Genomic DNA, 144179 nt, shown 5'->3' with positions numbered 1-144179 from the left:
GGGATAATTCTGGTTGCTCTTCTTTGCACTCTTTCTAGAGCAGCAATATCCTTTTTGTAACGAGGTGACCAGAACTGAACACAATATTCTAGGTGAGGTCTTACTAATGCATTGTAAAGTTTTAACATTACTTCCCTTGATTTAAATTCAACACTTCTCACAATATATCCGAGCATCTTGTTGACCTTTTTTATAGCTTCCCCACATTGTCTAGATGAAGACATTTCTGAGTCCACATAAACTCTTAGGTCTTTTTCATAGATTCCTTCTTCAATTTCAGTATCTCCCATATGATATTTATAATGCACATTTTTATTGCCTGTATGCAATACTTTACACTTTTCTCTGTTAAATATCATTAGCCATGTGTCTGCCAAGTTCTGAATGCTGTCTAGATCATTTTGAATGACCTTTGCTGCTGCAACAGTGTTTGCCACGCCTCCTATTATTGTGTCCTCTGCAAATTTAACAAGTTTGCTTACTATACCAGAATCTAAATCATTAATGTAACATTAATATGTAACAATTTTTAAAATTATTATTTGGCGACTTAACTCAAAATATAATTTAAATAGATTAAACTGTTTAATGTAAATGGTTGATTAATCTTTGAAAAAGTACAGGAGCCTTAGCAGTACATTTCCAGTTAAATATTAGATTTTAATTTACCGTTTTAAACCTTTAACCCTTTACAGCCTTAGTATTGAAATTAACAGAAGAAAGGCTTCCCAGATGTATTCCTTACTCAGCTATATTTACTGAGCTTCCTGGGGAATAAATAGCATTTGCACGAGTGTATTAAGAGTGTGCTTCTGCATTACATTTCTATCTGATTGTACAACTTGTTTTTGTAAATTCATATCACTTCAACTCATGGAACTTCAAAATTAGAAATAACGGTAATATTACAATGTTAAGTAAATAGTAAAACTTTTCACATGTAATTTTAAAAAGGATTCTTAACACTAAAAGACTCAAAATATACACAAATATAATTTAACACATTAGTAATACCCAGCAGTCCCTGAGCTGTTTAGAATAATAAAAAAAAAAAAACACAGTAGTGTACAGAAGTGTAATTTTAAATGCTTTGACATTCATTTCTGTGGTTAGAATGGGTATTCAAATAAGTATGAGATGTAGCAGCTTAAGAATTTAAGCATTTGGATCTTTTTTTGTCTGTAGGTTTCTAATTCATTCTTGGTGTTGGGAGGGAGTTTGAACAGATTGAGCAGAGTTCACTTGTCCTTTTGTGAAACACTTCTACTTCAAGAGTAAGTTGCGCGGTTCCGAAAAAATACAGCGTTACACGTCCCCACACATTGCTACAACTGTTTAAATAACGTACCTGTAATTTTATCTTTTCGTTGTTAACATCCTGACAACTTTACACTTATAACTTTAAAGTCTGTTTCAAAGCTGTTTTCGAAATGTCCGCTCTAGTGCACTGATAGTGTAAGGATTATTGCCCACATTGTCAAACAGATAACACAGCAATAACAATTCATGATCCATGAGAAAAGTCAGAGCACTTGTTTTTTTTAATTTTTTTTTTTTAATCACTGTTCCTAAAGTGATTTAGACTAGAGGACAGATCGCAAACCCCAGTGCACTAGAGTGGACATTTTGAAAAGAGATTTGAAACATTTATAAATGTAAAAAGTGGGGACGTGTAACACTATTTTTCTGAACCCCGCTACTTACTCTTTAACCCCTAGTTGAAGTGAGCTTAATGATCACCTTGTCACTAGTTATTGCTTTGTGTCTAACGCTGTTTTGTAGCAGTTGGCATTGCACAGTGTGGCGTTTTGTGAAGCTGTGTTGGCAGTGATGGAGACATCTCTCTTAGCCACTGTTCTGAGCAGTTTTTCTTTCTCATTATCCACAGGACCTGCAGCAAGTAATGGTGTCAGGGCCCAACCTGAATGAGACCAGCATTGTATCGGGAGGCTACGGAGGCACGGGGGAGGGGATCATTCCCATTAGCTCTATCAAAGGTACAGAAGGCTGCCAACCGATTAGTTGATTGCTATTTTTATGTTGGCATACCCATCATATTGACGAGAAAAGATTGTTTCAGAAACAGTGGATGTTAGTTCTAGGTTCTGGGGAAATTAAAAAAATATATATAATTGAAATAATTTTTATACCAATGTGTGGGTGCAAGATCACAGAACAAAATACTGCAAACCTCTTTATATCCAAATTGCAAATTGAGTGCCTACTATAAGCCCTCTATCACGGTATGTCAAGTCTAATCGGTTCACATTTTATTTGCATTAGTTTTCCAGTAGGTTATGCCTATATGTGGTTAGCTTTACAGAAACACCCGATTTATAATGTCAGTGGAGTGTAAGGCTGATCATTCCTGACCCTGATAAGCAACTGGGAGATGCAACTTTGATATATTATAGAACAAATGTCAGTGGAGCCATAAAGAACCCTATTACAAGAAGACTGCTTAAAAGAATAACTTCACTACACAGAACTCTATACTGCGCCACCAGGTGGACAAGTATTTCTGTTTTACTTATTTTTAAAAGTCAAGTCTGTGAGCTTATATATATATATATATATATATATATACACACACACACACACAGTGCCTTGCAAAAGTATTCAGACCCCTGACCAATTCTCTCATATTACTGAATTACAAATGGTACATTGAAATTTCGGTCTGTTTGATATTTTATTTTAAAACACTGAAACTCAAAATCAATTATTGTAAGGTGACATTGGTTTTATGTTGGGAAATATTTAAGAAAAATAAAAAACTGAAATATCTTGCTTGCATAAGTATTCAACCCCCACACATTAATATTTGGTAGAGCCACCTTTCACTGCAATAACAGTTTTAAGTCTTTTGGGGTAAGTATGTACCAGCTTTGCACACATAGTGCTTTTTTGGCCTGAGCCATGCAAGACCTATTTATTGCATGAAATAGGTAAGCTTACAGTGGATAAACAGACTAATACAGATTAAATAAAGCTGGGAATTAATTACAATTAAAGTGTAGTCTAAAAATCAAGCTGCAGTAAGAAAAAGAAAAAACTGAAAGCTGTTTTGTAAAATTAAGTTTGCTTTAAATTGTGTTACGGAGTTAGAATCTCTAGTGGGAAAGTGTGTTTGGTTTTACCCAATATATATATATATATATATATATATATATATATATATATATAATTGTGAAGGATCACGCCATTCACGGGTTCGTGCCCCTTTAAAATTACGACCCAGCACAACAGAAATTGATTTTTACAGCGCGGTTGCGCTACTTTTAATTAACAGAAACAAAATAAAACACAAAACAAAACACCTAGCTCTTATACGAGCACTAACTAAACATACAGGAACGCCCTTCCTAACACGGGACGGATACCCAGTTTACCCGTAGCAACCAAAACACACGCTTTACAAAGCTAAACACAGCACAGTACTTACATTGGGACTGCTGGGACACAGGGTACTCCTTTCCATGTCCTTCTCCTCAGCAGCCTTGAGCAGACTGACTGCTCCTCTTAAATACCCTTCACCTGGCTGTAATTCTCAATTACTGGCCAGGTGCAGGGGATAATTAAATAATAAACAGTTAAATGATACAACCGGTGCCTTTTTTTCTTTTCAGGGAGGCTTTAACCCCCTCCCTGCTGTCTCGCATTCCCGCTGCCTTACACATCTCCCCCCCCCCCTTGTCTTTTCAAGACACAGGCCACTCGACGGCCACCTCCTCCCCTAAAACACAACCACCCACCCTCGAGTCCATAAATGTCCTTTTTAGCCCTTTTCCACGGGCGGACTTGAGGGTGGATAGGTCCACGTCCCGGCCCAGCCAGGTAAGGACCGCGTACCGGCAACGAGGGACCCCACCAGGCTGACAGGGGCGACCGGAGCGTAGGCCGGGGCACTGGAGGATGCAGCAGTGGACAGAGGTGTTCCCCTGGGAACCGGTGCAGTGATGTCCGATCACCCAGGGGAAGCGAAGCAGCTAACGGGGAGCAACAGCGACGTCTGGCAGCAGCCCAGCGACATCTGGGTGCTCGGGGAGAGCGGAGCCGGGAACCAGGGGCAGAGCTGTGGCCAGTGTTGCAGACTCCTGGGCTCTAGGTCCAGCACAGGGAGGTCCAGGAAGGCCGGCAGGGTGTCCAGGAGCAAGGGGCGAGGGACCGGACGCAGCGGCGCCGGACTGAACCGTAGTGGTGGTGGTCGGGGCTGTGGTGGAGGTATGCTTTTCGCCTCCTCCCCTCTGGGCTCCGGAAGCGGCGGCTCCTCCCCTCTGGGCTCCGGCGGCTCCTCCCCTCTGGGCTCCGGAAGCGGCGGCTCCTCCCCTCTGGGCTCCGGAAGCGGCGGCTCCCACTTTTGTAGCAGCAGCTCCTGTGTCTGCCTCTCCATTTTCTTTGTCTGCTCCTCCTGAGTAGCGATGTTCTTATTAATCATTTCTATTAAGTCTTTAAAATCCATTTTTGTGTCTCTAGGGGCGCCCACACTCGCTGCCACCATATGTGAAGGATCACGCCACTCACGGGTTCGTGCCCCTTTAAAATTACGACCGAGCACAACAGAAATGGATTTTTACAGCGCGGTTGCACTACTTTTAATTAACAGAAACAAAATAAAACACAAAACAAACACCTAGCTCTTATACGAGAACTAACTAAACATACAGGAACGCCCTTCCTAACACGGGACGGATACCCCGTTTACCCGTAGCAACCAAAACACACGCTTTACAAAGCTAAACACAGCACAGTACTTACATTGGGACTGCTGGGACACAGGGTACTCCTTTCCATGTTCTTCTACTCAGCAGCCTTGAGCAGACTGACTGCTCCTCTTAAATACCCTGCACCTGGCTGTAATTCTCAATTACTGCCCAGGTGCAGGGGATAATTAAATAATAAAACAGTTAAATGATACAACTGGTGCCTTTTTTTCTTTTCAGGGAGGCTTTAACACCCTGCCTGCTGTCTCACATTCCCGCTGCCTTACAACAAATATATATAATGATCATTCCTAAATATTGGGGATGCAGACTTTTAGCCGTTGCCTTTTAATTTAATTGTAAAATGCTCTGTGATGCTCATGTTGTGCTGTTAATTAACTATTTTAAGGACTGTTTTGTAAATAGGTCTCTGAGTGCTAATGTCCATGAATGATATCATGCTGAATGAATAAGCTGAGGCATCAAACACACGGCTTGCTCATAGTTAATCATTTGATAAGCAAATATGTGCTTTTATTGCATCATTGTGCCCCACACGGCTTGTTCTGTGACAGTGCCAAAACTCAGCACTATGCACCGGCTATATAAACCATAGCATGTGGAAATACAATCAACTACATGTATTGTGTTTATATTTCCTTAGCGCAAGGTCTAGCACACAATAAACAAATCTTGTGCACAACCATTTTCATTTAGGTTTAGTGTGGGCTGGGAATATCTAACTTGATTGAGGATCAGATTAGTGCTCATTGTTAACCCATCCCTTTGTCTTTTGTTGTCAATCTGACTTTGTTCACTAAGGCTGTGTTTATGGTGTGTTCAGGTTTTCAAATATTAATGTGAGTTGCGCTTTCCGACAGTAGTTTTTATTTGTCCATTTAACTATTTTTCATTTATAAGGTCTGCCCCCTTCATAATGCTAAAAAAATAAGACACTGCTTCACTTTATCGCTCCTGCTATAAATAACCAAATTAGTAAATATAAATACATTCTTCTTAGGACCTGGGATCTGCTACAACCCATCCATTCTGGGAAGACACATCCTCCCGCAGGGACAAGGTAGCAAACTCTCCTCTGTTAACTCTCTCTTATTAACTCCTTGCTGCTGAGTACCTACATTTCAGAGAACGTTAGGCCTTTTCTCTTTTAATATGATATTCTTCTTACAAGGGGACTTTTGGATAGAGTCAGTCCTGGATTGGTAAAATTAATCTCAATAAGTTGGAACATACTACTAAATTTCACAAAACATAACAAGTATCTTAATTACTTAATTAATTACAAGTGGATATGCGGGGTGTGACACAACAGCAGTCATGAATCCACAAGACGCTGGTTCACCACGGTTCGCCTTTGAGGGAGCCTCGTGTCCTGCCATTTGGCCTATACCTGGCACCTCGCAAGTTTTCCAAGTGCGTGGACACTATACTGGCCCTCTGAGACTCAAAGGTTCAGAGTTCAGCTATCTGGACGACTGGATAATATGTGCCGAGTCACCCACACAGGCAGTGTTACACATGGAGCTGGTCACTGGTCACCCACAATGGCTGGGGGTCTTGGTGAACTGCTGCAAAAGCCAGCTGACACTTCCCAGACAGCCTTCTGTTTCGGGGTGCATTTGGGCTCCAAGTCCATGATTTCCACTGTATCGGACGACAGTCCAGAGGCTAACTGCCTGCTTGGGGCTGTTCCCGACCAACATGGCACTGAAGGTTGTCACCTTCTGAAAGCTTCTGGACCTGATGGCCTCCACATGTGCCCTTTCCAGGCTTCGTTCAATCGCAGGTGGTTAAAACTTGTTAAATTTGCAGACGACACAGAAATTGGAGGAGTGGCAAACACTGTTGCAGCAGCAAAGGTCATTCAAAATGATCTAGACAGCATTCAGAACTGGGCAGACACATGGCAAATTACATTTAATAGAGAAAAGTGTAAGGTACTGCACGCAGGCAATAAAAATATGGATTATAAATATCATATGAGACATATATTGTGAGAAGTGTTGAATTTAAATCAAGGGAAGTAATGTTAAAACTTTACAATGCATTAGGAAGACCTCATCTAAAATATTGTGTTCAGTTCTGGTCACCTCGCTACAAAAATAATATTGCTGTTCTAGAAAGAGTGCAAAGAAGAGCAACCAGAATTATCCCGGGTTTAAAAGGCATGTCGTATGCAGACAGGCTCAAAGAATTGAATCTATTCAGTCTTGAACAAAGAAGACTACGCTGCGATCTGATTCACGCATTCAAAATTCTAAAAGGTATTGACAATGTCGACCCAGGGGACTTTTTCGACCTGAAAAAAGAAACATGGACCAGGGGTCACAAATGGAGATTAGATAAAGGGGCATTCAGAACAGAAAATAGGAGGCACTTTTTTACACAGAGAATTGTGAGGTAATGTTCCCCAGTAATGTTGTTGAAGCTGACACCCTGGGATCCTTCAAGAAGCTGCTTGATGAGATTCTGGGGTAAATAAGCTACTAACAATCAAACGAGCAAGATGGACCGAATGGCCTTCTCTCGTTTGTAAACTTTCTTAATGCTGTCTAGATCACTTTGACTGACCTTTGCTGCTGCAACCATGTTTGCCACTCCTCCTATTTTTGTGTCGTCTGCAAATTTAACAAGTTTGCTTACTATACCGGAATCTAAATCATTAATGTAGATTAGGAATAGCAGAGGACCTAATACTGATCCCTGTGGTACAACACTGGTTATCTCGCTCCATTTTGAGGTTTCTCCTCTAATCAGTACTTTCTGTTTTCTACATGTTAACCACTCCCTAATCCATGTGCATGCATTTCCTTGAATCCCTACTGTGTTCAGTTTGAGAATTAATCTTTTATGCAGGACTTTGTCAAAAGCTTTCTGGAAATCTAAATAAACCATGTCGTATGCTTTGCAATTATCCATTTTCAATGTTGCATTCTCAAAAAAGTCAAGTAGGTTAGTTAGACACGATCTCCCTTTCCTAAAACCATGCTGACTGTCTCCCAGGATATTGTTACCATAAAGGTAATTTTCCATTTTGGATCTTATTATAGTTTCCATAAGTTTACATATAATAGAAGTCAGGCTTATTGGTCTGTAGTTACCTGGTTTGGTTTTGTCTCCCTTTTTGTGGATCGGTATTGCAATTCTCAAGTCTGTCGGTACAACCCCTGTGTCAAGAGACTGTTGCATGATCTTGGTTAGCGGTTTGTAAATAACTTCTTTCATTTCTTTGAGTACTATTGGGAGGATCTCATCTGACCCAGGGGATTTGTTTATTTTAAGAGCTCCTAGTCCCTTTAACACTTCTCCCTCTGTTATGCTAAAGTTAGTTAAAACTGGATAGGAACAGGTCGACATGTGGGGCATGTTGTCCGTATCCTCCTTCGTGAAAGCTTGTGAAAAGTAAACATTTTATGTATTTGCTATTTTTTTTTTCTTCGTCTATGATTTTGCCATTTGTATCTCTTAGACATTTAACCTCATCTTTGAATGTTCTCTTGCTGTTATAATATTGGAATTGGTTTTAGCCCCATTAGCAATATTGATTTCTATCTCTCTCTTGGCCTTTCTAACTTCCTTTTTGACTTGCGTTTGCAGTTCCAAGTACTCTTTCTGTGTACATTGTTTTTGGTTTGTTTTTTTTAAACGCTTTGTAAAGTGCCTTTTTTCACTGAATATTTTTTTTAATTGATCTATTAAACCATTTTGGCCATTTTGTTTTAGATTTAGATTTGTCTACTTTTGGGATGTAATTGTTTTGCGCCTCAGTGCTAGGCATTTAAAAAAAAACAGCCATCCTTTTTCTGCGGATGTTTTCTTTATTTTACTACAATCTACTTCTGTTAGTCTCTGTTTCATACCTTCAAAGTTTGCTTTTCTAAAATTGTAAACCTTAGCTTTAGTCATTACTTTTGGGGTTTTAAAAATCACTTCAAATGAGACCATGTTGTGGTCTGAGTTTGCCAATGGCTCTCTGACCTCTGTTTTAGTTATTCTGTCTTCATTATTTGAAAAGACTAAATCAAGGCATGCCTCCCCTCTTGTCAGTGTCTTGAAAAATTGCGCTGGGAAGTCATTTGTCATTTCCACCATTTCAGTTTCGTCCGTCGTGCTCCCCACTGGGTTTTCCCATTTTATATGGGGGAAGTTGAAATCCCCCATTAGTATGGCTTCTCCTTTTCTACACGCATTTTGAATGTCATTGTATAACAGATTATTTTGCTCAGCGTCTGAATTTGGCGGTCTATAGCATGCTCCTATTATTATGCCCTTTGAATTTTTGTCCATTATTCTGACCCATATTGATTCTGCATTGTTTTCTTTGTCATGATTTAACACCTGGGCTTCAAGACTATTATGTATAGCGCTACCCTTCCGCCTCTTCTGTCCTGCCTGTCTTTCCTATACAGTGTGTACCCACTAATATTATATTCGTCTCCATCACTCTGACAACCAAGTTTCTGTAACGCCTATCACATCGTAGTTACTTGTTAGTGCAGTAGCTTCAAGTTCTAACATTTTGTTTCTGAGACTTCTAGCATTAAGATAAATACATTTAATAGTTGTCTAACCTGAGTCGTTGCCCTTGTTTCGATGTGGTCTCCCTTCTGTTTTTTTTCTCCCCCTTTCCTTTCTAGTTTAAATGCTTCTGGACCTCCTCAAGGATGCTTTCTCCGAGTAGATTGGTTCTCTTTCTGTTTAATGCAGTCCGTCCCACCTATATAGATAGTCCTTGTTGTAGAATGTGCTCCAATGTTCAAGAAAGGTGAAGTCTTCCTGTGTGCACCACGATTTTAGCCATGCATTTTGATTTTGTATTTCCAGCTGTCCGTATGCTCCTTTGCAAGTTGCCGGCAGTATGCCAGAAAATACCACAGTTTTGGTCTTGTCTTTTAATTTCCTTCCTAGCTCTCTGAATTTGTTTTGCAGGGATCTTGGCATGTCTCTTCCAATAGTGTTATGTGTTATGTGTTGCGTGTGGTGTGTTAATCTTGGTGTATAGGTATTGGTGCACAGGATATAAATGGGCCTGTGTAGTGATTTAAAATATATAGTTGTATTGAGGCACGGGGATTGCATAATCACTTCACGTGCAGATAAAGTATGTGAGCATGGGATTGCACAAATTATTTCACGTGCTGGGATTCAAATGAATAATTAATTGGTAATTGAATCCTTGCACAACAGTATATAGAGATACACGTTTTACTCACTCGGAGTTGTGTGTTCGTGAGTGGAGAACGGGTGTGGAGAGGAGAATAAAAAGTAAGAAAAGAAATAATTGCTACAACGTGCTGGACGGACCAGCACTATACTTGTTTGTGTGTTCGTCCACGTTTGTTTAGTGTTAGTCTGTTTTTTTTTTGTCAAATTATTTTGGCGTAAAGTGCCATGTGCTGTTTTTGGAGGACCAAGGCTGGTGCCTTGCTTGCAGGGTATACAGGTACATAGTGGTTGTCTGCCCTTTCCAAGAAGAGGAGGAGGAGGAGGAACCAGCCCAAGAGGGGAAGGTGGGGAGAAGGACCAGGAACAGAAGGGGGAAAGGAAAGCTGCAGCAGCAACAACAGCAACCGTAGCAACAGCAGGTTGAGGATGATGGCTGGGAGGTTTTTTTTAAAGAACCTTGCGGCGGAGTTATGCCCTGGCTGTGGGGCATATGGGCACATGTTGGCCATATGCCCCACGCAATATGAAGAGGGGGAACTAATGCCCAAGTGGGGGGAGCCCGTGCGTCCAGCGCCCAGAAGGGGGGAGCCCGTGCGTCCAGCGCCCAGAAGGGGGGAGCCATTACCGCCGTCTCCAGGGCCAGAAGGGCAGGAGTGACAGGCTCACCCCCATGAATTTTTTTTTTTTTTGGGGGGGGGAAGGGCAGGATGCTGGTGTTCCCCAGCAGCCTCTGTTTATGCTGCTGAAGGGAGCACGGCGCACACCAGCCCAGGCTCCACAACCTCCCTCTGAGTGACCAGCATCAGCCCCACCACCGCTGTCGAAGGAGTCGGCAGCTATTCCACCGCTGCTGTAGGAGTCGGCAGCCTTTCCACCACCTCCACCACCAGGAGCAGAGCAGCAGAACCTACCTCGGCCTCCATCGACAGAGGGAGAGCAGCAGGAGCTAGGATACAGTGTAGGTCTGCTTATTACAATGTCAGAGTCAAAATAAAACTGCATTTTAATCATAATAATGTGTATTTCCTAGAAAATAGTACTGGGAAAATAATGAATAATAGACACAAATCGGGTATAAATCAGTAAAAACCGACATCCAGTTAAAAAAAATAAAGAAAATAATGATTTTTCAATAAAATTCGGAATAAACCGCAAACGCGCAACACTACATATACTGTATGACTTCAGTTTTCCTATTCCTTGATTTTTATATAGCAAGATCTGACCCATCTTCAGACTATTTAAACTGTTGTGCTTTCGATTATCGTTTGACTTCAGTTCAACACTTTAAGTTTTCATTTTTCCACATTTACATGTATTAACAAATACAAAATTAGTATATCTGGTAATGTACATGAATTTATTAATACAAATAAAATATTTGCATTAATACAGTGCCGATAATTTCAGATTCTTGCTGGATTGATCATCTCCTGTACACAAAAAGGGAGTGTTTTATACTTATAAGCACTTTTTATACAGCCTGCACAATTAATTTGAGTACAATAACTATTAACTCCTCCTGTTTGAACAAGCGTGAACAATCAATTCACGTCGGATCATAACTCCAAACCATGTGCAGTTTGACAAAATGCAGGATTGTCTAAAGCTTAGTCTAAGTCCACAGCGCTCCCTTATGATGTTTAACCCTTTGCGGTCCATTTATTAATTGCGCGTCAGGCACGCCAAGTCTAATTAATTATCACACGCGCAGTTAATTTTATACGCGCTGTTTAAAAGTATTTTTTTTCACAGTCATACGGGTTTAAATGGCCCTGCATATCAACAAAGCACTCACTAGGCATCTCCAGCCCTGCCCCACCCTTTCGTTTGCTATAGCGTTCACCTATGTAAGAAATAAATAATAATAATAATAATAATAATAGTCGTACATACCGATCGATCATCTCCGGATCACTCGTTTTATCACCAAACTCCTCAATAATGCGATCCAAGTCATTATTTTATTACTATAACATCTGAAAAAAGCTCTGCAAATGTCCATGATAGAATCTGTGCGCTGATGCACTCAGCCAGCTTGTTTACTATGACCGCTCCGTTATCTGATACCTGATACCATGTATGACTATTCATGAGATACGCCTTTTATTTTTTTTATTTTTTTTATTTTTTTTTTTCGACTTGTCTCGGCTCCTGTCACTCCCACTCGGCAATTGAATGGTTTTCTCTGCTTTTTCTGGAGAAAAAACGACTAAACACCCGTTTATTGCGTTGCTATAATGATGTCGGACCCAGTCCGACAAAGGACCTGTGAGGAATAATTGCAATGTCGGACCCAGTCTGACAATGGACCGCAAAGGGTTAATGCTTTGTCTGCTTTCTTTTTCCACCTGGTGGCCAGACTAATGAAGTGCAGCTGATTCAAAGCTGGTCAGAAAAAACAAGATTGCAAAGCTATGATATTTTTGCGTTATCACACTGTGACAGTCTTGCGACAGGTAAATAGCTGGCCGTGGCTACCATTGTAGTTCTTCCACTATTGACTGCTATGAAATGTTTTTACTTTTTTTTGTGGGCATCAACACAAACATGTTTTGGTCACGTGTTTTATGTATCAGCTAATGGGGCTGTGAGTTGCAATGTATGGTTTTACATTTTTTACAATCATTTATGACACTACATATATACATATTGCTCAAATCTCTATAAATTACTATATCCAGTAATTATTTTAATGTAGAACTACTGTTAAATTCATAGTTATTTGACGAATTGATCATTTATTTTCTGTTGAGTATAAGCACTACTTTATTATCTTACAAATTCTGTGAGAGGCTCTCTACTATAAAATTGTCTCTGATATAAAGTGGCTCTCAAAAGTATTCACCCCCCTTGGACTTTTCCACATTTTATTGTGTTACAACATGGAATCAAAATGGATTTAATTAGGAGTTTTTGCCACTGATCAACACAAAAAAAAGTCCATAAAGTGAAAAATAAAATCTACAAATTGTTCTAAATGAATTACAAATACAAAACAGAAAATAATTGATTGCATAAGTATTCACCCCCTTGAGTCAATATTTGGTAGAGGCACCTTTGGCAGCAATTACAGCCATGAGTCTATTTGGATAAGTCTCTACCAGCTTTGCACATCTGGACACTGCAATTTTTGCCCATTCTTCTTTGCAAAATTGCTCAAGTTCCATCAAGTTGGATGGGGACCTTTGGTGAACAGCAATTTTCAACTCTTTCCACATATTCCCAATTGGATTGAGGTCCGGGCTTTGACTGGGCCACTCCAGGACATTGACCTTTTTGTTTTTAAGCCACTCCAGTGTGGCTTTGGCTGTATGTTTGGGGTCATTGTCCTGCTGGAAGATGAATCTTCTCCCAAGTCCAGGTCTCTTGCAGACTTCAGCAGGTTTTCCTCCAGGATTTCTCTGTACTTTGCTGCATCCATTTTGCCCTCTGTCTTCACAAGCTTTCCAGGCCCTGACGCAGAGAAGCATCCCTATAGCATGATGCTGCCACCACCATGCTTCACGGTAGGGATGGTATTCTCAGGATGATGTGCGGTGTTAGGCTTGCGCCAAACATAGCACTTAGCGTTGAGGCCAAAAAGCTCTATTTTGGTCTCATCAGACCATAGAATCTTCTTCCACTTGGTCTCAGAGTCTCCCACATGCCTTCCGGCAAACTCTAGCCGAGATTTGATGTCAGCTTTTTTCAACAATGGCTTTCTTTTTGCCACTCTCCCATAAAGGCCAGTTTAGTGAAGCACCCGGGCTATTGTTGCCATATGCACAGTGTCTCCCAGCTCAGCCGTGGAAGACTGTAACTCCTTTAGAGTTGCCATAGGCCTCTTGGTGGCCTCCCTGACTAGTGCCGCCCTTCTCGCCCGGATACGCCTGTTCTAGACAGATTCACAGTTGTGCCATATTCTCTCAATTTCTTAATAATGGACTTTACTGTGCTCTGGGGGATATTCAGCCTTGGAAATGTTCTTATATCCTACCCCTGATTGGTGCTTTTGAAGAACCTTATTCCAGATTTGCTATGAATGTTCCTTCGTCATGATGTAGTTTGTGTTAGGAAATGTACTAACCAAATGTGGGACCTCACAGAAACAGGTGTATTTAGAACAATTTGTAGATTTTATTTTTCACTTTGACATTATGGATTTTTTTGTGTTGATCAGTGGCAAAAACTCATTCAATCCATTTTGATTCCATGTTGTAACACAATAAAATGTGGAAAAGTACAAGGGGGGTGAAATACTTTTGAGCAAGGGCGTAGGTTTGGTTTGAACATTGGTGGGGACACAATTTTTTAGGGGGGTGGAGTCGCGGTCGCTAGGGGGGTTCGGGCGTGCCCCCCCGGGAAGACATTTTTTAGGAGACAGCTGTTAAATGGTCACTTCTGGTGGCTTGAAATGAATGAATCGAGGATAATCTGATTGACATGAAGTTGACTGGTATACACTTAAAACACTATGATAAAGTGTCCCTCCTGGAAGCTGGTTTGACATCCCTGCTATAGAATTACTAATAACCTGAATTATAACCTATCCCAGCCTTACTGTAAGCTACCATTACCCCTACCACTACAAGCATGAGCACATGCACGCTCACGTGCTCTGCCTACCTCTCCTGTGTCTGTGCTGCTGCTCGAACCTAGGTGCATTGCTTCATTCACCTGATAAAATAATAAATTGATGCATGCCATATAGAGAGAAAATATACGGCTATGCTAACTTTATTTGCTGAGTATTACTATACAGCATTAGCCTACTATCATATCACAATGTGCCTCAAACAATAATATATCTCAAAAGTGAGTCTAACACTTTCACTTTTATTATCACTAAGCCATTACAGACCTCACCTGAGACCCTGTTGCTCCACCTGCCTCTGTACTGCTTTTACCAGGTTGCACTGCTTCATTCACCTGATAAAATGATAAATTGATGCATGCTGTTTAGAGAGAAAGTATGACTCTGCTAACTTCATTAGTAAATTATTTTTTCATTTGCTATGAGAATCATTATCAATTGTGTTTATTACTTTAACAACATCTTCCTACTTACACTTTGACTTTTTGTAAAAAAAACTTCCTTATGTCCAACTTTATTTTTTTGGCTGCCATTATGCTTTAGTCACCTAAAGCCAAATTTGAAGTGATTAGCTAACGTTAGTTGGTTGACGATATCAAAACATGCTCACGCACACTGACACTCTCTCTCTCTCTCTCTCTCACACACACACACACACACACACACACACACACACACACACACATAATGATTAGCTGTGAAACAAGCTAACTAGCCACCAAGGACGTGGGGTTAGCAGCTAACAATGGGTCGCTAATGTAATAAACCTACTTACCTACCCATTAGGTAGGTAGGTAGGTTTATTCTCTCAAACTATGTTGCTGACGAGCTGACAATACCTTCAGCCCCGGTACCTGGCTTTCAATCAGTCAGTGGCTCACACTCACATCAGACTGACCGGCAAGCGGCAGCTTCAGATGAGCGTCTTTCCAGAGTCCAGCCTAAGCCAGCGGGTGTCAACCTTTTTTTACTCACGCCCCACTGAAATTTATTTTTATATCTCCCCCCCCTGGTTAATTTGACTTTTTGATATATATTTTTTTATGACTACCTACATAATATAGAGTGTTTATTTAGCTGCCTGGATAGTCACACTGTCCATTCAATCAAATATATGTTCGTGTTCGCTTTTTACACACACAATACAAAAATATCAAGCAAGGAGTAAGTTAGTTACAAAGGGAGGAAGGAGGAGGATTGAAATAATGTGACAACGCATTAACCAACAAACACAAAATAAATATCGAATTTAACTGATTACATTTGTTCTTATTTTTTAAAATAAATGTGAAAAATGTGGCACAATATACACAGTTTAAGATTGACTAGAATGTTCCTTATTTTAAACCCGAAGAATCACCTTTAACTCCTGAGTCCTTGTTCACTTTCGCGCCTCAATGAAAACAGAACACTCTGCTTGGTCCCTGATGTCAGCCGCGCACTGAGTCCGTGTTACAGTGATGCATTATGGAATTTGTAGTTTTCTTGTCTGCTGATTACACCCCAAAACCCCACCAAACACCTACAAATCCCAGGGTGCCATTCTTTTTAAAGCTATCTCTTTTTCTGTCTTTAATAACTCTCTGCACTCAAAGGGCGAAATCGGGAGTATCGTTTGGCACGTCACTGTTATTATTACTAGTACGTTATTATTCAAACGTTCACCGCCCGGTTGAGAACCTAGTGCCTAAGCCAATCAAATTAGCGTTTTTTTTTTGTTTTTTTTTGGAGTAGGGAGGAGCAACGAGGGGATCTTGAGAGAGTTAACCCTTTGTGGAGCGGATAAAATAACATGATAAAAGACGTTTCAGATTTATCTAAATTATTGGTAGGGACAATTCAACGGTCCCTTGACATTGGTAGGGACATGTCCCTACCGTCCCTAGCTAAATCTACGCCGGTGCTTTTGAGAGCCACTGTAGCTCCTGTCAGGACTCTCTTCAGTCTTTTTTGTTAAACTGTAATTACTTATCAGCTGTGTTGTGTGCTTATACCATGATCTGTGTCATTTACATGTTAACTACATTGCTCTTAAACTCATCAGTGTTCCATCTCTGTTTTTTCTTAATCTTGAACTGCTGAATCCCACCATCTCCCCATCCCTCCCCTTCTTGCTGTCACTCTCCCATTTCCACTTTCTGTCTATCTTTCCTGTCCTTGCACCAAAACCCAACCCTTCATTCCAAACCCCTTTTTATCTGGTGTAACTGCCATGTATGACATGGCCTGGTCACCTGATGGTCCATAATGTGTTCCACTGATTCGGTCACAATATCCCTTTCTAAATGGCTTCCTGGCTCATGCCTTCTTTCTGTGTGGGCCACCCTACCCCTTCCCAACCTACCTGCCCATTTCAGGCCTGCGTTTGTCCAGGGGATCCCACATCTGTCCTAGCGAATCAGCAGCCAGCCGGATAGCCAACCACGGAGAGCCCTGCACAGGTACAGGGGGACTGCGTGCTTCCTTCCACTCATTTCTATATTCTGTCACTCACATTTTCTGTATTCATTCATTTTCCACTTGCTTATACAGCTCAGTCTTAATATGTGAGGGATGAAGTTTGGATTTCATTTTATAATTTTTTTGCAAGCAAACTTTTTATTTCAATTGAAAACGTTTTTGAAATATTTGATTATACTGAGTAAGTGAAATGTAAGGTTTTCATTGTCACTGTGTGGATTTACTCTGTAAGATCAAACAATAAGTGTAGATAAGTACTGTCGAGTATCTGTGAAGGAGTATTTCTCAGTCCAATGAGATGTTTTGCTGTATTTTTCAATTGAGTTAATTGATATTTCCCTTAGGGGGCTGATGTTTCTTCTTGGAGCTGGTGGGGAATATGGGGTGTTCTTGAAGATAATTTATTTAGTCTCCTTTTGTATTTTGTTCCCTCTGGACTGGAAATATGTTCCATATTTGAATAGAAAGCGAACACAGATACGTCTGGTTTCTCTGACTCTTAGAGATAAGTAGGTAGTCCAAAATTAGTGCTATTTGGGGTCTTTTAAAGTAGCCTTTACTCATAATTTCACATACTTGTCAAAAGAAACATTGAGTTTCCGTTTAAAAATATAGTAACAGATTTTTTCTTTACTTTTACTGTTCTGCTGTGAGCTCTTTGAGTGGATTTACCGTCCCTATTCCTTTACAGGTTCCAGCATGCATCAGTCACACAGCAGCTCAGCCGTCACAGCTGAAGAAGCATCACGGGGTGTTGCTGTGGAAAAACTTGACATTGTCAAGAAGTGGGGCATCAACACCTACAAGGTAGGAGAAATGTGGCAGATTATATTATTTTTTGAGGGCAGGGTGTTTTCCAGAACACACTACTACAACAATCAGATACAGAAATTACAACTTTTGTTAAGTAATAACTAATGTATCTGCTTCTGCTTGGTGTAGAACCCCAAATCACGTGGTTAACTATGAGTGTTAAAATAATTGAATTATATGTTACCCAACAGTGCTTGCATTTCACTTTTTTAGAATGGGGAGGGGCATAAAAAAGCTACAAAGCCAAATTAAAATAAAAACTAAGACCTAATTAATTTCCAATGCTTTTTATTTGAGTTTTTCTCATCAAGACGCCAGGGTCAGTTCTCCCTTTTTTCTCTAAGTAGCTTGGATAAAGGCATCTGCTAAATGAATAAATAATAATAAAACCAAGAACAAAAAAAAAAACATTTGTTACTTATTGTAACAGGGCGAGGTGCCCTGTACATTGTTTTGTTTATTTATTTTTAGATTGGGGTCTCCCCCTCCGCCCCTGTGCAGTGTGTTTTTGTATTTGTTATTGTTTTGTTTATGTATTTGTGACGGCGAGGCGCCGCAGGTTTTGTTATTGTTTTTGTATTTATTATTATGTATAGGTGACGGCGTAGCCGTTTGTTTGTTATTATTTAGTAGCGTGGATGGGAAGCCCCATCCACATGGTATTTTAGAAAACTCGTGCAGGTTGTGGCCGAGGGGTAATAGAATAATTAATTGCAAGCTACTTAAACCTCTAACCTTAAACCCCCCAATATAAATCTGACTAACTTTGGCCCTTACCATCAGAGTGAAGTTGTCAGCACACAGGTTCTAGAGGCACATCATGCCACGAACAAAAGAAATTCCTGAAGACCTCCTGAAAAAAGTTGTTGATGCCTATCAGTCTGGAAAGGGTTACAAAGCCATTTCTAAGGCTCTGGGGCTCTGGGGCACCGAACCACAGTCCGAGCCATATTGTCCAAATAGAGAAAGTTTGGGACAGTAGTGAATCTTCCCAGGAGTGGCCATATTGCCCAAATCTCTCCAAGAGCAAGGCGTAAAATCGTCCAGGAAGTCACAAAGAACCCTAGAACAACATCCAGAGATCTGCAGGCCTCTCTCGCCTCGGCTAAGGTCAGTGTTCATGACTCCACCATCAGAAAGACACTGGGCAAAAATGGGATTCATGGCTGAGTAGCAAGGCGGAAACCATTGCTCACTAAGAAGAACATGAATGCTCGTCTCAAGTTTGCCAGAAAGCACCTGGATGATCCTCAAGAGTTCTGGAACAATGTTCTGTGTACAGATGAGTCAAAAGTGGAACTTTTTGGCCGACATGGGCCCCGTTATGTCTGTCCCTTTTATCTAATATTAGGTTTTGGTTGAAGATCTGATAACATTGTGTCAAATGCAGAAAATCAGATGGGGCAAATACTTTTTCACGGCACTGTATTCTACCCATGGTCTTGTACTCTCCATACTGGACTAATGTAACTCTCTCTTTGCTAATCTCCCTGCTTTAGCTATCCGCCCCCTTTAGCGCATTCAAAATTCTGCCGCTCGTCTCGTATTCTCCCAACCTCGCTACTCTCATGCTATCTCTGCTCCCATTCAATTCAAGACCCCTGTTCTTGCCTACTGCTCTCTTTACCACAGCGCCCCTCCTACCTCCAATCCCTCGTGTCTCCCTACACCCCTTCTCCACTCCTCCTCTACTGGCCGACAGGTCGTGCCTTCCCTCCACTTTCCATCCTTCCGTGGCCTCTATTTCTCTTCTCTAGCCCTTCTGTGGTGGAAACAACTACCGGAGAACTTCAGGTCCTTCCGTCACCTCCTCAAGGCCCACCTGTTTAGACTGCACTTGTAGATCTCTTGCTCTACTGCTCCTATTATGCACTGGACTTGCCTGACACATGCACCACGTTACTGGATCCTCAGCTAATGTACTGTCCTTGCACTATTGCATTACTAACATGTCATTGTAGATATAACTTGTTGTAATCTTAACTTGTTGCATCCTAGTTTGTATTGTATTTTAGTAGTATTATTTGCACTTACTGTAAACTACATTATTTAAATATTAAGCTGCATTGTAACCCTTTACTGCCCTGTATCACCTGTAAGTCGCCTTGGATAAAGGCATCTGCAAAATAGATTAATAATAATAATAATAATAATAATAATAATAATAATAATAATAATAATAATAATAATAATAATAATAATAATAATGAAACTCTCAAGCTACCGCTCTTAGGGTTTATATCTCACACCTTGGGTGTGTGTAAAATCACGTTACACCCACCTCCCATTTATCTATCTTTTGCAGATATGCAGCTGTAGAAAATTTAAAGTCGAGTTTTGCACTAACCATCCTTTGCATTCACATACTGTAAGTAGTGAGAAAAGGACAGATTCAGTAGATGTTACTAAGAAATAAGCGTGCATGTCAGGGAAGAGATGTGTTGAGAGAACTACAGGGAGGGGTCAAGAATAAAACCTAGGTTTTTAGCAGAAGCCGTTCAAAAGGCGACTATGGCGGTGCTAGTGTTAAATTGCACAAGTGATACTAAAACAGTAACCAAGTTTCTTATCTCGTATGATGAATGCCACACACAGTGAACTCTTGGTCTCCATGTTGCTTGGTCAGGAGAAACAAACTGATCTTTTACCTAGAGATCATTGATGTAATCCTTTTCAGCACCAAAGCCAATGTACCTCTGCTATAAAACACCACGTCATAACCGAATCATTGTCCAAATTTCTCCTGTGCTTTTAAAGGGTTTTAGAAGGCGGTCTGGAGACCCAATGGACTATATTTGCATACAACTAGGCTGATGCTTTTTAATCCTCGCAACATCAATAGCCAGACCTAAAGAACATAAGAAAGTTTACAAACGAGAGGAGGCCAGAATCTCATCAAGCAGCTTCTTGAAGGATCCCACCCAGGGTGTCGGCTTCAACAACATTACTGGGGAGTTGGTTCCAGACCCTCGCAATTCTCTGCATAAAAAAGTGCCTCATATTTTTTGTTCTGAATGCCCCTTTATCTAATCTCCATTTGTGACCCCTGGTCCTTGTATCTTTTTTCTGTTTCTTTTTTCAGGTCAAAAAGTCCCCTGGGTCGACATTGTTTTTAATGCTTGAATCAGATCACCGCGTAGTCTTCTTTGTTCAAGACTGAACAGATTCAATTCTTTTAGCCTATCTGCATACGCCATGCCTTTTAAACCCGGGGTAATTCTGGTCACTCTTTGCACTCTTTCTAGAGCAGCAATATCCTTTTTGTAACGAGGTGACCAGAACTGAACACAATATTCTAGGTGAGGTCTTACTAATGCATTGTAAAGTTTTAACATTACTTCCCTTGATTTAAATTCAACACTTCTCCCGAGCATCTTGTTGGCCTTTTTTATAACTTCCCCACATTGTCTAGATGAAGACATTTCTGAGTCAACAAACTCCTAGGTCTTTTTCATAGATCCTTTCTTCAATTTCAGTATCTCCCATATGACAGTTATAATGCACATTTTTATTGCCTGCGTGCAATACTTTACACTTTTTCTCTATTAAATGTCATTTGCCATGTGTCTGCCCAGTTCTGAATGCTGTCTAGATCATTTTGAATGACCTTTGCTGCTGCAACTGTGTTTGCCACTCCTCCTATTTTTGTGTTGTCTGCAAATTTAACAAGTTTGCTTACTATACCAGAATCTAAATCATTAATGTAGATTAGGAATAGCAGAGGACCTAATACTGATTCTTGTGGTACACCACTGGTTACCTCGCTCCATTTTGAGGTTTCTCCTCTAATCAGTACTTTCTGTTTTCTACATGTTAACCACTCCCTAATCCATGTGCATGCATTTCCTTGAATCCCTACTGCGTTCAGTTTGAGAATTAATCTTTTATGCAGGACTTTGTCAGAAGCTTTCTGGAAATCTAAATAAACCATGTCGTATGCTTTGCAATTATCCATTGTCGATGTTGCATCCTCAAAAAAGTCAAGCAGGTTAGTTAGACACGATCTCCCTTTCCTAAAACCATCCGGACTGTCTCCCAGAAAAAATGCACCAGTGACGCATGCGCATATCGCAAAATAATGCCAATAGTAATGGACAAAAATTCAAAAGGCATAATAATAGGAGCATGCTATAGACTGCCAAATTCAGACGCTGTGCAAAATAATCTGTTATACAATGACATTAGAAATATGTATAGAAAAGGAGAAGCCATACTAATGGGGGATTTCAACTTCCCTCGTATAAAATGGGAGAACCTGGTGGGGAGCACGACGGACGAAATTGAAATGGTGGAAATGACAAATGACTGCTTCCTAATGCAATTTGTCAAGGCACCGACTAGAGGGGAGGCATGCCTTGATTTAGTCTTTTCAAATAATGAAGACAGAATAACTAAAACAAAGGTCAGAGAGCCATTGGCAAACTCAGACCACAACATGGTCTCATTTGAAGTATTTTTTAAAACCCCAAAAGTAATGACTAAAGCTAATGTTTACAATTTTAGAAAAGCAAACTATGAAGGTATGAAAAAGAGACTAACAGAAGTAGATTGGAGTAAAATAGAGAAAACATCCACAGAAAAAGGATGGCTGTTTTTTAAAAATGTAGTACTTGAGGCGCAAAACAATTGCATCCCAAAAGTAGACAAATCTAAATCTAAAACAAAATGGCCAAAATGGTTTAATAGATCAATTTAAAAAAAAAAAAATTCAGCGAAAAAAGGCACTTTACAGAGCGGGACCAAAAACAAAATACACAGAAAGAGTACTTGGAACTGCGAACACAAGTCAAAAAGGAAGTTAGAAAAGCCAAGAGAGAGATAGAAATCAATATTGCTAAGGGGGCTAAAACCAATTCCAAAATATTTTTCCAATATTATAACAGCAAGAGAACATTCAAAGAGGAGGTTAAATGTCTAAGAGACACAAATGGCAAAATCATAGATGAAGAAAAAAAAAATCTAATATATTAAATGATTATTTTTCAAAGGTTTTTACAAAGGAGGACATGGACAACATGCCCCACATGTCGACCTGTTCCTATCCAGTTTTAAATGACTTTAGCACAACAGAGGCAGAAGTGTTAAAGGGACTAGGAGCTCTTAAAATAAACAAATCCCCTGGGCCGGATGAGATCCTCCCAATAGTACTCAAAAAAATGAAAGAAGTTATTTACAAACCGCTAACCAAGATCATGCAACAGTCTCTTGACACAGGGGTTGTACCGACAGACTGGAAAATAGCAAACGTAATACCGATCCACAAACAGGGAGACAAAACCGAACCAGGTAACTACAGACCAATAAGCCTGACTTCTATTATATGTAAGCTTATGGAAACTATAATAAGATCCAAAATGGAAAATTACCTTTATGGTAACAATATCCTGGGAGACAGTCAGCATGGTTTTAGGAAAGGGAGATCGTGTCTAACTAACCCACTTGACTTTTTTGAGAATGCAACATTGAAAATGGATAATTGCAAAGCATACGACATGGTTTATTTAGATTTCCAGAAAGCTTTTGACAAAGTCCTGCATAAAAGATTCATTCTCAAACTGAACACAGTAGGGATTCAAGGAAATGCATGCACATGGATTAGGGAGTGGTTAACATGTAGAAAACAGAAAGTACTGATTTTAGAGGAGAAACCTCAAAATGGAGCGAGTTAGGTCCTCTGCTATTCCTAATCTATATTAATGATTTAGATTCTGGTATAGTAAGCAAACTTGTTAAATTTGCAGACAACACAAAAATAGGAGGAGTGGCAAACACTTGCAGCAGCAAATGTCATTCAAAATGATCTAGAGAGCATTCAGAACTGGACAGACACATGGCAAATGGCATTTAATAGAGACAAGTGTAAAGTATTGCATGCAGGCAATAAAATGCATTAGTAAGACCTCACCTAGAATATTGTGTTCAGTTCTGGTCACCTCGTTACAAAAAGGATATTGCTGCTCTAGAAAGAGTGCAAAGAAGAGCAACCAGAATTATCCCAGGTTTAAAAGGCATGTCGTATACAGACAGGCTAAAAGAATTGAACCTACTCAGTCTTGAACAAAGAAGACTATGCGGCGATCTGATTCAAACATTAAGAATCCTAAAAGGTATAGACAATGTCGACCCAGGGGACTTTTTTGACCTGAAAAAAGAAACAAGGACCAGGGGTCACAAATGGAGATTTAGATAAAGGGGCATTCAGAACAGAAAATAGGAGGCACTTTTTTACACAGAGAACTGTGAGGGTCTGGAACCAACTCCCCAGTAATGTTGTTGAAGCTGACACCATGGGATCCTTCAAGAAGCTGCTTGATGAGATTCTGGGATCAATAAGCTACTAACAACCAAACGAGCAAGATGGGCTGAATGGCCTCCTCTCGTTTGTAAACTTTCTTGTGTTCTCATGCCTAACCCTTTTATACTCTCTAAGAATGTTCCCCTACAATCCAGCAATTAGTAGAATTAGGTTCTGCATTATCATATTTCGATTTCTAGCACCTTGTAGACAATACTATCATAGCATCAAAGGGTATGAATACTTTTGAATGAGCATTTTTGGAGAAATAAATAATTATTTCTTGTAATTTCTTTCCTCATACACAAAAACAAAACTTTTGCTACAAAATGTTTATATTTATTTATTTATTTTTTTATAGTTATTTGTTTTTAAGAAATTTCTATAAATTATAAATTTCCACTGGAGTATGTAAACTTTTGATGACGTGTGTGTGTGTGTGTGTGTGTGTGTATATGTATATATGTATATATGTATATATATATATATATATATATATATATATATATATATATATATATATATATATATATATATATATATATATATAGTTACAGGAAAATATTTTTTATGTGACGTCATAAACAACGATCCTATACAGATGTTCTGAGCATCTGTATAGGAATAGGAAACACCTATTCTATTAATGTGTACGTGGTTTGTCATTGTGCACAATTTAGCAATGCACCACTGTAACTTAAATAAAAACTAGTTAGTGTTATAATGCAAAATTTGTTGCTGGTCCCTTGAAATTCATATTAATGAGAATTGACTGTCCTCCTGTAAGTATCATAACTTGTCAATGCGGCACCATGATCTATGTTGTGTTAATTGTCTAGGCTGCAAAGCAGTCCAAGTTAAAAATAATAATAAATAGAAAAATGCTAAAATAATTTAGTGATTTATTTTGTGTTACCGGTAGTCTACAGGGTAGAGGAAAAAAAGTGTGCTAGGTATTCATTTGATTTTACTACTGTACTGTATATAGGCCTACTGTATAGATTCATTTTTTTACATAATGTAATGTGTAGTCTACCCAAAATACATTAGTGTTATTTCAGCGCAATGATTTATACATTTAAAATACATTGGGCACTATAAATGTATGCGATTCTGTCGTATTTTTGTGTGATTCTATTGTATTTTTTTAAAACCCGACACCTCCTTATGTTGGACAAACATGTCCGGTTTAGCGAGGGGCTACTGTATGATTAGGAAAAGCTTTTTTATTTGGGGGTGAAGGTGGGGGCCCCACTATAGAATCTGATGGGATTAAACTGCCTTTCATTATTTATTCAAAAAAATATCGCATGACTCGCAATGCTAAATATTTAAATTAGTATATTGTGGCTCTCTTCATTAATATATTTTCTCTTAGTACATACAACAAAATGTATACTTTTTGAATTGTCACAATGAAAATGCAAATTGTCGCTTCCTCTAATTTCCACCCTCTTCTTACTCTTACCACCAGCCTTCTATCATTCTGACTCATTCTTTCTCTGGATGTCTAGTGTACAAAGCAGATGATTTCTGAGAGGTTTGGCCGTGGATTACGGACTGTGGACCTGGAATTAGAGGCTCAGATTGATGTACTGCGGGACACCAAGCGCAAATATGAGAACATCCTGCGGCTGGCAAGGGCGCTCACCAACCACTTCTACAGCATGGTGCAGACGCAACGTGCGCTAGGGGACACCTTTTCTGACCTGAGCCAGAAATCACCTGAATTACAGGTAGCCTTGTCAATATATCATGTCACATACACCTGAACTTTGGATACCTACCGCTATGGTCAAAAGTTTTGCATCACTCTAGAATTATCTATTGCTTCATAAAGTCCAATGAAACCTGCTGAATAATGTTGCATTAACATATAAAATTGCATACCGCTTTGTAGTTTCCCATATACTTAACAGAAAACTGACAAATTGAAAAATGTGACATTTTGAAATCTAATTTTGAAAAAACACAATTTTTGAAAAGATGTCACAAATGTTGACACGTGTTACTCAATTAGAAGTAATCAAATTGACAATTAGAAGTGGTACCGAGTGGATTTAAGCTTTAAAGGCATGATTTTTACATAGATTTTTTATCTTCAGAGCAAGCCTCAGAAAAACACTCTGCCATCTTTGCACTTCATAAGGAAGGTTTTAGCAGTCATCTGATAGCCAACAGAGGTTATACGAGCCAAAGCACAGTATCTAGGATCATCCAGATATATCCAATATATTATTATTATTATTATTATTATTATTATTATTATTATTATTATTATTTATTATTTATTTCTTGCCGACGCCCTTATCCAGGGCGACTTACAATTGTTACAAGATATCACATTATTTTTACATACAATTACCCATTTATACAGTTGGGTTTTTACTGGAGCAATCTAGGTAGAGTACCATGCCCAAGGGTACAGCAGCAGTGTCCCCCACCGGGGATTGAGCCCACGACCCTCCGGTATAAGATAAGAAGACTGGAAGCTGTAAAGCTGCCCCCAGGTCTTTACGCCCATGTCAGCACTGCTCGCCAGGATCGCCACCTATGTTGTTCAAGTTTGAGAGATAGGACGGCCAGTAGTGTCCACTTACTGTGGCAATGGAAAGAAGTTGGAGTAAAGACATCTGCACGGACTGTAAGAAGGCGTCTCTTGAGGCCTGCTAAGAAGCACCTTCTGAGCAAATAAAAAAAATCTGAGATCGCTTGAACTTTTGTCGCACATACAAAGACTGGGCCAAAATAAATTTCCCCCATCAGCTGATTTGGAAGTGGAGGTGGATTAAAAGTTTGAAGGCGCAAAGGAGAATGATACAAGCCAGAGTGTACTGTCCCATCGACGAAGCATCTGGAAACCTGTCCAAAGGCACAGGATCCCTACATGTTTTACCCATAGAGACCGCTATGAACACAGAATGGTACCTCAAACCCTTCAAGAACCATTTTCCCAACAGGGATTTCAAGTTCCAAGATCCCGGAGCCTCTTGCCATCTAGCCAAAGCAGTGAAATGGTTAGAAGACAAGTGTATCACGCCACTTCAATTTTGGCCTTGAAATTCACAGTATCTCAATCCTATTGAGAATGTTTGGGGTCTGATAGGACAGGAAATTGGGAAAAGTCAATCATGAAACCGAAACTAGCTGGAATCAAGTGTAAAGGATGCATGGAGGAATCTAAAGTATAACTCGACCCTTCTAAGCCTCATTGAGTCCATGCCTGAGAGGATTAAAAACACAGTGGTGGCACCGACTAGAGGGGAGGCATGCCTTGACTTAGTCTTTTCAAATAATGAAGATAGAATAACTAAAACAGAGGTCAGAGAGCCATTGGCAAACTCAGACCACAACATGGTCTCATTTGAAATATTTTTTAAAACCCCAAAAGTAATGACTAAAGCTAAGGTTTACAATTTTAGAAAAGCAAACTATGAAGGTATGAAACAGAGACTAACAGAAGTAGATTGGAGTAAAATAGAGAAAACATCCACAGAAAAAGGGTGGCTGTTTTTTAAAAATGTAGTACTAGAGGCACAAAACAATTACATCCCAAAAGTAGACAAATCTAAATCTAAAACAAACTGGCCAAAATGGTTTAATAGATCAATTAAAAAAAATATTCAGCGAAAAAAGGCACTTTACAGAGCGTTTAAAAGGGACCAAAAACAAAGCACACAGAAAGAGTACTTGGAACTGCAAACACAAGTCAAAAAGGAAGTTAGAAAGGCCAAGACAGAAATAGAAATCAATATTGCTAAGGGGGTTAAAACCAATTCCAAAATATTTTTCCAATATTATAACAGCAAGAGAACATTCAAAGAGGAGGTTAAATGTCTAAGAGACACAAATGGCAAAATCATAGATGAAGAAAAAAAAATAGCAAATATATTAAATGATTACTTTTCACAGGTTTTTACAAAGGAGGACATGGACAACATGCCCCACATGTCGACCTGTTCCTATCCAGTTTTAAATAACTTTAGCATAACAGAGGCAGAAGTGTTAAAGGGACTAGGAGCTCTTAAAATAAACAAATCCCCTGGGCCGGATGAGATCCTCCCAATAGTACTCAAAGAAATGAAAGAAGTTATTTACAAACCGCTAACCAAGATCATGCAACAGTCTCTTGACACAGGGGTTGTACCAACAGACGGAAAGTAGCAAATGTAATACCGATCCACAAAAAGGGAGACAACCGAACCAGGTAACTACAGACCAATAAGCCTGACTTCTATTATATGTAAACTTATGGAAACTATAATAAGATCCAAAATGGAAAATTACTTATATGGTAACAATATCCTGGGAGACAGCCAGCATGGTTTTAGGAAAGGGAGATCATGTCTAACTAACCTGCTTGACTTTTTTGAGGATGCAACATCGACAATGGATAATTGCAAAGCATACGACATGGTTTATTTAGATTTCCAGAAAGCTTTTGACAAAGTCCCGCATAAAAGATTAATTCTCAAACTGAACGCAGTAGGGATTCAAGGAAATGCATGCACATAGATTAGGGAGTGGTTAACATGTAAAAAACAGAAAGTACTGATTAGAGAAGAAACCTCAAAATGGAGCAAGGTAACCAGTGGTGTACCACAGGGATCAGTATTAGGTCCTCTGCTATTCCTAATCTACATTAATGATTTAGACTCTGATATAGTAAGCAAACTCGTTAAATTTGCAGACAACACAAAAATAGGAGGAGTGGCAGACACTGTTGAAGCAGCAAAGGTCATTCAAAATGATCTAGACCGCATTCAAAATTGGGCAGACACATGGCAAATGAAATTTAATAGAGAAAAGTGTAAAGTATTGCATGCGGGCAGTAAAAATGTGCATTATAAATATCATATGGGAGATAGTGAAATTGAAGAAGGGAACTATGAAAAAGACCTAGGAGTTTATGTTGACTCAGAAATGTCTTCATCTAGACAATGTGGGGAAGCTATAAAAAAGGCTAACAAGATGTTCGGATATATTGTGAGAAGTGTTGAATTTAAATCAAGGGAAGTAATGTTAAAACTCTACAATGCATTAGTAAGACCTCACCTAGAATATTGTGTTCAGTTCTGGTCTGCTCGTTACAAAAAGGATATTGCTGCTCTAGAAAGAGTGCAAAGAAGAGCAACCAGAATTATCCCTGGTTTAAAAGGCATGTCGTATGCAGACAGGCTAAAAGAATTGAATCTATTCAGTCTTGGACAAAGAAGACTATGCGGCGATCTGATTCAAACATTCAAAATCCTAAAAGGTATAGACAATGTCAACCCGGGGGACTTCTTTGACTTGAAAAAAGAAAAAAGGACCAGGGGTCATAAATGGAGATTAGATAAAGGGGCATTCAGAACAGAAAATAGGAGGCACTTTTTTACACAGAGAATTGTGAGGGTCTGGAACCAACTCCCCAGTAATGTTGTTGAAGCTGACACCCTGGGATCCTTCAAGAAGCTGCTTGATGAGATTCTGGGATCAATAAGCTACTAACAACCAAACGAGCAAGATGGACTGAATGGCCTCCTCTCGTTTGTAAACTTTCTTATGTTCTTACTGAAAATACTTAGTACTACTTTTATGGCTTCCGGTAGACTTTTTCAATATCATTTTGTAGTTTCTTTGATTTTACATGATGTTAAATGAAAGATTAAATTATGTTCATGTATAACACAGCTTGGAAAAATAACAACCTCATCACATGACCGTGCGTATATATAGCGTTTACCACAGCTTGCATACTAATGAGCCGCTTCACCCCGAATAAATCACTACGCACCACTACATTCTAAATTCCATGACAAACTGCCATTTTATTTGTTATTAGTTACAAAACCACAGTCAAAAATTAGTGGCATTTGACCTATTTCCTTTGAATATATTTGGGGATGAAACTCCACATAACTGGTACAACACCAACTTTCTGAGTGAAGACACCAGCAAGAGTAGACGCATAACAGTAGATGAGGAACAGCTAAATGAAATAGAAGAAAACAAAGATTGAAAAAAAAAAACCTACAACATGGGCTGGTTAATGTACCTAAAGAAAAAAAATATGGATATTCATTTTATGGAAATAAGTCCAAAAAATCTCAACAACATTAAGGGAATTTTATACCAGTGCAAGAAGTTCAGCTGTGAACCAGTATTCAGTCTGCAGTTGTATAACGCTGAGCTGGATTAAATGCATATTTTAACAGTAGAAGTTTTGAAATCTCTGCTGACAGCAAGTTTAAAACCAGCAATAATGTATTACTGTTAGTCAGGAAAACTCTTAGAAAAGCAGGTAACGACAAGGCCAGACACCACCCCCCAAATTACTGGCCTGGATTTTAAGCGTCTGTGGGAAACTGAGATACTGTCCCCTGACACCGTGGTTGGATTGATGCGTAAAATCTGGTTCGATCGTCAACTTAATCTGGCACGACTTGGATGCGAGGGTGTCCGACAACTAACAAAAACATATTTTGAGATCCAAAAGGATGAAAACGTACTAGAATATGTGTTCCTCGCATATAACGAGTTCACAAACGCACTTCAAGATCCGACTTCAGTCTCCATCATTTGAAACGCCGCCCATCATCACAGCTTGTACTCGGTCCTCTAGTTTCTAGTGAGAACATAAGAACATAAGAAAGTTTACAAACGAGAGGAGGCCATTCAGCCCATCTTGCTCGTTTGGTTGTTAGTAGCTTATTGATCCCAGAATCTCATCAAGCAGCTTCTTGAAGGATCCTAGGGTGTCAGCTTCAACAACATTACTGGGGAGTTGGTTCCAGACCCTCACAATTCTCTGCATAAAAAAGTGCCTCCTATTTTTTGTTCTGAATGCCCCTTTATCTAATCTCCATTTGTGACCCCTGGTCCTTGTTTCTTTTTTCAGGTCAAAGAAGTCCCCTGGGTCGACATTGTCTATACCTTTTAGGATTTTGAATGTTTGAATCAGATCGCCGCGTAGTCTTCTTTGTTCAAGACTGAATAGATTCAATTATTTTAGCCTGTCTGCATACGACATGCCTTTTAAACCCGAGATAATTCTGGTTGCACTCTTTCTAGAGCAGCAATATCCTTTTTGTAACGAGGTGACCAGAACTGAACACAATATTCTAGGTGAGGTCTTAATAATGCATTGTAAAGTTTTAACATTACTTCCCTTGATTTAAATTCAACACTTCTCACAATATATCCGAGCATCTTGTTGGCCTTTTTTATAGCTTCCCCACATTGTCTAGATGAAGACATTTCTGAGTCAACATAAACTCCTAGGTCTTTCTCATAGTTCTCTTCTTCAATTTCAGTATCTCCCATATGATATTTATAATGCACATTTTTATTGCCTGCATGCAATACTTTACACTTTTTTCTATTAAATTTCATTTGCCATGTGTCTGCCCAATTCTGAATGATGTCTAGATCATTTTGAATGACCTTTGCTGCTGCAACAGTGTTTGCCATTCCTCCTATTTTTGTGTCGTCTGCAAATTTAACGAGTTTGCTTACTATACCAGAATCTAAATCATTAATGTAGATTAGGAATAGCAGAGGACCTAATACTGATTCTTGTGGTACACCACTGGTTACCTCACTCCATTTTGAGGTTTCTCCTCTAAAATCAGTACTTTCTGTTTTCTACCTGTTAACCACTCCCTAATCCATGTGCATGCATTTCCTTGAATCCCTACTGTGTTCAGTTTGAGAATGAATCTTTTATGCAGGACTTTGTCAAAAGCTTTCTGGAAATCTAAATAAACCATGTCGTATGCTTTGCAATTATCCATTTTCAATGTTGCATTCTCAAAAAAGTCAAGTGGGTTAGTTAGACACGATCTCCCTTTCCTAAAACCATGCTGACTGTCTCCCAGGATATTGTTACCATAAAGGTAATTTTCCATTTTGGATCTTATTATAGTTGCCATATGTTTACATATAATAGAAGTCAGGCTTATTGGTCTGTAGTTACCTGGTTCGGTTTTGTCTCCCTGTTTGTGGATCGGTATTACATTTGCTATTTTCCAGTCTGTCGGTACAACCCCTGTGTCAAGAGACTGTTGCATGATCTTGGTTAGCGGTTTGTAAATAACTTCTTTCATTTCTTTGAGTACTATTGGGAGGATCTCATCTGGCCCAGGGGATTTGTTTATTTTAAGAGCTCCTAGTCCCTTTAACACTTCTCCCTCTGTTATGCTAAAGTTATTTAAAATTGGATAGGAACAGGTCGACATGTCGGGCATGTTGTCCGTGTCCTCCTTTGTAAAAACCTTTGAAAAGTAATCATTTAATATATTTGCTATTTTTTTTTCTTCATCTATGATTTTGCCATTTGTGTCTTTTAGACATTTAACCTCCTCTTTGAATGTTCTTTTGCTGTTATAATATTGGAAGAATATTTTGGAATTGGTTTTAGCCCCCTTAGCAATATTGATTTCTATCTCTCTCTTGGCCTTTCTAACTTCCTTTTTGACTTGTGTTCGCAGTTCCAAGTACTCTTTCTGTGTACTTTTGTTTTTGGTCCCTTTTAAATGCTCTGTAAAGTGCCTTTTTTCGCTGAATATTTTTTGAAATTGATCTATTAAACCATTTTGGCCATTTTGTTTTAGATTTAGATTTGTCTACTTTCGGGATGTAATTGTTTTGCGCCTCTAGTACTACATTTTTAAAAAACAGCCATCCTTTTTCTGTGGATGTTTTCTCTATTTTACTCCAATCTACTTCTGTTAGTCTCTGTTTCATACCTTTGTAGTTTGCTTTTCTAAAATTGCGTTAGGAAGCAGTCATTTGTCATTTCCACCATTTCAATTTCGTCCGTCGTGCCCCCCATCGGGTTTTCCCATTTTATATGGGGGAAGTTGAAATTTTGCTCAGCGTCTGAATTTGGCGGTCTATAGCATGCTCCTATTATTATGCCCTTTGAATTTGTGTCTATTATTCTGACCCATATTGATTCTGCATTGTTTTCTTTGTCCTGATTTAACACCTGGGCTTCAAGACTATTTCTTATGTGTAGCGCTACCCCTCCGCCTCTTCTGTCCTGCCTGTCTTTCCTATATAGTGTGTACCCACTAATATTATATTCGTCTCCATCACTCTCAGACAACCAAGTTTCTGTAACACCTATCGCATCGTAGAGATGGCACTTTCGAAGCAGAAATTCACAATAAACGAACATGTGCAATTTTATTTTTAGTAAGCGAATAATGAATTACGGTAAATTAAATGTGGGACTATATTATACTGCGGATGTATACACAATAAAAGTTTCTGGTTTTGTCTTAATTTAATTGTGTTTTAATTATTTTAATTCTTTTTCTTCCCACAAATGACCTTGACCGTAACTGTGTTTATAAGTGGTATAAACCACTTTGGACCGTGCGGTTCCGATGATATATACCACTTCTGGGATGGTTTTGGCCAGGTGTGGTATATATCATGGAAATCGCATGGCCCGTCGTGGTTTATACCTTATATATATATATATATATATATATATATATATATATATATATGGTATAAACCACGATGTATTTGAAAATTGCAGTCCACAAGCGTCGTCCAACCAACCTGAACAACCTGGAGCAAATCTGCCAAGAAGAATGGGCCAAAATCACTCCGACACTGTGTGCAAAGCTGGTACATACTTACCCCAAAAGACTTAAAGCTGTTATTGCAGCGAAAGGTGGCTCTACCAAATATTAATGTGTGGGGGTGAATACTTATGCAAGCAAGATATTTCAGTTTTTTATTTTTCTGAAAAATATTTCCCAACATAAAACCAATGTCACCTTACAATAATTGATTTTGAGTTTCAGTGTTTTAAAATAAAATATCAAACAGACCGAAATTTCAATGTACCATTTGTAATTCAGTAATATGAGAGAATTGGTCAGGGGTCTGAATACTTTTGCAAGGCACTATGTGTGTGTGTGTGTGTGTGTGGGTGTGTGTGTGTGTGTGTGTGTGTGTGTATGTATGTGTGTGTGTATATATATATATATATATATATATATATATATATATATATATATATATATATATATAAAGCTCACAGACTTGACTTTTAAAAATAAGTAAAACAGATTAATTGTCTCAATCCTAAAATTCTAGGGAGATACAGACCTTTTGGCTATAGCTGTAGATCCTGATTTTAGTTATGTTCTCAAACCACTTCCAAAGATTAAATATAAGTAAATATAGTGTATATTTGTGTATAAATTACACATTTCATCTTTTTAAGGACAGTCCTGTAGGACCTAATCAACTTCCAGTGGCAGTGCTGGAATTAAAATCTGTTTAGATTGAGAATCATTATATTGTAGAAGATCAATATTATAGAAGACTCTATACACATAATAAAATATAGTGACAATAAGAATATTTAAAGTAAACAAATAAATAAGGAATAGTATTCACTGAAGACCTCCAGGTATAAATATAACTCCTGTGTGAAGTTCTGAACTTAAATTAGAAGACTGCATGCTCAGGCATGATAAATGTTGAACATTTTTCTTAACATATAAACAACAACAATAATATATATATATATATATATCTCAAACTATGAGTTAACATATTGCTGCAATTTTACAATCAAGGGTTTCCAGATCAAATGTCTTTCTGATGTGCAGGACGAGTTTGGATACAATGCTGAGACACAGAAACTGCTGTGTAAGAATGGGGAAACTCTTCTGGGGGCCATCAATTTCTTTGTTGCCAGCATAAACACACTGGTCAACAAAACCATGGAGGACACGCTGATGACTGTCAAACTCTATGAGAATGCAAGGTAACCACCACAGGCAAAATCAGACTTGCTTTTCTCTGTTCTTCTGGAATGTGTACGCTCATTAAATATTCAGAGATGCACACATATTTAAATCTTGAGTAATCAGATCAACTTCTGACTTGGGCTAAAATTGTTTTACAAAAGTTGACCTGAACTTTTGTCACGATCTGGACTTGAATGTATCAGCCTTGAAGACACCTATAAATCTGATATCTAAACAGTGATACAGTTCCTGTCTCCTCCCCCAGGTTGGAATTTGATGCCTACCGAGCAGACTTGGAGGAGTTAAACATGGGTCCTCGCGATGCTGTCACCCTTTCCCGCATTGACACAGCACAGCAGCAGTTTCAGATACACAAGGAAAAGTATGAGAGGCTGAGGAGTGACGTCACCATCAAACTCAAGTTTCTGGAGGAGAACAAGGTACACAGGAGTACCTTCATTCTTTATTGTTAAAGGTAGAGTGGAATGGGTCCCTGTGGCAAAGTGGTGAGTGAATACAGGTGCGTGCAGAGCGGGTACAAAACAGACAGACAATGATTTCCAGGTGCAAGGGTGTTTATTGATTTATTAAACAATGTGCAGAGCCTTATGGCGAACACCTGTAAATAATAATGATGGAGTGATACAGCGGCGTGTATCACTCAGTAATTGTAATCCCCGGGTTTGACCCGTAACCAAAAAGTCCAGTTCTATTACACCCACACGAAACACACAACACAAACACAGTTAACAGTGAGTGATTATTAGTGCTCGTGGTGCAAGACAGTTCTCTGTGAACAAAGGGAAAGTGTTGGTGTCCGGGTTTGATGCTGGCTGAATAGTGACAGCTCTGGATTGTGTTAGTAGCAATCTAAAATAACAAGCAAACAGTTTTTACTTAGACAAACTAAACACAACACTCATGTTTTTGGTAGCACAGGATTCTCCTTCTAGGTTTGATCTAACCATTTACAAAGGAACAGATCGCTTACACTACGACCCCTATTTATACCCTCGCTCATGACCCCTGGGTTAACGAGCGCATCTGCTTCTCCAATCCTCGGATGCCACGCTGTTTCCCATCCGAGTCACTTCCTAAATGACCGACTTCCACCTAACCCAAGGAATAAATTGTCATGCCATTTAGTTAAGGGTACTCTGTTCCTTTTACACAGCGCCCTCACAGGTCGGGAGGGATATCTAACACCAAGAATCATTCGATCTGTTATAGTCCCACATGGGCTTTATGTGTCTTCATTGTGAGATTAAAGGTTAGAGAGAAACTAATTACACTTACCTTAAACAACTGCACAAGTTTACTGCTGACTGGCTGATTGTAATGCGCTGATTGAGTTAATTCATGCTGTTAACCAGTTCCATTGAGTTTGGTGGGATTGTTTGTTTTTTTTATTTAGGGAAAAAGAGAAATGTAGTATTGGGGTTCCCGAGTGGCGCACCACATGGAATGTAGGATTCCCCCCATAGCCTGGAGGTTACTGGTTCGAGTCCAAGCTATTCCACTGCCAACCATGGACAGGAGTTCCCAGGTGGCGGCTCACAATTGGCCGAGCGCTGCCTGGTGGGGGCGGGGGCTTAGGTCGGCCAGGGTGTCCTTGGCTCACCGTGCACCAGTGACCTCTGTAGACTGGCCTGGTGCCTGCGGGCCTGCCTGTAAGTTGCCCAGAGCTGCGTGGTCCTCCGACGCTGTAACTCTGAGGTGACTGCATGGCGGTCCTGCAGAGTGAAAAGAAGCGGACAGCTGACAGCACACGTTTTGGAGGACGCGTCTGTCCATCTTCGTCCCTCCCGAGTCAACGCAGGGGTAGCAGTGGTGAGCCAGGTTGAAATAAACAATAATTTGGCTGATTTCCATTACATGAGAGTAGATGTTAAAACTTTATGCTGATTTGAACTCTGCTCTCGCCAAGATAAGCGCCAACTAAGACGTAGCTTTACAGTAAACTAATGTGGTCATTCTTTATCTCCATCCATTTGCGTTTCTTTCCATCTGATGTTGTAGATATCCTTCTGTCTGGTGTTGATGGCTAAAGTGTAATGCTGGCTCCAGGGATCAGCTTATTTTTGACTCCCCAGTGCCTCAGCACACACAATGGCTGCGATGCTGGCTCTGGGGATCAACCACAGTGCAGTCTCCCCAGTGCGTCAGCATGACAACCGTCTGGATTGAGCTAAGTAGGGTACAGCTCTGGGGTCTTCAAGTGGGCACCTTCCATCCTCAGTGTTTTGTCGACTAGCCCACGACACCTCAAGAGGGCTTGACGGTGATTCTGGCGGCCTAGCATCACCCCCCTCCGTCCCCTAGTCAACTCAGCCCAGCTTACTTACCCGTACATCAGCGTTGCTTTCTTTCTATTGTGCTTGAGATCCCCAGCCAGAATCTTTCCGTCTCAACCACAGCCAGTTGCTCCTCCTTTCTGCTGCTTCAGATAAGTTCTTCACTGTGTGACGCAACTCTTGACCACTGAAGTCTCGTAAGATCTGCCTGTCAGTCATGGCGATGACATGGAGTGGTGGGGAAGAGGGTGTGTTGGCTTTCCCTCTCTGAGTGGCTGAGAGGCGGGCCTTGGGGGATTGCTCGGCCCATAAGAACTGCGCTTTGTGCATTCGGGTGGCCGGAGAGAGGATACCCAGTGACGCTGGCGAAAGACGTCAGTGTAAAGAAAGAGCAGGCAAGCACGGCTGAGTGAGACAGCCTGCCTTAACCTTTTGCGGTCCATTTATTCAGCGTGTCTCAGGCACGTCGGGTCCAATTTACTTTCACACTCAGTTTATTTTAGACGCGCTGTTTAAAAGTATTTTTTTTCAAAGTAAAACAGGTTTAAAAGGCACTGCATATTAACAGGACACTCAGTACTGCATCTCCAGCCCCGCCCCACCCCTCGTTCGCTGTATTTTTCACATACCTCTTCATAGTCGTGCATACTGATAAATCATCTCCTGATCGCTCATTTTATCACCAAACTCCTCAATAATGCAATCAAAGTCATTGTTTTATCACTAACATCTCAAAAAGCTCTGCAAATGTCCGTGATATTCTTTAAGAGCTGGATGCGGAAGCAGCTATCTTGTTTGTTTATGGCCGTGTTATGTCTGTGGTGATCCGCCCCTTTTTCTTTTTCCTGGCTTCTCTTGGCTCCTATCGGTCTCACTCCTCCCATTGAATAGTTTTCTCGGCTTTTTCCGGAGAAAAAACGACTAGAGACCTGTGCTTTACATCTTTACGTCGGACCGGAAAGGGTTAAAAGAAACTAAAAAGTAAAATAAATAATTACGTACCCGAGGGGACGTGTGTAGTTATATGGGGTACTTTGGCCACCCCAGTGTATAGAAAATAGCGGAGCATAGGTCGGAGACCCGTATTGACCGGCTTAGCGGCAGTGGGGGCACTGCGTAAGCAGCACTTTTGTAGTTTTATTACTGTTTTCCCTTTTTCTTTCGCCTTTTCTTTTCATTATTATTTTTGAGCACTTGTAGGTGCACTGGACTGTATACCAGTATTGGTAACCCCGTGGTCCTGTTTACTGTTGCCAGTATTCAGGCCACGGACAACAGCGCCCTCTGCGGGTAAAAATAAATCAGCAAGCCTGAGCGGCGTTACAAATAAAACCTTCTGTCTCCCGTGTGTGTCTGTGAATTGCCCACCACCCTTCCACACCGGGTTGTAGAGTGTGCCAGAAATCCTCGACAACCCACCTCCACTGGGTAAACCCGGACTCTCCATCCTCGCTGTTCCACTTCAGCAGCTAGTTGAGCAATTGGGGAGAAAATAAGAAAAATAATTGGCTATTCCAAATTTAAAAAAAAAAATGTATGGAGTATTGAATCTTAAGTAATGCTATTGATTCGATTTTAATGTCAATCGATCATCTTTAACAGCAGAAATTAAATCAACCAGCACATCACAAAGTAATTGTCAGCAAGGAAGCTCACACAGGTATTGAAGGTGGGACTAATAATCAAATAAGCATCGCTCTAACTTTGATGACACTAAAAGCCCTTGTTCAGTACTGAACTATGGCCAGTTGAAATGGTGTTCTCTGATAGGCTTGTGGCTATGAACTTAAATATTAAAAAAAAAAAAAAAAAAAAAATGATGAAAAACAGAAACCGGCCAAGAACTGGAAGTAAATAACATGAATGGGTAAGAGAATAATATCCCCCCTCAGATCATCTTAGCCAATGAAGTTCCAAGTAGAGTAGTCTTTTCCTTTTGTACAGTAGATTCCCACCGAACTTTAGCTTCAAACATCAGTTTAGTCAGAAAAAATGCTTTAAACAATGTGCCAAATGGTTTGTGTTTCGAAACAAAAATTGGTGTCAGTTTTGCATGTAAAAGTTGTTCACACTTTTGCAGTCTTAGCAGGAATTTTATTTTTGCATTTAATAGTTAAGCATTTTACAAACACATTTTTTATAAGCAATTTATAAACAAAAATGAAAACACTGGCAGCACTTGATTTAAACTTAAAAAACAGTAGAATGAAGCACCTCTGATTAGTTTGAGTGGCAAAATAAGTATAGGCGAATTCAGTGGTAAACTGTGCCTTTATGCTTGGATATATTAGGCAGACAGAGGTGAAATAATGTGAGGAATCCATTCTTGTTAAATGGCAGTGATACACAAGGGTGAGAGCAAGCGCTTGCTTGTTGTCAGTATCCCAGGCAGTAAATATGAACAGTACAGTATCAGAATACTTCACTTACCTCTAGTCCATTTCCGGATATTCTGGGTTGTAATCCACTCATTCGTGTCCTGTTGCTTGATATTTCAGGTGAAGGTGATGCACAAGCAACTGCTCCTGTTCCACAATGCAATCTCAGCCTACTTTGCAGGGAACCAGCAGCAGCTTGAACAGACCCTCAAGCAATTCAACATCAAGCTAAAGCCTCCTGGTGCGGACAAACCATCGTGGCTGGAGGAGCAGTGAGATCTCACTTTCCAAGGAACACATCGAATGACCAACAGACAAAAACAGCCAGTGAGAGCAGGGCCAGGGAAGGCCTGTAAAACAGCAGTGGTGGAGAAGTGGACTGTCCCCCTGTCCCCCTGTCCCCGTCCCTCCCTCTTCTTGCGTTTTGAAGAACTCTTAAAATGTTTCTCTAGGAATAATAACTTTTCATCCTTCATAAAAAAATAAGTTTTTCAAATGCCATGGCAGTTAGCAGTTTTAAATAATATATATTTGTGATAAGGTTTGTAATATTTGATTGAAAGTAATAGTCGGGTAACAGTTGCCATCCTTGTGACTGCAGCCAGCAGGGCAGCTTGGTGGCTATATCTATCTGTTCTATGTGCTTCAGTCACTAGCTAACCCTGCTGATACCCAGAAAATCCAGCATCTGGATAATGGTCTTTTATAATGACTTGTTTGCTTCTAATGGGATATTGTGACTCTACAGCCTGTGTAACAACCCAAGCCAGGTTCACAAGGTTTACCGTAACCTCTAGAATTTGGTTGAAATGCATATAATGATACTGATCCTTGAATTTGCCATGCAGAGTTCCAGATCAAATGCTATAATGATATTGAAATGGCTTTTTTTTTATGACACCCTATAGGGGACAAATAATTACCATTCATCATTATCATAATCGAAAAAATAACAGTTTGAAACCTCAGATAAAAACCAAACAAACATTGACATGTTGTTTACAAAGACAAATAATAAGCAACATTGTGGTGGAATTTATAGTAAATTTGGTCTGAAGCACTGCATGGTGAATTCTGTGGTTCCCTTTCCTTTTCCGATTGGTTTGCTGGGGCAAGCTATACAGCGGTATATCCCAATCGATAATGGAGAACATTTCTATTTCAGGGAACCAGGGTTATGATGTATAACCTAATGTTAGTATCTTTCATATGATATGTATTTACTATGATAACACTGTCTATTAACTTGGTCTATATATTCCATCTAGAAATTAAATATGCTTCTGCAGGAAGTTGGAGGTAAATTTGTTGATGAGTATTTGGTATGAATACAGGCAATATTGATGTATGTAAACCAAAACAAAAGGTAATGTTTTTAAGAATCAGTTAAGCGCTAGGTGGAGCTGACCATGCAGCAGACATTTCAGTGGTAACACCGAGGGGCTCGGGCTGCTTCATTCTGACCACAAAGGATTCTCTACCTGGGAGCACATTATGTGTTTGTCATACAAACCACAATGCATCTTTTGCTGAACAAAGTTCCTGATTAACAGTATGACACATTTTCATAGCGCAAATAAGCTATACAACCATTGCGCTCCATACTTCCCACATTAAATATGTATTCCACTGTTCCAACAGACATTATTAATACTACATATTCCAGCATTACAAGAAAAACCTACTTGAGAGTTTTAGTGGCATTTGCATATCTTGTAAAAAAGCAGATGAGAGAACCCCCCTCCCCCAACACCAATGTGTGAGAGGCAAGGAGCAACCTCAAATCCATAACTGTGACTTTACTGAGGCCCATTAAGAAGAGCTAGGAGACTTGGAGACAACATGGGCCAGTGGTAAGCACCCATCTCTTAAGCTGGAATGGTGTGAAGCAGTGATACCTGTTTTACAACCACATTAACACTATCAATATGCACTACTCATTTTTTATTTTCAAAGAAAAAACTGTTTTCTAATCTTGCACGGAATAGGGGTAGGCAACACAATCCAGGGCAGATTAAAACAAAAATAATACTTGATGTTTTAAACAAAACAAGGTGCAATTTACAGAGGTGGATAATGAATAATTAACATGTGGCATAAATAATAACTTCCCATTTTAGTAACGAGTATATATGAAGCGGCAGTGGAGCCTTTTTTCAGGTAATAGAGTGTTCTTATTGGAGGGTTTTAGCACATTGAAAATAATTTAAAAGAATGGTACACTGTTTCTGTTTCATTTTATTTATTTTTTAAAACTTTTAATTATACAGTTTATGACCACTAGATGGTAGTCTAATATATGAAATGACCTTGATTCCTGTGTGCGCCCATTTTCTCTTTTAAGGATGAGAGCTCTGGGGTTCTACATTTCTGTGGCACTCTTCTCTGCCACGGATCACCTCTGTAGCTGTAGTAGCGAGCAGCTTACCATCACTTAATACACCAGTATAATATGCCTTCCTTGTAAATATGGTCACTGTTCGAGGTTGAACCCAAAATGTTCCACACCTTAAGCCACTGTACTTAAGGTTATCCTACCTGGACTGTAACCAGATGAGACCAGTCCTGTGAGCATACCAAGCCCCATAGTTGACCCAAATAAAGGGGTGCTTATGGACCATGTTTTTTGTCTTAACTATTTCTAGTGATATATTTCAGGCACTCCATAGGTAGTTTTAATTATTAGACAGAAAAAATGAAAGGTTTATATTATTTGCGTACAATCAATATTTTTTTTTCAGGCTGCTCTGTGATATTGTAGTGTATGAATGATTGTATATATGTAATGATATTTAAAATAATAAAAAATGAGTTTCTGTGGAATTTCACCATTCGTCCTTGCACTCCTCATTAGTGACACAGATTTAAAAAAAGCAGCAGCAAAATAATAAAAACATTAGACAAAGCCATTTGCTGAATGAAATGTCTGGGTATGTTATTTGCAGTTTTTTAAATTTCAATGTTTGGTTAATAAAGCAAGTTTCAAGTTGCAATATGGGCAATATGCAATTTCCTCTTCTGGCTTTAAAGACAATACCTAGCAGTCTTTGCTATTGTTTCTCTTAATTCTTGTTGTGGCCCGGGACTGCTTATCTCAACACTTTTGGATTAAGTTTAGTTTAGCATTTAATAGCCTTTCTTTACAATTTCAACACAATCACTAGTTTATGTACATGTGTAGACTTTACAATTATTACAAATTTGCGTTCTGGATATTAAGATTGACTCTTTTGCAGTATTGGGGCAGTGGGTTATTGGCAGCAATAAAACATGTACATGTTTACAGTAAATTCATTTAAAAAATAGAGCCTCTTTTAAGCTATAATAGCACACTTGCCCCAGCTGTAACCTAAGTAGCAGGTCTGCACTTGAACATGTTAAAGCGGTCCCTATTCAGAGCACACACTGATATGTTCTGTTTGAGAGCTTTCCTATTCAGCGCACACACTGATATATTCTGTTTGAGAACTTTCCTATTCAGAGCACACACTGATATGTTCTGTTTGAGAGCTTTCCTATTCAGAGTACACACGGATATGTTCTGTTTCTGAGAGCTCAATGATTTATCATTTTTTTGCCAAGAAAACCAATGTACTCTCATTATTGCATATTTTCATTAGGTTTATGAAAATACACCTAAAGAAAATGTACAATAAATACCTATTACACACAAAAAAATAGCCGTCAATAAATCAATATGAGTTAAAACAGAGATCGTTCATCAAAGCTGCTTCTGAAGGAAGTAGAACCTTCGTTAAACCTGCTTATATTAACCAATGAGGTAATTTATTTGTAGAAAAAGTGTAAGCTGTTACATAATTAGACATGCAAGTGGATATCACAAGTGTACAAAAGTTTCAAATAAAACCATTGTGAGCAAACTTTAATAAATGCTTTAGCAAAGACCTGCTGTTAAAATCTGGCCAATTCAACTTATCCCTGTATTCTAGGGGCCTGAATTAAATCAAAACAATGGTGGCACCATAAACTTTAGTTTAGGCCTTGGCTGCTTTTGTACAAGTAAAATGTTTTCAACACCTATCACTTTGTTTGTTAAAAGCTGTAATAAAACTGATGTAAATGAAACACTAAGTCTACCAGCATATCATTTTCTCTAGGTGTTATATTTATTTATACAACAACCCTACACTTCTCTACCATTGTTTTCTATGGATGTCAGCTGTTATTAATCAATAACAGAATTGTAAATAAAGCACAACTGAGGAGATGACACTAATTAATGACATCTATTCTAAAACCACTGCTTACTGATGAAACGCGTCGCATGGACACATGAGCCCTGCGCTCAAAAAATGAACTACAATGATTTATTTAGACAAACAAATAAATACATAATTTAAAAGATTGTAGTATAATAGTGATAATGATGTTGCTGTGGCGTGTTCCTCTATAATAATGGAACCCTCGGCCTCTGCTTCAGACTTTATTGACTCAAGTTCTATTATTACCTTGTAAAACGCCACTGCAATGCCATTATCCCTTGCATAGTACACAATGTACTGTCAACATGGCCTGTGAATTAAATGGAATGCATTTAATTAAATAATGAGTGAGAACTCTAATAATGATAATAGTAATATGTAAAAAAGTAGGTGGTATGTAGGCCTACACAAAAAATAAAAAATAAAAATAATTTTAGTAGAATAGCATCACACTATGTAAGCAATAAGACCCAACAGAGTGGGCGGTATTGGGCAATAACAGTCCGCTCAAGGGCGTAATGTCCGGTATTTCCCAATACCACCCACCCTGGAGGGTCTTATTGAAGTTACAAAATGGACAACTGTTACGAAAAAAAAGACAGAAACCAGTTTTGTTGTTTAAAACTTGAGTAAATGGCTCAAGGATATCTGTCGAGGTGAAAAGGCACTTATGTTGGTACTTCTTATTTTCTGGTCATCTATTGAAAGTTAATATATCCCCTGGTTGTCTGAGAGTGATGGAGACGAATATAATATTAGTGGGTACACACTGTTTAGGAAAGACAGGCAGGACAGAAGAGGCGAAGGGGTCACGCTATACATAAGAAATAGTCTTGAAGCCCAGGTGTTAAATCAGGACAAAGAAAACAATGCCAAATCAATATGGGTCAGAATAATGGACAAAAATTCAAAGGGCATAATAATAGGAGCATGCTATAGACCGCCAAATTCAGATGCCGAGCAAAATAATCTGTTATACAATGACATTCGAAATGCGTGTAGCAAAGGAGAAGCCATACTAATGGGGGATTTCAACTTCCCCCGTATAAAATGGGAGAACCCGGTGGGGAGCACGATGGATGAAATTGAAATGGTGGAAATGACTAATGACTGCTTCCTAATGCAATTTGTCAAGGCACCGACTAGAGGGGAGGCATGCCTTGATTTAGTCCTTCAAATAACGAAGACGTAATAACTAAAACAGAGGTCAGAGAGCCATTGGCAAACTCAGACCACAACATGGTCTCATTTGAAGTATTTTTTAAAACCCCAAAAGTAATGACTAAAGCGAAGGTTTACAATTTTAGAAAAGCAAACAGTGAAGGTATGAAACAGAGACTAACAGAAGTAGATTGGAGTAAAATAGAGAAAACATCCACAGAAAAAGGATGGCTGTTTTTTAAAAATGTAGTACTAGATTTAACAATTACATCCCAAAAGTAGACAAATCTAAATCTAAAACAAACTGGCCAAAATGGTTTAATAGATAAATTAAAAAAAATATTCAGTGAAAAAAGGCACTTTACAGAGCATTTAAAAGGGACCAAAAACAAAGTACACAGAAAGAGTACTTGGAACTGCAAACACAAGTCAAAAAGGAAGTTAGAAAGGCCAAGAGAGAGATAGAAATCAATATTGCTAAGGGGGCTAAAACCAGTTTCAAAATGTTTTTCCAATATTATAACAGCAAGAGAACATTCAAAGAGGAGGTTAAATGTCTAAGAGACACAAATGGCAAAATCATAGATGAAGAAAAAAAATAGCAAATATATTAAATAATTACTTTTCAAAGGTTTTTACAAAGGAGGACACGGACAACATGCCCCACATGTCAACCTGTTCCTGCCCCATTTTAAATAACTTTAGCATAACAGAGGCAGAAGTGTTAAAGGGACTAGGAGCTCTTAAAATAAACAAATCTCCTGGTCCGGATGAGATCCTCCCAATAGTATTCAAAGAAATGAAAGAAGTTATTTACAAACCGCTAACCAAGATCATGCAACAGTCTCTTGACACAGGGGTTGTACCGACAGACTGGAAAATTGTCAACGTAATACCGATCCACAAAAAGGGAGACAAAACCAAACCAGGTAACTACAGACCAATAAGCCTGACTCCTATTATATGTAAACTTACGGAAACTATAATAAGATCTAAAATGGAAAATTACCTATATTTTAACAATATCCTGGGAGAAAGTGAGCATGGTTTTAGGAAAGGGAGATCGTGTCTAACTAACCTGCTTGACTTTTTGGAGGATGCAACATTGACAATTGATAATTGCAAAGCATACGACATGGTTTATTTAGATTTCCAGAAAGCTTTTGACAAAGTCCCGCATAAAAGATTAATTCTCAAACTGAACGCAGTAGGGATTCAAGGAAATGCATGGACATGGATTAGGGAGTGGTTAACATGTAGAAAACAGAAAGTACTGATTAGAGGAGAAACCTCAAAATGGAGCGAGTTAACCGGTCGTGTACCACAGGGATCAGTATTCGGTCCTCTGCTATTCCTAATCTACATTAATGATTTAGATTCTGGTATAGTAAGCAAACTCGTTAAATTTGCAGATGACACAAAAATAGGAGGAGTGGCAAACACTGTTGCAGCAGCAAAGGTCATTCAAAATGATCTAGACAGCATTCAAAACTGAGCAGACACATGGCAAATTACATTTAATAGAGAAAAGTATAAAGTATTGCATGCAGGCAATAAAAATGTGCATTATAAATATCATATGGGAGATACTGAAATTGAAGAAGGGAACATAAAAAAGACCTAGTCTTCATCTAGACAATGTGGGGAATCTATAAAAAAGGCCAACAAGATGCTCGGATATATTGTGAGAAGCGTTGAATTTAAATCAAGGTAAGTAATGTTAAAACTCTACAATGCATTAGTAAGACCTCACCTAGAATATTGTGTTCAGTTCTGGTCACCTCGTTACAAAAAGGATATTGCTGCTCTAGAAAGAGTGCAAAGAAGAGCAACAAGGCTAAAATAATTAAATCTATTCAGTCTTGAACAAAGAAGACTAAGCGGCGATCTGATTCAAACATTCAAAATCCTAAAAGGTATAGACAATGTCGACCCAGGGGACTTCTTTGACCTGAAAAAAGAAACAAGGACCAGGGGTCACAAATGGAGATTAGATAAAGGGGCATTCAGAACAGAAAATAGGAGGCACTTTTTTACACAGAGAATTGTGAGGGTCTGGAACCAACTCCCCAGTAATGTTGTTGAAGCTGACACCCTGGGACCCTTCAAGAAGCTGCTTGATGAGATTCTGGGATCAATAAGCTACTAACAACCAAATGAGCAAGATGGGCTGAATGGCCTCCTCTCGTTTGTAAACTTTCTTATGTTCTTCTTATGTTCTTATGATGGACAAAGGTTGAATACCTGAAGAAATCAATGAAGGGAGAACGCAAGCAAATATAATCATAATTACAGACAATGAAAGAATAGACAAAGAACAAATGCCCTGGGAGGAATTTGCATGGATAGACGAAGAACATGAAGGAAGTGCAGGCTCAGTGCAAGAGGGGCAATATAAGACAACATTTACTGATGAAATTTCAATAGTAGACAATGTAGAAGAACCTGATGAGAAAAGTAAAATCTATGAAGCAAGGGCACAGCAAGAATTTGAAGAACATGTACCCCTTGATGAAAAAGATCATGAAACACACTTGCTAAATTTTCAAACCATGAATTTGAAATTCAGCTTACAGCAGAGGAATACACGTCTATTTAGCCAATTTTAACTGCACCTGGTAGACGAAGCGGATTTCAAGGACAATGGACCTCCTTGATGGCTCCAAAGATGGAAGAAATCTTTATTGGTTGTACCTTTGTTTTTAAAATAAATCAGGCGAAGGCATTGGGCAGTCAGAAAAAGGGAGCTTGCTTCTGGAGGGGTGGAGTGGTGTATTTGCAAAAAAATGCACTGCTCTTTGAAGATAAATCTAAGGATACAAATGGAACCAAACAAATGTGAGAGTGTAACAATTATGGGAGTTGCTGATGGAGAGGTCTGCCATGTGAAAGGCGAATATGATCGGCATCAACTGAAAGGAACTAAACGTTTGCTTGTTGCAGAGGAAGCCAAATATTCAGGAGTAGTGAATACTTATTACAAGAGACTTAGAGAAATGAATGAGGGTATTTTGAATGCTGGAAACGCTACCTATTGTGAAACTCCAGCAGTTATTAGGAAGGCTGTATCAGTTCAAAAGGAACTTCTCCACCATGGCATCATACAAGAAGTGCTGGTTCTAAAAGAGGGATATAGAGATGATGACACAGAGGGTGGTCGCTATGCTGGGTACATACAGTATGTCGCTGTTGAGCCATTTACAATGATCCTGTTCTGTAAGGAACAAATTTCACTGGTCATCGCATCAAATCGCAACCTTTATATTGATGCAACTGGTGAGGTGATGAGGACAATTCCTGGGCAGCACCATCCATTCCTTTATTCTGCTGTTGTCAAACCAGATGCCTCACCTCCTGTATCAGTTTGTGACATGGTGACAACAGATCACACCATACCATCACTTTCCCATTTTCTGATGGTCTTCCAAAGAGCTGTTTTGGAAAAAAAAACATGTTTTAGACCCAAAAAGTTGGAAACAGATTGGAGCTGGGGGCTTATTCAAAGCTGCTTGAAAGTCTTCAATAATATGACTGTGAAAGTCTGTTTGCGAGTGACAAATAAGATCTGTTTGCACGCATATTGCGACTTCCAGGACTTTACCATTCTGCACATATGCTGTGCACACATGACAAAAAATGTTGTCTCAACATTCAAGTCCATATGCAAATATAACAGAAATTTACTACAATGTATTGTTCAGTATATGGCCATTTTCTGCAACGAAACATCATTGGCACAAAGCAAGAAAGACTTCCAAAACATTCTCACAATCCTCCTGAATAAAGCTAGCTGTATTGATGTTCGAAGTGTTGAAAAACAGTTGGAAGAAAGGTTTAGTGGAATTTTTGACGAAGTAAAGGTCGACATTGAGGAGGCTCTAAATGATAAACAGAAGGAAGAGGAAAGGATTGAAGAAATTGAAGATATGGGGACAATTGCCAATGTGTCTCCCTGGACAGATGTCTTTTCTAGTGTAAAAGCTTCAATTGAAAAAGGACTACCTGCTGATAATTGTGGCCCCCCAAATGCTTTTTACTGTCCTGCTGCTGTAGATGTTATTATCAAGAAGTATTGTCCAATCTTTCCACTGTGGAGCGGCATTCTTTTGGGACTTCTGGAACGCTACGAGAAGGGTGAAAATGAGATGGGCTACGAGGTTATCCAGACAAGGAATAGTAATGCGCCAGCTGAAACTTGGATACGCTCTGTCAAGGTGGACACTTTGAAGAATGAAACTTGATTAAGACCAGCCAGGTTGGCATCAAAGTTGAAGAAGAGCTTGAATGGTCATATATGAGAAGCCAGTCATCCAGATCTCAGATCCAGACAAAAAAAAGAGGAATTACCCCATCACCTCTTCAGTCGAAAAATGGAGCCATAAAATGAAAGTGACAAACAGATATCAGCCAGCAAAGTAAGTGGTTTGTGGATCAGTAAAGAAACCAAAGGAAAAACAAGTAGGACCATCACAGAACGCCAAAGCAATTTCAGAACCTAGTCCAAGACCACCACAGAGTTCTGAAGTGCAGCAAGAGGCTCGGATGGCAAGTAACACTGGGGAGGTGTTTTCCAGAAAGGTACCTGCAACAAATGATGGTAATAAACAAACCAATCAAAAAATGCAATGTGTTCCATTACCTAGGGTCCCACCATGGGACGGGACCAGTACACAGGGGATACAATTGATAAATACATGCACAATTGACAACTTTCTTACTGTTATGTACATAATCTCCCTGGAGGCATTTCACCTCGAAGATGTATTGAGGGCCCACAGGTCAGATGTCACAAGTACACTATTGACATGCATAACTTTAATGAAGCAGCATGAATTTATTGATGCAAAGTTAGTTTGGAGCACCCTCATGAAACTACAGATAAAAGATAACACGCTGGATTTTCATGGTGGAGAGGATGAAGGTTATGAAGGGTTCTTCTACATGGAAATAGAGGTGCGTGGTTGCCTATTACTTGTTGCAAGGAAAGGAGAAAGGTATGATTTGTTAATGTTACATTTCACATATTGACTATTTAGGATATATTACAATTGAAAGGCTTTATACAGCTAAGTTTAGAATAAAGATTGATAATTTCAAGCAATAAAAGCATGCTATGTAAAAAAGGACCATCAAAATTAGTATAAATTATAGTATCATTTTTAAGATGGATTCTGTACTACTGATAATACCTACACTTTACATTTACTCCAATCAAAGTTAGTTTCTTATGGACTAGCACGACTTAGGTCTAAAATTGTCCGATTAGTAGGTACAGTATGTATTTTGCCTTCATTCTGCCTTCAACTCACATTAATTATAGCACTACCATAATTTGTTGGTTTTGATGCCATCATATTTTTTTTTAATCAGACTTTCATGTGTATACTAGGTGTTCATTGCAAGAATGTATGGATGAATGGCTCAATCCAAAACTACAGTCCTGTTACCACGAATTTGCAGATCAGTATTGTGTTGATGTGCCACCACATGCTATTCATAGTCCAGCAACGTGAGTAAACTATCATCATGAAGTGTCATCAATGAGCCTTTAAAGTGGCAAAAAAATGTAGAATTTGAATTTATAAAAAAACCCAATAATTTTGAAGCATTGAAATACCAAAATGTGGCCAATTTAAAGTGCTAAAAATGTAAAACATTATAGGATTTATGACTTTTTAACAACATAATTAAAATTGGATTTAAAGTGTCCAGATTTGTTTTGTGTTATGGCTTTTTTATAATTAGAATAATATAATGATGTATCCTAATACATTTTGGGGCATTTTGTTGCAGCCATTAATTCAAGGAAGTTTGGCTGGCTATGTTATGACGGCCTCCAAGCATATCTCGTACCATAAACATCATCTGGCTTTGGACGCAACACGCTTGTTCAACATGTTTTATATGTATCCAGTGAAGCCTTTGAATAAGTGCTTGACCAATATTTCTTCTGTTGTATGCAAACAGCTTTTAAAGTACTTGCCTTCCTGAACACTTTGGACTTGTGAATAAAGGTTCACTTGAAAGTATAACTGGTTTTATGTATAGATTTTGCAGTAGCATTTGCATAACATTCGGTTGACCTCAGTAGTTTTATTATTATTATTTGGCTGATGCCTATATCTAAAGCAACTTAAAAGTGTTACGGGGCAATACAAGAACAATATTTAAATGCAGTAAGTTTACAGGACATGCAAGGTATAAAATAAATACAAGATAAGATGCAGCAAGTTAGGATAAAACCTATTTATAAATACAAAGATATAATAGCAGGCTGTGTAGTCCAGTGGTTAAATAAACTGGCTTGTAACCAGCAGGACCCTGGTTCAAATCCCAGCTCAGCTGAGTGACCATGTCACTTACCTTCTTGTGCTCTCTCTCAGTGAGACGTCTGCTAAACTAAACATTTAATCAAAGAAGTCAGCTATTCGCCACAGCGCCCCTATAGGTGGCACAGCGATATGAATGGTACTGAAATGTAGGTGACGTCGAGTACATCTCACGTGCCAAGTTTGGTGGTTCTAGCTGGTTGGGAAATAGGTCAAAATAGCCAGTTAGCTATTCGGTTAGCTATTCGCCACAGCATCCTCTGGCAATGTGCCCCGCCCCTGTGTGCATTTCTGTGTTGTATGTTGCGTGTGGTGTGTTAATGTTGGTGTATAGATATGGCTGCACGGGATATAAATGGGTGTGTGCAGCACGAGTTATTTAAAATGTATAATTGTATTTAGGCATGAGGATTGCACATCACTTCAATAATAATAATAATAACAATAATAATAATACGTATTTGTACTCACCGTGTTTGTTTGTCTCTTAGTCCAGTTTTCTGTTTAAAACCTTTTGTTTGTTTATTAAACACTGATTGCTGCCGCGATTCAGTTACACACAGTATGTCTGTCTCTGTGATTCTTTCTGGTCTGAAGTCCTCCCTGCAGCTAGCCTGTCACACACCCCTATAGGTGGCACAGCGATATGAATGGTACCAAAATGTAGGTGACATCGAGTACATCTCACGTGCCAAGTTTGGTGGTTCTAGCTGGTCGGGAAATAGGTCAAAATAGCCAGTTAGCTATTCGGTTTCACTGCAGCGTCACTATAGGTGCCACAACAATGAATAGCAAGCTGGAAACCCTAATAGCAAAATGGTCAGTACAAATACCCTGGGCGGAACTACGTACCATGGTGATGTGGACTAGATCAAAGACAATATATTATATATGTTTTTATATTATTATCCTAGATGTGTCTCTACTTTTTTGTGATTGGGCGCTGCAGATAGTGAGTAGTTTACTGGTATCCTCAAATTCCTGTGCATTTAGCCAATAGGAAAGCTTGTGATTCCTGCAAGCAGACAGGGAGCCTTCCCATTGGCTGTCTGGTGTGGAAACAGCAGTACGAGCTGCCAGGGGTGCTGCGTGGTCTGTAGCCTCAGTGACAGGTAAGTTACCAGATGAGATAGACTGGAGTTAGTAAGAGGTGAGCCGCTCATCATTTCCACAATGTATTTTTATTTTATTATTATGATGATTTATTTATTATGTATAGAAGACGACGAAGCGCCGCAGGTTTTGTTATTGTTTATTATTGTATTTATAGATGACGGCGTAGCCAAATGTTTGTTTGTGTTTCTATTGAGTAGCGTGGATGGGAAGCCCCATCCACACAGTGATTAGAAAGCTCGTGCAGAAGGTGGCCATCTCCCGAATTAAGTGATTCATTTTGTTGCTAATCGGGAGATGGTCACCTGAATATAAAAGCCTGCAGCTCTCGGCACTCGGTGTTGGTGTACGAGAGGAGCGTAGAGAGCGAGGAGGAGAGCGAGAGTGAAAACTAAAACTTAAAAGAATAGACATAGGAACAGTGAAGGCAATCTGCCCAGCCTGACCTGTGTTTCATTTATTTTGTGTTTGTGATTTGTTTTTGTTTAACTATTTATTTTGCTCTGTGAGCACAGTTTCTTTTTGTTAAAATATTTGATTTATTTTTGCATTTAAATAAAACAGTGGCCAACCGCCTCTTTCTTTTCAAACTGCAGTGCCTGGTGTCAGAGTTCTTCCTTCCTGCTTCTGTCTGACGTCACTGCCCAGCCACCCTGTCACACGTAGTGTCCAGCGTTGGATCACCAGCGCCTCCTGGACTCAGGCAGGAGAGGGGTACTGCAGTTTTTTTTTGGTTTTTTTTGTATTACTTGTGGAGACAGGAGAGTGAGGAAGGAAGATAAGAGGAAGGATGGGAGGAACGAGGAAGAGCTGCAGAAAGCAGCAGAAGCGGCAGCAGCTGCAACAGCAACAGCTGGAACAACTGTGCAAGAGGTGGTGGTCCCAGGGCCCCAGTCAGTTTGGACCCCCGGACTGGGCGGCTGAGCAGGAACAATGGAGGGCTGAAGGGGCCCCTAAGTGCGACGCCTGCGGCGAGTTCAGGCATGACAGGGAGGACTGCCCCTATGGAGACCCTCAGTATGAGGAGGCCTGGAACCAGGGCCTGGTGGGGGATGCAGCAGAGTGGTTCTGGATGAGAGACCAGACCCAGCCAACACCCAAGAGGGAGGAGCCCGAACATCCGCTGCCCAAGCCGGCACCCGCAGGGGAAAAGTGTCTGCTGGCCAACAGAGGAGATCAGCTGGGAGGCCTTCCTCTGTACCAGCAGAGGGAGCATGTCACCAGCAGAGGGAGCATGTCTGCTGGTTCCGCCTCCATCGCCGCCGCCACCAGCAGAGGGAGCATGCCTGCTGGTTTCCCCTTTGCAGCCAGAAGGGGAGGAGCCCCTGCCGCCTTTGCAGCCAGAAGGGGAGGAGCCCCTGCCGCCTTTGCAGCCAGAAGGGGAGGAGCCCCTGCCGCCTTTGCAGCCAGAAGGGGAGGAGCCCCTGCCGCCTTTGCAGCCAGAAGGGGAGGAGCCCCTGACGCCTTTGCAGCCAGAAGGGGAGGAGCCCCTGCCGCCTTTGCAGCCAGAAGGGGAGGAGCCCCTGCCGCCTTTGCAGCCAGAAGGGGAGGAGCCCCTGCCGCCTTTGCAGCCAGAAGGGGAGGAGCCCCTGCCGCCTTCGCCAGGAGCAGAGCAGCAGGAGCTGCCTCTGCCTCCACCACCACCACCTGAGGGAGAGGAGCAGGAACTGCCTCTGCCTCCACCACCACCACCTGAGAGAGAGGAGCAGGAGCTGCCTCTCCCTTCACGACAGGACGGACCCAAACAAAAGCCTGGCGGTCCGCAGCTGCCCTTGCACAGGCTGCTAAAAAGAGCAAGGGGGAAAACGGCCGGGTCACCGCGGCTGAGAAGAGGGCCAACCCCAGCACCACTGCTGGTCCTGGCTCCCCTCCTGCAATCGCCTCCTGAGGGTCCACTGCCACCGTCGCCTCCTGAGGGACCGCTGCCGCCCTGTCGTGCATCGCCTGGGGATGCCAGTTCGCCATCGCCTGGGGATGCCAGCCTTGCACCGCTCAGGGATGCCTGCCTCGCACCGCCCAGGGATGCCATGCCCGCTCTGCTCAGGGATGCCACACCTGTGTCGCCTGGGGCTGCCTGCTGCTCCGCATCGCCTGGGGCTGCCTGCTGCTCCGCATCGCCTGGGGCTGCCTGTTGCTCCACCCCAGTTACAGGGTATGAGGGAGAAGTGGAGCTCCCGCTGCTGCCTCCATGGCCAGGTGCTCCCCTCCCGAGTTCGCCTCCCGAGGGTCTGCCGCTGCTGCCGTCACCTGGGGTTGTCGCCAGCTCTGCTGCGCCTGGGGTCGCCGAGGGTCCTGCTTCGCCTGGGGTCGCCGAGGGTCCTGCTTCGCCTGGGGTCGCCAGGGGCTCTGCTTCGCCTGGGGTCACTACACTGTGGCCGGAGCCCCATGACGGGGAGCTTATTATTATTATTATTATTATTATTATTATGATTTATTTATTATGTATAGAAGACGGCGAAGCGCCGCAGGTTTTGTTATTGTTTATTATTGTATTTATAGATGACGGCGTAGCCGAGTGTTTGTTTGTGTTTGTATTGAGTAGCATGGATGGGAAGCCCCATCCACACAGTAATTAGAAAGCTCATGCAGAAGGTGGCCATCTCCCGAATTAAGTGATTCATTTTGTTGCTAATCGGGAGATGGTCACCTGAATATAAAAGCCTGCAGCTCTCGGCACTCGGTGTTGGTGTACGAGAGGAGCGTAGAGAGCGAGGAGGAGAGCGAGAGCGAAAACTAAAACTTAAAAGAATAGACATAGGAACAGTGAAGGCAATCTGCCCAGCCTGACCTGTGTTGTTTCATTTATTTTGTGTTTGTGATTTGTTTTTGTTTAACTATTTATTTTGCTCTGTGAGCACAGTTTCTTTTTGTTAAAATATTTGATTGATTTTTGCATTTAAATAAAACAGCGGCCAACCACCTCTTTCTTTTTAAACTGCAGTGCCTGGTGTCAGAGTTCTTCCTTCCTGCTTCTGTCTGACGTCACTGCCCAGCCACCCTGTCACAGAGGCATAAAACTGTCATTCAGTACAGTCGCACTAGCAGTTTCAAATTCAGTATCAAAATGCTTTGTAACCAATTCTTAAAAACAGATGCTGACCATGTGGTTTGTTGTGTTGTTCTTAGGTAATTTCTATGCAGTTCTAGGTTTTCAAGCTCATTCTCCGATACGTTAACATTCTTTTTTGTATTACAGTTGGCAACGCCTAATCGGGATACTTAGGATGTCGGGATAATCGTGATGTCTACTTAAATGGGATACAACTCTAGGAGATGGTTCTTCCCAATGCTATTTATGTCGTTTAATTGGGATGTCACTTCGTTTAATTTGGATTCAGTATTTTCAAATGACGAACGGAGATCGCTTTTGTCACGTAGCACAGTGCAGTGAGTACGTGTTTACTCTGTGACTTGCGTAAATTGCGTAAACCACATTGAACTCTTAAAGGAGGATTCTCCTGTGGTTTCTCAGGGTGCTGTTGCAAAGAAAGTTGGCGTGTCAACATCGCAGGTGCCTCGCTTGTGATAAGATGTGATTTCAGTGATTAATTTAGTTTAAGAATAAAAAAAAAACCATTGACTCGTATTTTAAATTATGTAGTACCATTTAATCGTGATGTGATTTAATTTTTTTTCTTTTCATTAAGAAACAAAAAACTGTGACTAAGGTCATCTCACTGCCTCTCCTTTAATTGGGACAGCCACTTATTCAGGATATATTTCCTTCTCCCGAGGTGTCCCGATATAGGGGTGCCGACTGTATTACTTGTAGTACTAGGGTTTTGTAGCAGGTTTTCAACAGGAGTAGCTGGATCAGGTGTTGTAGGTCAGGATGGTAAATTTACCCACTCCAGTATTGATATGTGCCCAAATAAATAAAAATGTACATACCTAGACTCGACGTTTAGGTAGTTTGTCATGTTGTCAGTTTAGCTGTAAGCAGGAATGTAATTTAAAAAGGGTTGATTCATAGTTGGTGCTGAGACGTTCCAGCGGGCATCTACTGTCTATTAGAGCCCGCTAGAGTTGGAAGCTGATTGGCTGATGGTACTGAATCGTTTCTCTGTCACAAACACCCATCTAGAAACTTTTTTTTCAGAGTGGTTAGGGCTCTGGACTCTTGACCGGAGGGTCGTGGGTTCAATCCCAGGTGGGGGAGACTGCTGCTGTACCCTTGAGGAAGGTACTTTACCTAGATTGCTCCAGTAAAAACCCAACTGTATAAATGGGTAATTGTATGTAAAAATAATGTGATATCTTGTAACAATTGTAAGTCACCCTGGATAAGGGCGTCTGCTAAGAAATAAATAATAACAATAAAACAGTATATCTGTATTTTTGTGCATGCATGGTATATATATAGAAATATTCACTTAGACACACACATACACTATTATGTATATGTATGTGAGTGTGCTATTTCTGAGAGATGAAATATTTTTACCAGTCTGGGTATTTGTGGTGTACAGAAAATTGTAAATCTCAATCAAAGAAACCACTGTTGCAGCCAGCGCTCCAGATAAGGTTTTGGCTCAGTGAGTAATTTACTCCCCAATTGAGACTTTATTGCCCCTATTTTTGTACGTCACTAACGGGTTTAAGCGAGCATAAGCTGTCTTTTTAGTCATTTAGATGGGTGACTTGTGTAAGTGCGATTTTCGAACGTGTAAGTTTAGGTGCTTCCAGGCATTTAGTCATCTGTCTATTTTAAGTTATTCATGTCTGACACACCCCTACGTGCAATTTCCGAAACATTTACATGTCTATTAGTGGGGTTTTAGGAATTTCCGAGTTACACCTGCTTCTGCTTGGTGTAACTTCAATTGCTATTGTTTAAAAGATAGACAATTCACTACCCTTTTAAAAGCGAGAATTGAAGATTTTTTTCAAAGTGGTTGTGGTGCAGGAGAATAAGGAGTAGTTTTTAGTTTTATGGACCTAACAGATGATCAGATTATTAGTCGTCTTTGACTAAATGCACAAGCAATATTGGATTTAGTGAGGACTCCACAATACGCAGCTCTGCTGTTTCTTTGGCAGTGAAGATAACCACTGCCCTTAGATTTCAAAGTATGGAGGATATTTTATACCAAAATGAAAAATAAATAAATAAATAAATATAGAAATAAATAAATAAATGTCTATATAATGATTTATTTTTACATTTATTTATTTTGACATTTATTTTTCATTTTGGGATAAAATATTCTCTATATCAAAGATCCATCAGAGACAACTTGGGTATAAACCAGTCTACCGTGTACAAAATAGTGATTGAAGTGACTGCGTGTGAATAAATATTGTAGCGTTGTACAGAAAATGAGACACATAGAACCATTGAGGCAGTTCTCGAATCCACGGTTTACTCACTGCTAATTAACTGGGTGCTCACTGAACGTGCTGAAACAGCTGGCAGTCCCAATGACAAAGAAATTAGCTACCATGACAAACTGCCACAGGCTGTAATACTGGTATTGGTCGCTGTAGGCCGTGACCATGTAGAAATAAAAGGGTGTACAAAATGACACATCTGACCGCTCTCATAACTCCAAACTCTCTCCACTTCCCTTTTATACCTCCCTAACCCCTACTCGTTGTAATGTCACCCCTCCAATCCCAACAAGTCTCTGTGTCCAGTCCCTTTTGTGCAAGTCATTGTCCATTCATTCCTATGGTAACCCCCCCTCAGTGTTCTGTCTGTCTATAGAGAAGTTACTAAAGTATCTTTTTACCATTTGACAAATATAGCCAAACATACACATTATTTCTGTATCTGATGCAGAGAGACTAATGCATGCCTTTGTTTAATCTAGAATTGATTATTCTATGCACTTTTTTCTGGTATCCCAAAATGTGTGGTATCCTGCTTGCAGCTTGTTTAAAATACTGCTGCTAGAATTGTAACTAAAACTAGGAAAAGTGAACATATTACCCATTTTGGCCTCTTTACACTGGCTACTTGTGTACTAAGATCACAGGATGTGGGGCTGCTGGTTATTCCTAGGGTCAACAAAAGTAACACGGGAAGTAGGGCTTTTTCTTGTAGAGCTCCTCAATTATGGAATGCTCAGCCTTCGTTTGTCAGGAAAGTTGGGACCTTTACATTTAAGGCAAGACTAAAAACAAATTTTTATAAAATGGCTTTCTTATCTTAGTTGATTTTTAATGTAACTTTAAAATTGCTTTTTTTGTTTCATTATTATTATGTGTATACTGTTATTTAAATCTGTTACCCCATCCTCTTTTTTGTATGGTCATGGAATCTGTTGATCCCTTGCCTTGTGTGAAGGTTTTATATAAATGCATCAAGTAATCAGTATTTCTGCTTCCTCAGATGAAAAATTTGGTTTTTCTGTTCTTTATTTTCTCCAAAACCGGAGAGGCAGATTATCCAGTTGTTTTGTGGTTTGCTGCCATTTCTTGTAAAGCACACAGCTCTTTTCTTTTTTTTTGGCGTTTTTTTTTTACCATTACAAACACCTAAAGAACTACATTTAGGTGATTCCGAGCCCTGTCTCCTCATTACAATTCATTACTACACCTGCCAAAAAAAACCATAACTTTAGTCAATTTAGTCATGTATGAAATAGGACCCAGTGACAGGGAACCGGGTCGCTGGTTCCTGCGCAAGTGTATGCCTGCGAAAAATCAGCTGTGACACGCAGCTGGAGCAACGTTGCTAAGCAACCAGCTGAGTGGCAGGCCTGCCCTGAGCTAAGATGACTGGCAGGTCTGGATTGGCTGGGGGGCGTGCCTGGGGATGCTGCACAGAGCTCAAAAAGCAGCTGCGCTACATCTCGGGGTTGCTGCAAGGCCATTGCTGAACAGACGGGTGCTGAGTGAGAGTGAGAGTGTTTATTTACATCAGGAGGGAAGCATCCGCTCTGCGGGAACTACTACTACGGAGCCCTTTATCTGCAAGACGGGGCCTGTGAAGGCAATTGTCCAGCCAGGACCGTCAGAATGGCCCGGAGTCGCTGGGAGGCCAGGACTTCAGAAACAACAGAAGTAGGTCAGCTTAGGGGATGTGGATCCCAAACCAGTATAGAGAGGGTTACCGTAGAGTAGTAAGGTTCCTGGAGCGGGACATTCCTTTTAGTGGGACTAGCGCTTGTCATTTTGTGTGGCAAACTTTTATTTTTTAGCTTTTGTTTTGGTTTTTATTTCTTTATTAAATGTGACACTAGGGTACCATTGCTGTTACAGACCCATAGTGCGCAAAATGTATTTTGCATGAGTAAAATGCAGCATGATTGGAAAATGGATCAGAGATTTTGTTTTAACATGACTGATCAATACGAGGGCTTTAATCTCAAATAAAGGACCTTGAATGTTATTGTGATGAGGCAGGGGTAAATGAATAGCCTTACAAGGAATCCCCAGAAGAGATCATACTGATGTGATTGGCAACAGAGAAAAAAAAGAAAGCCACCATCTAGACTATAATGTGCTGGATTCAGTCTCCATGGAAACCTCATCCTCCTGTACCCCCCCCCCCCCCCCCACACCACAATCACACACACATTGAACATGCTCTGTGGCTTAGGGCAGTGTCCGTGTTTTTAATAAATGATGTATGAAACAGTCGGTGTCCAAGAGAAAAGAGAAAAGCCATATTATTTATTTACAAGTCTACCCTCCCCCAAAACTAATTTTAAACCTGCTTCTTTCTCTGAATATTTATTGTCCTGCATGTAATGGCTGTGCTCTGCAGCCCCCCTCCCAGATGTTCCAGTCCCAGCTGGTCTCCCTCCCTCTCACTGAACTCACTTTGCATATCAGTAAGTTATGGAACAGACCATTTTCCCCATGAACAAGGGGGAAGTTGATCATAGCCCACCACTCCCTTTTCTAAGCATCAGTGTTTTTTTATCCTTTTGCCTTTCTCTAACAAATTGATTTATTCCTTATTGCTTATGTACCCCTTTCCTTTATTGCGTATTCATGTGACCAGTCCCTGATTCTACCTGCCCCCTCTACACACACACAGACCCAGTCTTGTGATGGTACAAACCAGCTCATCAGCGGCTGCAGGGATGCAGTAACCAAACCCTGCTGCAGCAATTTCAAGCACCTTCAACACAGTCCCTATTTAAGATGTGATGAATCTTTAAACATTTTGTATCCCCCACCTTGCTGCAAGCGGAAGACGCCCCCTTTCCTTCACACTCCTATTTCCTCGCTCTCTCCCATGCTTCCTCCCTCCTGTGCTTTCTCCATTCTGCCTCAACCTTGACTGGATCGTCTGTTGGGATGTCAGCAGTGGACAATAGGCTGCACACGCCCTCCTATTCTGTAGGATGCTAAGACTGCATTAGCCCCTCAAATTCTGATGTGAGTATGACATGCCTTCAGATTATTATTATTTTAGTAGCTATTCATGGTTAAAAGTGTCTTGCTAACTGGAATTGATATTTACCTCCAGCCTTAGCTTTGGACACACCTGTGCTGCTTAGAATTAATACCTGTGATCAAAATAATTTAGTTTCAATGTTTGTACTGTACTTTTATAAATATATAGTATTTGTTGTGTATTGTATGCGTGGATGCTGGGTTTTAAAATAGCTGTTATGTAAATTAGTCATTTTAAAGCAGTAGGAACTGTGCAACCCTCCCTATTAATGAAGTCTCAGAACCCTTCATGGATCAGATTATCTATCTCTCTCTCTATCTATCTATCTATCTATCTATCTATCTATCTATCTATTCTTTGCTCAGATAGATAGAAAAATACATTTCACAGTTGTACACACACACATATACAGTGCCTTGCATAAGTATTCACCCCCCTTGGATTTTTCCACATTTTCTAGTGTTACAACCTGGAATTAAAATGGATTTAATTAGGATTTTGTGTCACTGATCTACACAAAATAGTCCATAATGTCGAAGTGGGTAAAAAAATCTACATGTTTTTCAAAATTATTTACAAATAAAAAACTGAAAAGTCTTGATTGCATAAGTATTCACCCTCTTTGCTGTGACACCTCTAAATAAGCTCTGGTGCAACCAATTGCCTTCAGAAGTCACATAATTAGTTGAATGGAGTCCACCTGTGTGCAATTAGTGTCACATGATCTCAGATTAAATACACCTGTTTCTGGAAGGCCCCAGAGTTTGTTAGAGAGCATATCTAAACAAACAGCATCATGAAGACCAAGGAGCTATCAAAACAAGTCCGGGATAATGTTCTGGAGAAGCACCAATCAGGGTTGGGTTATAAAAAAATATCCCAAACTTTGAACATCCCCCGGAGCCCCGTTAAATCCATTATTAAAAAATTGAAAGAATATGGCACAACCGCAACTCTGTCTAGAAAAGGCCGTCCACCAAAACTCAGTGACCAGGTAGGAGGGCATTATTCAGAGAAGCAACCAAGAGGCCAATGGTAACTCTGAAGGAGCTGGAGAGATCCACAGCTGAGATGGGAGAAACCGAATGACTATAACCCGAACGCTTCACAAAGCTGTGCTTTATGGAAGAGTGGCGAGAAGATAGCCATTGCTGAAAAAAACCCATATCAAATCCCGTTTGGATTTTGCCAAAAGGCATGTGGGAGACACAACAAACATGTGGAAAAAGGTTCTCTGGTCTGATGAGACCAAAATTGAACTTTTTGGCCTTAGCACAAAATGCTATGTGTGGCGCAAAGCCAACACTGCTCATCACCCTGAGAACACCATACCCACGGTGAAGCATGCTGGTGGCAGCATCATGTTATGGGGATGCTTTTCATCGGTAGGGACTGGGAAACTGGTCAGGATTGAGGGCAAGATGGATGGAGCCAAATACAGGGAAATTCTAGAGGAAAACCTGTTTCAGACTGCAAGAGACCTGGGACTGGGGCAGAGGTTCACCTTCCAGCAGGACAATGACCCTAAACACACAGCCAAAGCTACAATGGAGTGGTTTAAAAACAAGAACCTGAATGTCTTAGAATGGCCCAGTCAAAGCCCAGACCTCAATCCGATTGAGAATCTGTGGCAAGACTTGAAATTTGCTGTTCACCAAAGGTTCCCATCCAACTTGACAGAGCTAGAGCAATTTTGCCAAGAAGAATGAGCAAAAATTGCAGGATCCAGATGTGCAAAGCTGGTAGAGACTTACCCAAAAAGACTCACAGCTGTAATTGCTGCCAAAGGTGCTTCTACCAAGTATTGACTCGGGGGTGAATACTTATGCAACCAACAAATGTCTTTTTTTTTGTTTAATTAATATTTTGCACCTTCAAAGTGTTAAGTATGTTGTTTAAATCAAATAGTAAAATCCCAATTAAATCCATTTTAATTCCAGGTTGTAACACTACAAAATGTGGAAAAGTCCAAGGGGGGTGAATACTTATGTAAGGCACTGTATACAGGACATGCAGACACAACCATACATATGTACATATTGCACATGTAATTGAAACGTATATCTGGTAATATTGTAAGAACCACAGAGTACGGATATATTTGCAATTTTTTGCTGTAATGTGCTGCCTCTAGCCCCAGAAACTCACTGGAAAAAAGATCTTAGTTTCAATGAATGCCAGTTTTTGTTTTTTTTTTAGTTTCCATTAGCCGCAGACCTAGATCAAACCAGCTTTGATTGAAGTTTTGTCAGCCCTAGTTAGGACTTTGGACTCAAAGAATCTCTCCAGCTCAATGTTATGGAGAATTTAATGAGTATCCAATGCAAAGGGGAAATAAGAAAAAAGAGGAAATAAAAGAGGCTGGTAGTATTAATGGCAATTATACAATGACATGAAATGTATAGGAGATCACTGAACTTTCTGCACAATCCATAAAATCCATACTGCACACGGAACCAAGACAGTCCTAGTTTCAGATTGAAACAAGATGAGATTGAGTTTTGCCGGTTTCACAAAGAATTTGTAGACTAGTGTCATGAGTATTCTAGGTTCTCTTTCTAAATAAGTAAATAAATTAATTGTCTCCAACAGGATACTAGTTTCCCTGGATGACTGGCATTATTACTTCCTTGCAAAATAAATACCCTGTTTTTGTATTTGGTCATTGTTTTTTTTTACTGCCATGAAACCAGTCTGTTACTCCTCCTGTTTCAGTTTCAACATCACCTATATGTATAACACTGATAACTGCCATTTTTAATATTTTCCCAATTTGTATAATGAAATGACAGCCCTCCATTCTACCTTTTTTTCTTTCTACAGTCCATGGTTTAAAATGTGCCTTTAGTGTCCCTTGTATTGGATTCTCATTAGATCACTTCCTCTGCCAGAGAAAGTGGGCAGGAGGGAACCTCTCATACACACCTGTTCCAGTTCAGATTGGGTAGTTATCAATCTGTTGCTTATGGAAATTGATCAGATTGATTTAAGATTCAAACCAATCTGTGTTGAGCATTTGAAATTAACAACTTGGCAGCATTTAGGATAAGTTAGCGATTCTCTGTGTCAGCATGAAGGTAGTTGGGTTAAGTTAAAATCACAGAATCGTGGCCAGAAAGGGTCAGTTGAAAGCTACATACAAAAGAAGATGCCTAAAACAGAAAAGAAAGCTACCAGTAGCAGTTAGGAAGAGTATGAACTGGTCTACCCCAGTTGTCTGGTAGACATAAATAATAATCACAATACTCATACTTTGAAGGTTTTTGTTTTGTTTATTAGGCGTGCCTGAATTTTAGTAACAGCAATAGCGGCGGGTTGAATTTGTTTTCAATGTTTGGTAGAATACTGTACATCCAGATTATCCTGTGTATTGTTTCTTGAGTCAAAAATAAATGTATTACTTGCAAAAGAAAAATGAAAGAAGAAATCACAAAAGAATCTACAGAAAGTGTAAAGCGACAGAAAGTTATACCGAGTCCCTTTGGATATTGTTAGTTTTTTCTTGAGGTTAAATAAATTATATATTAAATGAGTGCAAAAAACGTCTTTCTTAATCATATTATTCTGCTTTTTATTGCAACTGTGGTACCATTCAGTAGAGCAAAAATGATAAAGGGGTGCTTGAGCTGAAACCTCCAAACAGAAGGGGTACAGTTTTAAAAGTTGAAAATCACTACAAGGGTATTATTTCTAAAAACAACTCCCCTGTTCTAAATACAGTGTCTGAACTGCTCACATACGTATATAGGTTTGAATTCTTGTATCATAAAGAACCCAAAGAGCTGGTTATGTATGTTGTGCATCTCCATGGTAAGTTTTATGAAACAGACTTGCAGACAGGCTACACTCTCAGCATATCTAAGTAAGAGTCTAAATACACTGCCAACATACATTGTAACTAAAATGACAGGGGGGAAGAGGCACTGCTGGGTATCAAAATGTCTGTCAAATGGGGGAAAACCTAATATTGTCTCTTTATGGCTGAAATGCAGTAACATCTTGTTCCCTGATTTAAACTTACATTTATCACAGAGCGAGTATTGTTTTTTTAATTAATTTTTTTACAAGTGATGTAACATCTCTAATGTGAAATTATATGTGTCTGGTAACACGCAGTATTTTGATTGGTCGCCATCATGGAATGTAAACCTCTGATAGGCTGAACGATCTATTGAAATGCAAAATACAAATTTGGCTTGCCATTTGCTCTTCTTGTAGAGTACAGGTTGGCATGTGGGGTGCTGAAATGTACCACGATGGCAGTAAGCAGTGCTGGAGGGGGGAATGGGAAGGTTTGAACCTGAAAGAGCCTCGTCCCTAGAGGGTCATAACCCTGAGCAATCATTTTGTAATCACCTGCTAAACCTTTAACTGGCCTATTCTCTGCCTGCCACACACTATTCCAGTCAAAACAGTATTTATTTATTAGGCTTCCAAGCCGTAGGCTGGGGAGGCCTATTGTTTTTGTTAGGATTATTATTATTATTATTATTTATTTTATTTTTTTCTGCCAAAACATGCTCAAAATTCGGTACACTGGTAGATGCCTATGGATGACAGTGGTGATGTTCAGCAAATTTGCGCAAGTCACATGGTTCGGCAGCCATATTGGATTTTGTGGAATTTGTTAAAACGCCTATGTTACTGCAGAGTTCTGAAAATTGCTATACATGTTGAGGGATAGTCCATGATTAACTGTTGTTAATATGAATGAAGCTGATTGGTTCTGTGGTTTGGCAACCACATTGATTAATGACATAAAATTACCATAAAAATATTAAATCATCAAAATTCAAACATCTTCTTTTCTGAAACCTCTTATCTGATTGAAGCAAAAATTGGAATAAAACATCTCAGTATGGTCTTCTGTTATGCTTGTTCAAGGGAAGTTGCTACTATGAAAATCATGGTGTCTGCGCTGCATGACATCATCAACATACGCAACTGGCTATAAAACTGCGTATAACTTCTTATCGGCTGCACCAAAACGCACAAAATTTGACACGGATGTTGAGGACTGTGATGTTGTGTCATGGTCAATATGGCGGCCTTTGGTCACATGGTGTTGCAGCCATCTTGGATTTAATGAAAAGTTTGGACAATATTCAAAAGTCTTCTCTCATGAACGGTAAATAGTACAGCTGTGAAAAATTTTGTACACAGTGCGCTCATGTCCACGATTGATTCTACTTAAGGAAAAATGGATCGGTCACATGGTGTGGCAGCTATGTTGGATTTTGCGTGAAACACTCCTCATGAGCCCTTTGGACGACTGATGTGAATCTTGGTTATACGTTATCTTTGTACTGTCCTCTAAAACAATTAGTCAGGAAAAAGTTCCTACATCAACAAACATGACCGCCATGAGCCAATCAATATGGATGACCTGCCACTTTGCCCAATTTTTTACCCTGAAATGACACATTCCCACCACTAGGGGCAGCTGTTAATATGGAAACGTGAGTACAGGCTTGGAAAAAATATTTTAAAAAGCAGCCAATTTTTCCTGGTGTCTAGCCGATTAGTTTCACTAACCGGTGTAACTTAAACCACAGTAAATACACTGGAAAGCCTGATATTTTACACACACCACAGTACAAAAAGACACATAATGTAAACTAAGAAAACATTTTTTGAAGAACTGTTGCAGCTGCATCAATGCTGGGGAAAAAAATGCACCACACGCGCACACACACACACACACACACACTAAATATTAGAAAAATGACTGTAATCTCTGTGCTAATGTTGTTAGTTTATTTAAAATAACCTTGTGGACATGCAGTCATATACAGAACTGTAGACATACTGAAACACACACTAATTATTTGAAACAGAAGTAAAAAAAAAGAAAACTTGAAAAAAAAAAAAAGATCGCATGGTTATTAGCAGAGACACACAGACACTATTAGAAAAAACGACCTAAACAACAGAAGCCAAAAAAAAACCACGGCACTATTATTTTTAAACCACAACCAATCGAACCAATAACATGTATAAATAATACATGAGCTTTACATGTCACACGAATTCCACTGCCAGGAGTACTTGAAAACCTCGTGCAAAAGGTGGCCATCTCCCGAGTTAGTTAATTGTTTAAATTGTTGCTAATCAGGAAATTGTCACCTGTATTATTATTATTATTATTATTTATTTCTTAGCAGATGCCCTTATCCAGGGCGACTTACAATCGTAAGCAAATACATTTCAAGTATCACAGTACAAGTAATAATACAATTAAGAGCAAGATAAATACAATGACTTTGGTTCAAGCAAGTACAAGTGTGACAAAATACAATTCAATAATACAGCAGATAACAGTGTCAGTGATAGTTACATCAGGATATGATTAAATACAAAATACTACAAATTAAACACTTGGCAGATTACAGTACTCTGAAGTACAGGATTAAATGCAGTAAAATAGGGGGCAGATAAGAGCAAGTAAAGCGCATTTAAGGAAGGGTGATAACTGTCCCAGGGGAAAAACAGAGGAGTTCTACAGGTGCTGTCTGAAGAGGCGAGTCTTAAGGAGGCGCCGGAATGTGGTCAGGGAATGGGCAGTCCTGACATCTGTAGGAAGGTCATTCCACCACTGCGGAGCGAGGGTGGAGAAGGAGCGGGCTCTGGAGGCAGGGGAGTGTAGAGGAGGTAGAGCCAGTCTTCTAGTGCAGGCGGAACGGAGAGGTCGAGTGGGGGTGTAGGGAGAGATGAGGGTCTGGGGGTAGCTGGGTGCAGTCTGGTCAAGGCATCTGTAGGCTAGTACAAGAGTCTTGAACTGGATGCGAGTGGTGAACGGGAGCCAGTGGAGTGAGCGGAGTAGTGGAGTTGTGTGGGAGAAGCGAGGCAGAGAGAACACCAGGCGGGCAGCGGAGTTCTGGATGAGCTGGAGCGGACGGGTGGCGGACACAGGGAGGCCAGTCAGGAGTCTAGGCGGGAGAGTACCAAGGCCTGGACCAGGAGCTGGGTGGCCTAGTTGGTGAGGAAGGGTCGGATTCTTCGGATGTTGCTCAGGAAGAATCGGCAATTGCGTGCCAGAGTGGAGATGTGCTGGGAATAAGAGAGGCAGGGGTCCAGGGTGACTCCGAGGTTCTTAGCGGAGGAAGAGGGAGAGAGTGTGGTAGATTCCAGAGGAACAGAGATAGAGAGATCAGAGGAGGGGGAGGAGGAGGAGGGAAAGAAAAAGAGGTCAGATTTAGAGAGGTTGAGTTTGAGGTGATGCGAGTGCATCCAGGAGGAAATAGCAGACAGACAGGTAGAGATATGGGAGGGGATGGTGGAGTCAGAGGTGGGGAAGGAGAGGAAAATCTGAGCATCATCAGCATAGAAATAGTATGAGAAACCATAGGATGCGATGAGGGGGCCCAGGGAGTGGGTGTAGAGAGAGAACAGGAGAGGACCCAAGACTGACCCTTGGGGGACTCCTGTTAAGAGAGGGCGAGGTGTGGAGGTTGCTCCACGCCAGGTTACCTGGTAAGTGCGGTTGGAGAGGTAGGAGGAGAACCAGGCCAGAACAGTGCCAGAGATCCCCAGGTCAGCGAGAGATGATAGTAGAATAGAGTGATCAGCAGTGTCAAAGGCAGCAGAGAGGTCGAGGAGAATTAGGACAGAGGAGAGAGAGTATAAAAACCTCCAGCGCATCCAGTTCGTGCTGGAGTGTTCAGAGAAGGAACGACAGCGACAATGGAGAGTAGAACTAAAAAGAAAGACAACAAAACTTAAAAAGGAACCGTCAAAGCTACTGCCCAGCCTGACTTTAAAGGACCTGTGGTATATTGTGTTCATGATTTGTTTTGTTTATATTTTATTTTCGCTCTGTGAGCAAAGTGTTTGTTTAACCTTTTATTTTATTATTTTAAAAAAAACTAGCACACAGCGTCTTTTACCTGCAATAATGCCTCTGTCTTTTGTGTTTCTAGTATAAACATAAGAACATAAGAACATAAGAAAGTTTACAAACGAGAGGAGGCCATTCAGCCCATCTTGCTCGTTTGGTTGTTAGTAGCTTATTGATCCCAGAATCTCATCAAGCAGCTTCTTGAAGGATCCCAGGGTGTCAGCTTTTTTATAGCTTCCCCACATTGTCTAGATGAAGACATTTCTGAGTCAACATAAACTCCTAGGTCTTTTTCATAGTTCCCTTCTTCAATTTCACTATCTCCCATATGATATTTATAATGCACATTTTTATTGCCCGCATGCAATACTTTACACTTTTCTCTATTAAATTTCATTTGCCATGTGTCTGCCCAATTCTGAATGCTGTCTAGATCATTTTGAATGACCTCTGCTGCTTCAACAGTGTCTGCCACTCCTCCTATTTTTGTGTCGTCTGCAAATTTAACGAGTTTGCTTACTATACCAGAATCTAAATCATTAATGTAGATTAGGAATAGCAGAGGACCGAATACTGATCCCTGTGGTACACCACTGGTTACCTCACTCCATTTTGAGGTTTCTCCTCTAATCAGTACTTTCTGTTTTCTACATGTTAACCACTCCCTAATCCATGTCCATGCATTTCCTTGAATCCCTACCGCGTTCAGTTTGAGAATTAATCTTTTATGAGGGACTTTGTCAAAAGCTTTCTGGAAATCTAAATAAACCATGTCGTATGCTTTGCAAGTATCAATTGTCAATGTTGCATCCTCCAAAAAGTCAAGCAGGTTAGTTAGACACGATCTCCCTTTCCTAAAACCATGCTCACTTTCTCCCAGGATATTGTTACCATATAGGTAACTTTCCATTTTGGATCTTATTATAGTTTCCATAAGTTTACATATAATAGGAGTCAGGCTTATTGGTCTGTAGTTACCTGGTTCGGTTTTGTCTCCCTTTTTGTGGATCCGTATTACGTTTGCTATTTTCCAATCTGTCGGTACAACTCCTGTGTCAAGAGACTGTTGCATGATCTTGGTTAGCGGTTTGTAAATAACTTTCATTTCTTTGAGTACTATTGGGAGGATCTCATCTGGCCCAGGGGATTTGTTTATTTTAAGAGCTCCTAGTCCCTTTAACACTTCTGCCTCTGTTATGCTAAAGTTATTTAAAACTGGATAGGAACAGGTCAACATGTCAGGCATGTTGTCCGTGTCCTCCTTTGTAAAAACCTGTGAAAAGTAATCATTTAATATATTTGCTCTTTTTTTTTCTTCATCTATGATTTTGCCATTTGTGTCTCTTACCTACCGCCACAATGTGTTGACAAGTCAATGGGAAAATTCAAAGTCTCGAGAAGTTATACGCAGTTTGTAAAACTTATGAACAAACGTTTTATTAAAGCTACCATGAATATAATTTCGGCAGTATGTTAATATATGGCAGATGTCAGTTACGTTCTATCGTTTATTTTAATTATATTAAGGTGTATTTATAGGGCTGTGTTTACAGATAAATCGGCTCTGATTCAATAGTATCTACATACGGAATTCAAGTGAATGGGTATACTGTATTGACAAAAATACTTTTTTTTTTTTTTTTTTTTTTTTTAAATTTAGTTGTCGCCAATTATTTTACCCCGATTTTCACCCCAATTTAGCATGCCCAATTATTATCTGTATCCCCGGCTCACCGCTCACAACCCCTGCGCCGACTCGGGAAACGGAGGCTGGAACACGCGTCCTCCGAAACGTGCTCCTGCCAAGCCGTCATTTTTCGCACTGCAGATCCACAGCAATGCCACCAGACCTATGGTGCCGGAGGACAACACAGATCTGGCGGCTCCGCTGCAGAGCCACAGGCGCCCTATCGGCCACAGGGGTCGCTGATGCGCGGTGAGCCGTGGATTCCCCTGCCGACCTAAGCCCTCCCTACCCGGGCAGCGCTCAGCCAATTGTGCGCCACCCCCTAGGAACTCCCGGTCACGGTCAGCTGTGACATAGCCTGGATTCGAACCTGAGATCTCCAGGCTATAGGGCACATCCTGCGAGGAGCGCCTTTACTGGATGCGCCACTCGGGAGCCCCCGACAAAAATACTTATTGATATTGTGTCTGTTATTTTTTTTTTATTTCATAACTACATTCAGAGTTATAATTAAGACTAAACTGATAAAAACCGCAATCGCAAATCCTCAATAGGTGGCAAGGAAGCAGTCAGTGTATTTAAAAGACTTTTTTTTATGGATTAGTATGGATTTTTTTTTTCAATGATCACAATATACATGATTAACCAAGGTGTGCAATATAACTAGCTTATGTGTAATATACATGATTAACCATTTGTGGTCCTAAGTCGGAACCCTGTCCGACATTATCAAAAAGACGCAAAAAACAGGTCTCTAGTCGTTTTTTTCTTAAGAAAAAGCCGAGAAAACCATTCAATGGCCGAGTGAGACCGATAGGAGCTGAGAGAAGCCGAAAAAAAAGAAACAGCGTATCTCATGAATACTAAGAACATAAGAACATAAGAATGTTTAGAAACGAGAGGAGGCCATTCAGCCCATCTTGCTCGTTTGGTTGTTAGTAGCTTATTGATCCCAGAATCTCATCAAGCAGCTTCTTGAAGGATCCCAGGGTGTCAGCTTCAACAACATTACTGGGGAGTTGGTTCCAGACCCTCACAATTCTCTGTGTAAAAAAGTGCCTCCTATTTTCTGTTCTGAATGCCCCTTTATCTAATCTCCATTTATGACCCCTGGTCCTTTTTTCTTTTTTCAAGTCAAAGAAGTCCCCCGGGTTGACATTGTCTATACCTTTTAGGATTTTGAATGTTTGAATCAGATCGCCGCGTAGTCTTCTTTGTTCAAGACTGAATAGATTCAATTCTTTTAGCCTGTCTGCATACGACATGCCTTTTAAACCCGGGATAATTCTGGTCGCTCTTCTTTGCACTCTTTCTAGAGCAGCAATATCCTTTTTGTAACGAGGTGACCAGAACTGAACACAATATTCTAGGTGAGGTCTTACTAATGCATTGTAGAGTTTTAACATTACTTCCCTTGATTTAAATTCAACACTTCTCACAATATATCCAAGCATCTTGTTAGCCTTTTTTATAGCTTCCCCACATTGTCTAGATGAAGACATTTCTGAGTCAACATAAACTCCTAGGTCTTTTTCATAGTTCCCTTCTTCAATTTCACTATCTCCCATATGATATTTATAATGAACGTTTTTATTGCCTGCATGCAATACTTTACACTTTTCTCTATTAAATTTCATTTGCCATGTGTCTGCCCAATTTTGAATGCGGTCTAGATCATTTTGAATGACCTTTGCTGCTTCAACAGTGTCTGCCACTCCTCCTATTTTTGTGTCGTCTGCAAATTTAACGAGTTTGCTTACTATATCAGAGTCTAAATCATTAATGTAGATTAGGAATAGCAGAGGACCTAATACTGATCCCTGTGGTACACCACTGGTTACCTCACTCCATTTCGAGGTTTCTCCTCTAATAAGTACTTTCTGTTTTCTACCTGTTAACCACTCCCTAATCCATGTGCATGCATTTCCTTGAATCCCTACTGCGTTCAGTTTGAGAATTAATCTTTTATGCGGGACTTTGTCAAAAGCTTTCTGGAAATCTAAATAAACCATGTCGTATCTTCCAGTTTGTTTATTAGACCAGGAGATTTCCAAGACAAACGAATCATCTTGATTGAATCCTAGTGGTATACTGAATTTAAAATAAAATAAATGCCCCTTTAGCTTGAAGAACTAATTTATCAGCAGAACCATGATGATCTGCCCTTACAGTCTGGTAGTTGATTGACTTGAATGGGAAGGTAGGAGCCTCAACCAAACTTATACCAGACAGACTTAAGCAAATGACTCTGTCTGAATGTTACAGTGGCTGTGTCATAATGCCTGCTAATAGATCTTCATGTAACTGAATAAAAGTTCCAAATAGAACACTGTGGCAAAGTGGTGAGTGGTTATAGGTGTGTGTAGTGCAGAGCGGATACAAAAAGACAGACAATGATTTCCAGGTGCAAGGGTGTTTATTGATTTATTAAACAATGTGCAGAGCCTCATGGCGAACCCCTGTAAATAATAAATGATGGAAGTGATATAGCGGGGTGTATCACTTAGTTTGTATTCCTCGGGTTTGACCCGAAAACAAGTGTCCAGGTTCTTTCCTCACCCACACGTAACACAGAACACAAACACATTGTTTATTTAGTGCGTGAAACTAGTGCTCCTGGTGAAAAAACAATACGTTGTTGTGGGTTTGTTGCTGGCCTGCGGCTGCAGCTCCGGATAGTGTTAGTAGTCTTAAAACGACACAAACAAAACAATGTTACAAGACAGACTAACAAACACAACACTCACGGTTTTACACTTGACACAGGGTTTTCTTTTGGTTGTTCTCTAATCATTTACAAAAGGAACAAATCACTTACATTACAACCCCTATTTATACCCTCACTCATGACCCCTAGGTTAACAAGCGCATCCGCTCCTCCAATCCTTGGATGCCACGTCGTTTCCCGTCCGAGTCATTGAGTTTGTGTACCGTAGCTCTGCCCCCTTCCTAAATGACCGACTTCCACCTAATCCAAGGAATAAATTGTCATGCCATTTATTTAAGGGTACTCTGTTCCTTTAACACAGCCCCCTCACAGGTCGGGAGGGAGATCTAATACCAAGAATCATTTGATCTCTGTCACAAACACCCATCTAGAAACTTTTTTTTTTCAGTCTATTTTAAGAAAAAATCTTCTGGATGCATTTAGAAGTTGGCTCCTGCCCCTTTAAACCCTCAACCATGTAGGATAACTGTTTGTTTGTTTTACATCTCCAAGCAATAATGACAAATTCTACTGGAATGCTCACTGCTGCTTAGCACTGCCAAATAAAGACTGCTTTTATACTTGTACCTGTATGGCAAAACATCCTTCTTTAAAACATCATGTACTGGAGGTTGATTGTACTCCTGTTGGGTTCATGTAAAAAAAAAAAAAAAAAAACCCAACAACAAATAGTGTGTTTTATGTTACTCCATTTTCCCTCTGATCTTCAGTATAAAAAATCTGGAATTACATAATTTAGAAATGCACCTTCTCTCATTTTAAAGTTCTCAGTTCAACAGGATATCCTGTTATTCTGGGAGCCTCAGTTTTTGTAATCAAAGCTGAAGTACTGCATATCAGCAGACAAGGGTCACACTGATCAATTTATTAGTATAAAAGTAGATACTGTATATTTTTACTATTGTGCATAGTGAAGTTGTGCAAAGTGTTAGATTTTTTTTTTAATACTGTCAGGCTACACATTTATTGTTAATGATACAGTACATCTTTAAGAAGCTGTAATTGCATACCCTAATGAAAAACAACCTCAATGAACAACCTTTGCTAAGTTCAACGCAGGTTCAATAGATCACATATTAAAGAGACCCCCACTGTATATTATGTACATGGAGAAGAAGTCCATCTTTTTTGATGTGGTTATAACCCCAGGAGTAAGGGCAGGACATGGTTGTACAGTTATGCAATTCATCATACAGATTGCAGATACAATGCATGTGGTACTGCAGGCTGGGCAGTCTTCTTTACTGATCTTATAGCTGGTTTACTTTACTTTTGTTTTCTTCTCCTTGCTCTCTCTGGCTCTCTCTCTCTCTCTCACACACACACACACACACACACACACACACACACACACACACACACACACGCACATGTTCCTCCTCTTGAACACTCACCCCGACCAGCAAAAGCTGCTGATTTTTATACTAGTGACCATCTTTAGATTAGCAATAAATTAATCAATTAATCTGATGGTCCCATTCTGCACTGGGTTTTTATATCTGCGTTGTCAACAGCAGCTCTGTTCATAATTAATTCGTTGCCGACCAGGCATTTTCACGAGATGTCTGGCAGAGACGAGCTGCTAACAATCGCCCCTGCCAGACCACATCCAAACCAACAATGACAAATCAAAACATTGTATTTTAAATAAAGACAAAATACAGTAAAATCATACCACAACAACAACATCCATTCCCAAACAATACATTTCAAACAATACCGTAGGAACAATTCAATAATTGATAATTTAATGTTTATCTGGGTTGATTAGTTCGCTTATTAATAATATTTTATTGACGTGTTACAAAGATCAAGGATTTACTATGAACACACATACACATGCAGACACAAGGAATGTTTAATCAACAGTAGTATTTTATTAAGTACACAAATAATAAATTGAAATCAGAAAAGTCAGAAAGTAATTCTCTTAGTCTCTAAGTAGAAACAATTCAAAACTCTCACTGCACTCATGCTGGCTAGCAGGCAATTGAAATAGGACACCACCTGTCTCCTCACACACAAACAGCAGCTTCAACAGCAAGCTGTTGTAATAGCTTGCTCACACACACACACACCCACATATAATCACAGCCTCAGACTGAAACGATGCAGACAATTTTAGACTATATCACATTAAAGTTATTAATGTTATATAGATTAAGGATATGGCAAGTTTACTTTTCAAGAAATTCTTCATACAACAATATGAGGTAGATTACTTATAGTTTATCATTATTTCCATTACACGAGAGTAGATGTTAAAACTTCATGCTGATTTGAACTCGGCTCTCGCCAAGATAAGCACCAACTAAGACGTAGCTTTACAGTAAACTAATGTGATCCATCTGTGTCTCCATCCATTTGCGCTTCCTTCCATATGATGATGTAGATATCCTTCTGTCTGGTGTTGATGGCTGAAGTGTAATGCTGGCTCCAGGGATCAGCTTATTGCCTCCCTAGTGCATTAGCACACACAACGGCTGCGATGCTGGTTCCGGGGATCAACCACAGTGCGGTCTCCCCAGCGCATCAGCATGACAACCATCTGGACTGAGCTAAGTAGGGTACATCTCTGGGGTCTTCAAGTGGACACCTTCCATTCTCTGTGTTTCATCGACTAGCCCACGACACCTCAAGAGGGCTCGACAGTGATTCTGGCATCCCAGCATCACCCCCCTCCATCCCCCCCACTCAACTCAGCCCATCTTACTTACCCGTACATCAGCGTTTCTTTCTTTCTATTGTGCTTGAGATCCCCAGCCAGAATCTTTCCGTCTCAACCGCAGCCAGTTGCTGTTCCTCTCTGCTGCTTCAGATAAGTTCTTCACTGTGCGACGCAACTCTTGGCCACTGAATCCGACGTCTCTGAGAAACAGGGTTGTAGAGTGTGCCACAAATCCTCAACAACCCACTTCCACTGGGTAAACCCGGACTCTCCATCCTCGCTGTTCCGCTTCAGTGACTAGTTGAGCATACCGCAGTTTCTTCCTCTCATACGCCTCATCTACAGCATCCTCCCATGGCACTGTTTACTCTACCAGGTGAAAAAGGCGTGCTGATCCAGACCACAAGACAATATCTGGTTGAAGGTTAGTGGTGGCAATCTCAGGTGGAAAAATAAGCCATTGACCAACCAGTTGTCCTGAGCGAGGATTGGTTTTAACACCTTTTCTTGGTGGTTGCTCTCCTGGGCAAGTGTCAAGTTTCACTAAAAGTTACTTCACACGCAAAGTGTGCAAACTAAATAATTAACAGTTCAATTATATGTGAATGTGTTACAATTAATTAATTTAGTTTCATGAAAGGAAAATGCAACTAGAATTATACTCAACGGTTCCTTGAAGCTTACACTTTTGGTCTGCTGGCTTGGAAACTAAATCTGTTGAAGTGTCCAGTCCAAAAACCCTCCTCTCAGCAACGAATTCTTCAATCCTACATTGGATCAAACTCGGCAACAAAGCTTTCAATTTTCGATAGAATCAATAAACAGCTGCAACAAAGTCTTCAGTGCTCGGTATAGGATCCACAACAGCGCTCGTCTGCTCTACCAACTTTGCTGAATCTTTTAGCTACGCAGGCAGCAGGGCACAGTTTCTTTTGGATACTGTGGTGTACAGACCCAGACTGGTTTGTCTGATAAACGGCAGTCCTCCAGTCGGGCCTCAGTCGCGTTGCTTGTAGTAGTGACTTGCTTGCAGCTTGCTTCCTCTTCTTGGATCCGTTTTCAGACAGTGTCCCGCCTTGGTTCCGTTTTTAGGCAGAGTCCCAGAGTTGCAGCTTTGCTTAGCAGAGTGACAGCACCCTGTTTAGCATTCAATGTGGAGTGCAAAATGTTTAGTTTGCTTGGGTATTTATAGTCTTTTTCACTCTGCTCCCTGCCCCCTCTAATTACATGCAGGGCTCTTCTTCTGCCCTGCCACATATCCCCCCCCCCCCCCCCCCCCCCTTGTGCGCAGCCGATGGCCACCTCCTACCTTAAAGTTCCAAAAGTCCAGGTCATAGTCCAGGGGCAACCAATGCCAACACTGGCAGCGGCCATGCTGAAAGCGAACAGGCTGGCTCCTCCAGCAAAGGCAATGCTGTCAGCAAAAATGCTGGCTCCTCCAGCAAAGGCAATGCTGTCAGTGGAAAGCCAGATCTTGCATTAGTGTGGTACATTCCGGAAGTGGCGGTGACATGGGTAGCGGTAATGCCGCCCTCAGCGTGGGACACTCCAGCAGTAGCAGCGGCATGGTGTACTCCGGCAGTAAAACTGCTACGGGTGGAGGTGGCTCCCTTTTCTTGAGCTCCGGCCACAAAATTTCTGGCAGCGAAACTGCTGCTGGTGGACATCACAAATTCCTATGCGATGATGAGCAGGCCCCCCCGGGCGATGGCGGACTGGCATCCCCAGGTGGTGCAGGTTTTGCAGCCCTAGCCAGGGCAGGAGAGGGCCGTTGGGAGGCGATGGCAGCTGCGGACTCTCGGGATGTAGCTCCAGGTCCTCTGGTGGCAAAGGCGGAAGCAGCGGGTAATCTTCCTCTGGCGGTGGAGGTGGGAGCATCAGGTAGTCTCTCTCTTGCGGTGGAGGCGGGTGCAGCAGGTAGTCTCCCTCTAGCGGTGGAGGCGGGAGCAGCAGGTAGTCTCCCTCTAGCAGTGGAGGCGGGAGCAGTAGGTAGTCTCCCTCTGTCTCTGGAGAGTGGTGCGGCTCTCCCTCTGTCACTGGAGAGTGGTGCGGCTCTCCCTCGGTCACTGGAGACTTGGGCTTCCCTTTTTTGGGCTCTAGACCCACAGGCTCCCCCCTTCTGGACGCTCGCGAGATCCCCCCCTTTCTGGGTGCTGAACACTTGTGCTCCTCCCACTTGGGCGTTGGACACTTGGGCTCCTCCCACTTGGGCGTTGGACACTTGGGCTCCTCCCACTTGGGCGTTGGACCCACGGGCTCCTCGCACTTCATGTCCATGAATGGGTCACAGTTGGCCTCCGGGCAGCTGTCCTCCTCATGCCCATAGCACAGACAGAAAGAGCATTGTGGGCGACATGCGGTTCCGATGATATATACCACTTCTGGGGTGGTTAAAGGCCCTTGACTTATGCCTCCCCACCACAGGCATATATCATGGGAACCGCACGGCCTGTCATGGTTTATACCGACATTTTGCTGAATGAATTTGGAGCACTGATTAGCAGGGGAGCCCTTGTAATCAGTATTGGTATTGGTAGTTTGGTGACATTTTTGGAAAACCAAAGATTTGATTTAAGTAATACACACTGGAATTAGGACTCCAGTAATGTAGTTTTGTTTTGCTTTTTTGAAGGGAGACAGAAGCTTTATTGGAGCTAGAAGCTAGTTCATTATCACTTGCAGTTGTTTTAGAATAAGTTGCTTTATCAGTGATAGAAGAAAGGATTACATGACACATCAGAAGTAGGTCTATAAATTTATGTTTAATTGACTAAATGTTTAAACCCACCATTAACTTGGTTGTTTATCGTTTAAATGGGCATATAATTTATATTTCAACAATTTCATATTTTTAAAAAAATGAAGTTATTGGTAATGGCTGCGATTACAACAGAAAAAAAGTCAAACCTCTGTCTCGTTGCCAAACGTTTATTTATTTATTTATTTTTTAATAAAATTGATATCATCATCATCATCATCATGGGGAAAATATGTTATTTTTATTATTATTATTATTATTATTATTATTATTATTATAGAAAACATAAGTATTTGAATAAAAACGTTTGGCACATAACTCTCAGTCACAGGCAAGTGTTTATTTTTGCCAATCTAAATACTCTTATCTTTATATTTTCAGTTTTGATCCATTTCCTTTGCATTTTATAAACATGTCCCTTTTCAATAAATATGATGTATTTTCTGCTATATGCATACATTCAATTAAACCTTGAAAGGGCCGAAAACATTCATTTTTTTATTACGCACTGTTCAATTATTTCATTTTCAATGTGACATGGTTCCATTAATCGTCTGCCTTCATATTATTATAGATGCAATAAAGAAGGAATTCCCAGAACGGGCAGACCTTTGAGTAAAGAGTTTAAACACGTGTGCAAATGTGGTGCAGAGGCAGCCGAGGCAATCGACTACACATATTGAAAGTGAATCGAACTGTCCACACTAACTAGTGAATACTAGGAGTTATAATATAGTGTATATGTTACATTTTATCATTTAATAAAAACTTACAGAATAAAACATATATTGTAAAATTGAGTTTTCAGCTTCATGTCCTTGAGCCATGTGGTTGTGCTGCTGCTTGGTTACTGCAGTAATTCAGATGAAAAGTGCCAAGTATTAAACAACACTTTATACAGAATACAATGATTCATTTTAAGAAATACAAAACAGCCACACAACCAGTATCTTCTGTAGTAGGACCAGCATTACAAAGGTATATAAAGGCATACTAAAAAAGTACTACAGTACCATAGAAGTACTATAGAACAAGTACCACAAAAGTACTTTAGTTTTCTATAGAATATGTCAAAAATCATTTGAAATCTTACTTTTGAGCAAGTACCTATTTTTGCTCGTGCCTTTAATCAGTTTAACAAAGATAAGAAAATATCTGGGGCATTGTTTACCATTATTGTATCTTGTTTATTTACTATACTACCAAAGGTAAACTTACTGTCTTTAATTGTCTTTAAAATAGTTTCCACTTCGCTTTAGTGTTATTTAAAAGCATTTAGACATCTGAGGCACAGTAGGCTAAGAGATCCATGACATAAAGCACTCAGTTAGAACATCATGGAAACAATGGAAAGAGTCTGCAAACAAACGTTTCAGTCTTCTTTGTGTTACTATGATAAGATGATGGATGTAGAAACGGTTAACACACCCGTTGCTTTTAGTTATCAATAGTATTTTGGTAAGACCGTATAAAGGCTAATAATGAATCAGTATAATAATAGAGGAACATTTCATAAGGAGTGTCTGGGGGGGGGGGGGGGTGGGCTGTATTTCATAGGACTAGGAAATATATTCTGGCTGGTGGGACCATTTGTTCGGTGACGGTGACGGAGATGGACATTTTGCATACGATAACCCATGATATCCTGTGTAAAATGTCCGCCTCGCGCCTCTGCCGCCGCCACACTATTTCTCATAAAATAATCTATGAAAAAAAGTCCAGGGGGACCATTTTCCAGAGGGGATGATTTTTCGTGTGGCAACGTCACAGCCCCTTTACAATAACAGAATCGTCCCACCTGTATATTTGCCTTTTTAAATGACTTATCTCTTTATATCAGCTCATTGAAAATATGTAAATCAATATGTGCTGAATATTTTTTTAATTTCGAAACTTTTACTTGAAATGATTTGTTTAAAAAAAAAATAAAAAAATACATAGCAACATTGTTAAATCCCTAGACCCCTGAATATACTGTAAAACTATTGTTATAAGATGTCTTATTGTTTTGTACATAATAATAATAATAATAATAATAATAATAATAATAATAATAATACCATTCGTTAGTGCTAGGTCAGGTGGTTAGTGATGTGTTACCACACGGAATATCAGTGTTCATAATGTACATACACATACACTTAAGGCAAGAGGACTGAATAATAGTAAGTAAAACTTGAAAATTTTGAGATGCAAAAAAAATAGCAACATTGTCTATGCATCCTCAGTGTACACTTGTTTCAGATTCATTACACTATGAAACAGTAAGTGAATAAGAGGACACACTTTTTTATACTGTCCTAAAAATGGTGTTAGGATCTTGCTGTGACCGGAATAAAGCTATACTAGTGATGAAAGAAAGACTGGACTTTCTTCCGTTGCTATTCATATTTATTTTGTTAGTATTCACTTCTGTAAGCAGTGTCGCTTACCAAGTGACATATTCTTATCGAAGAAGTGTCAATACATATTGAAGGAAAGCAGCAGTAATGTTAATTTTGCAGCACTAAAGCAGCACAAACGAATGACCCATATTTGATTTAAACCCGTTATTATAGGGAGACTGTGACCTCACTCGCTCTAAAAGAATCGTGAATAAATATTGAAGGAAAACAGCACTAACATTCATTTTGCAGCAGTGACCAGCACAAACGAAGCACAAACGAATGCGACAAGTTTGGTTCAATTCTGGTATTGTAGGGGGGCTGAGTGACATCACTGCCCTAAAAAAATATTGTTAATATCTCAGAAACAATAACAAAAATGTTTGTTTCAATGGCACAAACGAATGCGACAAGTTTGGTTCAATTGCGTTAATGTAGGGGGGCTGAGTGACGTCACTCCTCTAAAAAAAAATCGTTAATATCTTAAAAACTATAGCAGCACAAACGTTTGTTTCAACGGCACAAACCGGCACAAACGTAACACAAACGAATGAGACAAGTTTGGTTCAATTGCGTTAATGTAGGGGGGCTGAGTGACGTCACTGCCCTAAAAAAAGAATCGTTAATATCTTAAAAACTATAGCAGCACAAACGTTTGTTTCAACGGCACAAACCGGCATTATTTTTTATATATATATATATATATATATATATATATATATATATATATATATGCTGAGTGTACAAAACATTAGGAACACCTTCCTAATATTGTTGCACCCCCTTTTGCCCTCAGAACAGCCTCAGTTCGTCGGGGCATGGACTCTACAAGGTGTCGAAAGCGTTCCACAGGGATGCTGGCCCATGTTGACTCCAATGCTTCCCACAGTTGTGTCAAGTTGGCTGGTAGTGGATCTCTACTCCGAATAGCTCGTTCCATCTCATCCCACAGATGCTCAATTGGATTGAGATCTGGTGACTGGGCAGGCCACTGCAGTAAGCTGAATTCACTGTCATGTTCGTGGAACCATTCCTGGACAATCCTAGCCTTGTGAAATGGGGCATTATCCTGCTGAAAAAATCCATTAGCAGATGGATACACTGCTGCCATGAAGGGATGCACCTGATTGGCAATGATGTTCAGATATCCTGTGGCATTCAAGCGTTGCTCCACTTTTATCAAGGGGCCCAATGTGTGCTATGAAAACACACCCCACACCATCATACCACCACCACCAGCCTGCAATGTTGACATGCGGCATGATGGATGCATGTACTCGTGGTTTTCTCCATACCCTAGTCCTCCCATCAGCGTGAAACAGCAGGAACCAGGATTCATCAGACCAGCCAATGTTTTTCCAATCCTCCAGTGTCCAGTGTTTTCGTTCCTTAGCCCACTGCAACCGCAGTTTCTTGTGTTATACCCCATTCGTGTCAAGGTAAGAGGAGTTGTGCATTCTTTTATGGGTCTTTCGGCACCTATGTTGTACTGGACTGTCAGTTGACTAACTGTAGCCTGTCTGTTGCTCTGCACAATTCGTGTCAGCCTCCTTTGGCCTCTTTCATCAATGAGCCGTTTTCGACCACTGGCCTGCCGTTGGCTGGATGTCCTTTGGGTGGTGGATCATCCTTGATACACACGGGAAACTGTTGAGCGTGAAAAACCCAGCAGCGTTGCAGTTCTTGACACACTCAAACCGGTGCACTTGGCACCTACTACCACACCCCCTTCAATGGCACTTACTGTAAATCTTTTGTCTTGCCCATTTACCCTCTGAATGGCACACATACACAATCCATGTCTCAATTGTGTCAAGGCTTAAAAATCCTCTACACTGATTGAAGTGGATTTAACAGGTTACATCAATAAGGGATCATAGCTTTCACCTGGATTCAACTCGTCTGTCTATTTCATGGAAAGAGCAGATGTTCCTAATGTTTTTGTACACTCAGTGTGTGTGTATAGATAGATAGATAGATAGATAGATAGATAGATAGATAGATAGATAGATAGATAGATAGATAGATAGGAAGGAGAGAGATTCTATGCTACCATGGCAACAGACACATAAACTAGAAAAAATAAATCCTGATATATAAACGTGACTAATATTATACTCCTTCCTATGTCCTCACCTTCTTCAGTGTACAGTCAGTGCCGCTTAATGTCAACAACCACCATATTTATCACTAATTAGAGCGCTGTAAAGCGGACAATAGGCTACACTCAAAACAGAGGTTCACACCAATAACAGAATTACAACAAATGTTTTTAAAAGAGCAAGAAAATGAAAATACAAAGAAGAAAAGCACGTACTCACATAAACCTCACAAACTCGCATTTGCATTCACCTTTTGAATGTCATCTTGCCAGTAAAAAAAAAAGCTTAATTGTTGCAGGTCACCTACATCACTTCCTGTCTCAACGACTAGCTAAGGGGAACTCGTTAATCAAAATGCATGTTAACAAGATCAAGAAAAATGAATGGAAGCATAATTCACTGTTATGGAAACTAGTAGCGTACAGGGAGGTGGCTATCCCACCAACGAGCAGCAGCCACAATGAAATAAAAAATAATGGGAATATCGATTGTGTATAATTTGTAAACTTCATTTAAAATTGTGCATTTTGTCATGCAGAATGTACATTTATTTAGAACACTTCACATATAAAATGCTGATTTACGATTATCTGGCGTGTGGGTAAAAATCGGATGGCATGGATTAAAAAATGAAACCCCATTAATCATTTACCCTCATTCGAGGGGATATTTTGCCACAGCTTACTATATACAAATCTTTTAATGTGCATTTTGCAATCTTTTTTTGGTTAAACATAAAAACAAAATACTGTAAGCCATCTATTGGTTGGAATTCTTTATTCTTATGATGACATCTACTTTTGTATGTATTTTAGTATGATTGTAGGCTATCTATAAATACAGTGCCTTGCATTAATATTCACCCCCTTGGACTTTTCCACATTTTGTAGTGTTACAACCTGGAATTAAAATGGATTTAATTAGGATTTTTTGTCACTGATCTACACAAAATAGTCCATAATGTAGAAGTGGGGAAAGAAATTATATACATATTTTTCAAAATTATTTACAAATAAAAAACTGAAAAGTCTTGATTGCATAAGTATTCACCCCCTTTGCGGTGACACCCCTAAATAAGCTCTGGTGCAACCAACTGCCTTCAGAAGTCACATAATTAGTTGAATGGAGTCCCCCTGTGTGCAATTAAAGTGTCACATGATCTCATTAAATACACCTGTTTCTGGAAGGCCCCAGAGTTTGTTAGAGAGCACATCTAAACAAACAGCATCATGAAGACCAAGGAGCTATCAAAACAAGTCCGGGATAAAGTTCTGGAGATGCACCAATCAGGGTTGAGTTATAAAAAAATATCCCAAACTTTGAACATCCCCCGGAGCACTGTTAAATCCATTATTAAAAAATGGAAAGAATATGGCACAACCGCGACTCTGCCTAGAGAAGGCCGTCCACCAAAACTCAGTGACCAGGTAAGGAGGGCATTAGTCATAGAAGCAACCAAGAGGCCAATGGTAACTCTGAAGGAGCTGGAGAGATCCACAGCTGAGATGGGAGAAACCGTCCATGGGACAACTATAACCCGGACGCTCCACAAAGCTGGGCTTTATGGGAGAGTGGCGAGAAGAAAGTCATTGCTGAAGAAAACCCATATCAAATCCCGTTTGGATTTTGCCAAAAGGCATGTGGGAGACACAGCAAACATGTGGAAAAAGGTTCTCTGGTCTGATGAGACCAAAATTGAACTTTTTGGCCTCAGCGCAAAACGCTATGTGTGGCGCAAAGCCAACACTACTCATCACCCTGAGAACACCATACCCACGGTGAAGCATGCTGGTGGCAGCATCATGTTATGGGGATTCTTTTCATCGGCAGGGACTGGGAAACTGGTCAGGATTGAGGGCAAGATGGATGGAGCCAAATACAGGGAAATTCTAGAGGAAAACCTGTTTCAGACTGCAAGAGACCTGGGACTGGGGCAGAGGTTCACCTTCCAGCAGGACAATGACCCTAAACACACAGCCAAAGCTACACTGGAGTGGTTTAAAAACAAGAACCTGAATGTCTTAGAATGGCCCAGTCAAAGCCCAGACCTCAATCCGATTGAGAATCTGTGGCAAGTCTTGAAAATTGCTGTTCACCAAAGGTTCCCATCCAACTTGACAGAGCTTGAGCAATTTTGCCTAGAAGAATGGGCAAAAATTGCAGGATCCAGATGTGCAAAGCTGGTAGAGACTTACCCAAAAAGACTCACAGCTGTAATTGCTGCCAAAGGTGCTTCTACCAAGTATTGACTCAGGGGGGTGAATACTTATGCAACCAACAAATGTCTTTTTTTTTGTTTAATTAACTTTTGTGTCACAATAAAAAATATTTTGCACCTTCAAAGTGTTAAGTATGTTGTGTAAATCAAATAGTAAAATCCCAATTAAATCCATTTTAATTCCAGGTTGTAACACTACAAAATGTGGAAAAGTCCAAGGGGGGTGAATACTTATGCAAGGCACTGTACATACATTTCAAGTGCCATTGGTGTTTGTAGTTGTTAGTTATTATACATGTATACCATGTATGTAACAATTATATATTTATTCAGCTTTTAATATTACGATATAACTCCCTAAACCTATACACAATTTGTTTATAATTAATTGTTCACTGAATTCCTCTAATCATGCATGTTCTAGTGTTACTCTTTGCTCACCTCCGCTATAAATAAACGCAACATGATTAGATTGAAGTAGCCACCGAACACTTACAGAATTATAATAACATTTTATATGCATAGTTGTAGCACCTCACAGCCAAACCAGCTATACGCTACCAAAACCCCAATTCCCCTTAAACAAAAATGGATTAATTTAGTTCAAATTTACAATTTATCGTTGATAACCAAATTTACCAATACAACCACCTGATCTCCCCAGTTTAGCACCTTCCAATTACCAGGTCTCACTGCCTGGAACCAATTAACCTTCCCACATACAGATACTTTCATTCAGAACATTAGCCCCCAAGTAGCAGTGACACAACACAACGACAGATGCACTACTAATGATTTTTATTTCGGTATACAATTTATTATTCTAATTACAATTCAATACACTAAAATGAAAATACAAGTTTCAAGAATAAAATTATTCTTAAAATACTAGAAATTGTCTGTTATGTTAGCAGCAGTCAGAAGTATAAACATATAGGTCAAAAAAAGAAATGTGCAAATGTGTTTCAGTGAAATGACAAAAGACAATATATAAGAAAACACTGAAACATCAAGCAAAACTAAATCACACAAAACTTAGTGCACTTTAATCAATTATCAAATCATAAAGCAAAACAAAAGTGAAACACAGCACACAAACTATAACTTAACATACCAACCGTGAAAGAATTATCCAACGTGCTCAGCAACTGTCAGTGACTGAAACACATATACAATACCATCCTAATACCTCTAACAGATCTTCAATTAAGCCAACCTTAACTATACAGTGCAAAAGAGTGTAACAAGCTATAGTTGATTTATACAACGTGCGATAGTTAATTTACACAATCAAAGGCTACACGAAAACGGAAAGGGTGTAAGGAGCACTATCTTGTACTGGCCCAGTTACACAACAAGATACAGAACTTTATAACTGAATTAAATAATCCACAGAGCCAAGACTCAGTATTCACCAAATGATACCCAAATAATAAAGTTTCTCTGAATTGTTATATCTCCACTCAAATCACACAGTATTGGCTATAGGCTCTGTACCCTGTCTCCGCTTTCTTACAACACCACAACTTGTAACGTTGTTAATTTGTCTCTGTCACCACGTGCTCCACGTCTCTCACTCTCACTCTGTGCTTGGCAGTATCCATTTTATCCAGCATGGCACAGGTGCAGCTACTCAGTAATAACTGTATTGAACACTGAGGTGGGGGTGTGTCCCCAGTCGACCCACTCCTAGCTCAGACAGAGGATGATTAATACCGTACAGAGATCAATCTCATTTACTTACAAGAGGGTATACATAAAGCGATCATGCAGTTTAGAACAATAAAAAAGGAGGTACCCACATGAGTGCTACATACAAACGTGTGCAGGTGAAAGTGTACATTGTACATAAAGTATGGGGGAAGTCTGACACATTACGAAATATGTTTAGGCAAAATCCATGTAAATGATCTTGATCACATTCCTAGTGCATCGCTGTGTGTCCTTGACGCCTGTTCTTCGTTCTTGAGTGGATAAGACACAGGTGTTAAAAGCCAAGGACGCATTTCAAATCCGCAATCACCTAAGGAAACTTTATTGTAATATCTAATATGCCGTTTTCTATACCAAGATTTCAGTTGTATAATTCAAATAAAATCTACAGTAGAGGTCAGCTGTCGTATAATGTATGTATGCAGAATTCAAATAGGCTACAGTTGCATTGATAATTTCTTGGTGGTAACATTACACTTCGTGCAAATAATATCATTTTAGCAATACAACAAACAAAAAGTTTACAAATGGTTAAAACAAGTGAATAAATCTCCTCCATAACCACAAGTATAGAAAAGGCTACACATATTTAATTATCTAGGTTGTGTGTAAGAAATTAACTCTGGTCTTGTAGACTCTTTCTCTCTGTATCGTCAGCCACGGTCTGTTAAATTTCGGTTTCAAGGTGATTTATATACTGTTTCGCTAATTAAAACCCTCCTTTTCCAAGTGCAAATTAACTCCTGATAAATTATGACAATTAACAGATTTCCTTTTAAATTCCCACGCAAACAAAATAAATAGTCGCAAGAAGAACTACTAGTTAAGATATTAACAGTATTTCACAAATCAACAGAATATCGGAAATCACATTAGGATGATTATTTAATAACGAAATAGGCATAGCGACCGCTTGAAAATGCCAAAATCAATGCTACATACCGATTTCTTGATTAACATTGGCGTTAGTATATGTACATTATATGACCTTTTGAAAATCCTGCCCATTGTGTGGTAATATATTCTGACCCATATACTGTATATACTGTGTGTATATATATATATATATATATATATATATATATATATATATATATATATATATATACAGTATATATAAAAAAAATTTGCAGCCCACCAAGTGAACAGTGTTAACTTAAATGGCCTTTGCTGCCCGATTTTTCCTTTCAAACAAATGTTCATAACCAAGTACTTCAGCAAGATGTATTTATTTTGCGTTAGTGAATCAGTGAATCAAATGTACAAATCTGTAGAATTGATTCACTAAACTGAATGAATCAAACAAATCGATTCAGTAAAAAGAATCGAACTGCACATCACTAGTTTTCAGGCCAGAAAAAGAGGTTTAAATAGCATGCCTATCAGTGGTTAAAGCCTGATTTCCATACGCACTAATGAATAATCACTTTAATGTGCACACTAAAATGAACGTCCTTTAGTAAATACCATGTGATTACAGCTCACCTCATTATTCTGAGCTGGGCGCTCATTTAAATACATCAGAATGCATTACCATAAAAATCACATATTCATTCTGATTACCATAGTGTGAAGCACTAAATTTAGTGTTCATCATAATATACCAAGTATTGCACGCGATAATTAATAAAATTGCAATAGTAAATACGGAAATCATTAACCATGAAGTTTAGTGTCCTTTCGTAAATGAGGCCCATTAAATGGCCCCATGGCAGTCTTTACAGTAGGAGCAGATTTAATATAATATAGCTCTCTGGCCAGGGTTATGACTTATTTTTTTTAATGAACTTGCGACTTACAGCAGCTTGTTCTGTATTGTCTATTATATACATGCTACAGTATATTCCTCTATGACACAGAACCAAATTATAAAATCCAGCCCTGGCTGCACTTTTGTTTCCAACAGGAGTGAATCCTGTTATCCTGTCATCATAGCTTGAAATACTGTCCCAATCTGGCAGTGAGTGTCAGTTGCCAGCCTCCCTGAGTTTAGACCAAGATCACTTGTTCCCAGTCGGAATGCCAGCTGTGTGGTTCAAGAGGTGCTGCAAGAATCGGGACTGCTTAGGGGTCAACTGAAGGGGAAGGAGAACAACAAAACCACTGGGGTGCTGTGGAGTCGGTGCTCAGATGAACAAAAATACTTCCATACCTGTTATTCATCAGTGTGACATCTGAGCAGCATTTTCCACCCTGTCCTGTCATCTAATGCACATATCATATTGTGCAATACAATTCTCTTTATTTCACCTCATCTCTTCCGGATGCTGAGATCATGACCCATGTATTTGTCTTTTCTAGTTGTTTAATGCAACACTTGATTTTAAAGGCTAGTGTTTTGAATGGAATATTTACAAATGGACACTATATATATATATATATATACACACACACACACACATATCTATATATATACACATACATCGTAATATACTTGAAAATGTCTATACAAATTGTATGTAGGCCAATATATTCAAATATACTACTCAAGACACATTACCCCCACTGCACGATTCCTAGTCATTAATAAGCATGCAGGCACGTTTTCAATCAATTAATCAATACTAGTACTATTTTATAGTACAGAAATAGAAAGATATAGAAGCAGCTTTCCTAGAACACTGACAAAAAAACTCAATATCACAAATGTAATATAATGGAGGAAATAGAAGAGTATTTTATTTCAGTGGAAATCTCAAACAGCAAAAAAAGAAAAGTATAATGCTGTCTCGTCTCAATATTTAACTTATATTCCAAAATATAAAGTTTTTAACAGCACTGAAAAAAAGATACTGACAAACTGTGAAAATACGAAATAGTAAACAGTACCACTATGAAATTAACCTTTTTATGACTTCTGTCCAGCTCATACGTGCTCTTATTCAGCATCTTCTCCACATAATGTCTGTTGATGCAAAATCCAGTGTAAGAAAATGGGTACTTCTGCATTTCTTTCTTTAATTTTTTCCAGCACTGCTAGCCAGTCCACTCTTTTGTCCAGTCATATGTTGTAATCCCAGCTAGTTATTTCTTCACTTTCCATGGATTCTTGAAGTTAAAAAAAGTCCTTTCCTGTGGTTGTGTTGTTCGTGGCATCCACAGTAGTTTCATTTTTTCTTTTCATTTTCAGAAAAACCTTTAGTTGAGATTCCATAGCTTCTTTCATTTCCAGTAAACTGGAAACTGCTTTGTGCAGCGCGTCACAGTGACATTGTATGTTATAATTTTTTATAACTGCAACCGTTGCACTGCAAATCAGACATATTGCCTTGCTGTCAAAATTATTCAGTGAAAAAATAATCATCTGGCTAACGATTTTGGAATCTTCTGTGTTCCGCCTCCACCTTTAGCTTATGTGACAACTCCAACTTTTTTGGTACTGATTTTAAATTTTACACAAAGTAAAATAAATAGTTTAAACAAGCCTTCACTTCGCTATCCTAATCAAAATTGTGGGTGCTGTGGTACATGTGTGCGTGAGGAAACGGATCCAGTGTGCTATTTGATTGGCTATTTTACAACCTCTGTGAGCTGTGGTAATGTCACTCATACAATGTTGAATACATGTGTTATATTAAAGAGGCAGGTTTTTAAAGAATTCCAAAACTATACAGTACAATGCAATTTTAGAAACTAATGAGCAGGACGTATGCATTAAAGGAGAAAGGAAATATTATTATTTTTTTACATCACACAAGGAATACATGTTCAAATTAAAAGGTAAGCAGTGCAGTTTCACGTTATGTTGCCTCTGCCTGTCCCCTGTTGAGTGCTGTGTCTGTTGATCGCTCATTTTCGGTCAATGTAAGCTGCCTCCACCTTCACAATAAGCTACTGACCAAAAGGTATGCCTGGACTGCTGGGGCTTTTGATATCACGGTGGTCACGGGTAAGTCTGTGACATTATCATGCACATTAAATTATCGCACACAGTAGCATGCACGGTATGGTATGTAAATTAGCCAAATACTGTGCAGTAAATTAATGTGATCTCTGTTAGTAAATGGGGCAGTAAATTTTGATTTATCACACACGTTAGGCTCACTACTTCAAATTTAGTTCCCTTTCGTAAATGAGGCCCAATGAACACATCTTGGTTTAAAGGCTTATCTACAGACAGCAGCAACTGCACAGCACTTTTATATCTTTGGGTTATGGTTGAGCTCTGAAAGAAAAGGAAGACCAAAATTTTGCTTAATTGTTTCCTTTATTCATGACTTATTTTTTGTTGAGAAAAGCTGTATTTTGAATTATGGTCTATTTTTAAGGGTCAGGTTGAATTTATTGAGGGTACGGTTATAGGGTTAGCATGTTCTAGCGATATAAAAACATGGGTTTCTATAGCAGGTTACTCCCTCTCCCTCTCTGTATGAGTTATTCTCTATTCAGACAGAAAGGCACGGTCTGTACATTTTAAGCAGGCTCTTCTGTAGCTGCAGTCTGTTGTGCCCAGGATATGGGGAGGAGCTGTGGGAGGTACTGTGGCTTATGGAGCAGCAGCTACAACACAAAAAGGCAGCACAGGGGGGGGGGGCTGGGGTGGGTGACGTCACCACCCAGCTGTTCTCATTCAAACTGTGTGTGTGTATGTGTGTGTCTTTGTGTGAGAAAGAGAGGGGGGGTAGTGAAAGAGAGCTGCAGTGAATGTTCCTTAAGTCACCAGGGCCTGTTTTCTCCTGACAGGAAGCAATAATGGGGGCTGCCTAATTCTACACCCTTGCTACAGTAAGTGTATATTCCTCTCAATCTGCCTGTGTCTATGTGTGAGTGTGTGCTTCCAGCTTTGATCAGTTTTATTACTCATGCTAAATGGCCGTGTGTAATCTGTGAATGTGCTGTACTGTAACTGGAACTAGGAAGGAATGCCGTTGTTGTTGCTAGCTGCTGTTGCCAGACTGGTCTCTTCTTGTGTGTTCTGATTTTGAGCAGGGCTAATTTCATCCAACTGTAATGTGAGGAACAGAGAAGTGCCATCTTGGTTGTCTTTCACTGTGAATTATTTTCTCTGTGAATTATTTACTACGACATACATGTTCTTGCCTTATTTTGAATGTCAGGACACTGAGCTGGTTCTTTTTGAGAGATCCGCCTACTGCAGCTTGTCCAGGCCTGGCTTCACCAACAGTGAAAGGTGACATCCACTGTACAGCCCCAAAAAACAGCCTTAAATTCATTAGAGAACACCCCTAGCTGTCTTGTGGGATTCTTTAAAAACAAACACTAAGTACTAAATGTCAGAGATATATATTTGACAATAGAAAATGTAATCATTCATCATTGTCATAAAAAAAATAAAACTGCCAGCCTCCACCCCAATATTATATGAGTTATATGTATTCAGAGCAGCCACTTGGTCCCATAGCTCTGAAGCTGAAGAGAGCAGATGGGAACCCAGCAGTACAGCATGAACCTAATTAACTACCAGGGTTAGTTACCAGGACAATGGCTCCTCTGATAATATTAACACAATTAAGGTTGGTTAATATTACACATTTTCATGTGCAGTTGTTATGGGAAGTGATGAGTCACATACAGTGCATTGTTAAGGTAGTGTTGTCCAGCTTCATGGATATTCCTGGTTCCTGTACCTGCGGAAGAACTGCAAATGTATGCCTTGAGAGCAGAGTATGAACCGAGGTTTTATCTTCACTGCAGCCACGTGCTGAGCCATGGTCAAGTATGTTAGTCTTTTTTGAGCTGGCAATGTTGCTTTTTTTCCTCCCAAACACTGCTGTTTAAATAGAATTAAAAAAAAAAAGTGTGTCTCCATAACTCAAATGATGGTGGACTGGTATCCTTCCAGTTTGTTAGGATGCAGTGTTTAGCAGCGGTCAGTAAAAACAAAAGGACTCTTTCCTGAGATTTATTTATAAGTAGAGGTGATAATTCTCCCAACATAATTTGCTGAGGATCATTTCTTAAAAGTAATCCAAGGATATTTGATCTACAGTGTATTACCTTTGACCAGAATCCTTGTAATTTGCTGCATTCCCAAAGCATATGTATTAATGTTCCATGTTCACTGTCACATCTCCAGCAATTTGAGTTCAGTTTTAGATTTGATCTGTATAGTTTATATGGTGTATCATGGCAGCGGTTTATAATTTTGAATTGAATGGAGCGAAGCTTAGCATTGAAGGAGCACATTTTAACATTAGAATTGATATGACTCAAGCTCCCTGAGAGATTTCAACCTGCATATCTTTCTCCCATTTATTTTTTAATAGAATAATTTTTTTATGTTAGCGTGAAGCATTATACATTTGTAAAAACCTGAAACAAATTTCTGAGCTGACTTAATATTAAGAAGGTAAGATTCAGTTTGTGTTCATTTTGGTTCAATGAAGCTTGGATCCATACCTTTCAATTGTTTGAGAGCAAGCTTAAGTTTTCTAAAAATTCTCATATTTTCTTGAGTCAAACCCAAATTATTTTTAAAACATTCTATAATTCTAAATTGTCCTTTACAAAATAAATCGCCATAACAATGAATTCCTGCTTTAGGCCATGGCTCTTCATAGAGCATTTTCTTATTATACAGTAATGTGTGGTTATACCATAAATCTGAATAGTAATAGAATGGTTTTGAGTCATTTAACATACATGTTAAGATGGAGAAAATATGATGTCCACATTTAAATATATACATATGTTTAAGAGGAGGTGAAGGGCCATGAAATAAAATTGTCCTGAGAAACAAGAGCAACCACATTTTGCAAGATAGAAAGCCATAAAGAATCTTAATGATATGCCAATAATAATTTTACCCCCCCCCCCCCCCCCCATTATTGTGTCAAAGCATTAAAGCTGATTATTTCAAACAAGCTTTCTTCCCATTCCATATAAAATTCGAATACAACTTAGAAATATCCTTAAAAAAGGAGCCAGGTAGAATTAGGTAACATGGACATTGTATCATTTTGATTACTTCAATCTTGCCCCAAAAAGATATTGGAAGTATTTTCCAGTCATCCCATTTTAATTTTATTTTCTCTAAAAGTGGTTTAAAATTGAAATCACACATTGTTTTATAATTTAGGTTAATTGTCAAGCCCAGGCATTTAATATCTTTCTGTGGCCATTGAAACAGATAATCCCTAAAAGAGATGGAAAACAGTCTTTTGAGACTGGTAATGTTTCAGGTTTGGACCAGTTAACCATGTAACCAGATATGTAGCCAAAATCTTCAATGGCTTTCATAAGGCTAGGAAGGGAATTTTTTAAATATGTTTAGGGTAACTAATAAATCATCTGCATATAGTAGAACCTTTGAAGTATTTTCTTTAATTGTTAAACCTTTTATAGTTGTCATTCTGTATACAGTATATGCTGCCAGACTTTCTATTACTAAATTAAATAATAATGGTGAAAGTGGACATCCCTGACGCATTCCACGTGCAATATTAACCCTTTGTGGTCCATTTATTCAGCATGTCTCGGGCGCGTCAGGTCCAATTTATTTTCACACACGCAGTTTATTTTAGACAAGCTATTTAAAAGTATTTTTTTTCACAGCAAAGGCACTGCATATCAACAGGACACTCAGTACTGCATCTCCAGCCCCGCCCCACCCCTTGTTCGTTGTATTTTTCACATACCTCTTCATAGTCGTGCATACTGATAACTCATTTTATCACCAAGCTCCTCAATAATGCAATCCAAGTCATTATTTTATTACTGTAACATCTCAAAAAGCTCTGCAAATGTCCGTGATATTCTTTGAGCGCTGGATGCGGAAGCAGCTATCTTGTTTGTTTACAGTGGCTCTCAAAAGTATTCACCCCCCCTTGGACTTTTCCACATTTTATTGTGTTACAACATGGAATCAAAATGGATTTAATTAGGAGTTTTTGCCACTGATCAACACAAAAAAAGTCCATAATGTCAAAGTGAAAAATAAAATCTACAAATTGTTCTAAATTAATTACAAATACAAAACAGGAAATAATTGATTGCATAAGTATTCACCCCCTTGAGTCAATATTTGGTGGAGGCACCTTTGGCAGTAATTACAGCCATGAGTCTATTTGGATAAGTCTCTACCAGCTTTGCACATCTGGACACTGCAATTTTTGCCCATTCTGCTTTGCAAAATTGCTCAAGCGCCATCAAGTTGGATGGGGACCTTTGGTGAACAGCAATTTTCAACTCTTTCCACATACTCTCCATTTCTTAATAATGGACTTTACTATGCTCCGGGGGATATTCAATACCTTGGAAATGTTCTTATATCCTACCCCTGATTGGTGCTTTTGAAGAACCTTATTCCAGATTTGCTTTGAATGTTCCTTCGTCTTCACAATGTAGTTTTTGTTAGAAAATGTACTAACTAACTGTGGGACCTCCCAGAGACAGGTGTACTTAACCTGAAATCATGTGAAACACCTTAAGTGCACACAGGTGGAATCCATTCAACTAATTATGTGACTTCTAAAGACAATTGGTTGCACCAGAGCTTATTTAGGTGTGTCATAGCAAAGGGGGTGAATACTTATGCAATCATTTATTTTCTGTTTTATATTTGTAATTTAGAACAATTTGTACATTTTATTTTTCACTTTGACATTATGGACTTTTTTGTGTTGATCAGTGGCAAAAACTCCTAATTAAATCCATTTTGATTCCATGTTGTAACACAATAAAATGTGGAAAACTCCAAGGAGGGTGAATACTTTTGAGAGCCACTGTATGGCCGTGTTATCTCTGTGGTGCCAGGGCTATGTGTATTGCTCAGATCCGCCCTTTTTCTTTCCGGCTTCTCTCGGCTCCTATCGGTCTCACTGGGCCATTGAATAATTTTCTCTGCTTTTTCCGGAGAAAAAAACGACTAGAGACCTGTGCTTTACGTCTTTTTGATGATGTCGGACAAGGTCCGACATAGGACTGCAAAGGGTTAAAGGGCTTTGATAAAACAGTACCGGTGTATACAGAAGCTAGTGGACTTTTGTATAATGTGGAAATACAATTTATAAAGTTGCTTTTAAAACCCATACGATATAACACTGCTTCCACCCTATCGAAGGCTTTATCCGCATCCACAGATATTACTAAATCTTCTTGCCCTTGATCTTTGAGAGCCTCTAAAACAGTTAAGAGTTGTAAAACATTATCTGACGAAAATCTTTCATGAAGCCCTTTTGGCCTGGATTAATAATCCCTTCCACTGCACTGGACAAACGATCAGCTATAATGCAGGCTAATATTTTACAGTCGGTTTGGATTAGCGCTATTGGACGATAATTAGAGCAGGATAGGGGGTCCTTTTCTTCCATATGAATTAAAGTAATAGGAGATAAGTTCATAGATTGTGGTAATTGTTGGTTAGCAAACAAATATTGAAAAACATTAACTAAATTGGGAGCCAACAATTCCTTGTTAAGTTTGTAAAATTCTGCTGATATCCCATTTGCTCCAGGAGTTTTATTGCATGGGAGTTTATCAGTAGCCCTCAACACTTGCAAAGAAATTGGGATTTCAAAATGTTTAGCTTGGTCCTCTGTTAATTTTTTTAATTGAGCTCTATTCAAAAATGAATCAACACTTATTTTATCATTAATGTTATTTGAAGGTAGAGTTTCTTGTAAAATAACTTAAATTTAATTTCTTCAGGATTAGTAATTACTTGGTCATCTCGATTTTTAATAGCTGTTATGAATCTAGACTCACTAAGTAAGTTTATTGAGTGAATTTGCCAGAACTCTCCCAGATTTGTCGCCGGCCTTGCTCATAATATAGCCTTTTTATTCTATTAATGTGGAATACTGCTTTTTCTGTGAGTAAGTTGTTTAGTTGAAATTTAAGTCGAATAAGTAAAGCATAATTTGCTGGTGATGGATCTAAAATAAATTTAGCCTCAGTTTCTTATTTCCCTCTGATACAAGCTTTAAAGGCATCCCATACAACACTTGGTTTTGTTTCACCATTACTATTAATCTCAAACTATTATTTAATAGCTGGCTGAATGTAGTCTGTCTCTAATTAATGAGTTATTAAACCTCCATGTTCTTATTTTATTAATAGACATATCAGAATCCAGTAAGAGTGTGACAGGGGCGTGGTCAGACACTTGAACAGCATGAATAGATGTATCGAGTGCATTTGCAACAATACATTTTGAAATAAATATATAATCAGTCCTGGAAAGAGTCGTATGTGCAGTGGAGAAAAAATTGTCTTTCTGTGGGGTTTAATAATCTCCACAAGTCCACTAAGCCACATTCAGTAATGACATTATTTAAAGCTGATGATATTCCCTTAAATCCACATATATCTTACATGTACGGTCAACAATGTCATCCATGGTAGCATTTTAACCTGGACAATATTTTATGTCATTTAATAGGGTGATTTAAATCCCTTTACATTCCATGATACCACTTTTTGTCTGTGTTGATTCCTGTTAGGTAACATCTTCAAAGAGCATTCGAATATTACATAAACATACATTCGTAAAAGTGTAAAACAAAGTACTGTAATGAACCTGCTTGTTCACGGCAACTGGATTAATTATACGATAGCGTGCCGCTGCCACCACCTTTGTCTAACCAGGGGGTCCAGTCGTTATTGATATATTTTTTGAATAAAGGAGGAGAGTGTGTGAAGTCACGTCACAAAGACACCAGGAACAGCAACTCAGGGCAAATGGTTTATTAATACACAATTAATTAAAACAGGGCAGTTAGCAATCGTAGAACCATACCAATAAAATAAACTAATTAAGTTAAGTTAATAATTGTCTTTGCAATGGGTAAGAGAAGGGGCAGACACACCCACTACAGATCTTTGCAGGGTAAGTAACTCAATAAACAATAAATGATTAGTGAACTTAAATCTCAATGCAATCTTAAATCATAGGAAGTAACAAACACAAACAAGTAGTCAAATCAAATAACTGCTAATAGCAAACAAAATAAACAATATCTATATATCACAGCAAACTCAAACATACAGAAATAAACCCCACCAAAGGTTAGATCCACACATGATTTAAATACAGTTTATCAATTTAGAGTTTAAGTGCGGTTTAGACCGATAAAACACCCAGATTATAAGGTAGAAAATACAATACGATAGTATAACAGTTTAAAAGAACACTTCCCTGATTTCAGAGTCAAAGTCAGTCCCCTTACAGACAAATAGAATCCCGGTGCTCACTCAGAGCAGTCCATCCCCGGTCCAGGCACCCCGTGTTAAGCACTGGTTCTCTTTTTAAAGTCTGGGCAGTCAAATTGCAATTGCCGGCACCTGCCGACAGACTGTATTGCGCTAATTAAACTGGTGTGTCTATTAACAGTTCTTTTTTTTCCCCACACGTCAGCCAACCGCTTTTTTTCACACTGCGGACTCACCATGCAGCCACCCAAGAGCTACAGCATCGGAGGACAACACAGCTCTCGGGCAGCTTACAGGCAAGCCCGCAGGCGCCCGGCCAGACTACAGGGGTCGCTGGTGCGCTGTGAGCCGAGGACACCCTGGCAGACCTAACCCTCCCTCCCCCCGTACGGTGCTCGGCCAATTGAGCGCCGCCCCCTGGAAGTTCCCGTCCTTGGTCCAGACTATAGAGCGCATCCTGCACTCTACGTGGAGCACCTTTACTTGAATGGCCACTCAGGAGCCCTTATATTCACAGTTCTAACGGAGCGATCAACGAGGTCCATTACAGTACTAACAGCTCTGCTAAGAACTAATGAGAATAAAAAAAAAAAAAATCCATTGAGGGTGTTAACCAACCCCTAAACACCCAGTGATAACAACTCATAAAACACTGCGAGTATTTCAGTCAGAAAAAAATGAAAAGCTCCCGCTCAGGAAAATAAATAATATAATATAACTAAATACAGTATTTTGCGGTAAAACATTCAGAGCGAAAGAGTGAGCTCAGTTAAAATGTTAAGCTTGCAATAATGTACATAAATGCCTGTAGCTATAAATTCATAAGTACAGACAAAGACATAGACGTTCATAGACACAAATAATACGTACACATGCACATACGACACATTGATACATATATACACACATAGCTACATATTACTGTATGCATACAAATACATACGTGCATATTTTTCTATTCATACGGTCAAGTCAAGTGTAAAGTCCCTGAGCATTGTACAGAAATTCATTTTGTTATTGTGCTTCTTTTCCCATCTCATTTGTGATAGTACATGTCAATATCTATCAATAATACTAGTATACCTTGTGATAGTGGGGGAGTGAACTGTCCTGTCTCGAATGATCCATTTTCTCTGTTTGCACAGCAAAATATGGAAACTTGCTTTTCATGGAGGCTGACATTTCCTCCACAGAGCGAAAAAAATATGTTAAGTTTTCAAAACTTAGCTTGAAGGATGCTGGATACACAATTCCATACCGTATATTCTTACCACGTAGGCATCTTCAAATCGAATCATATCCTTTCCTCTTTTCCTGTAACACTGGTGAGAAGTCTGGATAGATGCTGATGCAGTGCCCTTGATACTGCAGTTGATTAGCCGCGTCTCGAAAGTTCCATCACTAGCTGTTTATCCTGGTACCTCAGAAACATAAATAATAAGATAATAATGAGAATAATAAGATAATAATGAGAATAATAAGAGCGTGGGTCTCTCTCCTAGAGCAGGCCTTGGTTTCAGTGTATGATGTGCATATTCAACTATGGTGTTTCTTTACTATAATTGTTTTCTCTCAGAAAATGTACTTTTCTTTGCACTTACTGTATGTCCTTAGAAACTGTTAATCTGTAATGATACTATGATAGATATTGACACACACACACACACTCAGACTATAAATTAGATTCAAGTTTAAAAACAAATAAACGCAAAAAAAAAAAGGAAATGAATGTGTTCTCTGCAATAATAACACAGATCCACAGAATGAATAGATGCCGATATTCTAAATGGCATACTTTGCATTTTTAACAATTTGTCAGTAATCTGGGCTCTGATCTAGGTTACATGATTCTGAACATGTAGACACATGCATTGAAATGTGCTTCTATAAATGTGGATTAATCAAGGGAAAATAATTATAATAAATAAATACAGTACACGTTAGTACAGTGAACATTTTGGACTGTTTTTAATGCAAAAGCTTCTCAAGTCAGCTGTACTTGTTACAGTGATTGTCATTCTTTTCTGAAGACTAACAACTGGTTGTAAGGACCTAGATTAGCACTAATCTTAGATTTACTTACAGTACCTCACGTTCAAGATTAGTGCTAATCAGGGCCTGTGAAACCAGTTTGTTTTGAACTAATGAAAGGATATATTGAAGTGCCTACTGGGGTTTACAAAGGCAGAACAAAATCACTGTAACATTGTGACCGAGCAGCTGTTGAGTGGCGTGTGACTAGTGATGTCACGGACCAGGAAGTAACAGTAAACAAAAGGCAATGGATGGAATGGTGGAACGTTTTATTAAATAATAAAACAAAACAAAACGTTTAAACCAACAACAAAACAACAAACAAAAAGGCGCGTTGGCCAAACAAATAAACAAATAAGTATCGTGCTCGTGTAAACCAGCAGTTATTTTTAAGTTCAGTTTTCGCTCTCTCCTCGCTCTCTCGTACACTCCTCTGTACACGCTCCCGGAGGGTAGAGAGCTGCAGGTACAGTGACCATCTCCCAATTAGCAACAATTAATCAATGAATTAACTCGGGAGATGGTCACCGTCTGCACGAGTTTAATAAGGATGCGTGTCTGTCAACTAGCTAAATAAATCACTAGCTGATCAGTCACGCATCCTCATGGGGTTTTTAAAAATACAAAAACAAAAACAAATATGCAGTGCTTTTATCCGCGCTGCAAACAAAAATACAAATAATAATATATATATATATATATATATATATATATATATATATATATATATATATATATATATAGGGGCGGGACAGTCTGCCACAAACATGCTAATCAGGGTCTGTGAAACCAGCCATGAAGTACTAAACATGTAAAGGCATTAGGACAAATGCAGTTCTCCTGCTTAGAGGTCACCAGAGTCCACTTGAAAGAAGTACAGGCTTGAAAGAAGTACAATAGTAACTATTTATTAACCCTACTGGGGATGCATATCACTGTGTAGGAACAATTCAATAATTGATCATTTAATGTTTATCTGGGTTGATTAGTTCTCTTACTAACAATATTTAATTGACATTTTACAAAGATTGAGGATTTACTATGAACATACATAATACACAAATAATAAACAAATCAGAAAAGTCATAAAGTAAATCTCTTAGTCTCTAAGCACAAAGAACAATTCAAAAAGCTCTCACTACACTCATTCTGGCTAGTAGGCAATTGAAATAGGACACCGCCTGTCTCCTCACACACAAACAACAGCTTCAACAGCAAGCTGTTGTAATAGCTTGCTCACACACACACGCCCACATACAATCACAGCCTCAGACTGAAACGATGCAGACAATCCTAGAATATATCACATTAAGCTTATTAATGGTATCTAGATTAAGTATATGGCAAGTTTACTTTTAAAGAAATTCGTCATACAACAATATGAGATAGATTACTTAGTTACTTCATCAAGTTTCACTAAAAGTTATTTCACACGCAAAGTGTGCAAACTAAATAATTAACAGGTCAATTCTATGTGAATGGGCTACAATTAATTACTTTAGTTCCATGAAAGGAAAATGCAACTGGAATTATACTCAATGGTTCCTTGAAGCTTACACTTTTGGTCTGCTGGCTTGGAAACTCAATCTGTTGAAGTGTCCAGTACAAAAACTCTCCTCTCCGCAAAAAAGTCTTCAATCCTACATTGGATCAAACTCAACAACAAAGCTTTCAATTATAGAATCAACAAACAGCTGCAACAAAGTCTTCAGTCCTTGGTATAGGATCCACAACAGCGCCCGTCTGCTCTGTCCTCTTCATTGAATCTTTTAGCTAAGCAGGTAGCAGGGCACAGTTACTTTTGGATACTGTGGTTTTAGGTGTACAGCAGACCCAGACTGGTTTGTCTGATAACAGTCGCTGTAAGTTTTACGGCTGTCCTCCAGCCGGGCCTCAGTCTTGTTGCTTGTGGTAGGGACTCGCTTGCATCTTGCTTCCTCTAATTGGTTCCGTTTTCAGGCAGAGTCCCGGAGTTGCAGCTTTGCTTAGCAGAGTGACAGCACCTTGTTTAGCATTCGATGTGGAGCGCAAAATATTCAGTTTTGCTTGGAAATGTATAGTCTTTTTCACTCTGTTAAACAGCCACTTTCATGAGATAATTTGTGTATCTTGCCTTTTTTAAACTCACAGTCCTTTGATGTTTTAATGTCCTTTTCCACTGGGACATTGCTAGTTTATGTCTTTCCTGCATCAAAACAATTGTTGTTGCAAGTGTGAATTATCTATACATAATTCAACTGTCCACTCAGCCTAATCCAGTTCAGGCGCCGGTCCTCTAATCAGTAGGTCACATAGTTAGTATGTCTGCAAGCCAAAGGCCCCCTTCTCAAGACACAGCAGTTTCCCCTGTTTTTCAAAACACACAGTTTGATTAATGAATCCAGTTACATTTCTAATACATGTTCATGTATTATTATATTCAGGGAATATGTCCCACAACTGACAGGGACATAGTTAAGTTGACCGTATGTGTGTGTGTCACAATCTAGATTTTTACAAAAATCTAGAAAAGCGTTTATCCAATTATGATATTTTTGAGGGTTTCAGATTTTCAGGAAGTGCCTGTACTGTACCTCTTTCTTTATGCAAATTTCTACGTCAGAATTGTATTCTTGTATAGAGAGCTCCCCTTTATAAAGCACCCCTTTAGACCGCAGAACCAGTTATAATGCCATTCCACTAGCACTTTCATTCTTGTTATAAGGCTGAAGACACATAGCACAGCTTTGTATTTATGGATCCTGACTATCGTGTAATAAAGTGGGGGCACTCTATAGAGATTTTTGTGACTATTTAAAAATGCATCTTACTGCTGACTGTTAATACATGGAGATAAAACAGAGGAGTATAACTAGATATAGTTAATTCCTATAAAATAAAATATAATATGCTGATTACTGTATACCACATCACAAAATGCACTCATGCGTAATTACACTGATAGTTAGCAACTCGTATGTAATTGAACTGTTTCCTTCTCTAAGTACACTGACAGACAGCAGGCAAACCTCGACAGTAACTGCATTTTTCTCTTCACAAACATATGATTCTATTATCCCTGATGATGGGGACAGTGAGGTGCCTGCCCTTCTTTCTGTTAGTATATCACACTTTTTTGTGATACACCTTGGTCACGACTTTCCTCCCCATGAGTAATTGATATTATTTAGGATATACAGTACAGAGGAGTCAGACACACACATTTTCACATGAACATATGGTGGATGTAGGATTCATGTTTGAGATGGAATGACACAAAGGAAAATCACAGTAATAATCAAGAAGTACCACATAAAGAATGCAACTGAAACACTTCTGGCAAAGTGGTTAATAGTGTGTAGGTGCAGGTAATCAATAAACAGACAGACAATTATAATCCAGGTGCAATGTTGTTTAATGGTTGTATTTTGTAATCCAAATGCCTGATAGCTAACAACAGTAAATAAGAACAATGTCAATGAGAAGCAATACAGTGGCGTGTATTGTTTATCTGTAAGCCGCGGGTTGGCCCCGAAATAATACAGTGGCTCTCAAAAGTATTCACCCCCCTTGGACTTTTCCACATTTTATTGTGTTACAACATGGAATCAAAATGGATTTAATTTTTGCCACTGATCAACACAAAAAGTCCATAATGTCAAAGTGAAAAATAAAATCTACAAATTGTTCTAAATTAATTACAAATATAAAACAGAAAATAATTGAAATGGGAAAAATTTCTCTTTCTCCATGTTTCTCTCCCTTCTCCCTTCAAAATATAATTTACTGTTGTTACTTCAATTTTTATTTCCCTTAATTTTCTGTTTAATGTTTCATTGCTGAATGTATGTATTGCATTTCCTGAAAATAACACTAACTCTGAACCTAACCTGTTCTTGTTCCCCACAATTACTACATAACCTATTCTCATGGCTCCCAATCCTTTATACATAATGATTTCATGCTATATGTCCTACCCTTAGTCTGTTAACATTAGTTTCTTCCTCCCTGTTTTTCTCTTTCCCCATGTTTGTATTTTCCTACTTTTGAGTGATTTTTATAATAAAATCTTCCCTTTCCACTGTTTTCCCATTGTTTTTGCCATACATCCATTGTGTTTGTTTTAGCCAAGTTTGTTCATTTAAAGTTGCTTTTTTTGCTTTAAAATCCACTGTTTAATTTCATAAGATACCCGAGTGACTTGGAATCCAGGCTATCAGAATATTTTACAATTTTTATAGCTAGTATGTAACTTGTGAATAATTTCATATATATTATCTATCCTATCTCCTGTTTCCGATTCTAATGTCTGTATCGAGCTTAGAGAATCTGTAAAAATCACAATATTCTTTTCTTAATATTCCGCTGTTTTGTCTATGGCCATAAGTATTGCAATCAACTCTGCAGTAAATACTGATAAATGATTTGATAATCTTCCCCTTATACATATTTCAAATTTGTGTATTAAGCACATCCTGTTTTCACCAGCTGCTCTCCTGCCTTCCTCTGTGTTATTTGAAACTGCCCAGGCCATCCACATTTAAATATAGGCCTATTATTTGCAGGATATGTACAAATTAATATATGGCAAAATCATCTACAGATAGCTTTACTTAGTTGAGCACAGCTGGTTTCAATAAAGACTTTCTGATTTAAATATGCTCTGATAATTTGGGATATTCAGTCCATTTAAAACAGTAGGTAATTATTATTATTATTATTATTATTATTATTATTATTATTATTATTATTATTATTATTATTAGTTGTATAAACCACTACTGAATAAGACCATTTTGCTACCTACTTTCCAAGCAGGTAGCGAACCCTCACTACTGCCTTAAAAAGTTAACTTATAGCCCTGCCTGTACTGTGATTTAATTTACAGTTAAAACATGCTTATAATAAATACAAATATAATAATATATATGGGTATTTACCATGGATAATCACTATTCAACCAGATAAATAAACTAAAATATCTGGTGTATAAAACTGAATTTAAAAAGTATTGTAACGCAATAATAAGGATTAGCCATATCACTTTCGATTCAATAAATAATAAGTAAATAATCCTAATTACAATGAGCGATAATTCTAATTAGCTCATTTGTAGAAAAAAACATGTGGAAAAAACACACAGAAACAAGTTATCTTGTTTTAATACAAAACTAATAACTAAGAGCACGTCAAAAAAATATAAATGAACAAAAATAAATTATGATTATAACAATATTATTAATAATAATAGATTACTTGGCTACCATTAATTTAATAAATAATACAAGACGTCATACAAGTATATTTCTACCCCAATTTACCAGAGATTTTAATCTAAATTGTGCGTAGAGATATACAAACAGACACAATTTCTTTGGAAAGTTTGTCCTTTTAACTTGCTATATGGATGTGTTTTTGCTTTCATTCTATTATATTCCAAAAATGTTTGTAAACCACTCTAAGCTGTTATTTAAATGTACTGTTTAAAATAATTGTTGTTATATTAAACATTTCACTAGGTAAGTTATGTAATTTAAGGTGGCCTCACTTCAAAATGGTATAATTAAACATTGGAAGTGTATTTTTTAAAATTATATTTACCAATATTTTCGGTTAAATACAAATATAATCAATTCAACATAATGCAGCACAACATGCAGTTTTAAAACGGAAAATGTAAGAATAAACTTCAACCAGAATGTCGTCTTTGGTCGAGCGATGAGCAATGATAAATACTCTCTCACCTTATATGACTGTCACATTTTATTTTTTACTGATAATAAAATTGGATGTCCTGTTACGCTTCTGAAACTAGTGTCATGTTGTTCTAATAAACAACAACATTTATGAAGCCATTTGGATGCATTCTCAGAGCTGTAGTTCAAAATTGGAGCGCGTGTCTAACAAACAGCATTGTAGAACCTAGAACTACAGATTTACTGATGTGCACTTAAAGTGGCTATGATATGGATTTTTTCATTAACCAAAATTACTAATTACAATATCTATGAGGCCTACATAAACCATAACTTGCTCCTTTTTATGTCAGGTATATTCTAAGACTTGGTTTGTTGGATAGACGATTAACGATTCATAGACATGACAGATTAACGATTCATAGACATGACAGACTATTCATATCAGCACTTTCCAGAAACAAATACAAATAATAATAAACTGACAGGGCTATATAAGTTACTTACTTATGGATAATATCCAAACGCCACACGCATGTTTGGCATTTTGCCTTATTTTTGCAGAGAAAATTGCAAATTTTAAAATAAAAAGCACAAGATTTCAATGCTTATGAGTGAATTACCGCCTTGGCCTTCCTTCATATGACGTCATATCCGCCTTTACCAGAACTGTGTAGTCCACTCTAGCGTGGAATTGAGCGAAAGGAGAGAGCGAGAGAGAAACAAAACTTAAACGAAACTTAAAAGTAAATATAGGATCAGTGAAGGTTACTGCCCAGCCTGACCTGTATTGTTTTGTATTTTGTGTTCGTGATTTTGTTTTGTTTAAACCTTTTATTTTCGCCTGTGAGCAAGTGTTTTGTGTTTAAACTTTTTATTTTATTTTTGTTGTATTTACAGACGTGCTCAAATTTGTTGGTACCCTTACAGCTCATTGAAATAATGCTTCATTCCTCCTGAAAAGTGATGACATTAAAAGCTAAGATAATAAATAATTGGATTATAGTGATATTTCAAACTAATTAGTTTCTTTAATTAGTATCACACATGTCTCCAATCTTGTAATCAGTCATTCAGCCTATTTAAATGGAGAAAAGTAGTCACTGTGCTGTTTGGCATCATTGTGTGCACCACACTGAACATGGACCAGAGAAAGCAAAGGAGAGAGTTGTCTGAGGAGATCAGAAAGAAAATAATAGACAAGCATGGTAAAGGTAAAGGCTACAAGACCATCTCCAAGCAGCTTGATGTTCCTGTGACAACAGTTGCAAATATTATTAAGAAGTTTAAGGTCCATGGAACTGTAGCCAACCTCCCTGGGCGCGGCCGCAAGAGGAAAATCGACCCCAGATTGAACAGAAGGATAGTGCGAATGGTAGAAAAAGAACCAAGGATAACTGCCAAAGAGATACAAGCTGAACTCCAAGGTGAAGGTACGTCAGTTTCTGATCGCACCATCTGTCGCTGTTTGAGCGAAAGTGGGCTCCATGGAAGAAGACCCAGGAGGACTCCACTTTTGAAAGAAAAACATAAAAAAGCCAGACTGGAACTTGCTAAAATGCATATTGACAAGCCACAATCCTTCTGGGAGTCAAAACTGGAGCTTTTTGGCAAGTCACATCAGCTCTATGTTCACAGACGAACAAATGAAGCTTTCAAAGAAAAGAACACCATACCTACAGTGAAACATGGAGGAGGCTCGGTTATGTTTTGGGGCTGCTTTGCTGTGCCTGGCACAGGGTGCCTTGAATCTGTGCAGGGCACAATGAAATCTCAAGACTATCAAGGCATTCTGGAGCGAAACGTACTGCCCAGTGTCAGAAAGCTCTGTCTCAGTCGCAGGTCATGGGTCCTCCAACAGGATAATGACCCAAAACACACAGCTAAAAGCACCCAAGAATGGATAAGAACAAAACATTGGACTATTCTGAAGTGGCCTTCTATGAGTCCTGATCTGAATCCTATCGAACATCTATGGAAAGAGCTGAAACTTGCAGTCTGGAGAAGGCACCCAACCTGAGACAGCTGGAGCAGTTTGCTCAGGAAGAGTGGGCCAAACTACCTGTTAACAGGTGCAGAAGTCTCATTGAGAGCTACAGAAAACGTTTGTTTGCAGTGATTGCCTCTAAAGGTTGTGCAACAAAATATTAGGTTAGCGGTCCCATCATTTTTGTCCATGCCATTTTCATTTGTTTTATTATTTACAATATTATGTTGAATAAAAAATCAAAAGCAAAGTCTGATTTCTATTAAATATGGAATAAACAATGGTGGATGCCAATTACTTTTGTCGGTTTCAAGTTATTTCAGAGAAAATTGTGCATTCTTCGTTTTTTGTGGAGGGGTACCAACAAATTTGAGCACGTCTGTAAATAAACGACGCGCAGCGTCTGTTTGAACTGCAGTACTACCTGGTATCAGTGTTTTTCCCTTCCTGCTTCTGACCTGACGTCACCGCACAGCCACCCTGTAACACGTGGTGTTCATCATGGGATCACCAGCACCTCCTGGACTCAGGTCAGAGTAGGGTACTACAGTTTTTTTCATTTTTTAAATTTTTTTCGTTTGTTTTTTATTACGTGTGGAGTGAGGTAGGAGAGTGAGGAAGGAGGATGGGAGGGAGAAGGAGGAAGAGCTGCAGACAGCAGCAGCTGCAACAAAAGCAACAGCAGGCACAGGAGGAGATCAGCTGGGAAGCCCTCCTCCACAGTATAAGCCAGACGTACTGTTGCTGCATCTGTGGGGAGTGGGGGCATTTCCCAGTTAATTGCCCCCTCCCACAAGTGTAGAATTACAGCTGCAGGAGAGGAGACAAGGGGAAGGAGTCGGTGCGCCCACAGCCCAAGAGGGAGGAGGCTGAGCATCCACAGCCCAAGATGGAGGAGTCGGTGCATCCACAGCCCAAAAGGGAGGAGGCCGAGCATCCACAGCCCAAGAGGGAGGAAGCCAAACGTCCACAGCCCAAGAGGGAGGAGCTGGTGCGTCCACAGCCCAAAAGGGGGGAGGCCGAACATCTACAGCCCACGTCTCCACCAGCAGAGGGAGAATACCTGCTGGTTCCACCTCCACCTCCGTGGGAGGACTGTGTGTCGCTCCCACCTCCGCCAGCAGAGGGAGAGTTCCTGCTGGTTCCGCCTCCACCTCCGTGGGAGGACTGTGTGTGACTCCCACCTCCGCCAGTAGAGGGAGAGTTCCTGCTGGTTCCGCCTCCACCTCCGTAGGAGGACTGTGTGTCACTCCCACCTCCACCAGCAGAGGGAGAGTACCTGCTGGTTCCGTCTCCTTCGCTGCCACCAGCAGAGGGAGCATGCCTGCTGGTTCCCCCGCTGCAGCCAGAAGGGGAGGAGCCCCTGCCGCCTTCGCAGCCAGAAGGGGAGGAGCCCCTGCCACCTTCGCCAGGAGCAGAGCAGCAGTAGCTGCCTCTGCCTCCACCACCACCCGAGGGAGAGGAGCAGGAGCTGCCTCTCCCTTCAAGACAGGACGGGCCTGGACAAGATGCTGGCATAGGCTGCTAAGCAGAGCAAGGGGGAAAACTGCCGGGTTGCAGCGGCTGAGAAGAGGGCCAACCCCAGCACTACAGCTGGTCCTGGCTCCCCTCCTGCAATCGCCTCCCGACGGTTCGCTGCCGCCGTCACCTCCAGAGGGACCACCGCTGCCCTGTCGTGCATCGCCTGGGGATGCCATTTCACCATCGCCCGGGGATGCCTGCCTCGCACTGCCCTGGGGATGCCTGCCTCTCACCGCCCGGGGATGCCTGCCTTGCTCCGCCCAGGGATGCCTGCTGTTGTGCTGTTGCTTGCGCTCACTCTTTAGCGATCTGCACTAAAAAAAATCAGTAACTCGGTAATCCACTTTAAAGCCCAGTGACCGATTAGATAATGACACAATGGCAGGGTGCAAAGGAAACCATTTTTCAGTGATGCCGGCGATGTCGCAGCCCTACAAAAGTTTTATGAAACCCATTTTTTTATTTGCGAAGTGCTTACGGTTGTGAATCGGTGGCTTCATGAAACTCTCCACGCTTTCACAACATTGCAAGTCAATGAAACATGCTAATTTGTGGGCAATTCAGACGAACCCCTGCAAAGTTCCTCAGAGGAGGCAAGGCTCCATTATAAACTCCTATCTGCTATTAACTATAGTACTAGCAGTAGCAGATCACATGATCTGAGTACGGGTTTTAATTGGAGGGGACCAGAGTTTTTTTCATTAGAGAAGACAAGCCTGTGTTACAAACTCCTATCTGCTAAAACCACGCACAGTACAGTACTAGCGATGGCAGATGACGTAGTCTGATCCCTGGTTTTAACTGGAGGAGCAACTCAAAGTGTCCAGTCCCCTGCTTAAGCACTGCTTTACTATGTATGCATGATTATGAGTGAAGTTGAAGGAGATTTTAACCAGAAAAAAAAGTAATTCATTATAAAGGTAGGAAAATTAAAAAACATCTGGGCCGGTAGACAAAAAATAAACGACGTCACTGCTCGATAGCGTGGAAAATCCCCTGACTGTTTAGTCCCATTAAACCAAACTTAATCAAAGTCAGCGTTGTTGACATGCATGGATTATGGCATTTCTGCTGATTGGAAGCACCTTTCAGCGTGTACCAGATAAACTACTATTCCCAGAAGACACTGTGGTCCCGTATGCCCATATTTTCCCCAGTGCAGGCAAACTCGTTCACTCTCTTTTCGCCTGTACGGTCAGCATATCATTATTTTGTTGGTCATGTATTTAAGTTTAGCAAATTAAGTATTTTGTCTTCCTTTATCCTGCCTTCACAACTTTGTTTAGAAAATATTGTATGCAAAGTATGTTGCGGTGTGTTCATGGAGATCACTTTTAGAAGATCATTGACTAAATTGGTCAGATTCTTTTCCAAACAGGATTATAACTCTCTGTGTGTTTCATTACTGCACTGCATCACCCCTTCACCTGCACCCACTCAGCCACTTTGCCGCGGACCCCCTGCGGTTTTTTTGCCTCCCCATTTTTTTTGGCCTCCAGCCGCCATTGATTTTATATATATATATATATACTGTTAAAGACATGTACAGTCATTGAATAATGATGGTGTGAATTCAACATGGTGTCTGAATGTATTTCCAGTGCAAGGACATTATTTGATGTAAACTAAAGCAAGCTTTCTTTTTCTGCCCCTCTTCAGGTTAATTGGTGCCAGTGAGTGTGGCACCCTTGTTGAATGTTGCTCACCATGGCAAAGCGAGAGTCCAGCAGCAGCCCTGTGGTCCGGCAGATTGACAAGCAGTTCCTAGTGTGCAGTATTTGTCTAGACCACTACCACAACCCAAAAGTATTGCCCTGCCTGCACACCTTCTGTGAAAAGTGAGTCTTGTACAGCTTTTCATGAAAAAGCACCCTCTTTACAACCTTGTGCTGTATATCACCCTATAGAAACACAGACTGGATGTTATTCTTCTGCCTTCTGAATATTCTGTGATGCACTACAAAAAATCCCCCAGGACACACTATTGTGACGTTGATTGCAAAGGTCAACAACATAAAGGGGGGGTATAAGAAGGCAGCTTCTGTAGCCTGCAGCTTTTTCAATGGTGTGACTCTCTAATGTGAAAAGAGACCTCACATCACACACACAGCTCTAGTCTAACAGGGTTTTCTAAAGTAAATTATTGGTTGGCCTGGATGTTGGTCAGATTCTGACTATGTCCAGTTTTTGCTCCAGTGCATGTTGCATAGATGACAATCAAATGCATTGGCACTTTCTAAAGTGCTTTTCATGGACCTTGAAGACAGTGTCCCTTATATACAGTAGTAGTAAACAATGATGAGGATGAGGACGGTTATTCTTTGGCCCACTGCTGGCTTGCAAAAAGACATTTCTGGAAAACTCTTTCATTTTTATGTCAATTGGTATATGACAATATTCCTTTCTAGAAGGGAGGTTATCATTTAATGCTTGTCTACATTAGGTATTGTACTTCCAACAGGACTAGGACACATGGCTTAATATTATTTCTGTGGGAAAATCGAGTTGATATTTGAAAATTACTTCAATAAATAAGACATGATTTTTTATGTTGAAGGATCTGTTATAAGAGGTCAAGCTGACAAAATGTGTTTCTCGGAAGACTGCTTATCTCAGGTCAAAGTTCCCATAGAACCAGTGTTAAATCCAAGAGCTACTGTATAGACAAGTATGCCATGTTTACTATATTTTCTATAAAGGGCATATTGTTAAATATCAATTGAAATAAATAATTTGAAATGTTTCCTTGGTACTGTGGAAGTCTGCTTCACTGTCAAATGCCCTCTTTTTACTAAAACTAACTGGTGTAATTAACAGCACTTTGCAAGGTGGCAGGCTACTTTTAATACAAGTCTGGTGTCTATCAAAAACCAACCTCTGACTGTCACTGATTGGGCTAATAGTGCAAAGGGGCATTGTCATTGGCTCAGGCAATTACCTTTCTGTCTGAAGGACAGTGAACATCTAAACACAGGCTGTCCACCATTAAATTAAAATGTTCTTTCAACACAAATAAACTCTTTGGAGAATATTCTCAAGGATGATGTTATTTTAAGTAACATAGGGCAGCAGTGTGGAGTAGTGGTTATGGCTCTGGACTCTTGACCGGAGGGTTGTGGGTTCAATCCCCAGTGGGGGACACTGCTGTTGTACCCTTGAGCAAGGTACTTTACCTAGATTGCTCCAGTAAAAACCCAACTGTATAAATAGGTAATTGTATGTAAAAATAATGTGATATCTGTATAATGTGAAATAATGTATAATGTGATATCTTGTAACAATTGTAAGTCGCCCTGGATAAGGGCGTCTGCTAAGAAATAAATAATAATAATAATAATAATAATAATAATGCAAAATGACACTGGAAGAAATAAGAAAATTATGAAAAACATTTATTGTGAAAAAAAAAAAATCCTGCCCCCATAATGATCTATTCAACAGATTTGCTAGTGAGACTAGAGCACAGGCAACAGACACATTGATAATCCTGAAGTCAGAATGTGGTGGTATTGTAATTTTTTATCTGACCCCCACCCCCCCCCCCCCCAAAAAAAAAAAATGTTATTTTTGAAACTCTTGTTACCTTTCCCCCAACACTCCCCAGGTGTCTGCAGAACTACATCCCCCCTCAGTCTTTGACACTGTCCTGCCCGGTGTGCCGACAGACCTCCATCCTGCCTGAGAAGGGTGTGGCTGCCCTGCAGAACAACTTCTTCATCACAAACCTAATGGAGGTGCTGCAGCGTGACCCCGAGTGTGCTCGGCCTGAGGCCTGCAGTGTCCTGGAGTCTGTGAGCGCCGTCGCCGCGGGCAAACCACTGTGCTGCCCCAACCACGAGGGCAAGGTACCCTGGGGATGGGAGATTAATACCTTCAGTTGCATTACCAGTACTTATATTTTTGCTCCTAGTTTAGTAAAATTAGGCGGCTTTAACAGAATACTACTGTAATTGGAGTCATATTACAGTACTACTGTAATTGCCTTTTTACAACACGGAAAGAAAGAATCTATGTGGGTATTTTGAACAATATAATATATTTTGCTTTACAAGAAATACATTACAGTGGTCCATTTCATACATACAGTTTACTTTGCTTGTTCTGAACATACAGTACATGCTGTTGTATTTGCTTGGGAGCTTGCGATGTGTATGCTGTGTCTCCCCCTGCAGGTGATGGAGTTTTACTGCGAGTCCTGTGAGACAGCAATGTGTTTGGAATGCACAGAGGGGGAGCACCGGGAGCATGTGACTGTGCCGCTGCGAGACGTGCTGGAGCAGCACAAGGCAGCACTGAAGAACCAGCTTGATGCCATATGCAACAGGTGAGCTGCTACAGTTTATCTTCAATGCAGCGGGTGAAAGGAGACATGCTTTCTCTGACGATGAAGGAATATGTACAAGTTTATTTACAATAGACTACAGCCTTGCAGAGGACAAATGTCAGCTGTACTTTTTTTTCTGTGCTTCAAATAATACAAATGTTAGTTCCCATTTGAGATTTCTCACCATTACATTAAGTTCCATGTCCATTCCTTGTTTTTTTTGTTTTTTTTTTTGTTTTCAAAAATATTAAAAAAGCCTCTGTTTGTTTGTTGCCATTTGAGCCATTGACATGATGAAGTTGATTAATTGAACCCTAAATTGAACCATCATTATAATACAGAGTGGTGCATGGCAGTGTTCTGTGTTGTTTGGCTCTTCAATCATGCAATACATACATTGCAGTTCATGTTCAGTTGTGTAAGAGGATAGCAACACAACATGCAGCTGTGCTATTAGGAATTGTTTAGATATCCGCTGCTCCACAGGCTACCCCAACTGACAGCCGCCATCGAGCTGGTGAATGAGATCTCAAAGCAGCTGACAGAGCGCAAGAACGAGGCGGTGAGCGAGATCAGCAGCACCTTTGAGGAGCTGGAGCGAGCACTGCACCTGCGCAAGAGCGCCCTCATCAGCGACCTTGAGAATATCTGCAGCACCAAGCAGAAGGTGGGCAACCCAGCTTTCTGCTTTGTCTGAACAGTATTTGTTAATTTTCTGCGGGCTTTTTACAAAGCTTTATTGTGCTTTTAAGTTAATCTGCAGTGCTATCTATTTCCCTGTGTGCTAAAATTCCTAATACTGTAATCTTTATAGTATAAAACGCATAAATGCATCGACGTGCATTTCCCAGGAACGCAACAAACACGGGAGCGTGTATGTATGTTTTATGCGTGTATGTTGCCATTGCACAGCTGAGAGCAAAGCAGTAGACACCACTAACATTTCAATATAATTAGGGCTTCTGTTTTTTGGGAGTTTTATTAATTGTATTTTTTGGTGCTTATTTTTAGCTATTTTTAGAGAGTTTTATGGAAATGTTTTTTTTTTTTTCGGGGGCTTTCGTTTTTGATATACTGTATGAAATTAGTGTTTTCAGTTACTTTCCAATATGCTTGAGCGTTTAAAAATAAAAATGTAGGAATGTGCTGTCACTCAGTAGTTGGGGCGGGTTTAAAGTATTGAGAACGAATCAATGATAGATGCAAGTCAGAAAGGCGGGACATTGCCCAGCAGCCTGGGAAATGTATTTATTATTATTTCTGTCGTAGGTTTTATTTTTGAATGGGAATAGGGTAAAGTTAACGTGAATTGATTAACCATACCACAGTTTTTTCCGGTGTTTATTGGCTGTCTACCGATTAATTTTTTTCTTTCACTCACTCAGAGAGTAGAGACTAATCTAATTACAGCTAAACACATTGCGGACTGTTAAATAAAAATAATAAAGTAGAATACCGTTCTGTATAATGTTTTCTGTGTGGCCGTCAATGTGACTGCTCCCGGGGCTTTTAGGCATAATGTAATATATCTCCTTTATTTCTGCACTCCCGTGTTTCATGCTTTGTGAGAATATTTAATACATACGGACAGAAAGGTACACGAACGCACAGCCCCATATTTGTTACACGACTGGAGAAAATTACATTTTAAAACAAAAAAACTGCCAAAATGACCGCCACTTATTCTAACTGTGGAATTCAACAAGCTTGTGTTTTGAATTCTGAAACATATTGCAATAAATTAGCGAAGATGGAACAAGCTGCAGCAGCGGGAATGTTCCAAACAATAGCGCTTTTATTGTCATAGCAGGTTACAGCAATTCAGCAGGTTCTTCACAGCAACTACAAACAGCACTTCTCTAACACATCACACAGCTAGCACGCAGGTCCCAGACCCCACAACATTGCAACAATGTAGTACTGTAATAAGCATACAGTCCATTCAGGAGGCTGTCTGCGCATCCTCCCTCTAGCTCCTGCCAGCCGCGCTTCCCGCACTCAGTAGGAATCATTGCTGGTGCAGAGTTGAATGCAAAGTCCCAAACAGTAAAAAAAAAAAAAGCAAGGACCCAGCTTGGGACAGCGGCCTCACTTCCCCCGGCAAGAAAGTGCCTTTCCTGTACCTGAATGTCATAATACCGCTTTTGGTGGCCGCCTGAAGCTGGGCGAAGGCAAAGCCATGTGTGATGTCCAGCTGGTCCTGCAAGCGCCTGCCGTATTCTGACCCAGATCTGTCCTCAGTGGTGTCTGGCGGGCAGCCAAACAGCAGCTCAGCCGGGTTCCAGAGTCTCTGGCCAATCATCAGTAGCACGGGGGTGCAACCAGTGGACTCCTGGACAGCGGTCCTGCAAGTCAGCAGGATCAGTGACAGCTGAACGTCCCAGTCCTACTGGTGAGTGACAGTGGCAGTGTGTCGTGTGTATCCCCAAGCGGCGGCACATCTACGCAAAGACCTGGGACTCAAAGTTGCGTCCCTGGTCTGACTGGAGCTCTTAGGGAACTGGGAGAATAACCCCACCAGCATCAGGCCACCTTGTGAAATAGTCCTTAGCAACCAGTATGAAGCGGTTCCCCTGGTCAGAGCGAGGGAAGAGAACCAAGATGTTGACCCCCACGTGTTCCATGGGGCCCCCGACTGGGAATTGCATAGCGGGGCGTGCGACCGGCCAGGAGGTCTTTCCCGCGTCATACACTCATTTGCGGCAATATTCCTCCACATCCTGTAGGCAGCACCCACAGTAAATTGTTTGTTGGGTAGAGCCGAGCAACTCCAAAATGTTCCGAACCTGGGGTGCCACGCTACCACCTGCCACCTCACCTCCCGGTCTGCCGGCTGTCACCACCACTGCTGCAGGATGCCGTCTCGGATGGCTAGACTGATCCACTGTGACCACAGCTCCTTTGTTGCTGCCAATGACAGGGCAATCTCTCAGGGCAGCAGTCGGCTCTTCCGCACTGATTGGCGCTGTTCCCGGTCCTTACCCCCTCTCTGCTGTGCCACAACCAGCTCCTGCTCCTGGACCTCAAGCTTGTGGTAGTGGCTGCAGTCAGAGACCCTCTCCCAGGGGCGACGTGACATCAGCATTGGCATGGTCCTCTCCAGCCTGCTGCTGGATCTGATAGTTAAGCAGCTGCAGTTGTTTGATCCAGAGCGCCACCTGCCCATCTGGTTCCAGGGAAGTCAGCAGCCACTGGAGTGTGGCGTGGTCGGTGCGGACGATGAAGGGCAGCCTGCAGAGGTAGTACCACCCCCGCCACAACTAAGCACCGCCGTTCTGCTTTGCTCAGGGACCGGCTGAAGTAAGCCACCACCCGCTCTCTGTCTGGCCACTGTTGTGACAGGGCTGCTCCAATCCCCTCATTGCTGGCATCAGTGTCAATCAAGAAGGGGCGAGCTGGATCAGGAGGCAGCAGCACAGGCAGTTAAGTCTGTGCTTCTCTCAGGCTGTCAAAAGCACTTTGACAAACCGCAGTCCATTCAAACAGCTCCTCCCACAGCAACCGGTTAAGGGGGGCAGCGATAGTGGCGAAGTGGGTAACAAAGCGGCAGTAGTAGGAAACAAGGCCCAGGAACCCTTGTAGCTGTCGTTGATCTGCTGTGACAGGCTAGTCCCAGACAGCGCTGATCCTCTCTGGCTCAGTATGGATCCCCTCACTGATACCCACTCTGTGTCCCAGGAAGGTGACCTACCGCTGCATGAAGCTGCACTTGTCTGGATGGACCTTCAAGCCAGCTGCTTCCAGCCACTGTAGCACCTCATTGAAAGTTGGTCCGTGCACCAGCAGATCATCCAGGTACATCAAGGCAGCACTGTGGCAGGACCACATTCAGTACTTTTTCCATCAGCCATTCAAAGGTGGCAGGCATGACTTTAAACTGCCACAGCGATTGACTGGTGGAAAAGGCAATCTTTGGCCGGGCTGCAGGAGCAAGCTCCACTTGCCAGTAACTGCTTTTTAAGTCCAGTGAGCAGAACCACTAAGAGCCAGCCACTAAGTTCAGGGACTCGTTGATGCAGGGTGGGGGGTATGAGTCTTTGTTCAGCTGCCAGTAGTCCACACAGAGCTTCCACTCTCCATCCTTCTTCGGAACAAGGACCACGGGCAGTCCACAAGCTGTCTGACGGTTTGATGAGGCCTGCCTCATGCATCTCACTCAGGACCTTTTCCGCTGCTTTCTGCCGGGCCTGGGGTAGCTGACAGGGCCGCAGCTTGACCGGTGCTGCACCAGGTGAGTGCGGCCCGCTCCCTCCAGTCTGGTCACAAAACTGTGCTGGAACTCTTGTTTCTCAAAGACCTTAAAACAGCATTTCTAGTGGGCATAGTTTTGTCAAGTAGAGTTAAAGACTAAAGGCTAAATCCCAACTTCCTGCCGAAAGTCATCTCACAAGTCCATCACCGATTTCTACCCCCTGCCTACAGCTCAGCAGAGGAAGAAAGACCCCATCTCTTAGATGTGAAAAGAGCCCTCTACTACTATATATTGTGGATCAAAAATGCAGAAACAGGTCAACGTTTTGTGTCCTTTGGGGAGCACACACTGAGGAGCCCATATCTAAACAAACCACCGGCTGATGGCTGATGGAGTGGATAAAGACCTGCTATATCCTTGAAGGCAGACCTTTATAAAAAAAAAATCAACATCAAAGCACACTCACTCAGGGGAATATCTATCTCTTGGGCCAACTTAAAAAATGTCCCCTTATCAGACATCTGCAATGCAGCTACCTGGTCCTCTTTTCTCACCTTCAGAAAACACTACAGTCTATATATCTCTACTGTAGGTCACAACCTTCCTTTGCACACTCAATATCATGCACCGCTTCCCAATAATAACACTACCAAAACCTCAATTTAATCTCTTTGTTATAGGGGTTCATACTGTATGTGGAATTAAATAGAACTAGTAAGAATGCCATCATTATCTGTAATTGGATTTCATACGATTCGAGATGAACTCTACACCCCCATATTTCCCTTGCTCCTTCCCCTCTATCTTTTACAAAAAGAAAATAATGAACATGGTTACTCTTCTCTCTTTCACCTGTATCACCTGGAGGGGGAGAGGGGGGTACCAGGATACAATACTGCACAAGAGCTTCCGCTTCCAGTTTGCCTGGTTTCTTTCTCCTGGCCTAGCACGAGATTGGAGGTTTGTGTATGGAGTTCATCTCAGACCGGAAAAAATCCAATTATAGATAATCAGGTAACCTTAACCCTAACCTTATATTACCTCAAATAAATTACAATGAGATAACCTTCATAATTTCCTTTAATTTATCTGATTATTTTTAAACTGGAGGCATGTCCCTTTCATACTCTACCTGATGAGAAAATAATTAAGTTTTCATTTTCATAATCTTTCTCTCCTTTCTTCCTCTTACATCTCTTCCTTTCTCTCTCTTGCCTTGCGACCTCTCATCTTCCCTCTATCATTTCATCCCCCCCCCAGGTTCTGCAGTCCCAGCTAGCATCTCTCCTCCAGGGCCAGGAGAACATCCAGAGCAGCTGCAGCTTCACCGAGCAAGCCCTGAGCCATGGAAGTGCCACTGAGGTTCTGCTGGTGCGCAAGCAGATGAGCGAGCGGGTGGGCTCCCTGGCACGGCAGGACTTCCCTGAAAGGCCACATGAAAATGACCACCTTGACTGCGTGGTGGAGACAGAGGGGCTTCGGCGCTCCATTCAGAACCTGGGCGTGCTCATCACCACCAGTGCAGTGGGCCACACCAGCGTGGCGACAGGAGAGGGCCTCCGGCATACCCTGGTGGGGCACCAGACCTCCGTGACAATAACCACTAAGGACAAGGATGGGGAGCTGGTGAAGACGGGCAATGCCATCCTGCGTGCTGAGATTACAGCACCTGACGGCAGCTACACAGAGGCAGAGGTGGTGGACAACAAGAATGGCACCTATGAAGTAATCTACACGCTGAAGTCTGACGGTGAATTCTCCCTCTCGCTGCTCCTCTATAACCAGCCTGTGCGTGGCAGCCCCTTCCGTCTGCGCTCTGTCAAGGCATCCGACGTGCCACAGTCCCCAGATGATGTGAAACGCCGCGTGAAGTCGCCCAGCGGGGGTGGACACGTCCGTCAGAAAGCTGTCCGGAGACCTTCCAGCATGTACAGCACAGGCAAGAAGAAAGAGAACCCCATCGAGGATGATATGATTTACAGAGTGGGTGAGTGAGAGAGGGAAAGTGTCAGGGACAAATATAGGGGCCTATTTAATTGATGTAAACGTTGATGGATCTAAGTTTCACGCTGTTAGAGACCAAGGTTTTGGAAATCAGCCATCCAACAGTGTATATTAGTCTCTTTTTAGTTTATTTCTGTCTGGTAAAATATGAAAAAGCTCTAGGTGGTTTCATCCATTGCATAGACTTCATAGTCTTCTGGTTATAACTTCATAGAACCTGAATAACTAAGGTAACATTAGGTAGTCCAAGATTAATGCAAATCAGGGTCTTTGAAACCAGTATTTGGTTGCTAATATAGTGGTTGCATTTCTTGCTCTAGAGACTGCTCTTTAAGCTTCACATACCTTTACACAGGGGCACTATTTAAGCCAAATAGAACCAAAGATAAAGAAGGGGCAGGTGTTAAAATAAGAATGAAGCAGTACATTTGCAAATAGGGTGAAAGCTATGGCAAGCAAAATGATCAGTTAGAGATATCTCTAAGTCATTTACAGATATCTCAAAATATTTGAAGAGATCACTAAAACATTTTAAGATGATTTACAGATATATTTAAATGGATCTGTAAATTAGATATCTAAAATGTATTTTCAGATATCTTTAAATCATTTAGAGATATCTCGAAATGAACAGGAATTCCATTCAAAACATTTTCACAGGAAGTAATTTAGAGATATCTCAAAATGATGTAGAGATATCTCTAAATGAACAGGAAGTTATTTCAAGATATCTTAAAATGATTTAGAGATATCTAAATGAACGGGAAGTTATTTTGAGATATCTCTAAATGACAATTTGGAGTACCATGCTAGCAAAACATTATTTAAAGATATCTGTAAATTCATGGGGCTGGAACCAGGGCTGCGAGAGGAAGGGAGTGTTTTGCAACTTGGGATTTGAGGCTCGGCCTCTAGAGCAGGGGAGAGAGAGAGAAAAGGACGGGCCAGACTCCAACCGAGAAAGCCTTCCCTATGGAGTCGAGGCTAGCCCTAATGGCCTCCGGGCAGTCCTCTGACTTCTGGGAGAGTCGTTATAGGCTCGGCCTCGCGACTGGCTCGCAGTTACCGACCAGGGTCGACCCTCAGAGGACGGAACGGCTCATACAAAGTCTTGACGTAAGGAAGAAAAGAATCTCAAAGAACACAAATAATTGTTAGTTATGGGACTCGAGCACTAAGAGTAAGAGCCATGTCCCAAGAGGGTAAAGGAGGAAGTAAGACAGAGCCTTCTTTCTTGAGGCAAGATATATAGTGCATGAGCTGAGAAAGAATAGCGTGGCCTGTGGTCCCCTCTGACCACACAAAGAACCTGCAGAGTTACTTTAACTCCAGGTCGGGGAAGTGAGAGAAATAAAAAATAGCGAAGCCCTGGTTCACGCCCCCCGAATTTTTTATTTCTATTTGGTTATGATGTGTCATTCTATTTGGTTATGATGTGTCATTCTATTTGGTTATGATGTGTCATTCTATTTGGTTATGCTGTGTCATTCTATTTGGTTATGCTGTGTCGTTCTGTTTGGTTATGATGTGTCATTCTATTTGGTTTTGATGTGTCATTCTATTTGGTTATGATGTGTCATTCTATTTGGTTATGATGTGTCATTCTATTTGGTTATGCTGTGTCATTCTATTTGGTTATGATGTGTCATTCTATTTGGTTATGATGTGTCATTCTATTTGGTTATGATGTGTCATTCTATTTGGTTATGATGTGTCATTCTATTTGGTTATGATGTGCTGCTGAACTTGTGCTTCTTTATATCGCAGGCACACGAGGCAGGGAAAAGGGAGAGTTCACTAACCTGCAGGGGATTTCTGCCTCAGGGAACGGGAGGATTGTGGTCGCGGATAGCAACAACCAGTGTATCCAGGTAACTGAATTTTACTTGGACAGCTGAGTTCATGTACACCAGCTGAGTTCATGTACACAGAACACATTACTAAAATAACTGCCATTGTTTGATCAGAACAGTATGCATTGTTTGTTGAAAAAATTGAATAATGTTACTTTTAGGTTTTTTTTACCAAACACACACTTCAGTACAATAAACAATATTCACAAAGCTTAAATCATGAGTTATTTTGTTTATTTTTTAAAACTTTTGAAGTAAAGCTTGTGTATCAGTCCCATAGTTTGTTGAAACATCTCAATATTCATATCAATATAGTTAAGAAAATACAGTCAAGAAAAGCACATCAAGAAAAACACTAACAAATGACAGTTAACTTCCATATTTATATACCCCACCCCAGGTGTTCTCAAATGATGGTCAGTTCAAACTTCGTTTTGGGGTTCGAGGGCGCTCTCCCGGCCAGCTCCAGCGCCCCACTGGTGTCACTGTTGATATGAACGGTGACATCATTGTGGCTGACTATGACAACAGATGGGTCAGCATCTTCTCTTCCGATGGCAAGTTTAAGGTGAGGGAGTGTATGTTTGTCTGTGTGAATTTGTCTGTTGTGGGTAAGGCTGGTTCTGTGTCACTGTGTGTTTCTGTTTATTGATCAGGTACCTTAAGCTTTCTGCCTAGTGCAAAAATATACAAATAATAATGTTACAAAGCTACTGTAGAAATGTCTGCATTTATTGTTCTCATCTTAGCCCCAGTAAATTGTCCATATCACAAAACCACCACAGCACAATTGAATGACTGTTTTAAAAAGGCCCTAAATTTCTAGTGGGTGTTCAGGTTATTTACATGACATGCACTAGTGGTGTATAATACACGAAAATACATTTTGCTGTGTAACATGTGTTTTGTTCAAAATTGCACATTTGAGACCTATACAATGAATAGATGTTCATTGCAGACACATTTTTTTAACGATATTGTCAGCTACAAATAATTGAATAGTTATGGGTGTATAATAATAATAATAATAATAATAATAATAATAATAATAATAATAATAATAATAATAATAAAATGTTGTCATAAACTGCTTGTTGGTCATCACCCTTCACGTTTTTTCTTTTATGCAGAACAAAATTGGAGCTGGACGTCTAATGGGGCCAAAGGGTGTGGCTGTGGATAGGAATGGCCACATCATCGCTGTGGACAACAAGGCCTGCTGTGTCTTCATCTTCCAGTCCAACGGCAAGCTGGTCACCAAGTTTGGGGCACGGGGCACATCGGATAGACAGTTTGCAGGTACCGTACACAGGACGGTAATACAAGCCTCTACAGGTTTTGTGAGACCCACTTCCTCACTACCACAGAGCGACCAACAATAAAGGGTTAGGAAGTTTACCTAGTTTAGATCCTCAATGGGGTATAAAACCTAATCCTGGAAGCCTGTAACAGGGGAATCAGTTCTTGATATTTAAGAAAGTACAATGCTAACTTTAGAAAAGAAAACCCTTCTGATATCTAGCCAAGGACAATTGTACTTATAAGGACATATATTTTTACAAAGCTCATTTAATTACATCTAATAAACCACTGAAACAAAATGGGCCAGATTGACATCACTTTGTTCCGAATGCAACATGTTTTTCTAAAAGGAAAATAAAACTGGTAATTTAAATGTAATCAAACTAGTTTGAAAGTGTAAACCTGGATAATACAGTTAATGGTTCAAATCCAAGTTTCAGAGGTATAGTGCTGATCCATTCCCTGAGAATATTTTCATTTTTATGCTTTGTCTCCATAATTCTGAGATACTTTTCTATTCAAAAGTAGTGGAAGATAGCTAAAAATACATCACATCAAATTTATTCTGAAATGTAAAAAACAAATGTACAAACTGCACCTTTCTGCAGTCACTTGGAAGTTTGCCAGTATAGTTTTACACATTCACAAACACTAAAATAATGTGGTTATAGGCAGACATTTACAGTATACTTATTGGATTTGATTCACAAAGTTTTTTTTTTTTTTTTACTCTTCAGCTTGAAAAAAACACACTCAATAAAGTCTTAGACCATTTTGTTTATTTGTATTTGGTGTTTTTTTTAATTTTTTTTTACCTTTCAGAAAATAAGGGCTAAAACATTAGTAAAATTATTTGAGAATCTAGTCCATGATATATATTTATCCAGATCTAATTATGTTTTAAATCAAACCTTTACAAATGATCTTCAGTGAAATATAGCTGCGTTACAATGGCAATGCCATAGTTTTTTTTTTAATAAGAGGTAGTGGTAGCACAAAGGTGGTGGTATCAGTTTAGTATTTTGATAAACCAGTGGTATAATGGTATCATTTCAATCTGCAATATTTGTTCCATTTCTATTGTTTTACCATTGCTGTTGATACGCCAGTCAGGTAAAACACTGCTACGAGTATTCCAGTGCATATAAGAGTGCACAAGAGAAGCACCTGCAATGTAACTGTGACAGGTTTCTAGGACTGGCCAAGTGCTCATTGCAACACATCTCATTTGTGCTTTTTGGAGGACAAAAAACACTCTGAGGTTTATAACAAGTTTATTATGTTGGTCAGGATAAATGCGCCACACTGGCTTTTACCACAGCTCTGATTACAGTGCACACAAGTAACTTTGCAGACACGTGTTTGGCAATCATTTAAATCAACATAGATAAACATTCCAGTTCCAAATCCATATATACATCCGCAGCACACAATCATCAACCCCTGTACAAAACAAGACAACAATTATGATTTTTACAAAACCTTAACCCCTTTTATACAAGTTTAAAACCACAGTGTCCTACCACTTCCGGGGAGAGAGAGCGCGCTACAAATCAGCACGTCCCTAAATAGTAGCACACATTTCTCTCTCTACCCAGAATGCACTTTTAATGCATAATTAAATTGTTGAAAAAACAACTAATCTCTTCGGTCATATTAATCTGTTAATTGGAACAACCCTAATTAAAATACATGAGACAGAATACATTTTCTAATCTAATTATAATTCAGATTCATCGGATTCACAGTGCTTTTCCGTTTCTTTCTCATCCCTAAACAAGTTCCTGTCATGTTTTGTTTCTGAATGCTGCTGTACAACTGTTACGGAGCACCACTTGAAGTGGGGGGGCCATGGATTTTCTCCATGTAGTAGCCTACTAGCACTCACCATAGTTATGGTGGTATGGCTGGATTATGTTATTATATGGTAATATCAGGTTTAAGTTTTTTTTTATTATTATTATAAATTTAGTTGCCAATTATTTTTATTATTTTCTCCCAATTTAGAATGGCCAATTATTACCACTATCACCCCTGCGCTGACTCGGGAGGGCGAAGACGAACACACGCTGTCCTCCGAAGCGTGTGCCGTCAGCTGACCGCTTTTTTTCACAATGCTGACTCACCATGCAGCCACCCAAGAGCTACAGCGTCGGAGGACAACGCAGCTCTCGGGCAGCTTACAGGCAAGCCCGCAGGCGCCCGGCCAGACTACAGGGGTCACTGGTGCGCGGTGAGCCGAGGACACCCTGGCCGACCTAACCCTCCCTCCCCCAGGCGACGCTCAGTCAATTGTGCGCCGCCCCCTGGGAGCTCCCGTACATGGTTGTCTGTGGAATAGCCTGGACTCGAACTCGCGATGTCCAGACTATAGAGCACATTCTGCAGTCCACGTGGAGCGCCTTTACTGGATGCGCCACTCGGGAGCCCCTATTCAGGTTTAAGTTTAAAGTTAAATTCACAATTCCTGCTTTGAAATAGTATGTTGTGTTGCTTTATGTTTGTATTTCACCAAAAATATGGTAAATTTAATTAAAAAAAAAAAAAATACTTATGTTTAATTTTAAAGTTTTGAAGCCTGGCTACCTTAAATTGCATTGCCTAAAATAAAGTTATGTGAAGGCAGCAAAAAATAACTTACCTAGTGAAACGTTTATATAATATAACGACAAATATTTTAAATAGAAAATGTAAATAATATCTTAGAGAGGTTACTCACTACAATACTTAACATGGTTATTTTGAATAGAATAGAATGAAAGTGAAAACGCTCAGGCAGGTTAAAGGCCAAACTTTACAAATAAATTCTCTGTTTGTATTACTCTGTGCAAATTCCAATGCAATTGAGGTTATATCTGTCAGGGCAAGGGTTTCCTTATGGCAGTACCCGCACATCAAGTCATTAAGTCTCTTCAGTATCATTCTTGAGATGAAGAGATGAAGCACCTTTCTGCTGTTGCTGTGGTCATTGGTTTTGTGGAATACAAGCAGAGCAGTTTGTGAACTTCTGGAAGTAATCAGAGATGAATTGGGTGTTTGTCACCTTTTTAATTTCGTTTCCTCTTGCTTCTTTTAAAATGCCAGGCATCATAAGCTGCTTTGTGTGCAAGCGCTCAAAATCAAAGTCATTAGAATAGGTTTCCAAAGATGTTGTTGATAATGTTACGGTTTCTCCATTAGCAGCAGTAAGCAGCATGTGTTCAATATCGCTCGCCACTACAGGGTCAAACCGGTGAGCCAGTTCACTATCCAGAAGATCTAGAAGTTTGTAGTATTGCTTCCTGTAAAAGCTGTATTATATAGACTGTTATTTATTAGATTGTTATTTTCAAGTTTATTTTAGTTTATTTATTCCTGTGCTTTCTTCAATGGAGGCTTCAATAAAACCTCACTTGTGGCATTTTAAACCTGACTTCAGACTGTTTCTTGCCACCTGCAATAGCCACTTGACCACAATACTTTACAAGCAGAGAAAACAACGTAGGAGAGACGCAATCCATAAAAAAGTATTGCATTTTTCAAGCATTGCCAAAATGCCACCAGCTCTTCTTCCATATTCATTGTGAGAATCATTATTGATCTTAGTCATTGCAGCACACAATACGCTGTCACAGCACCTGTGAGGACAGTCCATTGTGTAGGACAGAGAGTTTGCAAGTTTTGAGTTTCTGGAGACATTCTTTCTTGAATGTTTCAAACAAGTGGCTTCGCTTCGGGGATAACTGGATAAGGTGAGTCACCTCTAACACTAGGTCCAAAGCATCTCAAACAGCTTTACACTTTTTACTTACATCTTGTAGGCACTGGTTTATACAGTACCAGGCAGTGAATGTAAATGACTGCAGGGTATGTTGCTTGAATTGTTTCGCAACACCACAGATGTGACCAGACATAATATTTGCTGCACCATCATATGCTTGTCCCCTGCATACTTGGAGTGGCATGTTGCAGCGTATCAGAATGTCATTAAGCACACTGTAGATAGCAGTCAGGCTGAGGCAGGTCAACTAAACCAATAAAATCCTCATGAATGATGTACTCTTCGTCTACCCTGCGAAATATTGTGACCAGCTGTTCTTTGTTGGCTATGTCACGGGTCTCGTTAGCAAGTATTGAATAAAACCCTGCCTGAGTCAGTTGTTTCAATAACATTTCACAGCAATACTTCTGTTGGGACCTTAGTTGAGAATCTAGCTGTGTTGTGACGCTTGGTTGTTTTGAAATCTGCGTTTGGAATTATGTTGTAGCCTCCCTGTGAGATTTAGTTTTTTCATGTTGTCTAAAGGATTCAACAGAATTTTTCCAATTTTGGAAACCATCAACTGTGAATGCCCCCTCCATGTTTTTGTTAATGTTTAAAACCTTAGCAGTGCAGAACAAACAATATGAAAAAAAAAGTTTTCCCCTTACTGTGCAGAGTGTTAGCCACTCTTTAAACCTTTTAGACTCCGCTGCCACTGCTGCTGTAAACTGTCTCTGCTCTTTAATATTTAAATGCCCATCTCATCAACGTCACACAAACTATCAGGAGTGAAATTCAATCCTTCCTCTATCCAATGACATGCGTTTCCAGCCTGTACAGCAAAGTATGCTGGCCCAGTAAGTCAATAATAAAAAACGCATTCGATTTTGTGTTTACCTGATCACGGGCCCAGAAAAACACTTCAATATGATTGTGTATACACACTCATTGTCCTTAAAGGGTTAACAAAAGGCCTGCATGCACATACTTTATATTTCTTAAGAATTCAGTTGACAGATAGATACATTGTTAGGTTAGATTGAGGGCAGACTAAGACGCCGCAGAGAAACCCAGAATCCAAATGTGTCACCAGTCAGAAACAAGCCTTGCAAGTGAGTGGATTCAACCATACATTTTTTCAATGTTTGTATTTATTTTTAATTGAAAACCTGCACTTACTGTTCAAGTGTTTCTGGCAATTCCCAGGCAGGCTACAAGCTGTCCCATCTCAAGCTACCGCATGCAGTATATTCACAATTGACCACTGAGGCGTCAGGAACCTACGAAGTACAAAAAGCTTGATAACATGCAAACTCAAGCTGTGCAGAAAAATTGCTATGCATATTCATTAAACGTTAAATTTAAATGTCATTGCTATATTTTCAATGCGTAAAACACCGTTTATGCAGATTACCTGGAGCACTGATTAAGATACTTGTTCAACACTTTAATTAAACTGATATTATGATTTTTATCTATACCTTATAAAAAATTTAATTCAAATGTACTATGGCATAACATGGTTAAAGCATACAAAAAGTAAATACATGGTAGAGGACATTCGAGCAAGATTTATCCACAGAGCACAGTCAAATCCATGGTAGAGCGTGCATGTGATCAAAGCATGGTAAATTACAAAAATACAGTGCACATTTACCATGGTTAGCTTTTACAAAGTGCCTCCGACAGTATTCCAACTGACCTGGATGAGTCCTCTACTTAGTCCAGTTGGTCAACTTGATATGGAATAGAGGTGATCATTCTTTTCATGTGCCTCCTCCATTTAACCAATGTGGTCTGTGGTTGAAAATCACTGTCATTAAACACTTGCTTTTGATTATGCTGAAAGGTATTGGGATTCACACAGCACCCCTAACCTCTCTAAATAGTGTATAAACACACCTAAACATATGTATCTCACAAATATTTGATATAGTGTGTTAAATCTAATCTTAAATCTGCTGAGAAATATTGCTTTGTAATACGGCAATGTGAAATGACATACTTCTTTTACATAAAGTAGGACCTCCAGCCTAGACATGCTGTAGGGATGTAGGAGAAAACATGGTGCTGGAAGCAACCCTAATTAGGAAACAACTTAGATGCAGATATGGCCTTTTAAAATAAATATTCAGAGTTGTTTTTTTTCTACTATATTAACATTTTTTTTTATTCCTTTTAGAAAAATGTGGTGCAAACGTTGCACTGGAGCAAAAGCTTAGTAAATCTGGCCCAGTGTTCAGTAAGTATTGTGTCCTTGCATTCTGAAGTGTGAACTCATTACCACTCTTTCTACACTTGGAGGAAAATACCATATTACAATATCCTTTTTTACATGCAATAATAAAATAAGGGAATAACTGGCACAATATTAGCACTATACTAGTTAGTGAAAGTTTTTGGACTATATTACATTTTTTAACTGACTGTTAGTTACTGGTTGTGGTCAACCCTGTTTTTACCTAATAGTCTTCACCAAAGGAGTGAGTATATATGTAATGGTTTAACCTAACATTTCAATATTTTTCAATTATCTCTTAGCCCCTTTCTTTCTTATGTCTCTCTCAAGGCCCTCACTTTGTTGCTGTAAATAACAAAAATGAGATTGTTGTGACAGACTTCCACAATCACTCGGTCAAGGTAAGTAGAAACCCTCTTATTGTTTTGTTTACTAAAGGGAATATTTCTATATGTCTCTTTCTCATCTTTACCTTTCTCTTCACCTCCTTTTCATCTTTAACCCAGCGTTTTCAGTTTTCAACTGTAGTGTACTATAGTTCCTGTCTTGTCTTTTTTCTCTCAGGTGTACAGTGCAGATGGAGAGTTCCTGTTTAAATTTGGTTCTCATGGAGAGGGAAATGGGCAATTTAATGCTCCGACTGGGGTGGCAGTTGATGCAAATGGGAACATCATTGTAGCAGACTGGGGCAACAGCCGAATACAGGTGAGACCTACTCAGAAGTCTAGTTAATATTGTAGCATGTTGGGTATGCCTATTTTCTCAGTCAGTCATATTCTGAAATCAGCCATCAATTTAGCAACTGTGACTGTGACTGACTGTGACTGACAAGTGACTGACAACACTGTGGATCTTGAAACTGTGTCATATATATACATTAAAATTATTCATTCAGTATTACTTATTACTTATGTTATTGAAATAGCTTTTTACTCACACATACAGCTGGCCTGTCATACTCAAAAATGTTATTCAGCTGGGAGTTTTTAAAAATGTATATTAGGTCTTTTTGTAAAAGTATCTTCAGTTGGTCAAGGCTATATATAATTGACATGAAAAAGGGGGAAAAGCCTAGTGGAAAAGCAAACTTTCTTGAAGACTTTTGATTGAGAATTTCACCTAAAAGAAGTTGCTTGAACATTTCCAGAAAAAGTTGCCTCGTATTTCATGGGTCTTCGTTCACCAAAGCCAACAGCTCTGTCTACACTATTGCAGAGGCAAGAAGGTGCTTCATTAACAAGTCAGCATGGGTTCCTTTCATTCTCAGTGCCACTCCCTGTTTTTCAGGTGTTCGACAGCGCCGGCTCATTCTTGTCCTACATTAACACCACAGCAGACCCCCTGTATGGACCTCAGGGCCTGGCCCTTACCGCTGATGGACATGTGGTGGTGGCAGACTCCGGGAATCACTGCTTCAAAGTCTACCGATACTTGCAGTAACACAGGAGGCCAGTTGGTATGTTTACAAACGAAACCAACAAACAAATATTTGCTGAAGACGGAAGAAATGGACAGGGTGCAATTTGTTTTTCTCATCTACAATCAAGATTTGCAAAACTTGAGTTCACATCAGACAAGAACATACATGACTACTATTAGTGGGTTTTCTACTAACACTGTAAAGTTTAACAAAATGAGGCAAAGGACTCACCATTTTCTTGTTTTTAAAAACACACACACAAATCTAAGATGACAGTTATGTCTTATATCAGGAGACTTAGAAGATAAAGTAAATCTTGGTTGTATATTCAAAGTTTTTACTTTTAGTGTGTGGATAAAAACAGCAAAAAAACTTACTTAGCAAAACAAACTGAAGTGTTGCCCAGCAACAGTTTTTCCAAATGCATGATGATGACTCTTAGTGTATCAGATCATCGGTTAGACAAGAGAGAGGATCTGTTTATTTGTGAGAGGGGGAGAGAAGCTGGCAATTGCTCATTGACATAACCAAAAATAAAATTAAACAGGGAGCATCAATTTATTTAATTCCATTAATTTCATAAAAAAAAAAAAAAAAATTAATATGAGAATGACAACAAGCCAGCCACTGCTATTGTGTTTATTCACATTTGTTGTTGATTTGTATATGTTTATAATTATTTAACTGTTGACTGTATATTTAAATATATATACAATGCAGAAGAGCAGCTATTTTGGATACAGAAACTTTATTGCAGTACAACGCAGTAGTACTTAGCTAGTATTGATTATTTTGCTGTACGGGTGTATGAATCAGAACGAAGTTCACCCCTCAATAGCATCCTGGTTATATTGGTTTACTCATCATGCATTTTACCTGATATGTTCAACTCAGTGTCAGTGACGATCATTAATTGTGAGGGGGTAATGTTTTAAAAAATGCTTAAATATGTGCTGTAATCAAACTGAGGTGTGTGCTACCGCTGACAAACAGATAATAAGATAGCCAATAACTAACAAGTTGCTTATTGAGGTGCTAGGACTGAGACTTGTTTTGAATCACCGCCTGTGCTACTGCAAATTTACTGCATCCATAAACTACAATGAGAGTTCCATAAATCCTATTCCATTGTTAGTTCATCCTGCTCCCCGAGAGGGAGATTCTAGGACTGTAGCTGTCTGTTGGTCAATATCACCAAATGCACCTCAGGTACCATACTACAGTGCCACCTGTCTGATATGAAAAGGGTTGCTGTGGCTACAGTCTCACCTAATGCATAGTGTTGATGAACAAGTACAGTAGCCTGCCCTCATAATGAAGACCTTGGTAGATAAGAACAGACAGTCCCCCAACAGAAACTTTCTGTAACTTTTTCTCCCTTAATTAAATTTAAAAAAAATCTAGATAGACCTCAAACTTGTCATAAGAGAAAAACACCATTAGTAGGATCTTTGAAAGAGTTGGCTACAGTATTTATATACATTTTTAACAGCACAATATTTAACTTTTTTATATCAATTTAGTTTTTGATAATTTATTTTCTTTTCTAAATTATTTTATCTTTCAAAAATATTTTTTCTAATTTGAAGTATTTGTTTTGCCAAGGTTGTGGAGTTAACAAAAGAATAAAGTAATTGTACTGCAGGGACATCACAAGCCCCCTAAGAGCTAGCATTAATATGCTCTGTATCAAAATGTACTGCAAAGATTTGGTATAGAATGCATTTCAAACTTTGTAGAGTGTGCCCTGTGTACATCAGAAAGACATTGTAGAAAATAAGAGCTTCACCACCTTAACCCTTTACTGCACTGTGTGGCTTATACGAAATGTGATGCTCTCTTTTTAGACTTTTGTTTTTGGATTTTCATTTGGGTTGTATGTATATATATATATATATATATATATATATATATATATATATATATATATACAGTGCCTTGCGAAAGTATTCGGCCCCCTTGAACTTTGCGACCTTTTGCCACATTTCAGGCTTCAAACATAAAGATATGAAACTGTAATTTTTTGTGAAGAATCAGCAACAAGTGGGACACAATCATGAAATGGAACGAAATTTATTGGATATTTCAAACTTTTTTAACAAATAAAAAACTGAAAAATTGGGCGTGCAAAATTATTCAGCCCCTTTACTTTCAGTGCAGCAAACTCTCTCCAGAAGTTTGAAATATCCAATAAATTTCGTTCCACTTCATGATTGTGTCAAGGTCGCAAAGTTCAAGGGGGCCGAATACTTTCGCAAGGCACTGTATGTATATATATATATATATATATATATATATATATAGACACACACACACACACACACTCACTGATAAATTGGTGATTTGTGGTTGTTTTTACACAGCCACATAGTTTTAATTGTTTAATTGAGTCATTGTTTTATTGATTTAATAGAAAAGTGTGGAATGTGGCCAGGTGATAATTGAATTATTGACTGTCAATTAGTCCTGGCCACACACTGGACAGTGGCTCCTCCCATTTAGCTCTGGAGATGACAGTGGCTCCTCCTCTTTAGCTTTGGAGATGACAGCGGCTTCTCCCCTTTGGCTCTGGAGGTGACAGCGGCTCCTCCCTCTGACTATGGAGATGGCAGTAGCCCTTCCCTCTGGCTATGGAGACGGCAGCTACCCCACTCCTTTTGGCTCTGGAGACAGCGGTGCTTCTCCCCCTGGTTCTGGAGACAGCAGGGCGGTGCCTGTATTTATTTTCATACAAAACACAAAATAAAAAAAACAAAACAAAACCTAACTACGTCACGGAGTGCTAACTAAACTTTTACAAGTCCTAGCTATAAACTGGATGGCTAAGCCGTTTAACATAAAAGTATCACAATACCTTTCAGGTCTGTCCCCCACTGGCCTTAGCCTTCATACAGACACAAACCAAACATTTCACACCTGTTTATATAGGGTGGCCAGGGGTAATTCACAATCAATAATTAAATACCTGCCTAATTCTACACTTCTCTATTAAATCAATAAAACAGTGAATCAATTAAATAATTAAATTATGTGGTTGTGTAAAAAATACCCATTTATCAGTGTGCAGGGCCACCTTTGACCATTGTTCCATAGTCCAATTTCTGTGTTCTTGTGCATTTTTTAGCCTTTTAGTCTTATTCCCCTTTCTTAACAGAGGTATTCTTACAGCAACACATCCTTTAAGTCCTGATTTCAAGAGTGACCTTGGTACTGTTGATTTGATGGACAACGACACCTGTGCCTTCTGCCAGTTCTGTTGTCAATTCAACGCTTGTCTTCTTTCTATTCCTTAAGGATATTATCTTCAAGTATTGCTCATCCTTGTTAGACAGCTCTTTGGGTCTTCCAGTCCTGGGTTTGTCAATTACAGATGATGTTTCTCTGTACTGGTTGATTATGCTTCGGATACCACACCTTGAAAATTGAGTGATGCAAGCTATTTCATTCAGTGTTTTGCCTTCTTTATGCAAGTCAAGGTTGTTATAATAGTAGAAAACACTAGTGGAGGCTTTGAGTAAATTATTGATGCTCATAATGCATCAGAGTAGAAAAATGCAACATGTCTAAGACTTTTGCACAGCAGTGTACAGTACCGTGAAAAAGTATTTGCCCCCTGTCTGATTTTCTGCATTTTTGCATATTTTTGACACTGAATGTTATCAGATCTTCAACCAAAACCTAATATTAGATAAAAGGGACCCTGAGTGAACAAATAACACAGAAATTGATACATATTTAATTTATTTATTAAAGATAGTTATGCCACACCCAATGCCCCTGTGTGAAAAAGTAATCGCCCCTTAGACTCAATAACTGGTTACGCCACCTTTAGCAGCAATAACTGCAACCAAACGCTTCCTGTAGTTATTGATTAGTCTCTCACAGCGCCGTGGAGGAATTTTGGCCCACTCCTCCATGCAGAACTGCGTCAACTCAGTGACATTTGTGGGTTTTCGAGCATGAACTGCTCGTTTCAGGTCCTGCCACAACATCCCAATGGGGTTTAAGTCTGGACTTTGACTAGGCCATTCCAAAACTTTAAATTTCTTGTTCTTCAACCATTCTGATGTAGACTTGCTTGTGTGTTTTGGATCATTGTCTTGCTGCATGACCCAGCTGCACTTCAGCTCACGGACAGATGGCCTGACATTCTCCTGTAGAATTCTCTGATACAGTGCAGAATTCATGGTTCCTTCAATGATGGCAAGGCGTCCAGGTCCTGATGCAGCAAAGCATCCCCAAACCATGACACTACCACCACCATGCTTGACCGTTGGTATGAGGTTCTTACTGTGGAATGCAGTGTTTGGTTTTCACCAGACATAACGGGGCCCATGTCGGCCAAAAAGTTCCACTTTTGACTCATCTGTCCATAGAACATTGTTCAGAACTCTTGAGGATCATCCAGGTGCTTTTTGGCAAACTTGAGACGAGCATTCATGTTCTTCTTAGTGAGCAATGGTTTCCACTTTGTTACTCTGTCAAGAATCCCATTTTTGCCCAGTGTCTTTCTGATGGTGGAGTCATGAACACTGACCTTAGCTGAGGCGAAAGAGGCCTGCAGATCCCTGGATGTTGTTCTAGGGTTCTTTGTGACTTCCTGGACGATTTTACGCCTTGCTCTTGGAGAGATTTCGGCACGACGGCCACTCCTGGGAAGATTCACTACTGTCCCAAACTTTCTCTATTTGGACAATATGGCTCGGACTGTGTTTCGGTGGAGCCCCAGAGCCTTAGAAATGGCTTTGTAACCCATTCCAGACCGATAGGCATCAACAACTTTTTTCCGGAGGTCTTCAGGAATTTCTTTTGTTTGTGGCATGATGTGCCTCTAGAACCTGTGTGCTGACAACTTCACTCTGATGGTAAGGGCCAAAGTTAGTCAGATTTATATTGGGCAGGGCTGGCCCAAAACAGGCCTGGTTGTTAACCAAAGTACTCAAACAGCTGACCCTAATTATTCCTTTAATTGGGTTGAGTTAACTAGGTGGAGCAATAACTTTTTCACACCTGAAGATTGCATGTTTGATTAACTTGCACACCAAACAAATGAAAGAAGCACCAAATTTTGGTGTCATTTTTTCTGTCAGACTCCCTCTATATACTACTACAACCCACAAAAAGATTTGACCAAATACAATGTGAAAAATGTGCAAAAATGCAGAAAATCAGACAGGGAGCAAATACTTTTTCATGGTACTGTATATATAAGAACATAAGAACATATATATATATATAAAAAATGTCCACCCTCAATGTCATTCCAGCAGGAAAGGGTGTTAGAAATTCCAGTAGAGCAGCGGTGCTTTTACACTGACCAGAGCTGGCTATGCTGGTTGGGACTGATTACAGCTGGCTTGTATTCCTGTGCTAGGTTTGGAGAGTGCAGGAGAAAAAAAATGTAATTTGCACAAGATGGAGTAAAAAAACCATTTGAATCAAAGATAAATTCAACATTAAAAGAGACAATAAGAAAAGTGTTGTGTATATCACAAGTATCCAGTTACCAACTACCCCAGATGATTGTCAGTAATTGCTACATTTTGTTTAGCTGGGTTACATGAGTAACAAGAAATGCTTAGTTTGGGACAGACATGTTCAAGTTTCCTGAAGCAGGCGTGGGCAACATTGACCTTTTTGTCCAATTCTTTGTTCCAATGATGTTCCAAAGTGCCATTTAAACCTGTAACCATGCCCTAAAGTATTTCATTTGACCTATTATCCTGAGCTTGCCCACTTCACTGCTCCAAAGTTAGGAATGTTGCAGTTGAAAAGCAAAGAGAACTTACTGATACAGTAGTTATATGTCAAATAAATAAATAAATAAATACAGCAATGCAATTTAAAAAAATAGGAAAATAAATGTCCAGCACAGTGGAGACAACAAGTATAAATGTTTGATATTGTATTAATTGACTGCTAGTGTTTCTAAGAGCCCTGCTACTTGCAAATAGATTTGATGCTAAGAATTACCACTATTACATCTTTAAGCCTCCAGTCAATGCACACAGCTTGGGAGTCATTACGCTGTAGGTTGAGGGTGAGGCAATTGTATTATGTTACTGACAGATCGACTTAAAGTTAATTCTCAATACAGTTTAATCTCTGCTTGAAGGGTTTGCATCTGTGCTGTACATACCATACTGTTAGCCTCAATAACCCTGACGGTGTTACCAAGCAATGTATAGCGTATTACAAGGGAATGAAAGAAACAGTTCCCTTCCTTTTACTGACTCAATGTGTACAGTACACATGCGTTTGCATTGTAGCAGCAGCCATAAAAATCGAGGGTATTGCTATAGAAACCAGTGTAGGCCTGTCATTTTAGTAGCCTAGTGTTGCTGTAACACTGATTAATTTACTAAAAAAAATACTGTTTAATGAAGTATTTGTTTTAAACACATTTGAATGAAATGAGATGAAATGGGTCTGTCTATTAAATCTGATACCCTGTACTCCTTGGCATGTTGTTTTGAGAACTAACACTTTTCCTTTGGTTTCCAGTGGGGTTTGGATACTTTTGATGTCAGGGGTTTACAAAGCAACTTAGAAGGTTTTCAACCCTTCAGGTTCGAATGACCCAACCCTTCTAATCAACCACAATTCACACGAAGAGGCTTCTTTATCATGTTTTATTTGTATAAAGTAGTGTTCCATGTCAGAGTGCTAGTTTGCCCCATCGCTTCCTTCACTTTTTTGGTCTCAGCAAGAACGGTTGATGAAGAATTCTTATTGCAGGACAAACCATTACCCAGATGAGACATCATAGCACATCTGTTTAATAGCCATTTTATCTCTGCATTAAAGGTTTGTACAGTATGTTGTAGAACAATAAGATTATTTTATAAAGGTGTCTGAAACATTAGGCCTAACATTAAAGAACAAGACAAGAGATGCAAACTTAAGTATAGTAGTAGATTTATCTTTAATAAAATGCAATTGAGCCTGAAATGCCAGGGCAATCTGAGACAAGAAATCTCTTGTATTAGCACTTCCTGTTGGAGCAATGAATGTAAAGGTATTCACAGCCCTTTCAGTAATATTATTCAGTGCACTGCTACTGTATATTAAATGTGGAAACTTTTACTGTGTGGTTGTAATTCTCTACTGTATACGTATGAAGACATACAGGGTCAGTATTGAGAGCGGGACGGTTACAAAACCCAACATTTTAAGTCCACTTGAATGCTGTTTCCTTCGGCTGAGTCCTGCACTTCATTCATAATTGTAAACCATAAATAGTAAACCTTGCATACTGTCAGTATTGAATGTTGCCTTCTGATAAAGAAAAAATAGTTTCAATTTCATAATTGTACACTATATTTGTAGCTGGGTACATTGTGCAGCTTTTCTCTATAACTGTTATACCCATATAGAACATTTGCAAATAATGATCACCTAATGCACAGGAAAAAAGACACCAACATTTTGAACAAGTCCTTGTTTTTACAATTCAGTATCAGCAGGCTGCAGTATAACCAAAGAGCAGGTATAAGAGCAGGTATAAGAGCTGGCTGCAGTATAACAAAGACATAAGAGCAGGTCTGCTGTTGTGGCTGCAGTTTGTGCTGCTGCTAAGTGTGGAGACCTACAGAACCTGCTGGACAAGATCCATGTGTTAGTTCTTTAAATAGTAAATAGCATGACATGTTATTTTAGTTGCCTTTTTACATTGTTGTTGTTACTATTTAATTTTATGGTTGAGTTATAATTTTTCTCTGAATCTGCCTTTATTTGGCTTTCAGCTTGCTGGAGAATCCTAAGTGCCGGTGTCGTGCTGAATTCTGCACCTTGCTGAATTCTGCATTACTTCGAGATATGTGCATGCGTCAGTGTTTTGTTGAATTTTATCTCCGTGATTACTTACTCTATTAATTTAATCATTGTCGTGGTTTACTGTGTACATTTTAGACATCAAAGCAGTATAAAAACACAAAACAGCTTGTGCATGGGTGGTTAGATTCCTACGCCTATCAGGCCCCCAGTGGGGAGTGTTTTATATCTACAGTGCCAGTGCAGTCAATTTTTCTAAAGAGATGAAGAAATGGATCTATAGATATTATTTGGGGAGACCATATCCATGGAAAATCATAGTTGGGTGGGAAAATGTTTATTTGCGTGTAAATAATTATATTATGTGAAGATTGGAACTAAGTTGCAGGCTACCAATAATCAGTATAATAATTAGAATTAATGTAGAACATGCTAAACTGGAAAATGTTGCCAATCTCACTGTTGGGTAGATTTTCTATGGAAGGTACCCAGCCCAGAATTAAGAAAAAGAGAATCTCACTCTCTAAGCTAGGAGGGCTATCCTTGCCTGTTCTTGAGAAATATTATTTGGCTATATTTGGTGCAATACTGGATGGTAATGCTGGATGTATCTATATGAAACTGTTTGGACTATTCACATCTCCTAACAGGTCCCAAAAAATTGTTTAAACATTTAAAATAAAAATAAAACAGTTTACATACACTAAATGTCTGGTACAATGTTTAAAGATTAGACAATGATTAATTAAAAATTGGAGAACAAAGACATTTCTTCCACAAAAATAGAGAGGAGGTTTCACAGGAAATTAGTAGTCTGTGAAAAAAGTAGATAGATATCACCTACACTGCACATCCACACATTTCTGAGTTTAAAGGGAGTGTTTGTTGGAAATTCAATGAAGATTAAAGGACCAAAACGCCATCCATTATTTTTCAGAAAAAATGTGACATTATGTAGGTGTAAAGTAAATTCAAGTATATTTATTTTTTATCTTCAGGAGATCGATCGCACCATTGAAATATGTTCAAATGGCTGTGTTTGACTATTTAAAGAAATGTGCTTTTAGCAATAAATAAATAAATATATGGTGTGGAAGCGACATCGTGGGAGAAGTACGAGTGGACAAGTACAACGCAGTTAGAAGCATAAAGGAGGAGTTACATTTTTAAATTTGGAGTTGCTTTAAATCAGAAAACATTGCAGCTTAAAGCCTTGCAGCTTAAAGCCTTGCAGCTGCGTGTATTTTTCTGATAACAAGCTGAAACTCGGAGCAGCTGATTCAAATCCTGTGGCGTTCTGGGACACAGGGGAGGGGCGGAGCCCGCAGCACAAACACAAACAAAGACAGCCAGGCTTTCCAGCGACAGCGTGTGGAAGCGACATCGTGGGAGAAGTACGAGTTGACAAGTACAACGCAGTTAGAAGCAGTTGAAAGCAGGTTGACAGCTGCAGAAGCTAAACTAAACTAAAAAAATGGTCTTCAAGCCAGTAATCTGTGACAACTGCATGATGTGGGAAATCCGAGAAAACCCAACAGAGCTCAACCAAGTTTGTGTAAAGTGCCGCACGATCCAGGACTTGCTTCAGCGATTAAGCCTGCTAGAAAAGGAGCTGGAGGAAATGAGACAGCAACAGGCAAGCTGACACACCCACAATTCATGGAAGTCTGCACCCCTAGCAGACTGAAAGCCACCACGGAGATGGAAGAGAGTCGAAACAGCTGGGTTCAGAAGGGCAGAAGCGGGGAAAAAAAGAAACTTTGTCAAACACAACCACCAGAAATCCAGACAGCCAACAAATTTGAGCCACTTCAACATTGAGATGACCGAAACCAACATCAGGAGAATTAAAGAAACAACATCCAGGACCCTGTAAACAGTGCTGGCCAGGCAGCAAAAAGAAGGGAGGTCATGATTGTTGGGGACTCCATATTGAGAAACACAGCAAGTTCAGTTTGCAGTTTGGACCCCCTTACAGTGTGCTGCCTTCCAGGAGCCTCAGTCAAGCACATCACTGAGAATGTGGACAGGTTCCTAGAATGAACAGGAGACGACCCGGTAGTAGTCGTCTACATCGGTACAGACAACATTGGAAGAGACAGTCCAAGATCCCTGCAAAACAAATTCAGAGAGCTAGGAAGGAAATTAAAAGACAAGACCAAAACTGTGGTATTTTCTGGGATACTGCCAGCGCCTTGCAAAGGACCATATGGACAGCTGGAAATACAAAATCAAAATGCATGGCTGAAATCGTGGTGCACACAGGAAGGCTTCACCTTTCTTGAACATTGGAGCACATTCTACAACAAGGACTATCTATACAGATGGGACGGACTGCACTTAAACAGAAAGGGAACCAATCTACTCGGAGAAAGGATCCTTGAGGAGGTCCTGAAGCATTTAAACTAGAAAGGATGGAGGGAGAAAACAAAAAAAACAGAAGGGAGACCACATCAAAACAAGGGCAACAACTCAGGTAAGACAACTATTAAATGTATTTATCTAAATGCTAGAAATCGCAGAAACAAAATGTTAGAACTTGAAGCTACTGCACCAACAAGTAACTACGATGTGATAGGTGTTACAGAAACTTGGTTGTCTGAGAGTGATGGAGACGAATATAATATTAGTGGGTACACACTGTATAGGAAAGACAGGCAAGACAGAAGAGGTGGAGGGGTAGCACTATACATAAGAAATAGTCTTCAAGCCCAGGTGTTAAATCAGGACAAAGAAAACAATGCAGAATCAATATGGGTCAGAATATTGGACAAAAATTCAAAGGGCATAATAATAGGAGCATGCTATAGACTGCCAAATTCAGAAGCTGAGCAAAATAATCTGTTATACAATGACATTCGAAATGTGTGTAGAAAAGGAGAAGCCATACTAATGGGGGATTTCAACTTCCCCGTATAAAATGGGGGAGCACGGCGGACGAAATTGAAATGGTGGAAATGACAAATGACTGCTTCCTAATGCAATTTGTCAAGGCACCGACTAGAGGGGAGGCATGCCTTGACTTAGTCTTTTCAAATAATGAAGACAGAATAACTAAAAAGGGGTCAGAGAGCCATTGGCAAACTCAGACCACAACATGGTCTCATTTGAAATATTTTTTAAAACCCCAAAAAGTATTGACTAAAGCTAAGGTTTACAATTTTAGAAAAGCAAACTATGAAGATATGAAACAGAGACTAACAGAAGTAGATTGGAGTAAAATAGAGAAAACATCCACAGAAAAAGGATGGCTGTTTTTTAAAAATATAGTACTAGAGGCACAAAACAATTACATCCCAAAAGTAGACAAATCTAAATCTAAAACAAAATGGCCAAAATGGTTTAATAGATCAATTAAAAAAAATATTCAGTGAAAAAAGGCACTTTACAGAGCGTTTAAAAGGGACCAAAAACAAAGTACACAGAAAGAGTACTTGGAACTGCAAACACAAGTCAAAAAGGAAGTTAGAAAGGCCAAGAGAGAGATAGAAATCAATATTGCTAAGGGGGCTAAAACCAATTCCAAAATATTTTTCCAATATTATAACAGCAAGAGAACATTCAAAGAGTAGGTTAAATGTCTAAGAGACACAAATGGCAAAATCATAGATGAAGAAATAAAAATAGCAAATATATTAAATGATTACTTTTCACAGGTTTTTACAAAGGAGGACACGGACAACATGCCCCACATGTCAACCTGTTCCTATCCAATTTTAAATAACTTTAGCATAACAGAGGCAGAAGTGTTAAAGGGACTAGGAGCTCTTAAAATAAACAAATCCCCTGGGCCAGATGAGATCCTCCCAATAGTACTGAAATGAAAGAAGTTATTTACAAACCGCTAACCAAGATCATGCAACAGTCTTTTGACACAGTGGTTGTACCGACAGACTGGAATATAGCAAACGTAATACCGATCCACAAAAAGGGAGACAAAACCGAACCAGGTAACTACAGACCAATAAGCCTGACTCCTATTATATGTAAACTTATGGAAACTATAATAAGATCCAAAATGGAAAATTACCTATATGGTAACAATATCCTGGGAGACAGCCAGCATGGTTTTAGCAAAGGGAGATCGTGTCTAACTAACCTGCTTGACTTTTTTGAGGATGCAACATTGAAAATGGATAACTGCAAAGCATACGACATGGTCTATTTCGATTTCCAGAAAGCTTTTGACAAAGTCCCGCATAAAAGATTCATTCTCAAACTGAACACAGTAGGGATTCAAGGAAATGCATGCACATGGATTAGGGAGTGGTTAACAGGTAGAAAACAGAAAGTACTGATTAGAGGAGAAACCTCAACATGGAGTGAGGTAACCAGTGGTGTACCACAGGGATCAGTATTAGGTCCTCTGCTATTCCTAATCTACATTAATGATTTAGACTCTGGTATAGTAAGCAAACTCGTTAAATTTGCAGACGACACAGAAATAGCAGGAGTGGCAAACACTGTTGAAGCAGCAAAGGTCATTCAAAATGATTTAGACAGCATTCAGAATTGGGCAGACACATGGCAAATGAAATTTAATAGAGAAAAGTGTAAAGTATTGCATGCGGGCAATAAAAATGTGCATTATAAATATCATATGGGAGATAGTGAAATTGAAGAAGGGAACTATGAAAAAGACCTAGGAGTTTATGTTGACTCAGAAATGTCTTCATCTAGACAATGTGGGGAAGCTATAAAAAAGGCTAACAAGATGCTCGGATATATTGTGAGAAGTGTTGAATTTATATCAAGGAAAGCAATGTTAAAACTCTACAATTCATTAGTAAGACGTCACCTAGAATATTGTGTTCAGTTCTGGTCACCTTGTTACAAAAAGGATATTACTGCTCTAGAAAGAGTGCAAAGAAGAGCAACCAGAATTATCCCGGGTTTAAAAGGCCATGTCGTATGCAGACAGGCTGTGGCAAAGTGCCCCCCCCGTGTATGTTATATGTTACGTGTTGTGTGTAAATGTTGGTGTATAGGCATTGGTACACGGGGATATAAGCGGTCTGTGTTTCACGTGTGTGTAAATTGTATATTTGTAGTTAGGCACGGGGATGGCACATCACATCACGTGCAAGTAAAAAGTAATAGTATGTGAGCACGGGGAATTGCAATTTAATTAATTCACGTGCAGTTGTACCGAGATTCCAATTGAATGATTGACTAGCAATCGAATCTCGGTACAACAGCATAAAAGCTGCATGTTTTCACTCACTGGGGGTTAGGTGTTCGGTGAGTGGAGAACGGGATAGGAGACGGAGGTAGTAATTGTTAGTAAAATAAGTAGTAAAAGAAGCTCACCGTGTTTGTCTGTGTAGTTCGTTTTGTCTGTCTGTTTATTTTGGCGTGTAGTGCCGTGTCCTGTGTTTTTGGTTGTGTTTAAAACCTTTTATTTTCTGTTTATTAAATGCTGAGCGCAATCACGCGCTCAGCTTAAACCAAACTCCACATCTCTGTCGTTTGTGTTCCTGTTTCTGGTCTGACGCCACCCACTCCGGCCGTCTTTGTCACACGTGGTGTCAGAAGTGGGATAACAGCGCCTCCAGGGCTCAGGCCAGAGCGGGAACCGCAGTTTTTTTTTGGGGGGAAAAAAAAAAAAAAAAAAAAAAAAAAACCAAAGGAGAAGAAATGGGGAGAAGAGGCTGGAGAAGAGCACAGGAGGGCAAAGGGAGAAAGGTGGAAGCAGGGCTGTGGTGTTTTGACTGTGGCCAAACTAGCCACACCACCATACCCTGCTCCGTCCACAGGACCCTACAGGCAATGGCCCAAAGACTGGGATGGGGGGAGTGGTGCCCTGGCTGTGGGGCATATGGGCACACGTTGGCCCTATGCCCCATGCAGGATGAAGAAGAGGAGCCCTTGCTGCCACGTCCACAGCCCGAGTGGGAGGAGCCCGAACGTCCACAGCCCGAGTGGGAGGAGCCCGAACGTCCACAGCCCGAGTGGGAGGAGCCCGAACGTCCACAGCCCGAGTGGGAGGAGCCCGAACGTCCCCAGCCCGAGTGGGAGGAGCCCGAACGTCCACAGCCCGAGTGGGAGGAGCCCGAACGTCCACGGCCCGAGAGGGAGGAGTCGGTGCGTCCACGGCCCGAGAGGGAGGAGTCGGTGCGTCCACGGCCCGAGAGGGAGGAGTCGGTGCGTCCACGGCCCGAGAGGGAGGAGTCGGTGCGTCCACGGCCCGAGAGGGAGGAGTCGGTGCGCCCACGGCCCGGAGGGGAGGAGCCGGTGCGTCCTGTGTCCAGAGGGGAGGAG

General features: G+C 39.9%; 2 protein-coding genes across 13 annotated transcripts in view; both read left to right on the top strand.

Moving 5' to 3' along the window:
• Nucleotides 1-42294, top strand: part of LOC117407207 (arfaptin-2-like) — a 65175-nt gene extending 22881 nt beyond the window's left edge. For 2 of the 10 annotated variants that reach the window (XM_059028743.1, XM_059028742.1), the window contains 8 exons: nucleotides 1889-1997; nucleotides 5725-5784; nucleotides 16824-16907; nucleotides 17618-17733; nucleotides 25549-25770; nucleotides 34621-34811; nucleotides 35060-35234; nucleotides 39587-42294. In XM_059028743.1, coding sequence (XP_058884726.1) covers nucleotides 1889-1997; nucleotides 5725-5784; nucleotides 16824-16907; nucleotides 17618-17733; nucleotides 25549-25770; nucleotides 34621-34811; nucleotides 35060-35234; nucleotides 39587-39742 — 1113 coding nt within the window. In that variant the 3' untranslated portion in view covers nucleotides 39743-42294. Of the gene's footprint in view, nucleotides 1-1209; nucleotides 1275-1888; nucleotides 1998-5724; nucleotides 5785-16823; nucleotides 16908-17617; nucleotides 17734-25548; nucleotides 25771-34620; nucleotides 34812-35059; nucleotides 35270-39586 lie in introns of those variants that run through there. The other 8 variants (XM_059028745.1, XM_059028744.1, XM_059028746.1 and 5 more) reach the window with 8 other exon arrangements.
• An 18024-nt stretch (nucleotides 42295-60318) lies between these two features.
• Nucleotides 60319-137396, top strand: LOC117406627 (tripartite motif-containing protein 3-like). Of its 3 annotated transcripts, XM_034010793.3 has the most exons (14): nucleotides 60319-60626; nucleotides 91424-91465; nucleotides 110729-110907; nucleotides 112674-112914; nucleotides 113242-113393; nucleotides 113880-114060; nucleotides 118846-119572; nucleotides 121357-121460; nucleotides 121843-122010; nucleotides 122573-122741; nucleotides 128669-128728; nucleotides 129056-129126; nucleotides 129290-129430; nucleotides 130013-137396. In XM_034010793.3, exons 3-14 carry the CDS (start codon nucleotides 110765-110767, stop codon nucleotides 130163-130165), a joined length of 2310 nt encoding a protein of 769 aa, XP_033866684.1. In that variant the 5' UTR covers nucleotides 60319-60626; nucleotides 91424-91465; nucleotides 110729-110764; the 3' UTR covers nucleotides 130166-137396. The 3 variants fall into 3 exon arrangements, with proteins under 3 accessions (XP_033866684.1, XP_033866686.1, XP_033866687.1); XM_034010795.3 differs by lacking the exon at nucleotides 91424-91465; XM_034010796.3 differs by lacking the exons at nucleotides 60319-60626; nucleotides 128669-128728 and having other exon boundaries at nucleotides 91341-91465.
• Nucleotides 137397-144179: the final 6783 nt, after the last annotated feature.

This window comes from Acipenser ruthenus, chromosome 8 (genome assembly GCF_902713425.1).
Source record: "Acipenser ruthenus chromosome 8, fAciRut3.2 maternal haplotype, whole genome shotgun sequence".
NCBI classification, from domain to species: domain Eukaryota; kingdom Metazoa; phylum Chordata; class Actinopteri; order Acipenseriformes; family Acipenseridae; genus Acipenser; species Acipenser ruthenus.
Note: the sequence above shows the minus strand (reverse complement) of the source record. Positions and strands in the feature narration are given on the sequence as shown.

Excerpts from the sequence above, each read along its gene's own strand:
- LOC117406627 (XM_034010795.3), top strand. The coding sequence starts at position 110,765 with ATGTTGCTCACCATGGCAAAGCGAGAGTCCAGCAGCAGCCCTGTGGTC. Across the intron at positions 121,461-121,842 it reads GCAACAACCAGTGTATCCAG|GTGTTCTCAAATGATGGTCA; the intron begins GTAACTGAATTT and ends ACCCCACCCCAG. Across the intron at positions 128,729-129,055 it reads TAAATCTGGCCCAGTGTTCA|GCCCTCACTTTGTTGCTGTA; the intron begins GTAAGTATTGTG and ends GTCTCTCTCAAG.